We start from the raw sequence: 103,392 nt of genomic DNA on the forward strand, positions 1-103,392 counted from the left end.
AATTTTTCATTAAAGTTGGTACACGCAACTTCAAGCAACTCTTGATAGGTAGCCCACCCACTGGGTGACTGACACACGGCACACGCACAGCCACAGCGACATCCATGAATGTTTTTGAAATGCTTGGATCCCATTTTGGATCGAGTATTTCTGTGGAGACTTATTTAAGTTGTGTTTGAATGTTAAATTGAATTAAGTTAAAAAGATAAAATATTATTAAAATATTATTTTTTAATATTTTTATTATTTTAAAATTTAAAAAAATTAAATTATTTATTATATTTTGTATTAAAATTTTAAAAAATTATAATAATAAATTGAGATAATTTTATGAACCAAATGAAACAATTTATTTATTTAGTGATTAATTAATAAATATTTTTTAATAATATTATGATTTTTTAAAAATATTTAAAGATATAAAAATCAAAGGAAAAAAAAAGGCATTTAGCTGTATCAAAACCCATTCTCGTGATGGGTGTAGTACTCTCGTTTGTTTTTATAATTATTTTCATCACATTTCATTTAATTATTATAATTTTTTTAAATTTTTATATAAAATAAAATAAAATAAAATAAATTAATTTTTTTAAAATTTTAAAATAAAAATGATATTAAAAATATATATTATAATAATATTTTATTCAATTTTTAATTTTTATTTTATCTCATTTATACATAAAAATAATTTGTATAAAATTTAAATAGATAAATTTGAAGCAGACATGTGTTTTTTAAAAAAAATAGATATTTCTAGGTTAAAAATACGTAATATATATATATATATATATATATATATTATTCTTTTGACAAAGCATCTGAGTGAGACGATCTATTTTGTTGGTATTTGAACGCTGATCACATACTTAAGAGCATTCATATTAGCTTGATCAAATAAAAAAGTTAGTTAAAATTTATATAATTAATATAAAAAACACTCTATATTAAATTGGTTAAATCTAAAATAAAATAAATTTCTACTACAGTAGGTCAAAAATAGAGAATTATAATTGATTTATTAAATATTTAGAATACTAATTTTTTATTTCAAATAAATATTAAAATATGATTTTTTAATATTAATTTTAAAAAAATAATATGATTTTACTATTAAATAACTTTTAAAAATATGATTTTTAATATTAATTTAATTAGAATATAATTATTATTAATATTAAATTAGTAAAATTATAAAATATGATACAAATAAATTAAATAAAAAATTATTAATTTAATAATATTTTATTATTATATAAAAAGTGAATGATTAATTTAATATGAAGATTTAAATTTAAATAAAAAAATTAAATATAAAAAATTGTAATAATGATTAAATTTTGAAGACGCATTTCTAGGCAACGGGGATGCTCTTATACGTACCTGCAAGTAGTCAGCACATTCAGTTCTTTTGCCTGCAGCTTTGTCTCATTGTCCTTCCTATTATTATTTCTACTGCATTTTCAGTCCTGCCATGTCAGTTTGGTTTGCGCATACTTGTTTGTCGATTATGGAAACCGACATTAATATTATGTTTCTATACAACATTAATCTTACCCTTTCATATATATAATAAGATTTTACGTCTCCAATCAATCATATTTGTTGACATATTAATTTTTTAAATGAGGTTTTTTTTAAAAAAAAAAAAAAAATTATATCAGTAATTGAAAGATAGTGACTTAAAATGTAGCAACTTAACTTGAGAGGAGGAATTAAATGGAAAAATATACGGGGGGATCGATCGATCGATCTCTATAAGGGAGGAAGGGGAAGGCTGAAAATTTTGTGAAGGAGCTGCCATCCAGCTTGGATCCGAGGTGCCGGCCTAAATAATAATAATAATAATAAAGTCTTCCCCAAACGTCGTCGTCAAACTTGAGAACATTGGACGTCGCCCCACGGTTGTGTATTTAATGCACTAGTGGATAACATGATAACTCACATAACAGCTTTTGGCTACACTGAAATATTGGATTGAGATTTCAACATTCTGTAATTGATTGTCGTGGCCGGCGATCGAAGGGTTGCCTTTGGGGAGGGACTTCCAAATAGTTCTAACAAAAATAAATAAATTTGAGAGTTCAAGATCAATTTAGAATGAAACGAAGTACTACTATTCTAGTATTAAATGTTTGGGTTTTTTTTAGTCAGTACGAGATTGTGATATATAGGAGGTAGGTTTTTTAGATAATGCCACAAGGGTGGGTGTATCCATAAACTTTCGACCGTAATTCCCTAGCTAGCTGTCTTAAATTGTTTGGTGCGAAATGGTCACCTACGTACGCCGGCAGCTTGCACAATAAAAGAAAGAAATTAGCCGCAAGAGAGCCAAATGCATGGCAAAGTAGGAAAGAGGCATGCACTACTTTAATTCGTTTCCGGTCTTTGGGGGGCCTTGGATCGGTGCAATTAGAATGTGGACCTTTATTATCTCCCCCCCCCCCCCCCCCAACTCTTTTTTCACTACAATCTCTAGCTAGCATAAAATTCCTAGCTACTAGGTCAAAAAAGAAAGAAAGTAATTAAACCAGGAAATTCGATGGTTACGATCTCAGCCAGATCATCATCTAATCAAATAATAATGGCCGGCCAGCCCTAGGAATCTTCCTCGGCGTGCTATATATAGTGGCATTCGTACGTGTTATGGTAATGATAAATTTAGCAGCAAAGACAAAACTGTTGGCTAACGCCATCATAAGCATTGGATAATTAGGAGGCCAGCATGCATGCTAGCTTTGTGCTCTCGAATTAATGCAACCTGTCAAGTCAGACCCACGTCAGGGTCTCAAAATTCTGCATTCGGGGTGCATTAATGTTTGAGAAATGATAATTGCTGTGTGAATGTACAAACAACGTGGCATAATTATTTTAAAAAACATAAATTCTTTTTTTTTAAATGATTATATAATATTTACATATTTTATAATTATATATAATATTACTCTTGATGTCTTCGCCTTGCAAAACCTTACATGAACATCACTGTCAGCTTCTAGCTTCTACTCATAATTTTGTGTGGTGGCAGTTATGTTTTGGCCAACTGTATGATCTATTGGATTCTGATCTGCCTTGTGACTCGGATCCTTGCATGGTTCCATTCATAAAAACCAAAAAACAAAAAAAATATCCCCCTTGTCCAAATTGTCGAATTGAAAGTACGTAGTCGATGCAATTAACAGATCAGAGAGTGGCACGGTGCATGTATGCGTACGTACGTGCATCACCATTGTCACTCTCTCCCTAACTGTCCTCATCATGTTTTGGAAGATGAAATTACAGCATCTTTATTAATTATTCAGAGGAAATAATAAAGCACGTACAGAAAAAAGGGATCTTTAAAGATTGTAGGGTTTCTTAAAATGATCAGAATTATAGTTTAGATGAATAGTATGTCTTCGATCTGATCCGATTGTCGTAATCATATATATCAGTTTTTTCTACTTTGGCATAACTAAGTAATCCATCACGTACAGGCAGATCAGTTGGTGGGTTCTCTATAATCAATCTGGTTTCCGATTATTGTAATCCACGTGCATGGGGCCACAAACTATTATTCACCCTGAAATTCCTACCCTGCATTCTCTAATTTTTCCCGCAAAAGGATTTTTTTTATTATTATTTAAAAAAAAAAACATACATCTACAGCACTTTGTAGCTAGGTCGTATCATGATCATTTCGAACGTATTGGGCCTTTTATAAGCTGGATTCAGAATGAATCCATTAATAATCGTAACATGCAGGATCGTGTTCAGTGGCTAACTTGATCCATTACATGCAACCCAACAACAGCTTTGTTAATCAACGGTGGGTAAAACAAGCAAGCATGCAGTGAGCACATAAGTACATGTTCGTGTAACTGCTGCATGCAGAATCGCCTCTGCATTTGATCGATTGTATTATTATTGCCAACTACTCCATTACATCAAAACTTCAATAAATAGATAATCATGAAGTAGTACTGCAGCTTCAATCTTAAGTACTTAATTTTAGTGTCTCTCCGAGTAATACTACTCATTATTCCAACTTCTATCATTTTATGATGTGGCATTAGGTTATTGAAAATTATTTATTACATTTCACTTATAAACCTATCATCTAATATCACATCATAAGATGATAGGAGTTGGAATGATGAATAGATTTTTTCTTTTATTGTAACGTCCAGCTAGCTAACTAGCTGAATCTTGTAGTTGTATGGATAATGATTGGCGGTAAGACGATGTGAATTTTGGGATCGAAATGGGTCCGGTTTCAGTGCAAGCTTAGCTTGTAACAAAATCAAGAGCAAAGGTAGAAACTGTTGGGCCAATGTGTTTCGGCCTTTTCTGGAAAAGGCCGAAACTTACCAGTCGGAAAGCGGGCCTATAAAGTGTCTAAATGGTCTGTACCAAATGTACCGCATAGGTAATTTGGGTCGTGTGACAATGAAATAGGATTGGTTCTTTCACAAATAGGATGATTTGTACTTTACGATGAAGATTGGAAAGCACTGAATGAAAACATGCTTGCTAGAAAAAATGTCGAAAAAATTATGCAAAGTGTACAGGGAATCTAGGGCTCTAATACCATGGTAAAAATCAGTAAAAATAGAATTTGAAAGAGGTATTCTATTATTTATGCATAAGTATAATGTACATGAGTGAGAGTGCCTCTGAAAGAGACCAAATGTAATAAGAAAGTATTTATATATCAACATAATCTAAATAGTATTATACTCAAAGTAATGTAAACCAACACATCTAAAAATTAAGTCCCGTGCACGCCCCGGCCTTTTTATTATCCACAAGTAAGTCTATTTGATACGATATGACTCCATTAAACTCATCATTGTTGTCGAACCTAACATGGCCCATATCTTCCTCGTGTTTTTCTTGTCCTGTTCAATATATATTACTTAGGCCGGATTAAAATTATCAACTATTCTTTGATGTAAATATTTTCTAGAATTTGAATAAATATAGGCACTCGAATCGTATTGCGTTAAATGCTGTCCGTGAATAACATGGATCGTGCATTATCAGGCCGGAGGGATTAATATTTTGTGATATATATATTAACTAGGGCAGTAGGTTCTTAGAGATGAGTTAAACTTAAGCCCATGAATTTTTATATGGTATCAGAACTTACAATCGGATGAATGGGGGCTCATACTACTTACCTCGTGACAAAGGACCAGAAAAAAATACTGGCCTGCACATGAGGGAGGATGTTAAAGAATAATTACACATTGTATGTGGACAAGATTTTTGACATGTTTATAAGGAATGAACAATCCTATTTTATAGAACCGATTTTATAAGATAAGTTAGGCTTAAAAATTTCTTCCCTTAGTACGTCGTCCTCATGATATATACTACAGTTAGCCAAGCCATATATGTGTGTATATATATATATATATATATATATATATATATATGTATATTAATGCAAGGTCCATGAGTCTGCAATTTATCAGAATTATAGTTTCAAAGGAGCACTTAGATTTTTAAATGACCTTGAATAGAATGTCTCCATTTTTTTTCTCAGAACTACGTCTACATCCATTCCATGTAGTTTCACAGTACTTTCACTTAGGGCTGGGCTCCGACTACGACGGAGTCAGAGTGCTTGTTTTCGACCTCCGACTCCGACAAGAGTCGGAGTCAAATTGGAGCTCCGACTCTGACTCCGAATTGGAGTCGGAGTCCGACTCCGACCTGAGGTCGGAGCTCCGACATAAGATCGGAGCTTGACGTGCGCTCGACGTGGCACTCGAGCAGAACTCTTTCAGAGAGGTTCGCTCGACTTCCGCTCGACATGTCGATCGAGCCAATGTTCAATACAATGTGTACTCGACTTGCGCTCGACACCTCGCTCAAGCATAAGTGTACAGTAAAAAAAATTTCGGAGTAGGAATCGGAGCTTCTTGGAGCTACTCCGAATTCCGACTCTGAATTCCAATGACTCCACCGAAGTCGGAGTTGGAGTGGAAGTCGGATGGAGTCGGAATTTTTAGAATTTTGCACACCCCTACTTTCACTGCACTTGTTCTCAATAGGGTTGGGTTGATTCGATGGGTCAAAGATTGATATCTCTTAAAATTTGTCTTAATTCAATGACTAAAAAGACTATGATTTAAGTTAATGAGTGTTTATATTGCTTTTTCTTTTTAATTTGTTTAATTATAATATATATTCATATTAAATATATATGTAAAAAGAAAAGTCTGAGGCAGGAGAGATCAATACATTTAAAATTTAAGTAGAGGTGGATGAAACACGAACCTCGAGAAAATAAGACACGTGAAGGCACGTCACGTCAGCGGTTGGAACTTGGAAGCGCTCGCGTGCCCAGCTTTTATAAAGTAAGGAAAATGATAAATACATAACAATTTATAAAACATTTTATACAATAATGTTTAAAATAATCGATATTTTTATAAAATATTTTATAAAATTAATATTATTTTAAAAAAATATTTTTATTTTTATAATGTGTTATATAAAATGTTGAATGTTTATCACTGCTCGGTAAGTAAAGGGACCACGTGGAGGAAGCTGCCCTCCTCTGACCTTATTTATAAAATTAATATTATTTTAAAAAAATATTTTTATTTTTATAATATGTTATATAAAATGTTGAATGTTTATCACTGCTCGGTAAGTAAAGGGACCACGTGGAGGAAGCTGCCCTCCTCTGACCTTAACTGCCCGCCCTCCAGCAAACATTTTTTCTGAACATTTGTGCCAGACGTTCGAGAACGTCAGACATGTGATGTCCCTCTTACATTTATTTTTTCCAAAAACAAGAAGGAAAAAAAAACATCTTCCTAATACTTAAAAGTATGTATAAGATCTAGTAGTAAATAGTATTTCATCCAGTTTCTCATTGTTCTTTCTCTGTTCTTTTTCGTTGCATTCGAAAATTTCGTTGCCTTCTTCGTTCAGTTAGCATGATCTGAACAATCAAAATATCTCAAATGATAAAATATCTAATCTACACACTTCAAATTCAGATTTACATAACAATTCTCAAACTCAACTACACAATTTACAGAACAATTCTCAAACTCAACTCGAGGAAGAAAAAAAAATTTCCGTGAGATTTCTTCTCACCGTTGGTACGCAATTCTCTTCTGATTTCACCTCTAACTTCTGCATCTTGTTTCTTTTTTTTTCCTGTGTTTCTCGCATGTTTTTTTTCTTTCTACACCTCAAATGGGTTTCTGAGTTTCTATGAATCTCAGATTCACAGTGTGCGATGGAGAGGCAAACGGAACCTCGTGGTGGGTGGCTCTGCTAGAGGTTGTCGTCGGTGTCAACTGGTGGAGGTGCGGTGGCTTGGGTGGCTGCCTACGGCCGCAGAATCGGTGACCAAATGGGTGAAACCCATTTCGGTTCGGTTTCCGTGGGGGAGAGAGAGGGCTGCGCGTGGAGGACATCGATGGTGGCTGGGATGCTCGCCGCCTTGAGGGAGACTCCTCAGTGGTGGTCGTGAGGTTCGGTGGCCACGTACGGCGGCGTAACATGACACAAATGGGTGAAACCCATTTTGGTTCGGTGTCCGTGGGGGAGATCGAGGGCTGCGCGTGGGGGACTTCGACGGTGGCTGGGTTGGTCGCCGCCTTGAGGGGACTCCTCGATGGTGGTCGTCAGCTTCCGTGGCCGTGTACGGCGGCGGTAGCTCACATAAATGGGTGAAACCCATTTTAGTTCGGTGTCCGTGTGGGAGATCGACGGTTGCGCGTGGGGGACTTTGACGGTGGCTGGGTTGGTCGCCGCCTTGAGGGGGACTCCTCGATGGTGGTCGTCAGCGTCGGTGGCCGCGTACGGCGGCGCTAGCTCACACAAATGGGAGAAACCCATTTCGGTTCTCTTTCCACGGAGGAGAACCATGGCTGCGCGTGGGAAACATTGGTGGTGGCAGGGATGCTCGTCGGCGTGAGGGGAACACGCCGGTGGTGGCGGTGATCATGACCGGGGCTCGACGGCGCCGGGCTGCGCTGGAGGAGAAGAAGCCGCGCGGATAATCGCCTAGGAGAGAGAAAATTTGGGAAGAAAAATATCTTCCTGCAAAATAAGTCAAAAACGATTTTATATGTTTTAATATTTTACAAGTTTTCATCTGAAAACATTAAATAACAGTAAATTTTTTTTTTTCTTTACAACTTTGCTTTTGTCCTTACTAGAATATTATATTGTTGAATTTTTTATATAGGTTGAACTCCGTGAAGTTGAAAGTGGAAACAAGATATCCCAACAACTAGCTACTTATAAAAGTGTCAAAAGTATGAATCCTTTAACTTTTTAGTTTCATACTGTAAATTAACAACTGGAATAATTTATTTTTTTCTCTGATTTTAAAATGTTTTAAATCATTTATTTAATGTTATTTATTGAATAATTTACATCAATATTTACAGTCTTACTTATATAATTACATGTAATCAATTATTAAAATATTGAAAATTTTAAAAATTGAAATTTTAATTAAAGAATTTAATAAAATAGAATACATACTCATTAAAAATAATATTCTGCATAAAATTATACTCTAAAAGATTATTGAAAAATAAAATGAAATAAAAATTTTATGAATATTAATAAGAAATTTTGTAAATAATAGAAATGTAATTTTGGATTAAACACTTATTGAATTTTAAAAAATGAGATATGACAGTTAAATAAAAAATATTATCAAATTAAAATATTTTTAAATTATAATTCTGTAATTATACCTCTTTTACTATTATCTTACTACTAAGCAATTTTTTTTTCGTTTTGGTATTTATATTTCAATTAAAAACTTCAGAATTTATTCTTATTACATAATATACAATAAAATTAATTGAATCAATCAATATAATTATATAATTTAATTAAAAATAAATTCAATTTTATAAAATTTAACATTTTTTTGCTCTTTGAGTTTATTTTTATCATCAAGTAATATCAATTTCTTGAAGTTATAAACTTATAAATTAACGTTCCGACATAATTACATGTTATATCTTATTAGTTATATATGCATATTTATCAAAAAAAAAATTTTAACAAAATTGCTATAAAATTATTCATAAAATTTTACCAACAAATTTAGTTCTATATGTAAATACTTACATCAATACTTAGAATTTTACCCATATAATTATACATAATTAATTATTAAAATGTTGAAATCTTTAAAAATTGAAAATTCAATTAAAGAATTTGATAAAATAGAGTACATATTCAATGAAAATAATATTATGCATAAACTTGTATTTTAAAAAATGCTTCAAGATTCAAACAAAATAAAAATTTTATGAATATTGATAATAAAGTTTGTAAATAATAAAATTTATTTCTATTGTAAATATAGATTAAAGTTTGGGTGATGTATATTACCACAACACACAATCAACTAAAAAAAAATTTTACATTTTCTGAGTCATGTTAAGGACAAAATAAGAATTGTATTTTTATAATTTTAAAAACAATATTTATTTATAAGAGGGAGGAAAAAAGTTAGCTTTCCCAAGTTAAACAAAAAATACAAATGAGACAAGAAATATATATAAAAACTTACAAACAAAATATGACATTTTCATGGATTCTTTATAAAAGTGTCAAAAGTATGGATCCTTTAACTTTTTAGTTTCATACTGTGAATTAATAACTAAATTAATCTATTTTGTTTCTCTGATTTTAAAATCTTTTAAGTCATTTATTTAATATTATTTATTCAATAACTATTCTGCATAGACTTTGAACTGTTTTAAATTATAATTTCGAATTAATTTAAAAATAGTACTACATTTTAAGAAGATTTTTCCTGAAATCTTCCACTCTAGATTATCTAGAGTATTTTACAAATATAGCAACTTCTATATAAAAGAGAATCTATTACATTTATCTTCCCAAAAAAAAAAAACGATCTCATCTCACATTTGTATCCAACATATACTAAAATAAATCATATAAAAATAATACTATATTTTATTTAATGAAATAGAATTGCTTAAAACATTCACTAATAATATTTTATTTAATTAGTTCTACCTGTCTTAATTGACTTTAAACTATAAGTTTATTTCTTTTATAATTCCAAAATAAACAAAATACATTTGCCATTAGAAAAATTACATCAATATTTACAGTCTTACTTATATAATTATATATAATCAATTATTGAAATATTGTAAATTTTAAAAATTGAAATTTCAATTAAAGAATTTAATAAAATAAAGTACATACTCATTAAAAATAATATTCTGCATAAACTTATACTCTAAAAGATGCTTGAAAAATAAAATGAAATAAAAATTTTGTGAATAATAGAGATGTAATTTTAGATTAAATACTTATTGGATTTTAAGAAATGAGATATAACAGTTAAATAAAAAATATTATCAAATTAAAATATTTTTAAATTATAATTCTATAATTATACCTCTTTTACTATTATCTTACTACTAAACAATTTTTTTTCCTTTTGCTATATATATTTCATTTAAAAACCTTAGAATTTATTCTTATTACACAATATACAATAAATTAATTGAATCAATCAATATAATTATATAATTTAATTTTATAAAATTTGACATTCTTTTGCTCTTTAAGTTTATTTTTATCATCAAGTCATATCGATTTCTTAAAATTATAAACTTATAAACTAACGTTCTAACATAATTAAATGTTATATCTTATTAGTTATATATGCGTATTTATCAAAAAAAAAAAATTTGCAGAATTGCTATAAACTTACTCATAAAATTTTACCAACTAACAGTTCTATATGTAAATACTTACATCAATACTTAGAATTTTACCCATATAATTATACATATTCAATTATTAACATGTTGAAATTTTTAAAAACAAGATTTATTTATGAGAGGAAGGGAAAAAGTTGGCTTCCCCAAATCAGACAAAAAATACAAATAATAAAAGAAATATATATAAAAACTTGCAAACAAAATATAACATTTTTATGGATTTCAAAATTTGTTGTTTCTTTTTATTCGTTTAAATAATTGATTTAATTGTAAGTTTTTAATTTCTACTTTCTTCATCTGCAATTCATGCTATAACAGTCATATAATTTCTATACCTATTGGTTATTCATTTCTAATTTTCATTCTCCATTTTTTGCAGCTTCATTGAATTTGCTGAATTGATTGGATTTTTTTAGTCTTTTTCCGAGACTACCAAGGTAACCAACGATGCTACAAATATATCTCTTTCAATAGATGATTTTATTTTGTTCAAATATATACTTAGATTGAAAAGGTTTTTGACTTTGCATCATTATAAGTTTTTCTTTTATCCAGTTATCGACAAGAGTTCTTTCATTCCATGTATAAATGAAAAGTGGTAAGTTTATATTAATAAATTAATACAAATTTAACATCATATAATCAATTATTTATTTCATATTATTCTTACTTTAATCCTTGTTTAAAATAATTCCCAAAGTGCTGCAAAACATCCTAAGATACACAATTTACATGAGACTCTTTCTTTAGAAGAAAAAGAACATGTACGACAAAAAAAGAAAGAAAGATATCTTCAACAAAGGAACTCTACGAATGATACTACTCAACATGAAGAACAATTTTTCTCCCAGCGAATTGTTCATAATGAAACAAATGTGTTGGGAGATCATATAGAATTCATAAACAATAATGAAAACGTCAGGCCATATTGTACAAAAAGACAACGCACTTTTCGTGCTGATGCTGGAACCAGTGATATATCCTCCGTTGGTAGTTCCGGAGCTCCCTATCAGGAAATAAACATAGTTGAAATTATGTCAACAGAACCTCTTTCTTTGGACGATACCACAATATCTTTAACACTTGGGGCAACAAATACATGTACAGAAAATGTACATACATCTGGTTCTCTCCAAATCGAACAGGTTTATTGTATTTCCTTTATTCTAACCGTACTTTCCCATCAATCATTTTATTCTTTTTTATTCAACATACTTAATTCTTTATTGAATAGGCATATTCCCTTCCTCAATGCCAACCCAACTTTGACACAAGGTTGTTAACAAATTCTCAGGGTAAGAAAGATGTATAAAATTAAGTCGTACTTCTTCTCCTTTTTTTCCTCCCTTATATACAGTTTCATTCAACGATACCTTTATTAGAAATTATAGCAACTTTAAGAATTTACCTCAATTCTATGGTTCATTTTTCCTTCATAGGAAATCAGCATCAACAATCAGCTGGTCATAGGAAAATATTACAAACAGTGCCATTTGAGGCAACTTTCTTATCATCAGTTCCATTCTGTAGATTTTGTGAAGCAAAGAGATTTCAACATGAAACGAAGGGTTTTTGTTGTGCCGATGGAACAATCTCTTTAACTACAAATGATGTTCCAGACCAACTTTACCATTTGTTTACTTCTAATACAGTTGAATCTGTCAACTTTCTTACGTATGTTCGCACATACAACAACAAGTTTGCTTTTACATCATTTGGAGTTAAATTTGATAAAGATTTGTGTAGAAGAAACAGAGGTATTTATACATTTCGAGCTCAAGGTCAAATTTATCATTACATTAATGACTTGGTTCCTTTGGATGGACATCCTTCATATCTACAACTATATTTTTATGATACCGAACATGAATTGGACAATCGTGTTTATGACATCGAAAGATTGGATTCATCAACTGTTGCTCAACTAATGGATATTCTTCATGTTAATCCATACTCAACATTCTTTCGAAATCTTGGGGATTTGCCCAATTTAGAAAATCACAAAATCCATATTCGATCAGATGCGGGTTTGGATCAGCGTGTTTTTAACACACCGTCAGCTTCCCAAGTAGCAGTCATTTGGATTGAAGATGATGATTCAGAACATTTAAAAGGACGAAATATTGTGGTATTCAATCATACAGGTGGAAGTCATATAGTCCAATACTATTTTGGCTGTTATGATCCACTGCAATATCCATTGTTATTTCCTTTTGGTGATACTGGTTGGCACCAAGGAATATTAAGAGTAAAGAAAGGGGAAAAACTACCACAACGAGTAACAAGAGCAACAATTGACCCTCAACAATCAGTATCAGCGGAACAACTGCTTATAAAGGAACAAGAAGGTTAAAATAATTAATCTTCTTTTAACTTTTAATTATTCTAATATAACGATATTATATTTCTGATTTGTTAAATTTATCATCTTACAGTGCTGAAAAAGAATAGAAAACAACAGGTCGTTTCATGCCGCGAGTACTATTGCTACAAACTTCAAATTAGGAAAAATATAAAATCTATTTTGTTGCTCTCGGGACGTTTACTGCAGCAGTTTGTTGTTGATATGTACGTAAAAATTGAGACATCAAGATTGGATTATTTTCGTAATAAGCAACAAGAGATTCGATCTGAAGTGTATCAAGGAATAGTTGACAGTATATCAATTGGAGAAAGCAATGCTTCTAAAGTTGGTAAACGTATCATTCTGCCTTCTTCTTTTATTGGAGGTCCAAGAGATATGCGCAAAAGATATATGGAAGCAATGGCTTTAGTCCAACGCTTTGGAAAACCGGACATCTTTTTAACCATGACATGTAACCCAAGTTGGAAAGAAATCTTAGATGAGTTGGGTCCACAAGAAGAAGCACAAAATCGTCCTGATTTGATTGCACGTATCTTTAGAGCAAAATTAGAAGAACTGAAGGATGAATTATTCAAACGGGAGATATTTGGGAAAGTTTCAGCATATGTATATGTCATTGAACATCAGAAAAGAGGACTACCACATGCACATTTCTTGATCATACTACAAAGAGATTGGAAAATCTATGCTCCAGAATCTTTTGATGAAATTGTATCAGTAGAAATACCTGACAAAGAAAGAAATTTACATTTGCACAAGACAGTAATAAGACATATGATGCATGGTCCCTGTGGAGTACTAAATCCGAGCAATGTGTGTATGAAAACAAATGGCAGTTGTAAAAACCACTTTCCAAAAGGCTTTGCATCTAACACAACTGTTGGAATCGATTGTTTCCCACAGTACAGACGTTGTGATAATGGAATAACTGTCAAAGTCAGAGGTAAAAATTTAGATAACCGTTGGGTTGTTCCACATAATCCATATCTCCTCGCAAAATTTGATTGTCACTTGAATGTAGAAATTTGCTCAACAATCAAAGCAGTCAAATACCTTTATAAGTACATTTATAAAGGTCATGATCGTGTTGCTTTCAACTTGATTCCCGGACAAAACATCCAAGATATAGATGAAATCCAACAATTTCAATCAGCTAGATGGATTGCTCCACCAGAAGCCATGTGGAGAATATATGGCTTTATTCTTAATGAAATGTATCCATCAGTTTACAGTTTACATCTACATCTTAAAGATCAACATCTGGTAGCTTTTCATGCACATAACGACCTTAACAATGTTCTGAGATCTGATTTTACGGCAAAATCAATGTTGACTGAATTTTTTTCAACAAATCAAGCTAATGAAAATGCACGAAGACTACTGTACAAAGAATTTCCTGAAGCTTTTGTTTGGAATCAACAACACAAAATATGGACTCCAAGAAAGAAAAAAACTGTTATAGGCCGCATTGTTACAGCAAGTCCATTCGAAGGTGAAAGGTATTACTTACGGATATTGTTAAATCATATAAGAGGCCCTTTATCATTTGACCACATCAAAACAGTTGGCAATGTCACTGCACCAACCTTTCGTGAAGCAACTACATTACATGGTTTGTTACAAAGAGATACCAGTTTGCAAGATTGTATGCAAGAGGCTTCCTTATACCAAATACCACACAGTTTAAGACGGTTATTTGCAACAATTTTGGTATATTGTAACCCAACAAATCCTAGAGAACTTTGGGAATACTTTGAACAAGATATGTCAAGCGATTTCCAAACAAGTGTTGCAACATCAGCAGATATTAGGACAAAAGTCTTACGAAGCATCTCTTCTACACTTGAATCGATGGGAAAAGACATAAACATGTTCCATTTAATAGAACATGATGTTTCTTTTGATCAGAATGAAACTGAATCTAGGGAAATAAATGATGAATTTGCAGTTTTGATACCAGAAGAAGATCTTATGGCTTCGATGAGTCTTAATCCTGAACAACAACATGCATATGAATCAATTTTACAGAAAGTCCTTCTAAATGAATCTGCTGCATTCTTCATTGATGGTCCTGGTGGAACAGGGAAAACATTCTTATATAAAGCACTTCTCGCTACAGTGAGATCAAGAAACTTAATTGCTCTTGCAACTGCATCGTCTGGTGTTGCTGCATCTATTTTACCTGGGGGTCGAACAGCACATTCACGCTTCAAAATTCCATTAGATCTCGACAAAAATAGTACTTGTTGTGTAAGCAAATAATGTGCTCTTGCCAGATTGTTACGTCTTGCAAAGTTAATCATATGGGATGAAGCACCTATGTCTAGAAAAGAATGTATGCAAGCATTGGATAAAATGTTACGAGACATAACTGATTCAAGATTACCATTTGGTGGAAAAATTATCGTATTCGGTGGAGATTTTCGTCAAGTCTTACCAGTGATTCGTAAAGGCACAAGACAAGAAGAAGTTAATGCCAGTTTAGCATCGTCATATTTGTGGTCCACTTTAACTAAGATTAGTTTGAGTGAAAATATGCGAGCAAGATTCGATCCAAACTTCTCAAATTATCTACTTCAGGTCGGAAATGGAACAACACCAATCACAATTGAGAATAAGATCAAAATTCCCAGTGAAATGCTCATTCCTTACAAAAACGATGTGGAGTCTTTAGATGATCTGATCGATGCAGTCTTCCAGGATATTGGCAGTTATTCAGAAAATTTATCCGAAATGACAAATCGAGCTATATTGACACCAAAGAACAACTCCGTCGATGAGATAAATACAATACTTATTCAAAGATTTCCTGGTACAGTTACACAATACTATAGCTTCGATGAAACGATTGATACATCAGAACAAGGCATCATGGAGGATTTCTTAAACACATTAACACCAAATGGACTTCCACCCCATGAATTATTACTAAAAAAAAATTGTCCTATCATGTTACTCAGAAATGTCAATCCTTCAGAAGGTTTATGCAATGGAACACGTCTTATTTGTCGCAACTTTGAACGAAATATCATTGATGCTGAAATTGCAGTTGGTCACCACACCGGAAAAAGAGTTTTCATACCAAGGATTCCTTTCTTGCCAAATGCAGACGATAATAGTGATTTTCCATTCAAAAGAACACAATTTCCTATCAGATTAAGTTTTGCGATGACAATAAATAAAGCACAAGGGCAGACATTAGATTTTGTTGGTGTATACTTGCCTCAACATGTATTTTGTCATGGCCAACTATATGTAGCACTGTCAAGAGCCAAAACTTCTGCTTCAGTAAAAGTTCTTATAAGACCAGTATCAACTCATGATTGTGAAGAAGCTGAAACAAATAATATTGTTTATAGAGAATTACTAACACTAGCATATCCATCATAAACTTCTGTGAGTAATCGAATTTCATTTCAATATATACCTCTCAATTAAATACAATTTGTTTTTCCACTATGTAATTTTCACAACTTCTTATTATTCTTTTATTAAAATTGTTTTATTTAAATTCAATTGTTTGGACTAATATTTCTTTCTCTTAATTCATATGTAGGCTTCAACATGCGGACTGTCTATACATCAATCAAAAACATTACTCCAAGTACAAGAAATTGGAGCATCAAGATGATTGTGTCAGACAAATCACCCAAACGTACTGCACAACATTCACCAACAAAATATCAAAATCTGACATTGATAGACCCTGAGGTAACACATTGACATCAATATCATACTTGCAAGAACATATTTAATATTTACATTGTATTCTTTCACATGATATATTCAAAATATATATGTTTTCCCCTTACAACATAGATTCATTCTAACTATATTTTGAAATTAAATCTTATATATATATATATTTAATAAGTACTATTTTCTAATCAATTGAATGCAAATAACTATTTATTTATACAATATTATGCAGGGCAACCGACTACAAGCAACAATTTTCGGCAAAGATATAGACCTACGTAATGACATGTTACACATATTCCGGTCTTACTACATCAGTAATGCTTATGTTAAGCCTTTAGATCCCAAGCATAGAATTGAAGCACATGAATACCAGTGGATCTTAAATTCAAGAACAATCATCGAAAACATTCCAGATGACGAAGTGGAATTACAACCACCAGAATATGATATTATCCCATTCACCAATCTGCATGAGTACAAAAACACTGGAACTGAAATAGGTAAATATCACATCAATATATTTAACATACTTCTTGATACTCTTATTCAGTTTTCACAAAAAAAAAATTCAACATAATTGAACAGCTATTCTGGCGATCGCAATATACATGAAACCTCCCAGAGAAATTACCTCAATACATGGGCCAACAAAAATTCAAGAAATATATGTTATCGACCAGAGGTAAAGAAGATTTCTCAACTATATATGTGATATTAATAAATTCTTTAACTACCTTGTTTTCAATATTATTTCATCATACTACACTTTTAAATACTTTATCCTAAATTTTACAGCCTGATGCCCATATGGTTAACTATGTGGAGTCGATTTGTGGACGGTGAATGCCGAGCAATCTCTGATATTATTGAAGCTAAGCCAACTCTACTCGCAACACGTTTAAAAGTCGGTTCATACAATGGTATATTACACAACTTATAATATCAACATTTATTAAAAATAGAATGTTATTATCTACTAACAATTTTTTTTTCTTTATAATATAGGTCTTTCTCTTTCATCTCAACCGACAAGTGTATTTACCTTAAATCCTGTCATCCCTGCTGCAACTCCATTATGTCAATGGTAATTCTTCAAAATATATATTCATCAACTAGCTCTAAAATTGTTTTTTCTTTTATATCTTTTCCTCCATGATTTCTCTCATTCATTTTAAATTATTCTAAAAATATTTAGGACGATGCTTAATCATGCACTGCTTGAAGAAATCGTCGAAAAAAATCTACATCATACAACGGCATCAGCATCAGCATCGACATCAAATGTTGACATGAAAGACATAATTAAGCTTGATGATTTTGCTGGTTTTCTTAAATCACTACAACCAATGACGGTACAATTCTACGGTCTTCTTAAACTTTTTTTTCTTTATATATATTGCCTTCTAAAAATTTTACACATGCCTTTTCAAAATAAATATAACCTTATCTTAAGGCTACATACTATTTACAACCATTAAAAACATATATCTGTTCCAAAATTAATGCAGAAAGCAAAATTTTGGATTAAAGCAACTATTTGTGTGGTTGATCTCCATCAAATATTCTTCTACATGTCCTGCATTGGGTGTAAGAAGGGGACTGGATATGAGCAAAATGAAAAATTTCAATGTTATCATTGCAAATACATGAGCAATGCACAACCACGATATATATGTTATATTCATATTTTACGTCGTAAATGTTTCTTTAATCAATTTTATGTTATATTTAAATTATTGCTTAATCATTCAGACTAAAAAATATAGTTTGTTTATATAGCTGTCGAGCTTACATCGAAGTTGACGATGGTAATGGACGACTTGGGGCTGTCATGTTCGGTCAAATTGCAGAAGAAGCTCTGGGTTGCACAGCAATTGAACTAATGGAACATACAGGAAAGGTAACCAACTTATTCATATTCCAATTTGTATTTTAAAAACATTTTAATCTTAGATATTCAAATAGAAAGTTATCAAAAATATCTTTTACATTATATTTATTCACCATACAGGAACATTTACCGTATATCCAAAATATTGCAAAATTATGTTCAACCAAAAAATGGATCATACAATTGGGTGCAAATTTAGATCAACTCCAAAAACAACGTCACAAAAACTTCAATGTTCTCTCCATAAATGCTGTAAATGACGAGAACACACCACTTTGAATCCATAACCAGCAAACTTTACTTTCAGTAACGAAAGAAACAATTATGTAATATTTAGCAGTTTCAGACTTTACTTTCAGTAACGAAAGAAACAATTATGTAATATTTAGTCGTTTTAGACTCTACTTTCAGTAACGAAAGAAACAATTAAGTAATATTTAGCAGTTTCAGACTTTACTTTCAGTAACAAAAAAATAATTATGTAATATTTAGTCGTTTTAGACTCTTTTCTTCTACACTAGATGTTTATATTTTAGAATAATCTAATACAGGGCAAACATGCATCGCACGTAAATTCACTGCTAGTATATATATATGTATATAATGTTAGACGTAATTTACAAATAAATAAGTTTCGTAATTTATAAAAAGCAAAATATTATAGATTCCGAGATATTGTTTCCATTTTTTTAAAAATTTTAAATTTAATGATTAAGGAAGTATTTTTTTAATAATATTGTGATTTTTTAAAAATATTTAAGAAAAAAAATGCATGAAAATAAGTGAATTACATTTATCAAAACACAATATCGGAAGAATGTGTCGGTGACTAGAATGATACTTATAAAAAAAAAGTGAGTCTCATTTAAAAATACTAATTTTTTTTTATATTTATTTAAAGTGAGTCCACTTTTTTATTTGCACAAGACTTATTTATTTAAAGTTGTACAAATATTTTTTCGCATATTGTTAGTCTATTTTTTTTTTTTTTAAAAAAGGTGTTGGAGGATAAATATCCGTACAAACAGAAGTTGATCCAAGAGTTTTTTTTTTTTTTGGGGGTGGTTGTAATTAATACTTTATTATCTGTTGTAGCTTCGTAGAACCAACCCCATATTCAACCTCCCAACAAACTTCCATTCCTTTCATCTCCCAACTGCTGAACTAATTCCCGACTCTTATGACATGGTCAAGTAATTAAGGGTTGTGCAGAGCTGCATGCATTTAAAACATTTCACCAACATCCCTCACCCGACGGCGTACTAATTTGGTGCAACCAAAATTGTTAATGTAACACCAAGTAATTATGGTGTCCGGTTCACCAGCTCCTGCTCCCTGCATTCTTAATGAATTATTCATCTTATCTTTTAAAATATATTATTAAAATTTATTTTTTTATATTTTACATACTATTTTTTATAATATATTATATATTAATTTATCTATTTTTTCTTCATATCATTTAATTATTATACTTTTTAATATTTTTTTATTAATTTCAAATATTCTTTCTAACTATAATGATATTCTCAAATATTTGAATATTTGTAATATCTCTTCATATAAAATATCATATAATTATGTTTTATTTTAAATTAATCCAAATTTATAAACTAAACAAAAAAATAAAAAATAAGAGATTATATAATGAAAAGAAGAGATTAGTTCAGCTTCGGATTTTGTCTTTGGCGCCCAGCAAAGAAGAAAGCGTGGGAATGAGAGAGGATCTGAAATAAAAATAAATAACTTTTGAATAAATGAGAAAAATCAAACAGCAGGAGAAAAACTAATTTAAAATATTTACAATGATGAATAGCTCCCTCCACATCTAGCATGCTGAGAGCACTCCTAATGGGTTTTGTAAAACCCATTTTTATGTAAAATTCGAAGAAAAGTAGCTCAAAACTACCTCCAACAGATCATGTATTTTCAAATCTATTTTCTATTTTGCTACAGTGTTTAGTTAAATGTAGCGTGAACTGTACACAAATGTAAAAATATTTTATTTATTTATTCTATTTTCATGTACTTTATCTCTCACAATAGTTTCTCTCTCCTTATATTTTTTTTTCCAACAAACTATTAAATAATATAATATAAAGAAAAAATAGATAAATTGATGTATAGTATATTGTAAAAGATAAATGATTTGTACAAGTTCTAAATAGACAAGCCCCATACAAACCTTTGTAAAAAAGTAGACCCCATTTTAGAAAAGTATAAAAAAAATTATTATTTATTAGTGGGACCCATTATTTTACAAAAGGCTTGTTGTATATGGCTTGTCTATTTGGAGCTTGTATCTAGCATTACTCATTGTAAAAATTAGTATGTAAAATAGAAAAAGTAGATTTTAGTGATGTATTTTAAAAGATAGCACTCCCAATGGGTTACGTAAAATCATGTTTTGGTAAAATTTGAAGGAAATAGTTCAATATACTATATAGTCCATCCAATAGATTATGTATTTTATAACTAATATCCAGTTTACTACAGTACCATTTCTACATCTATAAAACACTATTCACACTTGTAAAAATGTTTAATTCATTTCTCTCTAATTTTTTCTCTTTATTCATTTATTTATCTACTTTCTACTTTTACTTTATTTAAAATGAATAAAATATATTAAAAATTATAATATTTAAATAATATATAAAGAAAAAATAGATAAACTGATATATGATATATTATAAAAATCAATATGTAAAATAGAAAAAATAAGTTTTGATGATGCATTTTAAAGAATCGGATGAATAATCCATTAAGAGTACTCTAATGTAGCAGAATGTAAAATAAAAGATAGAATACAAGATCTATTGAATGACACTTTTAAGAGAATTTCTTTATATTTTAAAGAAATATGTATTATAGAGCATTCATTGGGAGTGCTCTTATATATATATATATGTAGAGAAATGCTTCAAACAGGTCGGGTGTGTTTTGCCTTTTTACACCGGTCAATAGAATTTCAACACATATAGGACTTATGTGTATTATGATGTGTGCGAGTTTAGTGAATTTTTTCTTTCTCCCTTCGTCCCATCTCCTCCATTTTTTTCATTTCATCTTCTCTGTCTGTTCTCTCATCTCCTCTCCTCTCCACAACCCAGCTCTCCTCTCCTCTTTCTCCTCTTCCCTTTCACCTCTTTCTCTCATTCCCTTTTTCCTTTCTCCCTTTGTCTCATCTTCATTTCGAGATTCCGTTGAGAGTGATTTGGAACAAACTCATCTCCCTCCCTCAACTCGTTCTGGAACCTAGTCGATTTTAGCAAGTATCTGTAAGTTTTTTATTTATTTATTCTGCATATTAAGCTAGGTTGTGGTTGTTATTTTGAGTTGCTCTTAAATCTGTCCCCATGAAGTTAAAGTAGGATAGTAACTCTAATGCTTGAAATGGGAGCAAATGAAAAGTGATTTGCAAATAAGAAGTGGAAAGGTAACTAGCCACCAGCAAAGAGATATATTTGAAGAGATGGGCGCACATCCTTTCATTGAAAAATGAAGAAATCGAATGTGGGGGGGAGAAAGCTATTGGGGTGGGGGAGAAAGCTGTTGGGGGAGGGGGAGAGAGAGAGAGGGCTGGAACTTATCCTTTCAAAAAAAATAAAATAAAATGATTCCCTGCATGCCAGCCTATTATTTAGTTTGCTACAACTTATATGTGTCAGTTACTCATTCGCAGGTGTAAAAATGAATTTCTCACCCGTCCGGCTGGTAGCCCCTCTCATATATGTATATATGTTTGTGTAAAATTTAATGTATATTTTAAGAATAATTTTATGTATCAGTCACTATTTACTTTTATACTTCACAGTTATAATTTTTTTTATAAAATATGTAAATATTTTTCATAAGATATAGAATATAAGATAGTAAATAATGACCAATGCATTGAATTTTTTAATAATCAATTAACTAGTATTTGTCAAAAGTAAAAAGAAATACAAGCTCCCAGTTTCACCGGCTGTTGCTCGCCCACTCACCATTAGTGACATTTTTCAGATGCCTCTTCTTTTTCCACAACTTCTTCGTTTTCGAGGCATACGATGCTTTCATCCGTTTAGAATATGGAAAATGATACGCATGCAATTTTTTTTTTTTTTATTATATTTTTTTATGCAATTTCATTTTAATTAACGGTCATTTTTAGAAAATAATTCGTTAAAATAACATCATTTTATAGATATATATCCTTAATTTAAAATCTGATTATATAAATAACTGTATTTTTTTTTTTTTTACTTATATCATTACTCTATTAATTATAGCGAAAAGATTGAGTTTATAACTTACGAAGTAGGAATTCATATATTAATGACTTGGACAAAAATGTATTTTTACAAATGGCATGTTGGACAGAAATGTCCTTACAACAAATAGTGATCCGATCATGGTGCCTTCGAAAGGACCCTTCTCCATTGAATTAAGTTTTGGAAGCAGATAAAGTAGTTAAGACTTTTTTTTTGCCATTTGAAGAAAAATGTAGTAGTACTGCTACCGTTATTACTAAAAGAGTAATACTATATTCAATCGTAGAGTACATAAATATCATGCTCACTTTGAAAAAGAATGCGATTTATTATTAAAAAATTAACTTTTTTTTTTAATGCGGATCTCATATTTATTTATTTTTTTAAAGTGACTGCACGACACTTATACACTCATGACTGTAATTATCATTTTTCTTACTAAAATAAATGTTATCCAACAACGTATCCTAACACCTACTATATAACTTTACTACACTTATCCTAAAATAATTGTCCTAAAATTAAAATAGATTGAACAACTCACTATATATACATATTATGATGAAAGAATTATGTTTTGGTTATTGAATTCATCTCAATTAATCTATATCACTACTTTTTTAACTTTCTATAAAAAAATTAGACTTGTCTCAACCTACTTTATATATTTCAATGTGACCCACATTTGATCAAACACATATTATAGATTAACTTATTTATATTCAAATATATTTCACTAGTACCTATTATTCATAGATCAATTCAGATCATTCAAAATTATCTCAACATTTAAATGCCACCTTAATACAAGTATATAGTAGGGGGTGTAGACATCATGTGATGTGTTGAAATGACAATCAACTACACAATAGAAAAAAAGGGTGGCACTACGACCATCGATTTTGGGCCCGATCAGTGTAATTCATTTTTTTTATGCATTTTTTTAATAATTTTAAATATTTTTTTAAAATCACAATATCATTAAAAAAATATTTCTTTAATCTCTAAATAAATAAATAAATAAGTATTAGGGAGACTTTCTCTCGGGATACAAGTATTTTCTTAAAAAAAAAACATTCTAAGGAAGGGGAGAAAAGTTAAACAAAAGAACACATGGATCAGTGAGTCAGTGACAAGGGATAAGGTTTATAATTAGCTTTTGAATAAGGAGAATATATCGGTAAATATAAAGTATTACGTCGAAATTAGAGTCTCTTCGTGATAATTGGATTCAATGGAACTGTAATGTCGGCTGCAATGGAACTGCAATATGCCAATATGAATCTGAAATCACGTTCCTGCGCCATGGTTAATATTCATTACATATGAATGGAAAGTTTTAAGGTAAACAGAAAAGTAATTCAGGATCTCCGTTCACTCTCATATACCATATATATGTTTGTTCATTTCTCTCCTCTGTTCCAAGATTGCAGGTTATTTCCTCCTTCTCTCTCTACTTGTTCCAGTTTTTAATTAATTATGAGTAATGATATACTCATAATATTTTATATAATACATTGTACAACAATATATTAAATGAGATATTTTTTATAAAATATCTTATAAAAATAATATAATTTTATAAAAATACTTTTTATTTAATATATTATTATATAATATATTATATAAAATATTGTAAAAAAATCATTTTCCTTAATTATATTCTAGTTGTCATTTTTTCTCAACTGTCTTGTCTGACTGTCTTTTGCTCAAGTGCCCTAGGCTTCTCGATCCACTGGTGTTAAACAAACTTTGCAGGCTTTGCTGTCAGAAGCTCTCTCTCTCTCTCTCTCTTCGAGGTATCTGCCAAGATACAAAAGAATCCCCCTGCTGCTATCTCCATGGACTTCCATCCGAAGGAACTGAGAAACCAGCCTGAGTCAGACAAACAACCTTATGCAAAGGTACCAAAACCCTTCCTTGAGCCCCATCAACAACAGCCACAACCATCTGGCACTGCTCTCCCTTTGTTTGCACCCGAACCCAACAACAAAATCAGCTCCCTGTCAGCATTTCCTGATTCAGCGTTAGCTGCAACCAGGTTTCCCGGTAAGATTTCCCCCCTCTTCTTTCCCGGCTTTTCTTCTCAAGTACCTTTCTCTAACTCGTTTGTTTTATGAGATGAAATGAGATGAGTTGAATTGAGTTAAAATTAAAATTAAAAAATTAAATAAAATATTATTAGAATATATTTTTTAATATCATTTTTATTTTATAATTTAAAAACTGAAAATAAACGGACCTTAATTTGGTTTGATACGTTTAGCCCATCTTTTCTGATCTGTTTTTATGTCTGCTAGGGATGGGTAGCTATTTTAGCTTGGCCCAGTGGCAGGAGCTTGAGCTGCAGGCTTTGATATTCAGGTACATGTTGGCAGGTGCTGCTGTTCCTCCTGAACTTCTTCAGGCAATAAAGAAGAGCCTTCTTCATACTCCATATTCCCTCCATTACTCTCTTCAGCATTACCCACATTTTCAGCCTGCTAGTAAGTTCTGAATATGCTTTTTTCGTACTTTACAAGGCAGTATTTTTATGCCAATGAGGATAGCAAGAATACCCTTAAAACTTTTGCAACTCGCTATTTCGTATTAATTATAAATTAATACGATGTCACTTCAATGCATTTGGACTAGTATTTAATTTTTTTTCTTATTTCATTCATTCCTTTTCAACACTTTTGCATAAGAATACAATACCATGCTCGGTGCTTCGTCATGTTGCCTGGGCGCAGCGAAAATTATATATTTTTCTTCCTTGCCTCAGTCATGATTTGTCTTGAACTGTTCGGGTTCGGCTGCATGAATTCTTACGGTAGCAAGAACTACCGTATTTGACAAGTACTTTCTGATTTTATTAAATCTATCTGATTCATGATTTGCGAGTACTGAAATGTGTAGCCACGGTTACATATTAATTGTTTGTTGTATGCATGTCTAATATATATAAATGATTGCCGCTGTTGCATAACTTTATCTGTGGTTGAACATTTTGTATCAGTGTTGCAATCAGGGTACAGGGGAAGAGCTGCCCTGGATCCAGAGCCCGGGCGTTGCCGGAGAACGGACGGCAAAAAATGGCGGTGCTCGAGGGACGTGGTGGCTGGTCAGAAGTACTGCGAGCGCCACGCTCATCGAGGCCGAAACCGTTCAAGAAAGCCTGTGGAAATCCCCACATCCATCACTACTGCTAACTCTGCTACCGAAGCTTTTAGTGGTGGTGAGACTCTCAAACTCAAAGCCACCACTCCCATTGCCGCTCTGCCCTTGGAAACGGTGGCTGGTGCAATCCATTTTGCTCTTTCAGGACCATCCCCTTCCAGTATTGATCTCCTCCAGTTTAATCCAAGGTAGATAAATAATCTTTGTTTCAAAACTTTTGGGTGTAATTATTATACATTTTCCAAAATCTTAGGTTGGATAATGAAAGTTATCTCATTTTATTATTATAATTTTTTTAAATTCATTCACAAAATACAATAAATATTTTTTAAATATCAAAATAATAATAATATTAAAAAATAAAATTATAATAATATTTTATTCCATTTTTAATTTTCATATAAAACCATATCATCTCATCTTGCACCTTAATTAGGATCAAGCATCATTATAAGATACTAAAGCATATTATATGTCGCCATCATAAATTACTATATATACAATTAGATTATAATATTGAATAATGATATATTTCCTATTTTGACTGCTCATGCATTTAGTTTTTTTTAAATATTTTTTTTTTGCTTATTGATTAAAGAAATTATTATTAGTGTATTGATATTTTTTTAAAATATTTAAATATGTTTAAAAAATGTTTAAAAAAAGAAAGGAAAAAAAAAGTGTAATTTACACGCGGGCACACTGAGTGAGCGAATTAAGAGTGCATCTAGCTATAATATTACAGCTTTTCCTTTAAAGATCTTCCTTCTATATTATACATTTGGATTTGGTGGGATCTCAATGGGGATTTTTAACCATGTGCTATTCTCTACAACAGAACGCAATAATAGGCCTGGCAAAACATGTCTCAAATATGAGAAAGAGATTCCGTATAAAAAGACCCCAACCATTGCTTTTTTTTTTTTTTTTTTTTTAGATAGAAGAGCCCAACCATTGCCTTTGAATAGACGTTGATTGTGTTGTCCAAGCTTTGTCTTTATTTATGTTGTCCTCAGCTTTATTTTTTGCCTTATCAGTACTTTCGTCCGTAGGTTCGCAGGGTCCAAAACTGATAACAAGGGCCTCTTTGAAGCCCAAAATGAAGAATCTGCGGATGGTAAATCTGATAGGCACATCCTGCGCCCTTTTTTCGATGACTGGCCGCGATCTCTTCGACAATACGATAATGCTGGAAGCAATGCGAGCCCCGTGAACTCTGCCACCGGCCTCTCCATTTCAACGCCCGGAAATTCATCGTCGGATGTGTCGTTGAAATTATCTACTGGCGTTCTAGAGGAGCCAGGCTCCCGGGATGGCAATGCAGAGCCAGAGCAAGTACATATGGATTGGGCATCTGCTGGATGGGCAACAAACCATGTGACTTTCATGGGGGGCCCGCTAGCAGAAGCATTCAGATCTTCAACGTCCAATTCATTGACAACGAGTGTTCTTCATCCACTGCCCCGTGTATCTGCCCCTCAGGCTAGCGTTGTTGGCACCTGAATTTAGTCGAGTCTTTACGTCCTTGTGATGACTCGCTCTTGTATAAATTGCGTGGAATTTTGTGTTTGATTGTTTTAACTGCAAGAAAATTGGTACCATCCCTTTTGTCTCAGATCCCAAAGAAAATGAGTGAGTTGGAACTTGGGCCATGATCCCGGGGCATGCAAAATCCTCTGGGATCAACCGCTGTTGCAGATCAGACATGACACCCCGTACGAGGATATAAATATACATGCACCCATTCCGACCAGATATATTGCCTCGTAATAAAGATCAGAGCATTGACATTGTTAGTGTTTAGTGCCATACATCAAAAGTTTTGCTGACATCCACAGCGCCTACAATAATTGGTTGGTTGCAATTTTCTTAGAGAATTTTTAATAAGGCTTGTCCATATTCAAAATTTCGAACTTGATTTAGCTCTTGAACCGGTCCAACCCAACCCGCAATTAGGGTTTATGCGCTAATTATCCTAATTAGGATTTCGCCACACATACACATATTGTATTTTTGCAAGGCCACTCATACTGTATTGTAGATGTAGAGACGTTGCCAAATCACATAAATCTTGTGCTTGTGTGATTGATTTCATTTTTCACTTTTATCTTTTCTTATCAATCCCAATATATAATACATACAAAATGCCGCATATATGATCCTAGGATTGGTCTACCTTGTGCTCCGGAATGATATGCAATTGTGTGCTGAATGTTGTACGTCTACTCCTGTTCTTCTCATGTATCGTCTCTGCAAGCTTGGCTTAAATTTACAGGGATCGAATTGCTTCTAGTAGCCATTAGATATTTGGGCCATATCCAAGAGTGCAGCAAGACAAACATTGCATGGGGAAAAGGTTGATTGAAATCAAATCAGCGTTTGTCAGTCTCCAGTCCATCGTCTGCTAGAGCATAGACCACTGCTGTTCGACACGGTGCATATACTAGGAAAGAATGGGGCCGATCATCATACCACCCATCCTGCATATGCATCCACCAAAGTTCAATAACCTTGTTCACCACAGGGGAGAAAGGCAGAAAAAAGTGGAACTAAATTTGTGTCCTGAGAGAAGTTTCTTACAGAGCTGAAGTACTCGGCACGGTGATCAATCCTACAAAAGCCTCCAAATAAGGGGTCATCTGAATCCAAAACAATCTGCAAGAAGGGATGCAGCATAGTTTATTTATTTATTTTTAAATAAATAAAAAATCATCCTTTGAGAAGGAAACAGAAACTTGAAGTATGCTCTAAATGTAAAAAAATAAAAAATAAAGAAATAAAAATAAAAAATGAAAAACAGAGGACGATATCGGCAGACATATTGGACAGATATGCGCTCTACATGCCCATGCATTTACAAAGTCCGATTGTCCACTCAAAATGGTAATGGATCGCATCTCCAATTGTGCACAAACTGTCTTGCCTGATCCTTTTCCCACGCATTACCACCATCGCCAATATTTTCTAATTTAAATTGTTGCCAAGATCTTGGGTGCCTCAAGATGCAGCTTCAAAAAAACCAATAGCAATGACCACCAGAAAGGTATCTAGTTTTTTGGTACACATTCTTTAAGCTATAAAAAACATCCGCCGAGTGAAAAGTTACAAATATGATACCTTATATTTTCCTGGCTTCAAGCAGCCTACTCGGTAGTCTGAATAGCTGTTGCTCCAATGAAAATTAAAGACAAAGACAAGGTTCCCCCTCTCGAAGACTATAATTCTATCTCCTTCATCCTTTCGTGACACATATTGGTGCTCAGAAGTCATGAACTGCATCAACAGTCAACCACTGAATCATTTTCCATTCTGAAAATAAAAGGACCTCTTAATGCCACGAGTAGCATAGATCTGCAGGGAAAGCAGCTCTCAAATAACGATGAAAATTATGCAAATCTCAAAACCAATTACTTCAGAAAAGTTACAATCATGTAAATCTATGTAGTAAGAACTATATCCCACAGATTACTTCCCGTGATAAACCTTTGCCCCACAAGAAACTGAATCACCTGATTTGGGTGACAAATAACTCTTTCTGGATATGCGAAATACGATTTGATAAGGGCAAAGTTAAAGGGATAGATAAATGAATAAATCGCCACAATAATGATTAAGGGACATGGAATAAATACCAAAAGCCTTAAATTTTCTAGAGTGTCACAAATTCCAAGAATCCAAGGATTCCAAAGGCGCTCTCTTTTTTTCCTTTTGCCCTCCCTCTCTTCTCATCATTCAGTGGAACCAACAAAATCTTAATTTTCATATGAAACAGATAATCAATAAGGACAATAGATTTTTTTATCGGTAAGTTTCATGTGCACTTGGTGGCTCTTGAAACGCAACCTCAACCTTCATCCTATTCTTGTAGGGGGAGCAAGTGCTGTTAGAGCTGGAGTACAGTGGTTTTGGGACTTTGTTTTTAACCAAGATTCAAAACAGCAGTCAATAGATAATATCACACAAAACATCATCTCAGGCTTCTTACTTCTCACAAGATATTATTGGGGTTTCACAAGCTTACCTAACGTAAGAATCAACACAGGCAAGTAGATAGACAAATACACAATTAGGACCTCTGCAACTGAATACAGCTTTATATTTAAGCAAAGAAAGAACTTACACCATAAGTTTCTTCTAGATGCTGCATTGCCTGATCAAATTCTTGCATTCCATGATACCTTAGATAATCTGCGTCCCCCTGGTGCATATAATCAATAAGCACAAACGAAGTATTTATCAAGTTGCATTTAACACATAAAGAAGAACGTAAGCAAGTGCATATTTCACTGCTGAGTGTTACTGTGACTTGGATGAATCTCAGTTAATCAAAAAACTGATGCTTAGAGGTAAGCGATAACCGATGACAGGCATATCAAGAAGGAACTTACAAGATCAAATCTTCGCCTGCATTTATCAAAACTGAAATTGTTCCCAGGAATTACTTCACCACCAGGAAGATGTTGATCACCCCTAGGAAAATCAATCCACTCTGAAAAAGCAAAATGAAAAAATAGTATCACATCTACATCTGTTGAGAACAATGAAAACCGACATTGATTCAATTTAACAGTCATAAACAAAAAGAGGAATCATAAAATAAATTGAGAAGAGTACAAAGACATTGACATTTAGTTACCAGGATGTCCAAATTCATTTCCCATAAAATTCAAATATCCCTCTCCACCCAATCCCATAGTAATCAGCCTGATCATTTTGTGCAATGCTATTCCACGATCAATAAGGGGAGTTGCTGGTCTGTCTAAAGCCATGAATTCGTACATGTCCTGAAACAGAGATCAACAAGATTGGAATGAGCACGGGAACGGGTTGATGCACCAGTATATGAGCAACAAAGCTTTAACAATACAAATCAAATCTCCTAATCTTTTGTCTTTATCATACAAATATCTTCAAAAATACTGTGAAAATAAATAATGGCATTATATACCAGAATGACATGCAATCACCAAGCCTGATTTATTTCTTAAAAAAAAATCAACATGGTAACTAATATATTGATTAAATGTTAACTTGGAATAAAATTTCCTGTATTAAGTATGTCAAGATAAACAACCAAAAATCGTAGATATATAACATTATTGTACTTGACATATGGTACCAGATAATGCTCTCATTTAGGCACAGCCGCACAAGATACTGATCTTCATATGCAGAAAGCTCATATAGAAGAAAAAAAAGAGGATTTTGCTTTAAAATTGCATCAATACAATTTTAGAAGGAAATCATTATGAACAGTACATGTAAGAGCTTACCTTGTCCATCAACCAGAATGCAATTGTCTTGTCACCAACAAGAGCTTGGTCATGACTTTCTGCATAAGCAACGCACTTTTCCAACCATCTTCTGTTGGTGAGCGTGTAAACAATATCACCCACTTTCCAGTCCTCATCCCTCTTCCTGCAAACATATCCATAATAAGGCCAGAAAAAAAAAAAAAGCATTTGTTAGTCATATAATCCCCATGTCCCGCAGAATTGTATTCTCCATCTGCTTGCTTTATTGCTAGCTTTCTGATTTTTGGCTTACCTTTTATTTGAAAGTGAACAAGTACATGAAATCACTTGTAATTAATGTTAAAGAAAAATGTCATTTTGAGAAAGAAAATAAAAATCTGACTTTTTAGCCAGAACAATTATATTGAGACATTTAAAAAGGGAAAAATATAGACAATTGTAGAGGAATCAATTTGAGAGTGCTAGAGAGAGCACGATTTGATGTCAGCTTCCCACGAAAAAACAGAACATTAGGCAACAAGTGTTGCTGATCCATGCTCTGATGCATTTCTTTTCATGCACGACCTACCTGCCCATCCTTCCAAACTCAGAGATGTGTGTTAACAAATTTCACAGCACCAGAACATCACATCTATAAAACTTTGTTTATATCATCTACTGGCTGGGGACTCCATGTTGACGTGTTTGAAGGAGGTTTGTGACTATATCTAAAAATCACAATAATAGTGAAGTAAATTCCAGACCACCAAATATGTTATAAGATTTGGGGGCTTATCCCACTCGATTACCTTACAATCTTCCGCCTTCACCAACACAAGAAACCTTATGTAGAATTGACGCTTACACACACACACACACTAATGTTGCGTTTGGATGTTGAAGTGAGTTGAGTTTAGTTGAGTTGAGATGATAAAATATTGTTAGAATATTATTATTATTTTGGGATTTGAAAAAGTTGAATTGTTTATTATATTTTGTGTTGGAATTTAAAAAAGTTGTAATGATGAGTTGAGATGAGTTGAGAGTAGTTAAGGATCCAAACGAAGCCTAAAACTTCTCCTACGCTCTTCTGTAGATCTTTGACACTTCCTAGCCCTCTGTCCACTGTTAGGAAGACATGCTTAAATTCCTGGATACCTCTCGAACACTCCTAGGATATATTATTATTACACAGTAGACGTAATAAAGGGATTAGCACGTGTCTGCCTCTCATTTTTATAATGAAAGAATTTAAATAGAGCACAAATTATACAATGGCATATAAAAAATACAGAGGCGAAGTTTTAAGCAGCAAAATTGATATATAGATATGGTAAGTATGAACTAAGAGATGGAGGAACAAAAGGCATGTCTCAAACATATGATAGATTTGCAAGTAAATCTAAATATGAACACTGGGCCCACAAGTGTCTTTATCTTTGGGACTTTTTATATCAGCACGTCAATCACCATAAGCAAGTTTCGCTTCCATGTCTGTGCTTCATAGTGGTACTGAGTCTCTTCCTCGTTTTCTTATTCCAACTTTTTCATGCCCTCCAACTTTAATAATTGATGGCAAGTGATTGTAAAGGAATTCTAGTTTGAAGGTTAAGTAGTATCTTCTCAACTTGAATATGAATTATGACTCAAAAAATAAATGAAGACAAATCTACAAAGACAAAAATTCCTGGTTACTTGTAGCAACGTACTTGAGAAGCTCAATCCATTTATCAGCAATCGCCATGTGAAGGCGGTAATCAAAGCCCACACCACCATCTTCAACAGGAATGCAGAATGTTGGCATTCCACTGACCTGTAGAGAACAGAATTTTCAAGATAAGCATAACAGCCAGTGAGAAGGACTAACAGTCTCATCTTATCAAGTTGAGACTTCAGAGTCATAATTTCTACTTGTGTCCTTCCACTTTTCTGTTCTTCAGACTATTCCCCCTTTCTGCATCATTTGGCTCATTTTCACCATCCCAACATACTCATAAAAGGTGAAATTGGTCGTCGAGGACTATTACAAAATGTACTCATATTCCCATTATGAAAGAGTTCAGATTCACCCAATTCAAAACTCCTTACCAAACCAAATCACTATCCTTCTTGTACAGAGAGCAGAAGCCAACCATTAACCATTAAGAGGATACAAAAGGAATTATGATGAAATGGACATTCAAAGCAATCAATTATACCAGGAAAAGTGGTACAAAGAAAAAATTTTCATCACAAAGATGAATATTCGCAGTTGAACATAGTAAACAAAGCACTTTTTACTAAATGGAAGTAAACGTCTGAAGTGAGACAATTCATATGGAGCAGTTACTTTTGCTAGCTATAGGCTTCATCAAGATAACTGTGCAAGCTACTAGAAATTTTGAGAATTCATGGTTATAGGTAAGATATACACTAACTGCTCTCTGTACAAGATGGTCTTAGGTAAGATATAATTAAACTTGTAAATCCGCATCAGACACTCCAAGGGAGAAAAATGACTTTTAGAAAAAGGTGCTTAATATGATTCAGATTGGATGACATACATCTTCACCAATGCTAACAGCTTCAGGATGAAGTCCATGAATGACATCATTGACCAACATCAAGTAAATAACAGCATCTACATCAGTTGTGAATCCAAAATACTCACTATAGTTTCCAGTAAAAGCTACCTAAGGTAAGAACAGAAGAAAGGTACTGTCAGGGAAACTAATCATAATAAAACACCAATAAGATATGTACACTATGCACTGTCAATTGGGATCCATCAACAACTGAATATATAGCTAACTTTTAGGGGAAGTCAAATGTAGTTAAAAAAGTATTATTAAAATATACCATGAACGGTTAAATTCACCTATTTTGATCAGATTAAGCTCATAGAACTAGTAATGATTTAACATGGTATTAGAGCAGAGGTCTTGAGTTCGATCCCTGATTCAACTTTGTACTTTTCGTTTAAATCAAATATTCTATGTGTTAGGTCAAATTACTAATGTGGGGTTTGACCTACACACGAGGGAGTGTTAAAAAATGATTAGATGATTAAATTCACATATTCCCATTACTTTAGACTTTTGGGACAAGTGGTGATTTAAAGTGTACAAATAGGTCCCTTACAAATTATTTCCGTTATTTATGTTGTATGTCCCCCTTGGTAGTTAGACAGTATTTTTGAGGCATGAAAATTGTCCTTAAGGCATGTAACCAACTCATCATATCACAACAAGAAACACAAAGGTACATCACTGAAGCATATAGATAATACCTGCAGTCCATGGTGCGTGTACATCATTGATGTCACACCATCAAATCTGAACCCATCAAACCTATATTCTTCTAACCACCATCTTGCGTTTGATAGCAGAAACCTTAGTACCTATATTAAGAAGAGCAATCTAATCCCCGTTAGCTATAGGATAGTATGAAAAAATAAAAGCAAAATTCATCATTATATATACTATGAAGAAGTATGCTGAAAAAGCAATTAAAATTCATCATTATTATATAATATAAAGTAAAGATTCCACAAGTTAAAATAAAACAAAAAGGTGTTCATAGATATTTGTCCTAATTAGTTTCGGGCTTTTTCTCTCTGTACACGGTTCTTTCCTTTCGTTTCCGATGGAGGTTATGGGCATTTGAAGGCGTTCTTTCTGGCAATATTGGAAGGAAAATGTCTTCCACGAAATGTGTTATTATTGAATCTAAGTTGTTTGAGGTGAGTAGGGATGGACGTTATGTGCACTTAATCGAGAAAGAATGGAAAGTTGTAAAAACTCTGAGCTTGGGACTAGAGATAGTTCGTTGGTTTTCTAAAGCCTTGGAGGAGAGTCTGAAGGCTACGAGAAAGGGTTTCTACACTGCTCATCCGGATGGGGACAGGGGTTATACTGCACAACGTTGCTCCAATTCCAGGGGTGTTTACATGGCTCTGGTGGAGTAGGGTGGGCGCAGGGTAGGGGGGGGGGCGTTGTCGGAGTTTCATCTTCATACTAGGGGACAGGGACGAAGTGGGCTCGAGGAAAATAGTTGTGGCATTGAAGGAAGCTGGAAGAGATGGAGGTTCTGAGCGGTTGTTACCACCAGTGGTGACGTCGCAAACTTCAAATCTTCGGTCGTATAGGGAGGTTCTCCAGGGTAGCAGAGAGATGGAAAGGCCTTGAGACGTGAAGTGCGCAGAGATAGCAGGTCTGTCCAGGTCAGGTGGCGCCATTAATTTGGTAGATGTTCAGTGGCGCGAGAGGGGCTGCAGAGACGTTGCTGGCTTGAAAAGAGGAAAATTTGCTGCAAATATTGTCTAAAATGGAAAGTCATCTGGGAGAGCTGAATGATAAAGTAACTTGGCTAAAACGGTGCGTTGAGGAGCAAGGAGAGGTGGGCTCGGGCTCGGGTCTGGGCTGTGGACAGATCAGAAGACTTGAGGGGCAGTGTCTTGGGCTCAAGTGATTGGGGTCAGGTTCAGCCCAATGGAAAGGGCAAGGGCAAGGCGTTGGGCCTAGGAGATGGGACTCAACCCACGGGAAGGGTTTCTTTCTAAAAGAAGTCAGGCCCGGTCTGGAGGAGGAGACTGTAGGCGAAAGCTAGCCCATCGGCGAGTGGGGCAGAGCCATCGTCGCCGGCGAGGACTCAGGCAACCTTGCCAAAGGTTTTCAAACCACCAGCGGAGGCTACGACACCGACGGTAACTTTAACAAAGCATGGCGTCATCAGTTTGTGCAACTTCGACATCGTATTTGCCCTCAACGCATCGGAATCTGCATAGAATGGTGCACCGATGGTCGCTAGCACATCCACGACGACAACACATTAGATTAGATCACTGGGGAATGAAGTTTCAATAGAGGAGGTTGCGAATCCACTCGTTGGATCAATTTCCTTATGTGGGCAGCTTCAAGATGCAGTATTGGTGGCTGCATAGACCTCTTCGCTGGCTGCCGGCGACTCCCCTGGCATGACTCTAGTAACGGTCTTGACGCCGGAGGTGGTAGAGGGGGGATTTGGAGGCTCGGGAGGCTGAAAATGAGGTGTTTTTTCAGAAGGATTTAGAGGAAGGGGAATTGGAAGAGAATCTAGCAGGGGGATGTCTTAATCAGGAAGCGATCTTGAATCCTTCGTATAAAGGAGACATTACGATGGATATTTCTCCATTGTTAAGTGAGCTGACTTCGCCAGAGGAGGGAATGTGGCTGCTGGAAATGGTTTTTTTTTTTGGGGGGGGGGGGGTTGATGGAGGTATAGGAGTATCAACAGAGGTATTGAAGGGTGCTACGCAGATGGATTGTTATTCAGAGATTGTGGTCAGCGAGGTAGAGGGTGACAAGGAAGAGGTGGGCAGTCCTATCTCGTTATGTACTATCTCTCCAAAGCCAGCTTACAGATTAACGTCAAACTGGGTGCTAAAAAAAGTGGAGGAAGTACAAGAGTGTGTGGGGATATCTTGTGTTGGGTTCGAAGAGCAGTTTAAGGCTCTTCTAATTGCAATTGAAGCAGAAAGATCCACGACCTTGAAATCAGCAGTAAAACAGGACAAGGAGTTGAAACGTTTACAAAGTTCTATTAATTACGATAAGAAGGAGGTAAGTGTTGAGAAGGATAGGTTGAAAGGGCGGGGGGCGTGGTCATCTAATGAAGCCTAAAATCCTTTCTTGGAATGTAAGGGGGATCAACGACGTTAACAAACGTCTTCACATTAGATCCCTTCTTCGCAGCTGGAAAATTGACATTGTGTGCTTTCAAGAGATTAAGTTGAGTTGTATTGATAGAAATATTATTTGGAGTTTGTGGGGTTGCTCTTTTGTGGGGTGGTGTTATCTAGCTTTGTTGGGTGCTTCAGGAGGTGTGTTGTTAATGTGGGATAAGAAAGTGGTGGAGTTGGTAGAGGATTGTATTGGGTATTATTCAGTGGCTGTATCTCTCAAGAACATTGAGGATGGGTGGAGGTGGGCTTTTGTGGGTGTGTATGGGCCTAATGTGGATAGAGATAGAAGTTATCTGTGGGAGGAATTAGCGGGTTTGTATTCCTTATGGGATTTACCTTGGTGTTTATGTGGAGATTTTAATATTGTTCGGTTCCCTAATGAGAGGGCAGGGGCATCTACATCGACAAGGGCTATGGAAGATTTCTCAGAGCTAATTTTTCATTTGAATCTTGTGAACCTCCCTTTGGTAGGGGGGCTTATACTTAGTCCAACAGTAGAGGGTGGTCAAGATTTGATAGATTTCTAGTCTCCTTTTTGGGAGACGCACTTCCCGGATTTATGTCAAAAGAGGTTGAAACATGTATGTTCTGATCACTTCCCAATTTTGCTTGATTGTGGTGGCATTCATGGGGGTAGGCGTTATTTCAAATTTGAGAATATGTGGCTTTATGCTGAAGGATTTGTAGAAAAGGTAAGGACTTGGTGTGTTGATTATTCTTTTGATGGTACCCCTAGCTTTATTGTTTCGGGTAAACTTAAAGCCCTTTAGACCAATTTAAAGAAGCGGAATGATGAAGTTTTTAGACAAATGGAAGTGCAGAAAAATCTTCTTTGGGACGAGTTGCATGCATTGGAGGAGGGGGAGGATAATGAGGGGTCTTTGTTAAGAAAGACCGTGGTTGTGGCTGAAATTGAGAAGGTTTTGTTGATTGAAGAAATATATTGGAGGCAAAAATCTACGGCGCTTTGGTTGAAGGAAGGGGACAAATGCACTAAGTTTTTTCACAAGGTGGCTAATTCTCATAAGCACAATAATGCTATTGAGGTTCTCCACTCCGGCTCAAATGTGATTCATTCTCCCGAAGAGTTTCAAGATCATATAGTGCAGTAATATGAAGACCTCCTTGCTGAAACAGAAGTATGGCGTCGCAAACTTGATGGTTTGAGTTTTGACCAGCTAGATTCGGGTGTAGCAAGCTGGTTGGAGAGGCCATTTGATGAAGATGAGGTGCATCTAGTGGTGAAGGAATAAGTGATGCAGGTTTTCCATGATTTCCATACTTTTCATAAGTTTGAGAAGTCACTAAATGCTATTTTCATTGTTCTTATTCTGAAGATAGCCGGTGCCTATGAATTGAAAGACTTCCGTCCTATTAGTTTGGTAGGTGGGATCTATAAAATCTTGTCAAAGGTGTTAGCTAACCGTATAAGTATGGTGATGGATAAACTCATTTCTAAACCTCAAAATGCTTTCGTTCGGGGCCGGCAAATCCTGGATTTAGTTCTGATTGCTAATGAGTGTTTGGACAGCAGGATAAGAGAAGGCATCCCGGGAGTTCTTTGTAAGCTGGCCATGGAAAAGGCTTACGGCTACGTGTGTTGGGACTTTCTTATATGCTCAGAAGATGTGGCTTTGGGGACAGGTGGTATAAATGGATTAAACATTGTGTTTCGACCAGTCGTTTTTCTATTTTAGTCAATGGCAAATCATGTGGATTTTTCCGACTTCGAGGGGTTTGAGACAAGGGGATCTATTATCTCCTTTTCTTTTTGTCATTGTTATGGAGGCATTGAGTTGCATGGTGGAGGCTGCACTAAGGGAGCTTTATTGCCGGTTTTTCGGTGGGCAACAATAGTAATGGTGGTAGTTCCATTTCCCACTTATTATTCACGGACGATACTCTTATTTTTTGTGATGCAGATAGTGGTCAGATTCAAGCTTTAAGGGCTGTTTTGTTGTGTTTTGAAGTGGTTTCAGGACTTAAGGTGAATTTGGAAAAGTCGGAATTGGTACCGATGGGGGATGTGAGGAATATCAACTTGCTTGCGGACTTGCTGGGTTGCAAAGTTGCCTCTTCCTATGAAATATCTTGGGTTTCCCTTGGGGCATCTTTCAAAGCAAAGAGTATTTGGGATGGTGTGATAGAGAAGATTGAGAAAAGATTGTTGGGTTGGAAGCGGTTATATCTATCAAAAGGGGGGAGATTAACACTTATCAAAAACACAATTTCCAATTTTCCTACTTACTATCTTTCTCTATTTCCATTACCAGTGGGAGTGGCAAACCGGATTGAAAAATTGTTTAGGGCTTTTTTGTGGGGAGGCATGGGAGAGGAAAACAAATTTCATTTTATGAGCTGGCAAAGGGTGAGCTGTCCACTTGTGAATGGTGGTTTGGGAGTGCGAAATTTGAGTATTTTTAACAATGCATTATTAGGAAAGTGGTTGTGGAGGTATCAAATGGAAGGGAACTCGTTATGAAGAGAGGTTATTGATCGGAAGTATGGAAGTGAGTGGGGAGGATGGTGCTCTAATGAGGGTAAGGGCCGTTTGGTGTTAGCCTATGCAAGTTTATTAGAAAGGGGTGGAACATTTTTGAAAAATATCTCAAATTTGAGGTGGATGATGGAGCAAGAACCCGTTTTTGGTTCAATGAATGGTGTGGTGAGAGACCTCTTAACACTGTTTTTCCGGTCATCTTCAACTTGGCTCGAAACAAGCAGGCTGCGGTTTCAGAGGTGTTGTCTCGTGCAAATGGGATTGTACTTTGGAATGTTACTTTCACTTGAAATGCTCAAGATTGGAAACTTGATGAGCTTGCAGGTTTTTTCAGCTACTTGTATTCAGTGAAGACAAGAGGTGATGGGAGTGATCGTATGCTGTGGAAACATACGTGGAGCAAGAAGTTTATTGTTAAATTGTTTTACAAGGTTTTGACAGTCCAACAACCTAACCTTTTTCTGTGGAAGAGCATCTGGAAGGTTTTTGTGCCGTCTAAAGTCGTCTTTTTTACATGGACAACTGCACTTGGGAAGATTTTGACGGTTGATAATCTTAGGAAGCTTGGTATGGTTGTTTTGGAGTGGTGCTTCATGTGTAAGAGGAATAGGGAGTCGATTGATCATCTGCTTTTACATTGTGACGTGGCTAGGGAGTTATGGGCTGGCATTCTTAGTAGAGCTGGGCTGAGTTGGGTTATGCCTAAGAGCGTGGTGGATCTATTAAGCATGCTAGAATAGGCACCATAATAGCTCTCAACTGTCAGCAGTGTGGCGATGATACCTTTGTGCTTAATGTGGTGTTTATGGACGAAAATGAATGATAGGTGTTTTAACAAGAAGGAACGTGCAGTGGGGGAAACCTAGAATTTATTTGTACTATCTCTTTTACAGTAGTTTTCTGCTATTGTACTAAAGGGTGGGAATGTTCATGAGTCTACTTTCCAGCTTTCTAGAATGTAATTAGGTGTCTCATTTTGTATACTTCCTGTGTACATGGGTTTTTCCTAGTTTCATTCGATTCAATAAAGTTTCTTACTTATAAAAAAAAAAAAAAAAAAAAGTACGCTGAAAAAGCACCTACTTCCCAGCTTCCGTAGTTGAAGAGGCGAGAATCCCACATCCAATGATATCCACGTGACCCAGAGTGGAAGTAATGACTATCGGTTCCATCAAACATGTTCAGCCCATCTAACACATTATTTGATGCATGGCTGGATTCATTCAATATGCAGGCAAACATAAGAAGGCCAAAAGTAATGTCACATACATGGAACATAACATGAGGGAAAAAGAAAGTTGACTGTGATGCATATCACACAATTAATGATACCTAAAGTATCAGAGTCAGAGTACGGTAGCACATCAAACTGAGCAACAATTGCAAAACACTATTTTCACCATACAACACACTGGGGAACTTGAAAGTTACTTTCATTTACACCCCACTTTTTTTGCATCACTTAGAGAAGTTTGGGAAGGGGAGAAGAAAACATGAGATTGAGCATATAGCAGATATTGAATGAGTTATTACGAAGACATTTTGAGGATGAATTTGATGATATAAGATATGAGATATGTTAATATTGGTCTGAATACCTCTTCCATTAGGTTTCTTTCATTATTTATAGGAAAGAGTTAAAACTTGCTAGATATTTCTTCTACTGATTTCTCTGTGACATGTCAAGTGTCTATACACGTTAAGTCTATTTATAGTTAGCTTAATTCTCTGCTATACAATCTAAATATAGAAAGACCTAAATATAGAAAGACCTAAATTATATACATAACATCCCCCCTCAAATTGATGCATCAATTTGTTAACCAAGAACTGATGTCGGTGCCGAGAAAGAGCTTTAGTGAATATGTCTGCAGTTTGACGTTCAGTGGAAATGTGAGGGAGAGTAATCACATGTTTGTCAAAGGATTCACGTATGGAATGACAATCAACTTCAATATGTTTCGTACGCTCATGGAAGACAGGATTAGCGGTGATCTGAATAGCACTGGTATTATCAGCATGAAGAAGAGTGGGATGCATTTGAGGAAAACCAAGTTCACCTAATAACCCACAAAGCCATGTGATCTCAGAGCATGCGGAAGACATAGCACGATAGTCAGACTCAGTAGAGGACTTGGAAACTCTATCTTGCTTCTTACTCTTCCAAGAAATGAGTGCATTACCTAAGAACATGCACTAGCCGGTAACGGAGCAACGGGTATCCGCACATCCGGCCCAATCAGCATCGCTATCCCCCACCAACTGTAAGGGAGATTCTTTATGAAAGAACAACCCCCGTGTAGAGGTGCCTTTTAAATATCGGAGAATGCGGCGGGCAGCAGCTAAATGAAGATGTCGGGGAGCCTGCATAAATTGACTGACATGCTGCACAGCAAAAGAAATGTCAGGACGAGTAATCGTCAAGTAGTTCAAACTCCCAACAAGCTGCCGATACAAGGATGGATCTGATAGAAGCTCTCCTTCTTCCTGACGAAGCTTAAATTTGACCTCCAATGGAGTAAAAACAGAGTTACCCGATTGGAGACCACCCAATGAAATAACTTCCTGTGTGTATTTGTGCTGGTGTAACAACGTACCAGTTGGAGTAAGCTGCACCTCAAGGCCAAGAAAGTATTGCAGGGGACCAAGATCTTTCATGTGAAAGGAGGCCTTGAGATGCTGTTGTAATTGCTTAATTAACTTAGTATCTGAGCCAGTAATCACAATGTCATCGACATATACGAGAAGCAATACAATTCTTGCAGAAGTCTTGCGAAGAAAAAGAGAGGAATCAAACTGACTTTGAGTAAAATGAAAAGCAAGCAGGTTAGAGCGAAATTTGTCAAACCATGCACGCGGAGCCTGTTTCAATCCATACAAGGATCGGCGTAGCTGAAAAACCTCTGAGGAAGGTGTAGCAAACATGTCGGGAGGTGGGAACATATAGATTTCTTCCTTCAAATCCCCATGTAGAAAAACATTCTTCACATCCATCTGCCGAAGAGACCACCCTTGCGACGCAGCAAGTGCCAAGATAGTCCGCACAGTAGTCATTTTGGCAACAGGTGCAAATGTCTCTTCATAATCAATACCATACTCCTGTCGGTTCCCAAGAACCACGAGACGAGCCTTATATCTGTCCAGTGAGCCATCAGCTCAAAACTTGACTGAGTACACCCATTTACAACCAATAGGTTTGATATCAGAGGGACAAATTACAAGGTCCCAAGTGTGATTGTCTTGAAGAGCTTGGATTTCCTCTTGCATAGCCTGCTGCCAACACGCTTGGGTGGATGCCTGGGTATAAGAGTGAGGAACAGAAATAGTGTCGAAAGTGGCAGTAAACGAGATGTGAGGAAAACCATACCTATCCGGTGGATGTGTAACCCGGGTGGAGTGCCGAGGTATAGGATCTGCAAAATCAGATGATGGATCAGTGTCTGGAATGGGCGTTGAAGAAGGGGGAAGACGTCTACGATACACCATACCTGGTTGAAAACGCTTAATAGAAGAAGACATATAATCAAAACCGGGAAGAAGAGTAATAGGAGAATCAGAAATAACCTGAGACTGAAAGAAATATTGATTTTCAAAGAAAATCACATTTCGTGAGATTCGAGATTTATTTGCATGAGCATCATAACAAACAAATCCTTTCTGAGTAGGACTATATCCCATAAAGGCACATGTGACAGACTGTGCAGCAAGCTTGTGACGCTCAACAGGTGGCAGATGAACAAAACAAACACACCCAAAGGTATGAAAGGATTGATACTCAGGAGATATGCCAAATAGTCGAAAATAGGGAGAATCATAATCTAGAGTAGCAGTAGGCAAACGATTGATCAAATAGACAGCAGTAGATAAAATTTCTACCCAGAACTTAGAAGGTACAGAAGAGTCAATAAACAAAGTACGGACGACATCTAAGAGATGACGATTCTTACGCTCAGCGACTCCATTTTGTTGAGGAGCATAAGGACAAGAACGTTGGGAAATAATCCCCTTTTGTTGAAGAAAAGTTTGAAAAGAATGAGACATGTACTCCCCCCCTGAGTCGGAGCGTAAAGTTTTGATACAAGTACTAAATTGTATCTCAACAAGCGCAACAAATTTTTGAAAGACAGAAAACATGTCAGCTTTAGAACGGAGAAAATATATCTAGGTGAATCGACTATAATCATCGATAAACGTCACAAAATAACGATACTGACCATGAGAAATAACAGGACTCACACCCCAAACGTCAGTATGCACGATCTCAAAATAGTTAGAAGCATGACTACCATACATGGGAAAAGGTAAAGTTTTACTTTTACCAAGACGACAAGTAACACAATCAAAAGATACAGGAGAAGAAGAAAATGAATCTTTATTGCCCAAAAAACCATGTTTCATAAGATGAGTCAAGACAACAGAATTAGGATGACCTAATTTCTTATGCCAGACTTCATTAGTATTGACAGTAGCCGTACAAGCAAGAGAAACAACATTAGGAATAGAAAACTGTAAGGGAAATAAATGTCCTATTTTAGCCCCCTTCGCGATCACTGACCCTGACACTTGATCCTGCACAAGACAACCACCACGAGAAAAGTGAACATCACAATTATCATCTACCAATTGTCCAACAGAAATCAAATTTGTAGACAATCCAGGAGAGACAAAAACATTGCGAAATGAAGAGCCCAAATTACCAACAACAGTAATAGGAAGAGTACTGCCATCAGCAATCTGAATATTTTGCATGCCTCTATACTTACGAACACCATGGAGACCCGTCGTATTACCAGTCATATGATTAGAAGCGCCCGAATCAACAATCCAAGAAGTTGAGTTAGTACCCGTACCTTGCAGGCCTAAGGCTGTAAAAGCAGATACAATCGTCTGTTGGACCATTGCTGGTGTGAGAACAGATGAATCAGCGCTTACAGTAGGCGGCGCAGAAGATGAAGAAGAAGACTGTACAACAGCCTGAAAAGCTTGGGATTGGCGATTCTGAGGCCGTACTCGACAATCTTTGATGAGATGGCCCTCTTTCTTGCAGTAGTTGCAAACTTTCTTAGGACAGTTGCGAGCGATATGACCAAATTCCTTGCGACTGAAACATTGCAACTTGTTCCTCCCTCTCCCTTGTGCTGCATAGGCTACATTCACAGTCTCAGAAAAGACATTTTCAGAAGTCATACCCATCTGAGTGGATAACCGCTGTTCTTTACGCAACAAATCTCCCAAACAAATATCCATAGAAGGAATCGAACTACGGTTCAGCAAACCAGCTCGAACGGACTCAAATTCGGGTCAAAGCTTCATTAAAAACTGGTCGCGTTGACTCTCAGCATGAACTGCTTGAAGAGCCGCGAGTGCTGTAGTGGGAACCTTAGCATAAACAATGGCAGAATACTCGCACCAAATGTTAATAAAACCAGAATAAAATTGTGCGATAGGTAAATTGCCTTGACTATAATTACTAATTTTCAATTCTAATTGGAACTTCCGAGCACTATGATCTTGGTGGTAAATGCGGTGAAGATAATCCCACATAGCCTGAGCCGTAGTAAAACATCGAAGATTGGTCACAAGGTGAGACTCAATCGTCCCCAATAGCCAAGAGATTACCTTGGCATCCTTGACCTTCCATTGAGCAAATTCTTTTTCATCAGTGAGAATTTTAACAGAATTATCAATATGATTTGATAATTCTTTTCCTTTCAAAAACATCTTAAACTAAAATTCCCACGTAGAAAAATTCTTTCCAATAAAGCGAACAATAGTATTTTCAATAGACATGATGAAAAACACTTATATGCTCAAGTAGTCAATCAAATAAGCGGCAAGCCTAACTTAAATTAGGACCAAAATAAGCCAAAACTGATAAAGGCCCAAAGTCGCGGTAATAAGTCTACTCCCAGAATAAAAAGGCCCACCCAAACAACTGAAATTCCCACGTATAGAAAGCAGAAAATTTCACCCAGAAAATTTCCCAACCCAAAGTCACGAAACAAGGAACCGAAGGAAAGCAAATACTCACCCAGAATCTTTCCATACTCACCAAAGGAGACACCCGCACGTCGTCAGCCACCAGAAACTACCCAGAAACTGCCGATAAGCACCAAACTGCACTGCCTAGAACATGATCACGACAAACCACCACACAGAAGAAGCCGACGGCCACTTAGCTACCCACGGAAACTGTCGACCACCTCACAGCCACCCACAGATGCTGTCAACCACCACAGAAAGTGCCGACTGGCACATAAACAGCACTTGTAACTCCCAACGAGTGCCGACAGCCACAAAGAGGCACAACCACCACAAAAAACCATTGAGAGAAGTGGCCCGCACCGAAGGATAGAGTCCGACAGCCACCAAAAACTCAAACCACAAGGTTTGACTCCACAGAAGTCGCCGAGACCCACTAAGAGCAAGAAAGAACTTGCTGAATCAGAAAAAAAAATTCTCCCAAGAATAGCGAAAGAAAATCGCACCCTGTGATTAAGACCAACGCGACGGAAATCAGAGTGGCTCTGATACCATGTTAATATTGGTCTGAATACCTCTTCCATTAGGTTTCTTTCATTATTTATAGGAAATAGTTACAACTTGCTAGATATTTCTTCTACTGATTTCTTTGTGACACGTTAAGTGTCTATACATGTTAAGTCTATTTATAGTTAGCTTAATTTTCTGCCATACAATCTAAATATAGAAAGACCTAAATATAGAAAGACCTAAATTATATACATAACAAGATATATGACCGAGACAAGCTCAACCTCTGCCTTTCACAAATAGTTTTTTTTAATAAGAAACTTTCATAAATAGTTAGTAGAGATCAGTAAAAGTAAACTCGCTTTCGCTGTTATGAGTTTCTTGATTCCCTTTTTCTTGTCTCATAACATATATCCACAATTTAAAAAGGAAAAAAAGGGGCATTTATTATCTAACTCTCCCATTCAAACTTCCCTAGACTATTGTTATGAATATGTGGGTTTTTCAAAGAATAGGCACCGCATGCCATCAGGAACAATTTCTGAGCCACTTAAAAGAAAAGACAGTGAAGTCCAACTCAGATTGAAAAGCATCAGATAGGGAAAAGCCATAAAAGTTTCTGGTTTGATATATGGATTCTGTCAAAGATGTCAGAAATCAATATGTTAAAATTGAGGAAACGCGACATCTGAATACCCTAAAAAAGCCAGTAAGTAAAGGTTTTCTCGATTTATTATTTTCTAAAATATTTTTTTACCAGATGAAAACAATTACAAATAAGGACAAATTTGAAAATCAAGCATAAATGACATTACAGCATCTAAGCAGTATGTGGTTTCATCCTCAAACTATTATTAACAACATTCAACTTCACTAGAAGACACAAATCTACAGCCCAACTCAACAAGACCTTGGTCCAAGCTACCCAAGGTTGGCTGAATTAGTCCTTCAATAAATGAGTTGTTCCTATGCACACATATATGTTTTTTGAATCAATTTTCATGTAGATGTATGGGTCTCCGAATTTATAAGTTTATACTAGTGTTAGTATGGGTTCAAGCACCATAAAAACACATCACTCATCAAAATGCAATAGCATGAAAAACATAAGAGATGTTATTAGCAAGCAGTACTAGCCTTATAATCCCACATTACCTATGTACGATATCCATAAGAACAAGCAGACCTAGTTCATGGGCCCTATCTACTAGAGACTTGAGATCGTCAGGAGTTCCGCACCGACTGCTAGGGGCAAAAAAGTTCGTGACATGGTACCTGCAGCATTTGAAAAAAAAAAATTCAGGAATATCTGTCAAATATCTTGCAACTAAGAGAACATGATTCGCAAACACCAAAATATAGAGGGATCACATCTACCCATCCATGGTACTATAATGAAAGCATATGCTGCAGAGCCAACAAACAAAGAGGAAACAAATGAGGTCATAATGTTGAAGCTACAAGAATATTACCCAAAGCTAGCATAATATGAATGCTCTTGAATAGCCATGATCTGAACAGCATTATAACCAAGTCTTTTGATGCGTGGCAGCACATCATCTCTGAAGTTGACATATGTGTTTATTTTTGGCTCCTACATTTGCAGTTGACAAGGTTGTGAGGAACATAAAAGAAAATTACAAAAGAAAAACTGTCCAAGTGGAAGAAAGAGGAAGATGTGCAGGAAAGTCTAGTCACAATATTCTATGTATCAGTTGCTAGAACCTTGATACATGCAATAGATTGTGACTTCTTAACCAAAAAGGACACAGAATACAGTTCTTCATGTCACCACAGAGTGGCTTGCACACCCACGACCTTGCCTCCACTCCATAGAAGTACCATTTGAGCTAGAAATAATGGGCAACAATGATCATGGTTATTAAGAAAGGATCAACATTTTAAAGAATTTCATATATTGGTTGATTTGTAAGAGAATATTAGAATATTTCTTTGGGTAATTTTATTTCTATGAAGAATTCAAAACATTTGGTGCATTGATGTTAGCCCATAACTGCACAAAACAAGAAGGTTTTATTTTTAGTAGTGGCACCACTTATATGTTCTAACATAAATGTAATAAGAATATGCTTCTGTGAATGGAGTTTTAAACTTTCAAGTTGGGGAAATAGTGCCGCAATCGTAATTGAAAATCATTTCTTGGCATAGTCTTGGAGCAGCACTTTATATCTTTCAATGTCCCAGTACATACCCTCGGTATGTTGGATCAAGACCCTCCTTCTATAGGAAAAAAAAAAACGTATTTATCAAAGACTGTAAACAAACGTTTCTATGCACTCTAAGTTATTAATTGGTCAATCATATAATCTGGATAAGCTGTAACTAAGCTTTGGACGCAAGAGTAAGATTTCTCTAGGATACTATGCTATTAGCTTCAACATAATTCTTTTAGTAGAAAGCAACTTCCCAAAGTACTCTGAAATCACGAAATTATTACATGCAATGGCATCTTAGAGATCAATAACAATTTATTACAAGCTAGAGAAAATGGGGAGATGCCCACCGTACTACTCATTCCGACATGTGACTCATATATTCTAATTGACTTCGGTTTCTTGGGACGAGGATGCTTAAATACATACTTTTCCTGTAAGAAGTGAACAAGAGAATTAAACCCAAGAATAAGTGGTAGAAATGTTAAACGTACTCAAGTCCACTAGGCACATTCAAGTCAGTTTAACATACGAATTCTGTTAATATTAATACAAGCATTCACCATGAATGGATATTATACAACCTACAAGGCAACTAAGCTGATGAGTTGTTAATTATTGACATACTTCCGGTTAGAATGATTGGCATCGACACTCAGGAGCCACTATAACAGTTGTTGAAAATCATATTAGGTTTCAATGCTCTGGAACCTTATTAAATACTATCCAAAATACTGCAGATTATTGTTGCTGTGTCTATTTTACCTGGATTCCTCAAAACTATCATTTTTGTTCAAAAGGTGAAGAAATGTTTCACCAATCAAAATGCCCAAAATTTATCAGCACTTTGAAATTTTAAATCCTGAATTTTGCTGTTTTTAAGCCAAACAAAGAAGGGAAGAAAACATTGCAGAACCAAACCTCTTCTGGTGGGTCATAGTATATGCCATTGTATGGGATTTCACCTGGAGCCTGTACAGAGAACTTGATCCAAGCAGGAATGGAATCCTTGATGCCAGATGGAGTATCCATGCGGATCTACAGTTCAAGATTAAGATAGTTATTTGACAGCACTTCCATTTAGAAAGAAAATTATTCAGGTAATTACTAATAAATAATGGTTAGGAGTCACTGAGATGGTAGTATTGCCAGCTAAGTTTTTGAGCTGGAAACTGCTGTGTGAAATGCCACACCCATATTTGGAGTTATGGAACTTGTAAATAGAATGGTTGAGGCTATTTGAGAGGTGGCACAATAGCAAAATGCTTAAGCTAGCTGCTATGACCACTAGTCATTTATCTAAAAACTTGAAAAGTAATGTAAGATATCAGTCCAGGCACTGAGTAAAGAATCATGGTGTTTGCTTTGATTGTTTCAATCTTCCATGTTGTTGTTCTACATATCTGTATGTTGAAAACGTAATATTTTCAAAAACTGTTTCTTGATAGGGGATAATTTTCCAGGTTTCATGTGATACTCAAAACTTACTGTGTTGGGGAGTAGCCTTTATAAGACACATAGCATCATCTCATCTGATAAGATTTTACACAAATAACAAGCCAAAAAGACACATAGAAACCTACATGTATGCTAAGAAACCTCCATTGGGTGGAAGTGGGCTCTTGCGGGTGTGTATGGGCCCAATGTGGACAGTGATAGAAGCTTTTTATGGGAGGAATTAGCGGGTCTATATTATTTATGGGATTTACCTTGGATTTTTTGTGGTGATTTCAACATCGTTCGGTTCCCTAGTGAGAGGGCAGGGACATCTACGTCAACAAGAGCAATGGAAGACTTCTCAAGAGTTGATTTTTTAGTTGAATCTAGTGGATCTTCCAATAGTCGAGGGTGGTCAAGGTTGGATAGATTACTAGTCTCTTCTTCGTGGGAGACACACTTTCCGGATCTATGTTAGAAAAGGTTGCCACGGGTATGTTCCGATAATTTTCCAATTTTGCTTGATTGTGGTGACATTCATGAGGATAGGCGTCCTCTCAAATTTGAGAATATGTGGTTGGAAGTTGAAAGATTTGTGGAGAAGGTAAGGGCTTGGTGGGAAGCTTATTCTTTTGATGGTACACCTAGTTTCATAGTGGTGGGCAAACTTAAAGCTCTAAATGTTGATTTAAAGAATAGGAATGAAGAAGTATTTAGACACACAGAAGTGCAGAAAAATATTCTATGGGATGAGTTGCAAGTATTGGAGGAAGGAGAGGCGAATGAGGATTCTTTGTTAAGAAAGAATGTGGTGGTGACCGAAATTGAGAAAGTTTTATTGATGGAAGAAATATTTTAGAGGCAAAAATTAAGGGCGCTTTGGTTGAAGGAGGGGGATAAATGCACTAAGTTCTTTCATAAGGTGGCCAATTCTCATAGGCGCAACAACGCTATTGAAGTCGTTCATTCAGGCTCAAATGTGTTACAGTCCCCGAAGAGATCTAAGACCATATAATGCAATACTAGGAGCACCTAGCTGAAAAAGTAGAATGACGCCCCAAACTTGACGGTTTAATTTTTGACCAGCCGGATTTGGAGGTAGCAAGTTGGTTGGAGAGGTCGTTCATTGAAGAGGAGGTGCATCTAGTGGTGAGAGGTATGTGCAAAGATAAAGCCCCGGGCCTGGATGATTTTTCTATGGCTTTCTTTCAAGAATGTTGGGAGATAGTGAAGGAGGAAGTGATGCAGATTTTCCATGCTTTTCATTCTAATCTTAAGTTTGAGAAGTCATTAAACGCTACTTTCATTGCTCTTAGCCCAAAGATAGTTGGTGTCCATGATTTGAAAGACTTCCGGCCTATTAGCTTGGTAGGTGGGATTTACAAACTCATATCAAAGGTGTTAGCTAATCGTATGAGTTTGGTGATGGACAAACTCATTTCCAAACCTCAAAATGCTTTTGTTCGGGGTCGACAAATTTTGGACTCCGTTTTGATAGTGAATGAGTGTTTCGACAGCCGGTTAAGAGAAGGCATTCCGGGGGTCCTTTGCAAGTTAGACATGGAAAATGCTTATGACCATGTGTGTTGGGACTTCCTATTTTATTGTTGGTTTTTCGATGGGCAACAACAATAATGGTGTCAGTTCCATTTCTCACTTATTATTTGCAAATGATACGCTTATCTTTTGTGATACTGTTAGTGACCAGATTCAAGCTCTTAGGGCGGTGTTGTTGTGTTTTGAAGCTGTTTTGGGACTTAAGGTGAACTTGGAGAAGTCGGAATTGGTACCGGTGGGGGATGTGAGTAATATTGCTTCTCTAGCAGAGTTGTTGGGATGTAAAATTGCTTCCCTTCCTATGAAATATCTTGGACTTCCTTTGGGGCCGTCATTCAAAGCAAAGAGCATTTGAGATGGGGTGGTAGAGAACATTGAGAAAAAATTATCGGGGTGGAAGCGGCTATACCTATCAAAAGAAGGGAGGTTAACACTTATTAAAAGTACCATTTCCAACCTTCCCACTTACTATCTTTCTCTTTTCCCATTACTGGTGGGTGTGGCAAACCGAATTGAAAAGTTGTTTAGAGCTTTCTTGTGGGGTGGCATGGGGGAGGAAATCAAATTTCACCTTGTAAGTTGGCAAAGGGTGAGCTGTCCAATTGCGAATGGTGGATTAGGGGTGCAAAATTTGAGCATCTTCAACAAGGCACTTCTTGGAAAGTGGTTGTGGAGGTATCAAATGGAAGGGAACTCGTTGTGGAGAGAGGTAATTGATCACAAGTATGGTAGTGCGTGGGAGGGATGGTGTTCTAAGGAGGGTAGGGGGTCTTATGGAGTAAGCCTATAGAAATTTATTAGAAGTGGGTGGAACACCTTTGAAAAATACATTAGGTTTGAAGTGGGTGATGGAGCAAGAACCCGCTTTTGGTTCGTTGCTTGGAGTGGGGAGAGCCCTCTTTCCATTGTTTTTCCAGTCGCATTTAACTTGGCTGGAAATCAACAAGCTGCAGTTTCAGATTTGCTGTGTCGTGTCAATGGGATGGTAACTTGGAATGTCACTTTTACTAGAAATGTTCAGGATTGGGAACTTGACGAGATGGCAGATTTTTATAGCTACTTGTATTCAGCAAAGTTAGGAGGAAATGGGGGTGACCGTATGTTGTGGATCCACACGGGGAGAAAAAAATTTACTGTTAAATCCTTTTACAAGGCTTTGACAGTACAACTATCCTCATTCTTTCCGTGGAAGAGCATTTTGAGGGCATTAGTGCCATTTAAAGTTGCGTTTTTTACTTGGACAGCTGCGCTTGGAAAGATTTTGACGGTTGATAATTTAAGGAAACGGGGTATGGTGGTCATGGAATGGTGCTACATGTGCAAAAGGAATTGAGAATCGATAGATCACTTGCTTTTACATTGTGAGGTGGCGGGGGAGTTATGGGCTGGTATCCTTAATAGAGTTAGACTGAATTGGGTAATGCCTAAGAGTGTGGTGGAACTACTAGCTTGCTGGAACAGGAGGCATATCAGTGCATAATTGGCAGCAACGTGGCGAATGATACTTTTGTACTTAATGTGGTGCCTATGGTTGGAAAGAAATGATAGGTGTTTTAACAACAAGGAGCGTGCAGTGGGGGAAATTTGGACTTTTTTATATTCTCTCTTTTACAGTGGTTTTCTGCTATTGTATTGAAGGGTGGGAATGTCCATGAGTTTCTATCTTCGTTTCAGTCCACTAGAATGTAATTAGGTGTTTCACTTTGTATACTTCATGTGTTCTTGGGCATTCCCTAGTTTCATTCTATTCAATAAAGATACTTATATACTTATAAAAAAAAAAAAAAAAGATCCATTCTACAAAGGTCCTAACCAATTTCTAGCTACATACTCTCAATTCAGAAAAGAAAAAAAAAAAATTATTTATAGGGAAAAAGTTCAAAGAACATTAAATACTCACTGTATTGAATCATCAAAATTCAACCGAGGAGACTCATTACAGAAGAATGTTACCTTCACTCGAGAACCATGTGGAATTGGCGGAGAACCATCAGCATTATTTGGCAAAAAGATCTCCCAAATGCCAAACTCGTTCTGTTCATATAACTAATGAGTTTGCAAGGGTACATAAACAAAAATGGAAACAAACAAGGAAAAAAATATGCACACTAGAAGAGTACAGAAGAGTCATGCCAGCAAACATAAAAGTCAATTGATTTTAAAACACAGTTACTAGCACTCGATTCTCTCTCCCCTCCCTCCCCAAGGCTCAGTTTTCAGAAGAAGGAAGTTTCCTTTCAATTGTTGTCAAGTTGGAAGGTGGAATACCCAATCCTACGCAACTGCATTTTTTTTTTTTTTTTATGTCGGGGAAACTCTCTCCAAGACAGGGCCCTTCGGATCCACCCTCTGCAGAGTAAACCCGATCCCGTGCACCGCACCCTCGAAAGTTTTCCTACATGGAACTGGTTAAATTGGCTTTTCACCAAGGGGTGTGGCCCCAAAGGATTGTTTGCACCCATGAGGTGTTGAACCTTGGACCTTGAAGGGAGTGATACCCCAAGACCAAGACCTTCACCACTTGGGCCAACCCCTTGGGGTTTACGCAACTGCATTTATTAAAGATCCTATGTATAAATACCATCCATATTTTGTTGTATAATAGATTATAATATAGGTAAATACTATATATACTAACAAAAAAAACATACTATACAACATATAACTTATATATAATGGTGTTGGACCAAGTTGGGCTATTGACATGCCCAAAAAATTGACTAAGCTGGTATTGGGCTATCAATTAGGCTGCAAAGAAGATATAAAAAAGGCCAAAAGTAAACATTGAAAAATGGCCCATTATGATTTTCGATCCATAATTTAGGAAATCGGTTTGGCTTGGAAACACCCCAAATTTGGGTCAAATCAAAAGTCAGGATTCAAAATTTTTTACTTGTTGGGCAGGAATACTTTCCCCATGTATTTGTGTGTGTGTTCACAAACTGATCTACTTTTTAGAGGACAGTGTATTTTGCAACCTTAAACTACCTCTAATTTTATTTTTTTTTCAATTTGCATCCCAAACAATCAAGTTGCAAATTTACAACCCAAAATATAACTTTTTGACAATTTGCACCATCAACTTAGATCTGACTGCTAAGGTCAATGAAAAATATAACACGAGGCACACTATTGACAGTGGGATCTAAATCTAGTGTGCATACCAAAAATTGATACGTCAGAGCGTAAATTGATGATTTGGTTGTTTTAGGTACAAATTGAAAAAATGATGGTAGTTTGAAGGTTCAAAATATACGTTTCCTATTATTTTATCATCAGATTGAATCAAAATACTTGTAAAAGAAAATGGCATTTGATTGAGCACCATATAGATATTGTGGTTGGACTCCCTAGATAATGTGAATATAGGTTGTTCCAACCTCCTACTAATGAGTGAAAAAAAGAAGAAAGGAATCATACCTGGGTCATAATATCAGCATTAGGATTCCAATTGTTAAAATCCCCAATCAAGGCTGCTGACTGCAAAATGCATTTAATGACAAAATGATATGTAAGTAAGAGGAGAAAACAATAAGCTAATACTTCAATATGCTGCTCAAGAACCACAACTTATGGAAAGGCATTCAATATTTATGACTATGAAGATCTTCTATCATAAATATCTCCACACAAGCCTCACCAAATTACATTGCGAAAAATGTTAAAAAAGCCAAGCTACTTTTAACATGCTCATCCAAATTACCAAAATAACTCTCAAAATGGGTCCTTGACGCCCATATTTCATTCAGTTTTTATTCTTATTCTTTTGCCTCCTTAGGTTCCTTCTTAGACTTCATGATTCAACTTTAGAGCTTGATTTCTAACTCTCTCCCCTTTACTTGTATTTTTGGATGTCCTTTTGTATAATTGCTAAATACCCCATTTCACCCTTTCAGCACCTTTAATAAATTTTGTATTTATAGAAAAAAAATGAATGCTAATTTCAACATAATTTTTATTAGTAATTATACCAATCATCTACATTATGCTAAATTGCAGGTAATACGTGCATAGAGATCTTAGAAGTTTTGACTTCAATCATCTAAAGAATGTTACCCCTTTTTTTCTAATAAAAGGATGGATACACTACTCCAAATTACATTTGATAACATTTTCCATCAGTTCATCCATATCTTTGACTGCAGTCATGAGCATGGTAGGGATGCCTGCACCAATACTTCTTGTGATACCGGTACTTAGACTAGGCAGAACATGGTTCCAGGTTAAAACTTTATTTTTCAGTACCCTGTTCTTTTGAGCAGCTTCTCAACTCTTTTTTTTATTTATTGTTAGGTGTTTCTCTTGTACACTTCCTCTGTATTAGGGCTCCACCTTTTTGTATGTTTTTTTAATAAAACCTTCAATCAAATATAAAAAAAGGAAATAATAATATCATTAGTAAAAGTAAAAATAGTAGAAAAACAAAATCTCCCTAAAACAGAACTGAGGTCAAACAAACCTTAGCTCCAGGTGCCCACTCTCGATAAGTTATACCTGTGGCACTGGAAAAGCATTTGATATTGTAATCATCAACTGAAATAATACTTAAATAGAAGAGATAAGAGACCGTAGCAGTGTCTGACTAGGAGCACATAATAATCCACAAGATGTACGCAATTGAATTTAGGAGCATATAAACTATATATGAAAGAGCTATGCTGTGACCAGGAAAAGAGGGTATCAATTTGATAGATTTACTTTCTGCCAAAGGTCCACTCGCATGCAGAATAAATTGTTCTGCTTACCAATCTTTTGTTTGACCTAGAAGAAGCATGCTAATCTATCAAAAACCCAAGATGAATTTGAATTATGAGTTCCACCCCTCCTCTGCGAATCAATCACAAGAAGGTTCATGGAGCAACCTCACGTACCATTGTCTTTTATTTCAAAGCCAAACATATGTTGCATTCCCAGCACTTGGAAATAAATACTCATATGGTCTTTTAATCAGGGAGTGGTGAGCAAAGGTAAGATGCATTTAAAAAATACTAATCATGCTTAAATAAGTCTAAGCAACAATGAATTGATAGTCATAATCAACAATCTTTTAAGCAAGCTAATGAGAATTTTAACAATGAACTAAAAGGACAATAAATTCATAACACCAGAAAAGGAGGTTTGTAATACAAATAATAAGCCACATCATAGCATTTTCTATGCTCTTCTCTACCTCGCCAATATGTTTGCTTCATCTCCTGATCAATTGAAGAAAAAAATACTAATACTTTCTTCTTCTTCCCTTCTTCCATGAAGATGTAAAATATAATACAAGTAATAACAGATCACAAACAACTAAGAGAAATGTGCACAATATGAAAACAATTGAATTCAGGACATACGGAATTTAGAAAAAAATCAACCTTCCAAATTGGTCACTAGTAATACCTGCGAGTGAAACCGAATTTCTCATAACCACGAGAAAACACCTCCAAACCACCTTCATATTTGTCAATTGTGTCACGCAGTCTTTTGTACTGTCCATAACTGTAGTTGAAAAAAATATATTGGCATACGATATACATTGAAGTTTTACAACTGCCTTGGACATTATCAAGCATGTCAAGAATTTAGGGGGAAAACAAAAGAAACATAATCAAAGAACTGTTTAATCAACTGAAATCAATAACAAAACAAAGCATTAGGTAAGAATAACCCTCAGGTATTTACTTATACAAACCACACAGTCTATGAGTCACACTTTTAAATGAAGAATAATCATCATTATTCACAGCTTTGGGTTATCATGGAGAGTGATTAGCCATCTGTGTTTGACCCTTAAAAAAAATTCTCTGGATACAGTTCGACCTACCTCACCACTTAAGGTGTTAAAGCTAGTGCAGGAGAAACTTTTTTTTTATAAGTAATAATATTATTCAAAGAAATAGGCATAAGCCCAAGTACACAGGATGTATACAAAGGAAACACCTACAACTTCCAAAAATGAAAAGAAACTAACACCAGCAAACTAAAACAAATGCAGAACATTATCCTCCATTACAAAAGCTTTAACCCAAGAACTCAAAGTACTCAAGAACAAATCCCTAAGCTCTCCCAATGAGCGTTCTTTATCTTCGAAGCATCTCCCATTTCTTTCAAGCCAAATGCACCACATAAGACAAGGAGGAATCATCTTCCAAAATCTCGCCGCCTTCTTACAGCCCTTCCACCCTACCAACAGATCCACCACATCTCTAGGCATTACCCAAAGTAATCTTGTCCAACTCAAAAGCTCATTCCACAAGAATCTTGTCACTTCGCAGTGAAGAAACAGGTGATTAACTGATTCTCCGTTCCTTTTACACATAACACACCAATCAACAATAAACAAACCTCTCCTTCTAAGATTATCAGTAGTCAATACTTTACCCAAAGATGCCGCCCAACAGAAAAAAGCAACCTTAGAGGGAACTTTCACTTTCCAAATGCTTTTCCAAGGAAACACACAACTACCAAAGCTTGACAAAATTCTGTAATAAGTTGATACTGAAAACTTAGCATTTCCAGCAAGAATCCACACCATGCTATCTTCTCTTTCAAGCACCAACTTTGAACTGTAGAGTTTAACCAGCAGAGCCTTAACTTCATCCACTTCCCAGTCATTAACATCCCTTGTAAAAATGATATTTTTTCTTTTTGATAAGTAAAATAAGACTTTATTAAATCACCAAAGTAACACGATACAAAGAAAATGCCCTGTTTATGTAGGCATGTTAGAAACTAGGAATTCATGAAGGTCCATGCCATTTAAGTCTACAGCAATGGCCCAAGTACAAAGAGTTCTAAAAAATAACAATATTAGCTCCTCCACAGATCTCTCTTTGTCTTCAAAAGTCCTCTCATTTCGTTCCTGTCATAGACACCACATAATACAGATAGGGATCATCTTCCACACTGCTTTAATCTGTCTCACCCCACGGATAGAATTCCAGCAAGCCAATACATCCAAAACTGTTTCCGGCATCACCCACGCCATATCCATCCTTTTAAACACCGCGTCCCAAATAGCCTTAGCTATCTCACAGTGTAAAAGTAAATGATTTACCGACTCACCCCTGCTTGTAAAAATAATATTCCATTCAACCTTGTTGTTACTACTGCAGTAAGAATCATAAATAGTTGCATTATGATCACTAGCAATTCTGAATAGGGTAGGAAATTCCAGCTTGAGAGCAGTGTCCCCACACCACAGATCATGCCAAAAGAGAATCTTCTTTCCATCTCCCACCTTCAATATGAAATTATTGGAGAACTACAAAAGAAACCAGCCGGTTCTCCATTCACCAAAATAGAAAATTTTGAAGTTGAAACACAATGCTTAATCCACGAACACCATTTAACACCAAAACCAAATCTCCTCAATAAATAATCAAGAAAATCCCAGCTTACATGATCATAAGCCTTTTCCATATCCAATTTAATAAGAATACCAGCTTTCTCCACCTTCAATCTACTCTCCAAATATTCACTAGCAATTAAAATAGAATCTAAAATCTGCTTACCCCTCACAAAAACATTTTGAGATGGTGAAATTATCCTCTCCATCACCCTACTCAAACAATTTGCCAGCACCTTAGAGATAATTTTATAAATGCCATTCACCAAACTAATAGGCCTAAAGTCTCTAATCTCCACAGCCTCTGCCTTCTTCGGAATAAGAGCAATGAAAGTAGCGTTCAAGCTCTTCTCAAACCTCATATACGAGTGAAACTCGGCAAACACCTTCATGATATCATCTCTAACAACATCCCAAACAATCTTGAAAAAATGCCAAAGTGAACCCATCCGGACCCAGAGCCTTATCCTTGTCCATACCTTTTACCACATCGACAATTTCTTCTTCTTCAAACTCTCTTTCCAACCACTCAGCATCCAACTACTCTATAGAGTCAAAAGCAAGGTTGTTTAATTTTGGTCTCCAAGAAAACTTTTCTGAAAACAGCTGCTCATAAAAATTCACAATGTGGGCCTTAACATCTTCTTGATCCGATATCAACCTGTCCCCGTCACGAAGGACCTCAATCGCATTATATCTTCTATGAGAGTTTGCCATTTGATGAAAAAATTTGGAACACCTATCCCCCTCATTCAGCCACAACACTATCGATTTTTGCCTCCATGAAATCTCTTCCATTAAGGCTAAATTTTCCAATTCAGAAACCACCCCTAATTTCCTAATTCTATCCTCTTCCGATAACAACCCTTGCACCTCCTTCTCTTCCAAAGATTGCATTTCCTCCGTAAGCTGCTTCCTCTTGGTATCCAACAACCCAAATTCCTCTTTATTTCATGTGCAGGAGAAACTGACAACACAAAAGGTAAATGGCTAGCAATATAATCAAGTGACTGAGAAGAGGTGAGATTAAACCTAGCTTCCATTCCGGTGAATGAATAGAGTAAAAGGAGGAAGTTAGGTTGGGGCTCCAAAAAGCTAAATAAAATCAGAATATCTAGTTAAAAATGTCTATTGGTATAATTGTTGTACTTACTAGAATTTTCTCTCCGTACACATGCACACTTTTTTCTTCTCGTGGCTTCCTGTAACGTTTTCCTCATCGTTAATGTTACGTTAATTGGTTCTGAAGCTGTGATGGTTATGATGGGTCGTTCTATAGAAGTGGTGATGGAATCCAAATGTTTTATTTTGTCAAAACTTGGTGATGGTTTGCGAGTCACTGAGAGAAGTTGGAAAGCAGAGCATACGGTGATGCTAGGGCCTTCTTCAACACAATGGCTTGGGAAGGTGTTAGAGGAGAGCCTAAGCAAGGGGAAGAAGGAGGTGTATTTGGCAACGCGAGAAGGTTTGTGTAGTATTATTGCTCAACGCTGTGCAAATAGGAGAGGGAGATATCTTGAAGTTTCAGAGTATAACTAAGGGGGAGGATGAATGTTTTATGTATTCCAGAAGGAGAGAATGGATGGGTTGGAGGAAGATGAGGGAGGTGCTGTTAGAGAAGGGTAGGAGGTCGCTAAAGTGGGTGATTTGCCTGGTGGAGGTCATCTGAGTCATGGTAAAGGGGCACTGAGACACCATGCTCGGTCGTATAAGGAGGTCCTTTCTGCGTCGATGCCGAAAGATGTAAAGTTGCGTGATGGTGGTGCGAGAGTTGCTGACAGAGGGCAGGGGCAGTGGCGTCATGAAGTCACGTCGAAGCCAAGTGGTGCGTTAAGCCACCCCCATGGCACGGCCTCTGCGGAGTGTCAAGAGACGTGGGAGGTCCAAAGGAGGTTACTGGAAACGCAAGGGCAGTTGCGTTCTCTGAAGAGGGACATGGCTGCGATAGTGGCTTTTGTCGGTTCATTTAAGGAAAGAGAAGAGACGGTTGATTTAAAAGGAAAGAAACAGGTCATGGATTATGGGCCTAGTAAAGCCCAGAAAGAGGCCCATCAGAAAGTTATAAGGGGCAAGGGATGGGCCGTGTGGCGAAAGAGGGCTGGACTGTTCGGCCCATAATACAGAAATCGGATTTGTCTGGTGGGGCTGGGCGGTCTCAGCCCAAGGCCCAAAGTCGCAGGCAAGGGCCTAGGGAAGCTCATCTCAAGATGTTTTTGTGCTGGACAGCCAGTCGACGGCAAGTAGTCAGGTGACGGTAGCACAGACGACGCCGACGGAGGTAGAGGAGGCCGCCGATGAGGTGTCGCTGGTGTTCGGTGCGCAACAGACATTGGTGGGTTTCGATTCTCGGTTTTCTCCGTCAAAGGAGGTTCAGAACTCGCCGACGAATGGTGTTGTGGTGTTTTTGGCTCCGGCAGATTTGACTATGAATCCTTTTGAGGAGTTTGAATTGGCTGAGGAAGAGGAGGACTCGGATGACCTTATGCATTCAGTGGATGATGAACTTTTCATCCCTGAGACTTGCGGTTTGGAGGAGTTTTTGGTGGGAGAGAGTTTCACAACTTCCAGAACAACAAGATGGGGAATCCTATCCCAATGAACTACTATTTCCCAGATCAAGCCACAGATTGGGTAATACATAAAGCAAAAGAAATTCAACATGTGGTGCGGATTGAATGTGATGTGTATGAGGAGCAGTTCATAGCTTTCTTAACTGTTGTGGAAGCTGGACACTACCAAAAAAAGAAGGGGGACTCGAAGAAAAGTCGGGAACTAAAAAGATTGATGTGGTCAATAAACTCAGATGGTAGCTCTAGTAGGAATAGGGCAAAAGGAAAGGGGCTGATTGTTCCCTAATGAAACCCAGGATTGTATCTTGGAATGTCCGGAGTCTAAACGAAGTAGAGAAGCGTCTTTGGATTCGGCATTTACTTTGTGAGTGGAAAGTGAACATTGTATGCTTACAGGAGACGAAGCTGAAGATGATCAGTAGGAAGACTGTGCAGAGTTTATGGAGCAGTATTTCTGTAGATTGGGTATACTTGGCCTCTTCAGGGGCATCGGGAGGAGTTGTGGTAATGTGGGATAGGCGGGTGGTGGAGAAAGTGGAGGATTACATAGGGAGATACATGATAGCATGTTCATTTAAATGTGTATCAGATGGGTTCTTGTGGACATTTGCAGGTGTGTATGGGTCTAATCTAGACGTCGACAAAAGATTATTGTGGGATGAGCTAGCAGGGGTACATAGCTGGTGGGAGCTCCCTTGGTGTATTGGGAGGGATTTCAATGTGGTTCGTTTCCAAAGTGAAAGTTTTGGAAATAGAAGATTGAGGCCAGCAAGTTTGGAGTTCTTAGAGTGTATTTTTTACTTGAATTTGATCGACCTTCCACTTGCAGGGGGTTCAGCCACATGGTCGAATAATCAGACTTGGTCTCGCTTGGATCGTTTCATAATTTCATCTAAGTGGAAAGCCATTTTCCAGATGTATGGCAAACGCGTTTGGTACGCCTAGCCTCGGATCATTGGCCTATTTTGCTTGATTGTGGAGGTATTCGTAGCGGCAGAAGGTATTTTAAGTTCGAGAACATGTAGTTGAAATCTGAAGGTTTTGGGGAAAGGGTCAAACAATGGTGGATTTCGTATCATTTCGAGGGTACACCCAGTTTCATTTTTGCAAATAAACTGAAAGCCTTAAAAATAGACTTAAAGGAATGGAATAAACAGTCTTTCGGCAATGTAGAGGAGAACAAAAATACCAAGTGGATGGAAATACAGGATTTAGAAAGACTACAAGAAGGGACAGGATTTAGAAAGACTACAAGAAGGGAGACCACTTACTGAGGAGGAGCAAGCACAGAAAACTTTGCTGGTCACAAATCTTGAGAGGATAATCCTACAAGAAGAAATGTCATGACGCCAAAAATCAAGTGCTCTTTGGTTAAAGGAATGAGATCGGAGCACGAAATTTTTCCATAGAATTACAAACTCTCATAGAAGAAATAATAACATTGAGGTGCTGAAAATTGAGGGGGTCAAGTGTAGAGAAGAAGAGGTTATTCAAGACCACGTGGTCGATTTCTTTGAAAAGCTCTTCACTGAGCAGGTGGGGTGGAGGCCTACTTTGGATGGATTGGTTTTTGACACTATTGAGCTGGGGGACGTAGCTAGGATGGAGAGGGCTTTTGAAGAGGAAGAGGTCTATGATGTAATAAGGAAACTGGCAAAAGATAATGCCCCCGGTCCTGATGGGTTCTCTATGGGTTTTTTCCAAGAATGTTGAGGGGTGATTAAAGAAGATCTTTTGAAGGTGTTTCAGGAGTTTTTCTCGGTAGGAAAATTTGAAAAAAGCCTCAACACCAATTTTCTTGCATTAATCCTTAAAAAAGTAGGGGCCATTGAGATCACAGATTTTCGGCCTATTAGCTTAGTGAATGGTGCATACAAGATTATTGCAAAAGTGATTGCTAATCGGTTAAGTGGGGTCTTGGGGAAGATTGTTACTAAGCCTCAAAATGCTTTTGTGAAGGGTAGACAGATCCTTGATACGGCTCTAATTGCCAATGAATGTTTGGACAATAGATTGAAGGCTGGCAGCTCAGGGATTATGTGTAAGTTAGATATGAAAAAGGCGTATGATCATGTTAATTGGGATTTCCTTCTATATCTACTGGGTAGGTGTGGGTTTGGAGAAAGGTGGAGGTCTTGGATCAGCTAGTGTATATCCACGGTAAGATTCTCTATGTTGATCAATGGCAGCCCAGAGGGTTTCTTCCCGAGCTCTCGTGGTTTGAGACAAGGTGATCCGTTATTTCCTTTACTTTTTGTTATTGTTATGGAGGCACTAAGCAGAATGATCTCGGCTTTAATGACTAATGGTTTTATTAGTGGTTTCCAGATTGGATCGCCGAGTAAGGGTATTACTACTATTTCTCATTTGCTGTTTGCAGACAATATGCTTATTATGTGCGAGGCCGATCAAGACTAGTTGAGGGCTGTGAAGGCGCTGCTTCTTTGTTTTGAAGCAGTGTCTAGTTTAAAAGTGAATTATGATAAATCCGAGTTGGTGTCGATTGGAGAAGTTCAGAATATAAAGGAGTTAGCTGGTACACTGGGTTGTAAGATAGCGTCTCTTCCTATGATTTATCTGGGACTATCGTTGGGTATAGTTTCGAGGGCGCGCTCGATTTGGGATATAGTGATTGAAAAAGTAGAGAGAAGACTGGTAGGGTGGAAGAGAATATACTTGTCAAAAGGGGGCTGGATTTCGTTAATCAAAAGTATACTTTCTAATCTATCCATTTACTTCTCATTCTCATTCCCTATACTGGCAAGTGTGGCGGGTCGACTTGAGAAGCTACAGAGAGATTTTCTGTGGGGGGGGATTAGGAGAAGAGTTTAAATTCCATCTAGTCAAGTGGGAGATGGTGTGTCGTCCTATCTCTAATGGTGGTTTGGGTATTAGAAATTTGAGGTTGTTCAATCGGGCGTTACTTGGCAAATGGTTGTGGCAATATATCAAGGAACCAGAAGCCTTATGGAAGACTGTGATCGAGAACAAATATAGTGATTTAGGGGAGGGTTGGTGTATTAGAGAAGTTAAAGGGGCCTCTGGAATGGGGCTATAGAAACATATTAGAAGAGGGTGGGAGGTCTTCCATTAACACACTAGACTGCAATTGGGTACAGGCTCCAAGATCAGATTTTGGAAGGATGCATGGTGTACCAACAGTGCTCTACAAGATTTGTTTCCTACACTTTTCTTGATCGCAAGTGCTAAAGATGCCATGGTGGCAGAAGTCATGGAAGTCTCAGGAAGGAACATTCACTGGAACATCAACTTCAACCGGGTGGCACAAGATTGGGAGATGGGGAGTTTTGTAGATTTTTATAGTCTCTTGTATTCTTATCGTCCAAATATCCAGCATGAAGATGATTTGTGGTGAAGTCCAGCAAGGAAAGGGGTATTCATTGTTCGTTCTTTCTACAAGGTACTCACACAAGTTCCTGAGATACAGTTTTCCTGGAAAAGGCTTTGGCGTCATAAGGCTCCTCCCAAAGCTTCTTTCTTTGTGTGGATAGTGTCTTTAGGCAAGATTCTCACTACGGAATAATCTGAGAAAGAGGAGGATAATCATTGCAGACTGGTGTTGCATGTGTAAAAGAAGGGGTGAGTCGGTGAATCATTTACTTTTATATTGCGAGGTAGCCAGGACTCTATGGGATGAGGTGTTTAACAGAATGGATCTAGCGTGGGTTATGCCGGAAACCGTGTTGGATGTTTTGGCTTGCTAGACCTCAATTCGAGGTGTGCGACAGATCAAAGCAGTTTGGAAGATGATCCCTATCTGTATTATGTGGTGCTTGTGGCAGGAGCGCAATGAGAGGACTTTTGAAGACAGAGAGATCTATGGCGGAGCTAAAAATTTTATTTTTTAGGACTCTTTGTACTTGGATCATTGCTATGGACTTTAATGGCATAGATTTTCATGACTTCTTAGTTTCTAATGCACCTACATAAATAGGGCATATTTTGACTTTGTAATTGACAGTTGTTGGATTAATAAATACTTCTTTTACTTATCAAAAAATAAAATAAAATGTCTTCTCTTGATATTGCTTTAAAGATTCACGGTTGACATGCTTAATTGTCTATGAACAAGATCACAAATGCAAGGAATCTTCACATAACCTAAGTCTGATGCTTCAGCACGAGTTCTATGGATACTCCTATTCAGTTTAAAATTGAATCAAGTCTCTAATCTCTATTTGCATTAATAAGTTCTCAAAAAGAATGAAAAACTGCAATAACTCCATGTGAACATTAACACCTTTTAAGGAACACATTGACACAACTGCAAGAAGATCCAGCAAGCTATAACAGACGAAACACACATAGGCATCAACAGAAAGTTGATAACTGCAGCCACAATGTTCACAACCTGAAGCAACTAATCATGCACACTTTATTATATAAGCCCTCAGCCACTTAGTAGCTCAGACATTCTTTCTCAGTGTATTACTTGTATAAGCAGAAGATCAAAATGCATCTCACCGGTAGTCAAGATGTTCGCGATAATTGTTCAGAAGTGGGTCTATTTCATATATCCTTTGCCCAGTGCCAGGTGGGGGAATGGTTCTTGTTCTAGCTTCATCCTCTTCTATACTTTCTGTCCCATCAATAGGAGCAGATGCCTCCTCACCAGCAAGTGTTGAAGAAGCAGAATCTTGCTCATTATCAATCTCATGGTATCTACTGGGTGGTTCAACAAACTTTTCTTCATCCTCAAGCTTCTTTTCATGTTCAATAGTTGGATCATTTACATCATGCAATACCTAGATCATCAAGAGACAGAAGAAGACAATTAACTCAAGCACGTAAAGATTGTCAACAAACCAATTCTGTTTTGAGAATTTGAAAGCAAAGGAGGCATTCGGAGAAAAATGACCATAATCACCGATCTAATGAAACCTCTATGCTTTTCTGTAATACCAAGAATCAGTATCTGCTACTTTGCAGATAACTCAAAAGTATTTAGCCTCAATGGCCACCAGCGAGAATAACCAGTTGGTGATTTTAAAATAAAAAAGAAATTAACATGTATAGGAGAAGACTCTGTTGGGGAGGATTTGGGTATGGGTAGTTCAAACTCTCTGCTAGAACTTGTAGCACCCATCAGTGGGACACAGCATGTGGCAGGATGGTGTGGACACTACAGAAAATCCTGCTCCTTCCTATTTAATTCTCACGAAGGAAGATTCCAGGTTTTATGAACCTTTAAATTCTACTCCTCTTGTCTCTTGATTACAGAAGTCATCTGCTTGGATTTAACGGAACACTACACGTTCCATAAATTTGTGGGGAGTATCTTGTGATGGGTTTGAGAATGAACTACTGGATTTATTCACAAATATGAATGTGTCCGCAAGACTTCCATTAAGAATAAACACTAATGCTTAATTTTAGAAACCACAACACTATTAAAGATACTGCTGTTTCTCTCACTCAAAATAGATCCTTTGTATATGTCCTGTGTACTTGGGCTTATGCCTATTTCTTTGAATAAAATTATTACTTATAAAAAAAAAAAATACATAGAGGAAGAGTACTCCATATCAGTCCCTTAAAGATTTGTCATTATCGTTCACACAGAGTGAAAAACTAGTCTCTCATTATTTCTAGAGCATGTATAAGACATTAAAAACACGAGCACAGGAAAATTTTTCCACCATAAAGGTAGGTAGATGTACGCACATAGTATGCCTTTATTGTACATCTGGGCATGTAATCACATACCAGGTGATCTTCCAGACCTGTTTCAGGGTTTTCCAACTGATCTGTCAAGGATAAAGAACCATCTCCCTGGCCACCAGGAACTCGGACTTTATTAGATGCGGCAACCTTTAATGATGAGGAATCAGAATCAGGAGAAGACATTCGTGCAAAGACCTTCCCTATAAACACTCATCAAATTAGATTTATATTTATGATAGGAGGAAACAGTAGCAATATTTGAAAATCATCATCTGAGAATAAATATAAAAAATACAACATGAGCCCCAACATAATGCATTCAGAATTTAAATTGATCAATACTAACTATTCAATCTTACAGGTCAAAAAGTAAACAAAATCAATTCTAGTGGAAACCACCCATGAAGAAGAAGCTCTGCATACAGCTGTTAAGAATGTACATCTGAGGACTGTCCCTTATTTATCCTAATTTAACAAAATCTCTATAACTCAAGACAACTGGAAGATGTAACTACCCAGCTTAAAAACCAAAGGAATGAGAATGATGCCATATCCGGCATTCAGAGTGAATCTAGGTCATCTCATGAGCATGTTCTTCAATTTAAATGTCCATGGAATTCCCGCCAGCTTTTCGAGCAACTTACAACTTTCCAAATTTCTGTAGAGGTTGAAATAATAAGCTTGACAAGTTGCAGCTTGCACCTTTACTATTAACAATATTATCCTTCGACTTCTACTCACTTAACATCTCCACAAGTATAATTTCACGCCAGTGTAACCACCAAGGTTGAGCCTAAAACCTCATTTCCAATTACCAGGTGCCTAGAATGTTGGATCATACACCTTTGCAGCCTTGATTTGTCACTCGAAGAAAGTACCTAACTCTAAAGCTCCATAATGAAGAGGTTCTAGGCATATTCTAATTTAGGAAAAGAAGTTTCTACTAGTAGGCAAAAATTATATCATTGAGAGGTAATAATGGTCCTTCGTAATCACGATTTGGTACCTACAACAAATTTGTTCTATATATTTTGAAGTCTATAGAACAAATTTGTGTATGTATGTATATTTATATATGCATATATATACATATTTTGAAGTATATATATATATATGCGCATCTGTGTGTATTATATACGTTATAAATAAGAATAATTCTATTGTTTTAACCCATTCTTGAATTAATAATACTTGTTTACTTATAAAAATAAATAAATAAATAAGAATAATTCTACTTATCATCCCCACACACCACACACCATACTTATTTTAATTTTTTTTTTCATTTTTCCTATAACAATATGGTGTATGAATGATAAGTAAAACAACTTAATTAGTTTAACAAGAATAAAATAAAATAATAAATAATAAATAATATTAAAATATACGTGTAGCGTGGGATGATGAGTAGCATCCCTCTATAAATAAACACTTGCGTATTGCTGAGAGTAGCACGAACTGTCCAAAAGTCGGATTCAGCCACTAGTGCGCGCGCTCCTTCACTGCCTGTGGGCTAGGTTTGGATACCAAAACCATCTCAACCCATCATTACAATTTTCACAAATTCTCACATAAAATTCAATAAGCAATTCAATTTTTCAAATCCCAAAACAATAATAATATTAAAAAAAATATTTTAACAATATTTTATTCAACTTTTATCTAAACTCATCTCATCTCATTTCACTATCCAAACCCCAAATTAAGCTACATAATAATCGCATATCGTTCTTTCTATACTGCAATTACTATTTGCCAATAGCTACAAGGATTTGGACCGATCAGGAAGTCCGTTGTACTTTAATTCTTTCTCTTTTCAATTCGTTTAACTCTCTCTTTTCAAACAGAGCTCTCATGGACCGAAAAGGCCTCAATCTACAGTGAAACAATGCTCGAAATTGAACATAAAAAACACAAGAGAAATCAGAATCCAATCATACATAGCACATACATACATACATAATTATCGAAGTTACTATTTGTAGCAACCTACCCTCCAATCAAAAGGTAGACTTCCCGTACTTGCATGTCACACGTCATAAGTGAAATAAAGTATCATTTTCAATATCACAATGGCAACTAGAATATACTCCTTGCATTTGTTATTAAAAGTTGTATAAAAGTTGTTTATATGAGCAAATGAATCAAGACGCCAGAGCTCAAAGCATCAAGGATCAAGCAGTGAGGCAAACAGAACAGAGACAACGAAAGAAAGAAACTCGAAAACAATAACATCAAAAAGATTGATAGAGACAGTTGTATTACGATAAAACGGTTCCTTCTTCAGCAAGAGGGAGATATTAGTATTGCGAATGCCATTGGAGGTGGATCGACACCAGTTGCACACCGATGGAACGGACGGGGATCGCATCGCCGAGATTGAGTAGACCATTTTGCTAGTATTTTTGGTTGAGAGCTTTTGAAAACCGAGAGAAGGGTCTAGACTATGCACCGAGTCAGAGAGAGAGAGAGAGAATACCGGTAAGTGTTTTTTGAGTCGCGGGCGCCGAGAGAAGCGTGAAGAGAGAGAGAGAGAGAGAGTGTGTGTGTGTGTTGCGCAGGCGCATGGAGAAGGTGCTACATGTGAAATAGAGGATTGTTTGAGGTGGGACCTACCGAGACTGATCTTGCGTCGTCCATCGTTTGGATTTTGCAGACCTACCGAGACTGATCTGCACTCTGGTGTCGTTGCAGATCAGAAACGAAAGGCTGAGGGCGTGCGGTTCCCTTCTCCTTTTCGGGAAGGAAAAGTAAAAACAGTTCAGTTCATGATTAATCCTATTTTTATAACCATATAATTAAATTTCACTACTTTTAATTATATTTAATAATTTACATAATTTTTATTATAATCCTAATAAAAGAAAATGCATAAAAATAATGAAATAAAAAAATAACATGTTAACATTTTGTGAGAATTTAGATCCCTAGAGTTTTGTGTTTAAACATTTACTATTCGCAAAAACATTATAGAATCTATTTGGAGTAGATTCATAAAAAGATTTTATCAAATTAATTATGATACGTTAAATTTATAAAACTAAATTTTATTTATTTATGAAATTTTATTTGTAAACTAAATATTCTTGTTATCTATTTTATATGTCTGTCACTCTTTTTTTTTTTCTTTTGAGTTTTAAGATTTCCAAAAATTTAATAGATCAACAGTTCTCCTACTCCTTGATGGAGCATAACATCCACATACGAATATACCATCCCCGTCAAAATCAAGAATCGCCCTAAACGGCATATTCATATCTCCATTTTTTGGGTGATTGGTGAATAATCTTATGAGAGGATAAGATAAGATACCAATTATTGTTTTAAAGTAACAATGTTAATAAAATGATTTTCATAAATTCTCTTATTAATATATTCTTACTTCATTAATAATGATAGGAAACTTAGAGTAATAAATAGAAAAAAGAAATCGAGTTAAACCCATTCAATGTTGAATCATGACTCAATAAAAATCCTTATAGAAATGATAGTACGGACGTTACACACTTATGAATTGATAATATTCATTATTTAAAAATTAATTTTTTTCGTTTAAATTTCATGTTTTATTTTTTATTTTTTAAAGCGTTTACAAGTTACATCATTTATGATTGTAAATATCATTTTCCTTTGTACAATCTGTGAAATGCCTTCTAAAAAAACTAGAGGGGGTGGCAAAGGTCTGTTACTTTAGAGAGACAGGGCAGAGCTAGCATACTGCAATCTGCATAGACAAAGGAATATGCGAGAGACTATCGGGATGGAGAAACTTACTGAGAAAAATTATGTGCTGCACTATTAATGTTGATTAGCTTCTTGGTCACGAATTAAAATTAAAGAGTGTAAAAATTTCATTTTTAATGATTTTTATATAAGGAAAATTCTGTAAAAATATATTTTTCCCAAAAAAAAAAAAAAACATATTTATAATTTTGACTCCAACTTCAATTTTCTGGTTTCGCCCGATGAGTAGAACATTAGAAAAGAGCACAAGTACTTGGTAAATACTAAATAGGCCCGCAAATAAAAACTTTAGTGAATAGAACAGTGAGGAAAAGCATAAGATATCTATCCTAACAAGCACGGGCATGCTGAGCTATGATCAAACTCTCCATGAGATTCATAATTGCATTGCTTATAACATCTTTGCTCTTGAACAAAGTGGATTTATAATTGTCTTTCATTCCCAGTATACTTTGAGAAGATGATGATCAATGGCATTTTCTTTCTTTCTGATGTATCTTTTTTCTTCTTTTTTTCCCTTTGTGATCATGTATCTGTGATAACTGGATATATAATATTCAACTTATTCCACCAATTCCATTATACAGTAATTCCTCACGTCTCTATAACCAGCATCCATCAGCTAATGATGAGGAGTGACCTCCATTTTCGATCTTATGCTCTGCCAAATTTAGAAAGAAAGCATATAGATACTGCATTATGACCGTTTACCACAAACCTGAGGACTAATTTGCCAAAATATCGGTGTCACGGACAATCTTCATTGAGGGGAGCACGATTGCAGCCACTGGCTTTTCCTCATATCCACCACCTTCGTCAATGATCAGCCTAAGGCCTTCAACATAGAGTTTTCCATGGTGACCGCTTACCACAATGGTTGGATTCTCAGTTAGTTCCTGTGAGATACGAAATGCCAAATATCTAGACTTCAGTTATACTTCATATCAAGGATTCTACCACTATAATTTATATCTCAATAAAGCTGCAAAAACAACGTTCTGTATAATCAGGAATGACTGTAAGTAAAGTAACCTCTATCCTAGAATAAATTAGCAGCAGAAGAAAGTCTTGTTTGAGTACATGGGATAAAGAAACTGAGAACCATCACCTTTGGGATATTCCATACATTTTTCCTCCCGCTAAGAGCCTCTACCTTAGGAACCCGGGTGTCTCGGGCTCTCAAGAAATCCAGCTGCTCTTTGATGTTTTTATCTCTCTCCAAACCAGCATGCACAGCAATCAACTTACAGTGTAGGATTCCATTCTCAGTTTCCAAACAGACATCATCCTGACAAAATAGAACGCACATCACCAAGACGGCAAAACCACTAATTTAGCAAGTTGCTCCCATAATTCACTCCACTATACAATCAATTGCCTTATCAAACATTGTTCATGAACATTTTTCTTGGGATGTAAATGATATTTTTTTGTAAAGTTGGAAGCTTATGGTTCTTAAAATAGATTTTGATTGAATGGCGCACAGTGTTTCTCCCACGGTCCCACCCCAATGTGTGTGGCTATAGAAAATCTTTGATTGGGGCAAAAAAACCCTTCTCATGGTTACATCATATATTGCCGGCGCTTATCAGGGGTTTTGAAGAACAAGAAAAGGGGAACCCAAAGAAGCCTGACCTCTTCGTGAACCCAAACCAGATCAGCAAGAAACTTCTTGTGCTCGTCAGGAACTGCCTTAACCAAATCTGTGCACAATGAAAGTTCAGAAATTTAATCCAATAAGACAGCAACAGTAATGATACCACGCGACCGCTAATCGAATACGAGCATCGATTACCATTGAATATCTAAAAATAGCACCAATAAACCACAGAATCTCATTGAAGATTTAATAACTACGAATCTCCATTCGCAGTCCATCAAGCCCAGTAACCCAATTGTCCATAAACAGCTTGAAATCATAACTAGCCAAACACACAACAACAAGCAAGAAAAATCATATTGAAAACATGAACAACTATGAATCATAATCACCCGCATTCGCTATTGAGTAACCAAGAATCGATCAAACAAATCAAACTCCAGAGTACCGCGACCAATGAAATCAGATATACCTTCCAATAAAAAGAATGAAACCCAATCAAGAACGGAACAGATCGTACCAGCAGATCCGTGAGGAACGCCATAGGACTCGAAAGTGGGCCCCGCATCGTAGATCGAGCCCTTATACTCAGTCCCCTTAGCCGCATTAAACCTAACCTTAATAGTTCCACCCCACCTCCTCCCTTGCAAGTGCATACACTCGTACCCGTCACCCTTGAACCACCCTTCTCTCTCCTCATTGCCCTCGTACTCCTCCCACGCCTCGGAGAACTCGAACGTCGGAGGCCGAGGCAAGACTCCGACGAACGCTGCGAAAGCGAGGTCGTGGTTTCCGGAGAGAAACACATGGGTCTGGTCGGGGTAACGGGAGGGCATGCAGAGGAGGAAGTCGATGACCTGGCGGGTGTGGGGCCCGCGGTCGCAGTAGTCTCCGAGGAAGATGACGAGGGCTGTCCGGAATTCTTGCGGGTCGATGAGGGATTCGAGGTTGGACCAGAGGTTTTGGAGCTTCTTGATGTAGCCGTGGATGTCACCTATGCAGCACACCACTCTAGGCTTGGTGGTGGTGGTGGTGGTGGTGGAGGAGCTGAAGTTGGGTTCTGATTTTAGGTCCGTCATTTCTTTGCTTTTCTTTTGTGAAGTTTTCGTGCGTATATTTATAGGTTTGTGTTCTTTCGGGATTGGGTCTATACGGATGCCCGACGTTGGTTGCGGTGGTGCGGAGATGAGGGGGTTTTTTTTTCTTCAATTATTATAAATGCATACATTATCTCTGTGATAATTATTTAGATTCATCTCTTAGAATTTTGGTTCATTTACGTATGATTCTTCGAATTCTTAAATTCATGTATCAACTTTTAAAATTTCTAAATTCATGTATAATTTTTGAAAATTTTAAATTCAATGTATCTTATTACTTTATGTATCACTCTTTCATATTCTTTATCTTTATATTCCTATAAAAGGATGTCTGGAGAATCATTCGTACAATACAAAACTTCGAAATGAATAATGTTAAATTCTTTAATCACTATTGTTATATTGCAATCTTTCAATTCTTTGCTAGTACTTCTTATTGCGGATACTAGAATACTGCTCTCATCGTCATTACAATATTTCCTTTGCAGCAAACCATTGATCAAAGAGAATAAAATTGTATAATTACCGACTTGAAAGAGAATATGCAGTACCATGTAAAGAGAAAAGGTATAACTTAGGTCAAGCAATGAATGCTGAAGCTTTTGGGTGCGAAAATAATGATCAATGCGTTAAACAAGATCTCATTTACAAACATTTTGGTTGCCTGGATTGTACTGCAGGACAATTATCTGCTAATTTTATGGAGAACCACGACGGAAAGAATGAAAATACACGAGATGAGAAAGAAAAATAATTCTGTCCTATTTAAGCAATTCTGAGACCAGAGCATGAGTTAACTGAAGCTGGGTTATCTTCTTTGGAAGTTGAGGAACTTGATGCCGTAGGCAAATGCAAAGAAGAAGAGGAGAACCCAGCCAAGATGAGCCACGGCAACGGCTGGAAGGAAGTCATAATCAAAACCCAAGCTTTCTTCAAGGAATAGCTTCAACGGTACCTCACCAACTCCAGGTACCTCAAGGACGGAGTCTTTGTCACCCACTTGAGAGGTCACAAGGCCATATAGTGTCCATGCCACTGGAGAAGCCCAGTAGTACCACCTCCACCAAATAGGGATTTGCTGCAATGGCAATGTGTAGGTAACCGTGAGTTCCATACGCAGAGAGAGATTCGAAGTTCCGTGAAAAGTAGTGCAGTATGCAATATATATTGGGTTTGAAAAACATACCGTCCTGGGAATGAGAAAACCAGAGAACAAGTTCCAGAAACTGAGGAAGAATGACATACAAATCGCAGCAATTTGATGTCCCGGTGTCAGTGCAACAATCATCATTCCATAGAGTGTGAAGTAGACAAAGCACATGAATATGTAGTAGTAGAACCACAAGAATTTGTCTGCCTTCCACTCAAATCCGATCATGGAGTAAAGAAGAAGAGTGTAAGCAATAGTTTGAGCTGCAACATAAATTGCCTCAATGGACACCTGCATAATTTCAACAGATTTTTGGTCAGAGTATGAAATAATAGAGTTTCATTGCTTGAACCATATCTTTAAAGAACATAGTTTTCTTTACTGCAAGATATTCTGTGGTGTCAGTTTAGAATTACAGTCCGATCGGAAAAGAGACGAACTGAATTAAAGTTACCTGAGCAAATGCATAAGGCAGTGGAGAATACATTCCAGCTGCTCTTTCACGGTAGAAAACAGTTCTTTCAATGGCCACAACTGACTGCACTGAAGATGCATTGGTGGCTCCAAGGAAAAGCACAGCAGCATACAAGGCTCCCAAAAGATTCATCAGATCTTGTTGTTTGGACCTGTTTTACAAAATAATCAGAGTTGTCGATGTCTGATACTATAAAAACTTGGATAAACCAGGGGTGCTCCTAGCATTTGAATATATCAATTTTCTGACCTCCGGTTCATATTTCATGCACCCTTCCAAAGGATGGAAGTCTAAATAATTAAATATATAACAACAAAATGACTTACATCTTGCCTCCTTTGTTCCAGAAGATGAGACCAAATAATGCACCAATGACTATTGTCATCAAGAACCGGATGGCATTGTACTGAGGATTTCTCCAATAAGACCAATGTTGTTTCCAGAAACAAGCTTTGCACTGAACAGGGAAAGGTTGGGAGTATTCGGATGGGAAGTAGAGGTCCTTAGAGCCTGGTGTTGGAGTACTTAGCTCTTTGATGAGTTCCTGATTCCTCCTGAAAGAGTGTCAAGAGAGGAATCAGAATCATAAAATTTAAAATCCCAGGAAAATCAGAAAGCAATAATTAATTATCAAAATAACTCATTATAACTCACTGGTAAAGCGAGGAGTTGGCATAAACTTCAGCAAAATCCACATCAAGTTGAGCCTCGACTGCAGGAGCACTGACTTCAAGCATCCATGTAGCAGGATTATAACCATCCTTGATCTTAGTGACCCGGGGACAGCCTGTCATAGTTTATAGATATTAGCCACAGGCTAGCAAACACTTGTCAGCCAACTCTAAAGAGGTATTATAATCGGTTATTGCATGTCTCGTGAAATGAAGGTCAGTGATTCGAATGCCCCATCCTCATTCTCCTCCCTTTGAAACCACTCACTCATCCGAAAAATAATATACATACATACATACATACATACATATATATATATATATATATATATATATATTAAACTTCCTAGTTATACCACCCAGATTCCTGAAGCCAAGACTGTTAGGAATTCGTGGAAGTGGAAATGAAGAGCTTATATATAGGCATCAGACATGCCGACTAACTCTATCACTTGATTATTAGCGTAAAAAAACATATAGAGCACATGAAACAGATACCTCAAAATATTCTACTAGCTGGTGAGAATGGCGACCCAGAGGTCCAGCATAAATTACTTGTCCTCCTCTTTTCATCAGCAATAGCTGCAACAAGCAGTGTCAAAGTTGAAAATATATTACATCATGGATGCATGAAGAAATAAATAACTTTTAACGACAACGTGAAGAAATGGGGGGCAGTACCTCATCAAAAGCTTCAAAAATGTCTATGCTAGGCTGGTGGATTGTGCATACAACAGTTCTCCCAGTATCAACTGTATTTCTCACTGTACGCATAACAATAGCAGCAGCTCTGGCATCCAGACCAGATGTGGGTTCATCCATGAAGATGATAGAAGGATTAGCAACCAGCTCAACAGCTATTGTTAGCCTCTTCCTTTGTTCTGTTGAAAGACCATCTACTCCAGGAAGGCCGACTAGAGCATCTCTTAGTGATTTAAGCTCAACCAACTCCATAACTTCTTCCACAAACATCTATACCACATATAGAAAATTCTTTTTTAAGAATTGAAGAAAGCACTCCAAACTTGGATCCTTTTTCTTTTGGGTAAGCAAACTTGGATCCTTAAACAATAGGATTCCAAATTTCTGGTGATTAGAAAAGAAAAATGATTGTGCATAAAGGTCTAAAAAGAGATTGATGCTACCTAGACAACCATGCAACATACCTTTCTTGTTTGTGTCTTTACATCTGAAGAGAGACGAAGCCAAGCTGAATATAGGAGAGATTCGTAGACAGTAACATGCGGTGAATGAATGTCGTTCTGTTCACAGTAACCACTGACCCGGGCAAATGTTGATTGGTTCTTAGGATAACCGGATATGGTAATGGTTCCTTCAATGTAGCCACCGGTCTTTCTTCCTGCTAACACATCCATAAGGGTTGTCTTCCCAGCACCACTGACACCCACAAGTGCCGTCAATATCCCTGGTCTGAAAGCACCACTAACATCCCGTAACAATTGAAGACGATCTTCTTCAACCCCTTGAGTCTTCATTTCCTGGTATGAAAGACCAATCTTTTACATCACTGTTTGGAGAAAAAGTAATTTTGATAGGAATGAAAAGAATTTCAAAAATATTAGAGAAAACTTGAATCAATATTTTCAGAGCATGAAATGATTAAAAATGAGGGACTTACAGCAGGCATATCCACGTAGTAATTGACATGGTTAAATGCAAGTGAAAGGGGTTGGAAGGGTAAAACCATTCCTCTTCTTTGGGCATCATCTGAAGCACCAACAATTTCTGAAGAGCCTCTCACAGCCATATCAATACCTGTAATGTTTCACAATAGGTCAGGCGTATAAAAAAAGATAACGTCACTTATCCATCAAAATAAACATGTAAGCTTTTTTCTCCTGAAGATTTTGCAGTGCCGTATAAAAAAGATAACGTCACTTATCCATCAAAATAAACATGTAAGCTTTTTTCTCCTGAAGATTTTGCAGTGCCGTATAAAAAAAGATAACGTCACTTATCCATCAAAATAAACATGTAAGCTTTTTTCTCCTGAAGATTTTGCAGTGCCCTGGAAGTTCATTTCTTATGCCAATCAGATTTTCCGTTACCTAACAACCTTTATGTATTTTGCTTTCTTCTCAAATATGTCTTGGGCATAAATAAAGGCCTTTTTTTTTCTTGAACTTTCTTCCTCTTAGGGGACGAGATGGATAATTGGCACAGGTGGTAAATTCCTCAAAGTTCGAAATATTGTTCTATTCCAACAAATAACAAAAGAGTCAATGTAAAATCCTTGGCCTAATCTTGGCTCTTGTTGGGTTACCCCAATGCTATCTGGTTTTCTCCAGTTCAAACGTTATGTTAATGCATTTAACCCTACCAGCTCTCTTGCTCAAAGTTATTACAACTACTCGCATAGCAAACTGTATTTTGCACAGAGAGGTGGTGAAATGTTAAAACTGGTACAAGTACTTTAAGATCTCTCTCTCTCATTGACATAGAATTAACGATTAGTTATGTTATGAGCTAACTTTGACCGAATTCCAGCCGAAGCTGTGGAATAAGGGAATCATGTAGTAGAAGGGGAAAGGTAAAGGATTAAACCTTCTGTTCTATGCTGTCTAGCAGATGTGTTGTTATTCTTCCTGCTATTATCTTCATTCACGACGACAGCTTTTGAATCACCCAAAGCTGAAATCATTTACCACAAAAGGCTTTGTCAACTCCAAAGTTTCATTTTTACAAATGAAACAGCGAGTAGAAATGGGATGAGATAACTTACGATTTAGGAAAGTCAATGCTGCAATAAATAACACGTTGAAGAGAAGAGAAAATCCAAAAAGTGCTCCGATACAAATCCAAAACCAATACTCCTCAGTAAAGAAGCCTCTGGACCTGAGCAGGACTTTTCCAACGGTAGTTGCATTGATATGGGGGTCTGTATTGGGCTGCAACAGAGAAAAATTTTGATATGATTTTCACATGATGTCTAAAATGCCTAATTCTAGCGTATATTTTCATATTCATGTATGAAATGTAGATGCAATTCGGAAATCAACAAGTTAAGACAATTAAACAACGAAAATATCTTACCGCACTCCATCTTTCATCAAGAAACTCATTCATAACTATGGCATTCTGTCCATACATCATAGGAGAAATATAATAGCCCCATATCATCCATGGCTCAATGTCATCTGCAGGCACACAAGGAAATGAAGATTCAAATTTGCCATCATGTAAATTAACACTTGCAGTACACTGACAGCTAGACTGGAAGAGATGAATTACTTTTGGCAACAATGAACCCTCCGAGCACAAAAACCATTAGCAAGGTGAAGGTGCCCAGTGTATTTGCAACAACTTGTGTTCTCCCGAGTGCAGCAATGAACCGAAAGAGGGACAATGCCATTTGATGTATGCCAAAGAATGCCAAGAACTGTCGGAAGAACCTAAAGCAATAAAGGAAGAGATGGGTCGATGAAAAAACCAAAGTGAATATACATGAGTTTGAAGAAAAAAATTCCAACATCTAGTAAGTGCCAAGTGGGGAATCAATTTCCCATAGAGAAGAAATTAAAAACGTATTTACCTGCTAGCAGACGGAGCAAATCCAATCGTATAGTATGTAAGAATGATCCATATTGCTGATTCCATGAACGATAGAGGGATCCTGAGGACCCAAATGGGTAAGCCAAAAGCCCATGCAGGATAGAACAAGAAATCCCTCTGTTTATAGAAGACAGGAAGCCTGAAAACAGTCATTGCCAGCTCTGCCATCCCGTTGAACATCACGTTAATCAGACTGAAGAACAGTGCTCCAAAAAACTTTCCTCCATTTGTTACAGTTCCCACTGGCATTTCTGTCCTAAGGAACACTGTAAAGGCAATTATGGACATGATTGTTATCTGGGTAGTCTTGAATATGTACACAAAAGAATTACGCTTCATTAGCAGCCACTCCCTTGAAAAGCAAGCCTTGAATAGTTCCCAGTTTGAAATACCATATTTCTCTGTGACCAATGCAGCTGGGTGGGTGCTAGATCTGTCATAAGGAACACTAAGATCAGCTGCAAGCTGTTGGCCAATGTGGAAAGAGCCAAAGGCCTGCACAAAATCAGGAATTGAGATGTATCTGTAAGGTTGGTTCTTCTTGAACCAATATTGTTCTTGATCCTTCTTGGACGTTACTTCTTGCAAGAAGTCAGCGACCCCTTTCCTTTCTGGGCATTTGAATCCCATGTACTCAAAGAATTCAAGGACATTTTCTTTTGGACCTTGGTAGACTACCTGACCTTCTGAAAGAAGGATGATATCATCAAAAAGATCAAATGTCTCTGGTGCTGGCTGTAGAAGGGAAATGACCATGGTCACTTCCATAATGTGAACCATTTGCCTCATGAACTTGCATATCTGGAAAGTGGTAGAACTGTCTAACCCGGTCGATATTTCATCCATAAAAAGAGCCTTTGCTGGTCCAACCAACATCTCCCCTGCACCCAGTGATAATAAAACAATCAATCGGATTGGTATTGATGTTATGGACAACAATACTTTGATTATTCCGATTTGGATCAATATGTAGTCTTATATCAGCAACAGGTACATGAACTGGATCTGTGTATAAGAATAAGAACTCCATTTCCATCATAAACAACTTAGCATTGCCAAGAAAAACATACCAGTTGTCACACGCTTCTTCTGCCCACCTGAGATACCTCTCCTCATCTCATCTCCAACCATAATATTGGCACAGATATCCAATCCAAGTATCTGTTAAAGATTCTTAAGAAGTCAGCTATCTTAAATTGGATTCTTAAATGAATAAAAACAAAAATAGATGTGGCAACATGAGAGAGAGACTGCGGACCTTAAGAATATAATCCGTTACCAAACTAGTTTTTTGGCCTGACATAGCTGTGGCCTTCATGAATGCATCAATCTCGGGATCTGGCTTAATTCCCGCTTCTTTCTCTCTTCTTGAGAGTTCTACCAACATTTCATATCTTGTGCCAACCCTAGACAACGTCCAGAGAAATCCAGTGTCTCTCTCACCGTCATTTCTCCATGGTGAAGATCATGCTGACTGATATACGCACAAGTCCTTTGAGGAATAAATTCTTTCAATTCATGACCACAGTAGGTGACTCTCCCAGATTCCTGTATCGAGTTCAAGTTAATTTCTACGTTGAAAAAATATTCTTGAATACAGAGGATTTATGCAAACTGAGATACATATAAAAATAGCGCGAGAATCGGAAAGAACACAAACCCTTAGATCCTTGTCAAGTTTCCCAGCAAGTGCAAGCAACAATGTTGTTTTCCCTGCGCCTGGAGGACCCAGAAGTAGAGTCATCCTGGAATCACCAGATCAGTTTATAAGAGCAATCAACTTCTATCTTTAACTAACACTAGCTATTAACAAAAAAGGTGGGGAGAATATTTGGCATGAAATTTATTTTCGAAAGGCTACTTTTACCAGATTCAAAGCAGGCAAGATCAGTTTACTGTTAATTTTTCCATCATGGCTGTTTGCTTTATATCCACAAATATTATCTTGGCAAGTTCACTCCCATATCATATTTGAAAAAACAGAGAGAGAGAGAGAGAGAGAGCTGACATCAACTGCCATTTCAAAAAGATACCTTGATGGTTTGACGATTCCACTAACATCCTGAAGTATCTGGATTTTTCTTTTCTTAGATGGAGCAAGGTGGACTAACCCGAGGATACTCTGTTGTCACCATTACAAGTTGAAAATAAAATCGGAAACAATTATCGGCAAAAGCTTGGTCAAAGTGTTTAACAAACTGAATAAAGAGGTTGAATTACGAAATTGGTAAAAAAAACTCTTTCTCCTGTAAGAAGTCTACCCAAGAACAACCGGAGAAAAAGGCAGAGAGCAATAACACGATTAATACCTCTGTTTTACATTATACCACAAAAATCTAAACCCAACCAAGAAAAGAAAAGTTCAATTTTAGAAATAAAAAAACAAAGAAAATCGAAAATATACCTCAATTGTGTTCAAGGTGACATTAAGAAGAGTGGGAAGCGCTCGGCTTCCAACATACACATCCCCCTCCACCGATAAATGCTCATACCGAACTTCAATTCTAGGAATCTCAATCCCCACCCTGCCAGAACTCCAAGCCAAACCCACCAAATTAGACCTTAATTAAACCTTGAACCAAACAAACGAAAAAAAAAAAAAGAGTTCGAACCTGTCAGTCCTGTCCCTGAGTCTCCTAAGGAACTTCTCGTTGTCGTCCTCCGCAACCTTGAGTATGCTCTCCATTAACTGCTTCTTGTCCTGGATCCCAAGATGGGCGACGTCCACCTCATTCTGCACAACTCTCCCATTGTCAAGGACCTGCCTGAGCATCCCCTTCCTTAGCCGATCGTAGGTCGGTAGCCGCTCAATGGCAGCCCATCGAAGCTCCTCCTCGTCGCTCTCCTGCCGCCAGCTCCGGTTGAACACGTCCGGCGGCGGGGCCCACACCTCCCGGAAGCTGGCAGACTTCCAGCTCCTCCGGCTGCTCGTTGACCGGGCTAGATCGTCTCCCGCCAAAGCCGACGCCATTACGCGAGCGATCTACTGTCGTCACCCTAAAGCTAAGCTTATTGTCCGAGGGGGATTTACAATACGTATATAGTCGATCACACCAACTATACGAGCGAGTGTAGACAATAGCGTTTATGTTTGTTTTATTCGGGTTTTTTCTGAAATCTTTGTTCGTTCAGAAGTACTGGATCTATTGTGTGCCGAACCAAACTCCCCGACTACGCCGACGATCGTGAAATATTTTTGTCTTAATTCTTAGAGCCTCACTTGCTAATGAAATTAACTGGCTCCCCTATCCATGCACGAAACCTCTCTCTCTCTCTCTCTCTCTCTCTCTCTCTCTCTCTTTCCGAAGCTATTTCAGAGTTGCTTTTTTTCTGGAGAAAGTGGTGGAAGAAAGACGGAAATGGTGGATGGAAGGGTGGTGGAGGAAAAACTATGGCGAGAAAGGAAGGAGTGGAGGAGGGTGATTTTATAAAGGAACTCGAAAAATCAACGCATCGAGCTCGGGGTCAACGCAGAGATGAGGTCAATAACTTTATGGAGCGCGCGCTGCTGGGTGGCTCTGTCTCTCTTCTCTCTCAGTTTGAATCCATGCAACACAACGCAAGCTTCTGTGTATCTGTCACTCTCTGCCTCAAAGCAAGCTTTGCGGCTCGTCGGTTAAACCGCGTGAGACCACATCATTAATTTCATGCCTCGAACAAGACAATAAATTATATTTTTAAAAAATAATTTCATTTATTAAAATAAACTTTTTGGCTGATATATTTCTTAATGGTAAGTATAAGTTTTTAAGTTTTTTTTTTTAAAAAAAAAAAAAAAAAGTGGATTCCATAAAAAAATAATTAATTATTTTATAAAATTTTACTACTCATCATTCCACACACAAGTAATCACATATTTTCTTTTAATATGACTTATTTTTTATAAAAAATTTACAGTAAATTTTAATATATCATTATTTATTTCTAAAGGAGTGTTGAGTTTAATCATTACATTTGGACAAACTAGAATTTTTCCTGTCCAAATATCTTCTAGAATGTATTTCTAGAAAGATCGTCATGTGTGTTTAATATTGGTCACTGTCGGCGTTGAAAATACGCTGCCAACACGGAACACATCTGCATCATTGGCTCAACTCAATCAATCGCGCTCTGATCCTATTACCATATATTGTCAGACTCTTGAAAGAGCCACCAAGCCAATGGATAAAAAATACATGGTCCCGCTGTTTTTTTTTTCTTCTCTATTTTTTTTTTTCAAATATTATTCATATCGTGTTTTACGCGTATGAATAAATTTATACCGATAGTGCCACAATGTAAACTATTTGAAGTTCACGATAATGTTCCGATATGATTATACGGTAGCAATTCTATCGAGATTCCTAAGAAAGTGGTCCTAGACCAAGCCATGTCACTGCCCTTGACATGCTAAGACAGCCCCACAACCAGCCTACATATGTGTTATAACCCATGCCTTAACATGTATGAGAGGTCCCGTGAGGCTATTGGCCGTGTGTTGCCCAGCATGTGCATATCCATGCACATACCTGGCGAGGCTAGTGACCACGCACAACCCAACACGCAACCTAGCAGGCGCACGTCCATGCGCCTGCCCATGCGCGCACCCCTGCAAGCACCCCAACAGTAGCAGCTAGTGAGGTTAGTGGCATGCACTCACAAGCATGCCATCCAACGCACGATGCCAGCCCATGCTCTGCAGGCAAGGCCAGTGGCATGCCCATCAGGCATGCCATCCAGCATATGGCTCTAGCCCATGCCTTGCAGCACCAACGCCTAAGCCACCTGCCTGGGCCATACAGAGTTAACGCCCAGGCCACCTCCTGGGCCATGCAGCACGCACGCATGGTGTACTGCCTAGACCAACAATAGGCCTGGCATGGCACCACGTCGTGCACACCAGCAGGCCCATGCATGGCACCTTGTCATGCCCACCAGCAGACCATGTCGTGCACCATACCAAGCCTTGAACCAGACCAACCCAACCATGAGCCATGAACTAGCCTAGCTCACCCATGGGCCAATGCATGCCACAGGCCATTTTGGCCCTTACAACCTATGTTATTGCTTTTCTTTTCTTTTGATTTAATTATTTCTCAATGGATCTTTTGAGGGTTTCCACCTTGGTAATCTTTATAAATATGACCCTTAAACTTTTCTTTTACATCTTTTGACAAATTCCTTTTGGACGACTTTGTTCTTGAGATCATCTTTTTTGGTGCTTAGCACTTGGGCTCATTAGAGTGCAATCTGTGAATCCCTAAGGAGAGAATCACACTTTACAATTCGTGAATAAGTGTGATCCAAGTTATCAATCTTATGAGTATTATTCAGTTCATCTCTTGTCTTCCATTATTTCTCCATTGATCTTATTATTTTATGTGCATTGTTCTTACATTGTTCATATAATATTCTTGTGTGTTCTCGCCTATCAAACACCATTCATGCTCATTCATTCATTTGATTTTTACCACATACACAATTCAACCACCATTGTGTTTGCCCTAATCCACTTTCCATAATTAGCCTTGCCTCCATCCTTCATAAAACCCTAGTCGAATTCCTCAAGCTCTATAAGGAAATTCCTATCATTTAGGATTCATTGTTTCCCTCCAAATCAAATCTCTTGATTTAAGGAATTGATAATCACCTTCAATTTCCTTAAATCTCTCTACTCTTAAGATACCTCAAGTCAATCCCAATCTATCCACTTTAGCCAAAACTGAATCCACCACTTTCCTAAATAGATTTCTACTACTTAAGAATCTTTCCTTAATTCTCTCCAAACCATCCAACCCTAATCCAAACCCTCAATCTCGGCAACCCTAATTGTCTTGCATCCGAAAACCTAATTCATCATCCTAAAGGCGGCAACCCTAGTCGCCTATCACCTAAAACTCTAACCTCACCTCACTCATCTAACTCTAGCCCATCATTTTGGAGCCACATCCAAGAACAAACCCTAGATGTGCCCATCGCATTGCAATCACCATACACTTTGTCCCTCCATTGCCACGGAAGTTGAGTACCAAGCAAGTTGGCAAGTTCTATTCGGTCACCATCATCATCAATGTGAGCTTGTGGTCCTTAATGTTTATGGAAAAAACGGAGGTCCCTAACAGGTTCATACGTCCATTGCAGCGAGTGGAAAATAAGTGCAAGGAAAATAAAGAGAGATGAACACTAAAATTTACGTGGTTCGGCAATATGCCCACTTCCACGGGAGTTTAGGGAGGGTAGTCTCCACTATAATATATTTATTTACAATTACTCATAGATCATTATATCTCACTGTACAGATAAGGTTGAAGCTCTTCCTCAATATATTTCCATCGATTCCCCATTGATCCGTGTTCATCCGTCCGTCCTAAAACTCGAGCTCGAAGCTCGAATGGAGCGGGAGATGGACTCAACCGCGTAAAGCGCAAGCGTGGTGCTCGCAAGAGTCTAATGACTCGATTTTATTGCGTTCCTATTTCCTTAGCTTTTCTTTCTACTCCTATTTCCTCAGTTTTTGTTTCTGCTTCTATTTCCTCACTTTTCTTTATGCTCCTATTTCCTTTTCTTTCTACTCATATTTTCCTTTCTTTATGTTCCTATTTCCTCAGTTTGAGCTGGGCCTAGTAATGCTTCTCGAGGGTGGAGCTCGAATGGGGCAGGAGATGGACTCGACCATGTAAAGCGCAAGTGCAGAGCTCGAATGGTGCGTGAGATGAACTTAATCGCATAAAGCGCGAGTGAGGAGCTTGCGAGAGTTTAGTGACTCGATTTTATTGATGGAGATTTTGTTTGATGGAGATTTTCCTGATGAGGATTCTATCACTGTCAATGCATCGCAAGCAGCAATTTTGCACGAAGTTCGGCAAGTCATTGGGACTTGCGTTGTGAATAGCTGTTAGCAGGTCAAAGCTGGTGGCTTGGTTCCTATGCTGTATACTTCGTGGCAGATCTAGAGACAGGGCTTGTTTGCACGAAGCTCGGCAAGTCACTGAGACTTGCGTTGTGAATAGCTATTAGCAGGTCAAATTTAGTGGTTTTGTTACTTTGCTTTATACTTCGTGGCCGATCTAGAGACTGAGCTTGTTTACACTAAACTCAGCAAGTCACTGGGACTTGTATTGTGAATAGCTGTTAGCAGGTCAGAGCTGGTGGTTTGGTTCCTCTGCTTTATACTTTGTGGCCGATATAAAGACCATGCTTGTTTGCACAAAACTCAGCAGGTCACTGGGACTTGCATCGTGAATAGCTATTAGCAAGTCAGAGCTAGTGGCTCGGGCAAAGTTGGCACACCAGAAAGCAGCTTTAATTAATGAGGACGGCGTTAATGATTGTTCGGGCCCGTTCACCTTCTACATGACTAGGTCAGAGATCTTCTTTTAAAAAAAAAAAATCTTTGAATTCTCAACCCACGAGTGTGTTAAAAATTTACGAAATACTGTAAAGGGGAAAAATCTCTTACATTGGGCCAAGAGCAGGGCCTAGGTTATAACCTAGATATGAGGTCTAGATTGAACCAAGCTGGAGACATGGGCCGAATTAAGGCTCAGGTGCACGATATGGGCTAAGACAGACAATAAAACTTAGGTCAAGGCTCGGGTATGATCCTATTCACAACGGGAAGTAAGACAGGAAATGCAAGCAAGGCTTAAGAGGGAAGAAACCTAGCACTCAGTACCCGATGAAAAGACTTGCGACGGTTTACACCCAGCATTAAAGAGAAAGCATGTCGCATTCAATGCGGCCCAGAGCATAAGGCATGCCCGCAGAGCATATGGCATGCCGCATTCAATACGGCCCAAGGCCCGAGCAATACACAACCACCCTAAGCACGTCATAGCTCGGCGAAGTGACACCATAGGAGTAGCTCGGTGAATCGGCAGCACAAGCATATTATCTCTTGCTATGCAACACCCCATTATCATGGAGATAAGGTCGGTAACTATAAATAAGACACTACCAGTAGCAAACAAGATAATCTATCACTATCACCATACACTCTTATCTTGACTACTATTCATCATCTCCTTCACCAATCACTGACTTAAGAATTGGAGGATCAACGGATCCTAAGATTCCCCCTTTGGTTACTGTGCAGGTGATCGCTTATCCACTACCTGCATGAAATTGTCCAGGCCGTGAAACATGATTCAAACAAATATGAGCAGGTGTCTTTGGTGAGGTTGTGCACCATATGTACTGCATTATATATCACATGTGTGTGATCGAGAAGGTATTGTCGTCTGATCATGTCGAGGGTGTATCAAGAATCCCTCCACTCATATATTTACTCGTATAAACAACATAAATATACGTTGTACAATCATCACTGATTAAACAAACAGTTAAAGTCAATACATTTGGGCTCTCACAAATATTTTTGGATTCAATCATTTAGCTAGCCACTTAAACAATATGATCACTACTACATATTCTTATATTTTCTTGTTGATAATGCCGTGTTTCAAAAGTCTAGTATATTAATCAGTATCTCTTTATGTGGAAACGCAGACAGTATAAACTCGAAGCAATAAGAATAATATTTTATTTTTTGATATCATTATCGACATTAAAAATCTTGGAGATTAATTAGACTTTCAATTGGATTGACTAATTTGCAGCTTATCACGAATTAATGATCTCCTACTAATATATATCTCATATATCTCATATATATATATATATTGTATGGTGGTTTTTGGCATGGGTGTCTATAAAGAAAAGCTCGCCAATTTGGAACATCCAATTAAAAATAAGATTAAACGACCCGACCATGATCATCATGTTCTACATTCAACGTACATTCATTCAATTAATTTGACGCAGTATACATGATCAGTAGCTAGTCATTACAATGATCTTTTAGTTTAAACAAAACTTTATTGGCACTCTTCGTGTTATATTTAAAAAAGTAAAACACTTGCAATAATATTCGCAACATTTTCTTGACTCAATCCCGCCACTTGGGTGGTGTATGTAATTTAGTTATTTATTGATTACTGAAAGGATTAATTAGTTGTCGTATTTCCCTTAAAATAAAAAATAAAAAAATAGTTGTCGTATTTGCATATTATATGAAGTGATCGGCTCCAGTTGGCCGCAGAGTTCGCGCGGTGATCTACGTATATTCCAATATTTATTTTATTTATATTTTTTCATTTAATAATGCCACAATGAGTTGACTCAGTTGAGTACTGACTACTGGGGGTTGGCTGGCTGGCTAGCTCGCTCGACTTCAACTTCAACTTCAACTTCAACTTCAACCTTGGTTTAAAAAAAAAACTTCAACTTCAACCTCGATCGATGAGTACCGAGAGGAGTAATTAATAATAGAAAAGCTATACTTCAGCATATCATTTAATAATATAGAAATGGATATATAATTGATTATCTATATCAGGTCCTATCCTAGGCTGCATTAGTCGACAACCATATACTATATTTTAGAATAATTTATCGGATTATATAAAAAAAAATGATATTTACAGTTATAAAGTATTCAAATGTCGCATATTTTTTTTAAAAAAAATTAAGTAAATATAAAATTTAAGTAAAAAATATTTTAGAATAATTTATCAGATTATATAAAGAAATGATATTTACAGTTATAAAGTGTTCAAATGTCGCATATTCTTTTTTAAAAAATTAAGTAAATATAAAATTTAAGTAAAAAGTTAATTTTATAATTGTAAACCCCACTCTTTTGAGTGTGTGGCTCTTATACAACTCATAAATATATCTAATATTACTCAATTGTAAAATAGTGTCAACTATAAGTACTGCATCTTGTACATACCTACTTCAAGTGGTCTAAATTGATTATTAGCTCTTGCGCATATATGGTACTTAATTTCAGTACCAGAGCACCAATAAAAACATTATAGATATAAAAGAATTCAACAAACAGATTTCACACACTGATGCGACATACTACTAATGTATCACGTCTTCCTTTTTCTTTTTTCTTTTTTTTCTTCTCTCTCTTTCTCCTACCTCTCCTCGTATCTCTCCCTTCCTCCCCCTTTCCCTCTCTCTTTCCCAACCCCTCTCCATCCCCTCAACCCAATTGAGAGAAGAGAGAGAGAGAGATCTCGTATCTATTGGTGAGGGGAGGTAGTAGCGACGATGATGACAAAGGTGGGGGTGAAGGGTGACGACAATGAGTGGCGAGGAAGGTAAGGGGTGCGGCAACGACATCAATGAAGGGCGAGGCAAGTTTGGCGGCGACATTAGTGAGGGGTGGGGAAAAGAGGAGAAGGGGAGAGGCAAGAAAAGAAGAGAGAGAGAGAGAGAGAGAGGACGTGGTACACTGACAGTGTATCCCATCAATGTGTGGACCTTTTATGAGCTTTCTTTATATGTCTAGCAGCTCTATAGTATCAAATAATCAAAATGCTATTATATATATGTGTGTGTGTGTGTGGAAGGCATGAAAAAGGCGTGAAAATAATCACAAGAAAAAAGACTATACATGCATGCGTGACACATGCTAGTGGGTAGTAAGCAACAAATACGTACGTAAGAAGAAGGACATAACAAATTCAAGGATCCTCTTAACAATCTCCTTTGATGGTGAATCAAATGGTTAATAGTAAAAATATCAAGTTAGTGTGTAAAATATATCTTTTATATTGTTGATATAGAAAAATTTAATTTGTAATAAAAAATTATTTTTATTTTATTTTTTATAAATCAAATATTATCGTATCATTAAAATAAGGAAAATGATAGAGTTACAATTTTACTACTACTCATTTACTACTTTTTTATATTTGATTTTTTTTTTAAATTTTACTTAATAGTTAAAAAAGTGACTATTAGTAAAATTATATTTTTTTTTAATTTTTTCTTAATGATTAAGGATGTTAAAAAAATAAAAAATAAAAAATAAAAAATTTGAAATGAATTATTAGTAATAAATAAATACAAATAAAGTAGTAATCCTTAAAATAAATTATGTACTTTACCTTCCAAGATCATTTTATTTTTCCTTTATTTTTTTAATTGCTTACGAGGTAAAACGTGGTAGTTCCGAGAAGATCGCGGATTCGCAACGCACCCCAACGAGCACCGGATCCACAATATATTATTTGGCCAAGGGGTGGATTCATGATAGAAAGGTCAAATAATTTTGCTCAACTTCCAAAAAGGTGTCAAATAATTGATTCAATGTACTGCCTCTTAAGTCAAAACATACTCGTGAAGCCGAATTAGATAGTAGTTGGATCTCGTCTTTTAAGTTAGCGGGCCGTCTAGACCTTGAAAGGAGTTGATTTTTTTTTTTTTAATAAATAATAATAAATTGAGATGATAGAATAAATTTTTTAAAATTTATTTAAAATTAATTTAGATGTATTTAAAAGTTAATATGAGTTTAAATGTATTCATGAGAATTTTAAAAAAAAAATATGAATTCTGCGAATAAAGAGGTATTGAGTTAAAAAAAATTTCGAGTCCTACGTGTAAATAGGTTTTTAATTGAAATGAATTTAGTGATTTAAGAGTTGAGTATTTAGATGTTAAATTCAGCTTAAAATTAGACTGAATTGAGTTGATCTTAGTTCAATCCAAATTCTAAACGAGGCATGTGGATCTGTTTACCTTTTTTTTCAATTAAAAAAAAATAGCTAGTTAAGAAATTACCATGTATTTTTTATATTGATAGATAACAAAAATGTTAAGGGATTTATATAAAGGATTATTTGTCAAATTAAAAAAACAACTTAGATAGATCCTAAGTATCCCAATACGACCAAAATTTCATAATATTAACCGTATGGGGTATATAAAATTTTGATATAAATTTCGGTGTCCCACATTGTGCCTGCAACTCAGTAGATGGGGTGGTACATGCAGAAACCATTACGCGCTGGTTCACTTTTATAAAAAAAAAAATTATTTTATTTTATCTAATTATTATAATTTTTTTAAAAATTTTACATAAAATAAAATATACACTTCAAATTTTTTTAAATTTTTTTAAAAAAATAATATTAAAAAAATATATTTTAATAATATTTTATTAAACTTTTAATTTTTATTTCAACTCATCTACAAAAAAAAAAAAAAAAAAAAAAAAAAAAAAAAAACTTTAGACGTTAATGTCTCATTTAATGGATTAAAGTTTTCTACAGTGTTATGTCTTTATATTTTTATTACTTATTTATGTAAAGATGGATTTAATATATATAAACTTTATAATATTAATTAATCTTAAGATTGCCGAAATTATTTATATCTCTTTAGATTATAAAAATGTTTATAATAATAAATTTTTAAGGAATCTTTTCACGATTTGGATAAAGAGATAAAATGATTTTAAATAAAAATTAAATAAAATATTATTTTTTAATATTATTATTATTTTAAAATTAAAAAAAATTATATTAATGTGATAAAATAATATAACTTTTAATGAATCTTTTCACGATTTGGACTCATGCAAGCCTTCGTAACTATTATGTTTTAAAAAAATTTAGAATTATAAAAATAGTTTTTTCAAAATGATGATTTTTTTTAATTTTCATTCATTAATGAGACTGCACACGCAATCCTCTGCTCAAAACTTCAAATATAATTCCTCTATTTTTTTTTAATTTAAACGCATTCAAATTTCTTTTTTTTCTTTAAAAAAGAGAGAATATTTTATCAAGTAGTAGTTATATAATAGTTGGGTGTTGGTTATGATTAGCAGTCGCACCGCACGCAATGATTAACGTCATTCTAAAGAATTAAACCATATCCATAGTCAAAGATATCTCACATACACTGAAGTAGGACAGAACCAAAACCCATATGAACATCAAGATCATGGGAATTCAACCCATAAAAGAAAATAAAACGTTCCATGTCAAAAATAAGGTGACACGATACAGACGTCACTTTCTCTGTTTTAATGGGACAGACAATAAATAGGATTGAGCACTCAAAACTATTTAGCTACTAAAAATAATGAAGGGTCCCCCAAATATCGCGCTATAAAGCAATAAAATCCAACCTCATCTTCTTCATAATTCCAACTTAGACCAAAGCATCAAGCAATATATTAAATATACCCACCTAGAAAAGAAATATTCAAATATGTTGGTCCTCTATATAAATATATTACATTTGAAGTAAATAGGTGAAGAAGCCTTGACTTTTAAGGTTGAATTGAATTTGAGGCTTCTCTTCCAACTGAAAGAAAGATGGGGTACAAGGTGTGATTTAATAAGTCCAGTCCAATATTGACCAGGCCCGGATTTCTTTTCTGCGGGTTTTTTGCTACTTGTAACCCACCCATTAAACTTCTGGTCAGTGAGTAGGCGGACGATTGAGTCCACACTCCCCCACACTGACCTCATGCATTTGGTTTTTTTTGTAACCTCATGTATAATTTAATGGATCAGATTCCTCTCTTTTACCAACAAATGCATAGGACGAAGGGCATAATCAGACAGAAATTATAAAAAGTTGTGTTGTTGTTTTCCCTTCTAAGTTTGAAGCACTATAATTGGAAAATGAATAATACTACGTATAGTCGTAGAGTTTACAAACGTCGTATAGTCACTTTAAAAAATAATAAGATTCACTATTAAAAAATTAATTTTTTTCATATAAATCCTGTATATATTTATTTTTTTCTGAGTGATTGCGCAGCACTTGAGTGCCGGCGCTTGCGCACTCAAGCGCCGCGCAATCACGACTGCAACGATATTTTCTCTTGAAAAAAGGACAAACCACTTTATGTTTTTTTTTTTTTTTAATCTTCAATTTTATTATATTTAATCACAATGGTTGATGAGGCGCATTTTATGTATTTTTCCATTTTAGTTATTAATATAGGCAATCGCTATAAAATGTGAAACACAAATGATTTTTACAGTCATAGAATCCGTAAATGATGCGCACTCATTTTTAAAAAAAATAAAATAAATATAAGACTTACATAAAAAAATTAATTTTTTAATAATAAATTTCACTACTTTTTTTAAAATAAATGTATTACATTTACACAACACATAACTATATTTAATATTACTCAAAATAAAAAGACTCTTAAAATGCACTACACAGACGAGTGTGATTAGAGATGATAATTAATGTACGATAAGAATTAAGATGGATGAATAAGTCAAACAACTAATAATGCTGAAATAAGGAAAACTTATATTTCTATTTGAAGTTTCTACCTAACATTACTCTAAGAAGTCGATGCCCTAACTTTCCCACTTATATTTTGTCTCTCAGTAAAACTATACCTCAATTTGGATGTTTATAGACCTTGCAGTAGTGGCAATCGCTGGTGTACTTCCGCTAACACCAATGGCAATTGGACTTTGATTGGTAATAATTACCTCCCCTCAATAATAAATGCTCCTTTATTTTTACTTTTAGAAAGTACTATTTTCCATGTAAAAAACTGTTAAATTAACACGACAAAGTTATAATAATCATCACAGCTCAAATGTCACATACAAACTCATAAAGAGATGGCTGTCACCTCACCCATCCTAACTGATAATATCTAAAGAACAAATTTAACTAGTCGACCGCAACAGACTATAGCAAACATTAAGGTTTCATTGTACTTTATAACAAATTTAAAACTTGAGCACAATAAGCAGCATCTAACAATCGATGGTGGGAAACATCGTACTCGATGTAACTCGAAACTTTAAGAAAGATTTTCGATTCATGCTCTAAACTCTCAAGCTATGTTTGGTTAATTCTCAAAACAAATACCAAATACAGACACTGTGCTACCAGTTGCCTTGGGCCAGCTTCAGAATGATTACCAAGAAGAGACTTTACACATTGCCGAAACCGGGAATCTTGTCATTCTTGGAAGGCCAGCAGAATCAATCCCCACTTGCACAGCCCTTACAACCACAATGGACACACTCAATCACCTTCTCCTCTCTCAGATGCTGTGGCACCCGGCACACACAAGTGGTAGCAAAATTGTGATCCCGTGGTTGAATGCACCTCAAGCAGCAGAGACGTTCATAACCTGGCTGCAATTTAAACAGAATTCTGAACTTCAAATAGGCAAATTAATGTAGAAACTTGCGAGGAACCAATGATATCATTTATAGTAGTTCCATAGATAAATAGACAGGAAAATATTCATGCTTTCATGGCATATTCCTTGGTTTTCCAAAGAAGTTGTATACAGTGACATTTCATGTCAAACCATTTCCCCAATTATGACACTAATTTGAATGAATCAAGTATTTTTTCCTTATACCCCAAACGCTAACATCAAGATTTATTTCTTTTTTTGATAAGTAAATCCTGATGATGATGATGCTAACATCAGGATCTATAATATGATTTTAAACATCTTGCACGTGTTTTTTCCCTGAAATCAAGTTCATGCTTATACTCTTCTACTATGTGAATTACGTGTTTATGAACTACTGCTTGAGAATTAGAGAATTAGAGACTATGCCTTTTTCCATTTCGCAATTAGAGCCTGGTCAGCATAGCCTTGATCCAAACAGAACTCGTACAATTCCTTGGATATTTCCTTCCTCCGGTGGTAAAGGTCAAAAATGTAGCGACTCTTCTGGTGTGCTATTTTAAAAATAGGCCATAACGTTTCACATTTTCTCTTACCATCATGTGGATCATTCTCAGCTGATCAAAGAATAATGACTGTTAGTTTCACTGCGTTCAGTGAACTATGTGAGAATGAATAAAATAAAATAAAAGCCGTGCCAACTATGCATTAGATGGGAAGACGCTAACCTTCTCTCATCTTTGCTTGCAGTTCGCGAAGAGTAGGCTCAATTAATTCCCAGCCCTCTGGGTATTTAACACGGTTTGTTTTCACCTTTGGCATTCTTCTACCTGCCAAAGTGCAGACCACGATTAATACCTAAATTGATACAAACTGCCCGATCTTCCCCCACTAATTCCTTAAATACATCTACCATTTTAACATGAATTCACAAGGAATAATGTAAAATATATCCAACAAGAATGCAATACTATAAAATTGTTTATATACACAAGCATGAGCATATGTTTGAATGTCCAACACAAACTCAAACCCAATAATGGGTAATGCTTCATCTCCACACAAAATAGGTCCAGTATTTTCTATATTATTATATAATGTTTTAAAATCATACTCAATGATAAATGTACTCAAGTAGCATTACTAGTTTACTTCATCTCCACACAACAAGAGGGTGTCCAAAATACAACGTAGTACAGCATACTAAATTTCTATGACATGAAGCAGATAAAGCCCTTGTCCAGTGACCACCACCAAATTACCTTAACTATCCTCAGAGCATTTCATAATCAAAGTTGGTAGATGTAAAATAGAACTTTAATCGAATGTAAGACTTTGCCATCTAATGTACATTTTCCAAGCATATTGTTAGGAAGACAAACACACCCAAGGCCTTGATACTTCAACCCAAAAGTCAAAAGAATATCAATCGTTCACTCTTGTTTTTTTTTTTTTTTGATAAGTATCAACCACTCACTCTTGTTACTACCACATGATGCGCTACCTGACCATTCAAAACCCGTAGTTACCCTCACACGACAATCTCAGCCCCATCAAATACTATATAATATTTATCACCTTTGCGGACGGAGATGGGCACAGTAGCATATATTGTGAAGTAGATCTATCCCTAATCCAGAGACACCCAGAATAGGATTTTTCATATAGTTCTCATGCTTTGCTTCGGCGCAGAAGCGAAACATACAACAACTCAAAAGCCATATTAAAGGCATGTCCTTCATAGTCAAAACGTAAAAGAATTAACACGCGCGCGTGCGCGCACATACACAAACACGAGAGAAATTCCCCATTAAGGATTAAAAGTCATATAACAAAACTAAGAAAAATTCTTGAAATTGCACGGTCTCTTAAAATACACCCAATTTTCTGACTCCCATTGCCTGAAACATGAATCCCACACCAACCATACCCCTAAAAACCCGATTTCAATGGTATTCAGAACAAAATACAGAGACCATAATGAGCTCAAAACTTCAGAGTCCCAGAAGTACGATTCTTACAATGGAAAAAAAAAATAAACACCCAAAAGCCAAAACTCAACATACCTCCGAGTCTTTAATCAGTAAGAAATTTTGAGATTCGAGGTTCAGAAGCTTAACTCTGCTGCAAAACTGCAAGAATTAGCTGGACGTAGGGTGTAAGAAACTTTAAAGCACGATAATACATAGATATATAAATATACATATACCGGGAGAGAGACGAATTCCCGGCGAGAGAGCGAGCAGTGATATCAGATATGTATGTTTGTGTTTTTCACTCGCTGCAACAAAACCTTGATAAAGCTCTAGCAGGCGACGCCCTCATATATGGTACAGTGGAGGTGGGCAGCTGGACCTGACCGGCTTAGATCCGTGCCAACATTAGGAACAAATATTCAGCATCGGCCCATGAATACAATATCAAGAATAAAAATAAAGAAAAACAGATCGGGCCCATCAGGAATCATATCTCTCAACCGTTAAAAGGATGATTGGGCTCCGACTCTTTTAACTCTGAAATTCTGAATCAAGTCGAAGTTGGAATAGGGTTGTACTTATTAAGATTATAATATAAATAATTAAATATATATTTTTAATTTAAATATTTAAAATAAATAATCATTTTATATAATATCAGAATAAATGTCTTAAATTTCAACTCTTTATTCTACACTCTATCTTATTTAATTAAATATTTTATACATGTTGATCTAAAACAATGATCGATGAACTAAGGATCATAATACTCATTTAGCACGTGAGTTATGATCTAAAATAATAGGCATCGTTTCATTTTCCACGTGGACGTTCTTGAGCGATTTCTGCGCCAAGTCTCTTACGGATATCATTTTCCATCCTCAAGTTATCAGAAGATATGGAAAATAAAATAAACCGAAAAATTAAGTTAAGAAAGAGGCTGCCTCAAAACTCTCGAGTGCAGTCTCTAATGGCAAGAACAAAAACTAAATTCGAAGAAGGTGGACACTCCATGCGAAGCTTGAACGTGATGGTTCCATAATTCCATTGTCTTCATCCGAATAATGTTGATTATTTTACGTACACTTTCATAGTTTTGCTTCAAAGTACCGGCACTTTCCAGCCCCCTCCAATATCATGGAATTAAACAGTGAGATGTGTAAAAAGGCTCAAACGTCAACATGTGGAGCCCTTTTCTTGTTAGTTAATATTTTGGTAATTTTCTCTTCGTCTTCATCATAATCAATCATGTCACAATGTTATCTGTATACTTATGTGGTTTGTGAGGGGAAAAAAATACACTAGGCTATAAATTAGGTCCGGTCCAGCCCATCCAGATATCACTAAGGACAAAATAGGGAGATAAAAGAGGTATAAGAACTGTAAATGTCAGGAGGGATCAAGGAGAGTAAGTTAGACATGCCAAGGAGAGAAGTCATATCATGGCAGGGAGCTTCAGAGCAGGCAAAAAAGGAATTTGACACACGCAACAAATGAGTACATATATAAAGCATACAGCTAGATAAAAATAAATAGAATAATGAACGACTTCTACTTCTCGAGATGAGGGGGGGAACGAGCTCTCTCTTAATAAGATATTTTTCTTTAAGTAACCCCAAAAGGAAGACATCACCCTCAATAAGAAGAGTTTCAACCTTCTCTATGCAGTGAGATATGAGGATCCATGAGTGATTGTAAACTGATATATTATATTTAAAACTTCCCTCCCCAAACCCTGTGGACGTAGGCATATTGTCGAACTATGTAAATTTTGTGCCGTCTCTTTTTACTTTCACAACATTTATTTTCTATTCATTGTCATTAACGTACGACCCACTACCGTACAGTCGAACCAGAACACTACTAGGGACTTCAAATAATTCACATCGCGACACCAGGATTGTAGATTTGACCATACCTGCGAAACACGACATCAACATGGTACTTAATAACTATTGGAAAGTTCTTAAAGGTTAGATCAGCGCCATAATTAGATCATATTCATGAAATAAAAGAATCATTTTTTATTCAAATAACAAGAGTATTTTAGAAAGTACCTGTGTCTTCCCTGTTTTCTCCCATCCCAACTTATGAAGCTGAAGATTTTTTTTCCCTTTATTTACTCTTCCAAAACCCATTAATCATGCAAGGAAGGCACGTGGATAGCACCCTTTGTGCAATGTGTTTTGTCCCCGTTCCTTGGCATCAACGACGCCATACGAAGAAATCTACAGTGTCTGTACGCACGTGCAGCAGCAATTCTTATACCTATTTAAAAATAACTGCGTGAGTGTCGTTTATCCAAAGATCAGATCTGCATAATTATTCGGTTAATCCCAGAATCAGGAAAGGGAAATAAACTAACATGTTAAAAAATAGAACATTTTGTATTGTTTTTCCCCTTCAAAATGGACGGTGGTTGTTTGTCTTCTTCCGTTGGCACACGTCCACGTCGTCATCAAATTACCAAGAAAAAACCCAAAAAATGGTTGCATTTTTTAAGTTTATAAACATTATAGTAACGTGAGAAGTCAGGTGGACCTACATACTCAACATTAGACATGCAGTTTACAATATCCCATGAGTCACATTTGCATTGGATTCTTTAACAACCAAGTCGGATCTACTTATTTAGATATACTTAACGTGAGAATCGATGAAATTAGCCAATGAAGATGGACAAGAGAAAACAAGAAGAATGGATTCGGCTCCTCCCTCCCTCTTTTTGTCTGGCCAACGTTGAAATTGTCTATAGTGTTTTTTTTCTGTTATTTCACTGTTTTTCATCCATAACACCAAGAAGTGCTGATCTACTGCCTACTAGCCTCTTACGATCACCACATGCCATACCAGTAGACTCTCCAGCTATCGATATGTCAAAAGGTTGAAGAAAACTGCTCAAAAAAACCACGCATGAGCCTCACGCACAGCCACGTTAGTGGGCATTTGCGGGTGTCACGCATGGCACTACTAAGATTGGTGGCTTTGGATCTCTCAGATCTGATCACTGCTTTTTTCCTAAAATGGCGCGTGATCCACAAGTGCCATGTGGCGCTCTCGACCCCACGTGTTATTTTTGTGGAGTTCGTGATACCGAGATGTTGACCACACAGATCACTCATCCCAACGACCAATGCTCAAAGTGTGTACAATATGCAATAAGTGTACAAAATAATATTCGCAACGGAGAAATGAAAAGGTCTTTCTTTATTAAGTACTAGAATTTGTTCAAAAATAGTAAAATAACTTTACAAGGATTATACAATCATCCGACAGATAAATTGAAGACAGGAAATAACATAAGAGAAACAAATCTCATAATGCTGAACAATATCTCAGCAATTCAGCGACCTCCGGTAGAGCTGATTCCTCGGGTTTATACTTGGGCTCTGTGTCAAACTCTACGGCACCATAAGACGGAACTGTAGGGTAAAATACCACAATGAGATTATGACATCTCAACAAGTAATTAATCAAAACAATATCCAGGAGATTTAAAACATATTAATAAATTTACGCGTCCCCATACGGACAATATTACAGAAAACGAAACCACATTCTTTTTTTCAAAAATACCCTTTTAATACTCACGCCTAAAATCCCATTTTGACCCAATCATAACCATTATTTTATTATGCATGCACCACGATCTCCCATATGGATCGTCCCGCACGCTCTGGCTCTCATCATCACACCACAGGTAACGTCCGTGCATGAGACTTCGTAACGAGCGATGCTCAGTTTCGCGCCGAGTTCGTACATAGCCAAGCATCCTCTAACCTCGCCAACCAAAAGGACACGAAATCGGTACAAGAGCGTTACCATCTCATCCGTTCCTATCGTCGTTCTGTGACAACTCAGGGGACGTCACGTCAGTCTGTTACGCTCCCGAGTGACCAGAGGAGCTCCACCGAGATAATGCTCTATCTCGGCTTGGGGTCGTGATACAAACACATCCACATATTCAGTCACTATCCAAACAGACATCATGATATCACATCACAATTTATTAAAGACGATAAATATGCATTACAACAGTTTATTGGAATACATTTAAATAACTCATTTACAATTTCTCAATAATTACAAAAATATAGTTTACAACCAACTACGCGCGTAATCCCGTCCTCCAATCCGGCCCAAGGCCCAATTCCAACAACTCGAATTAATAAATATAACCCAACACTTTAACGACCTAATGCCCAATTCCAATAGACCAACAAATCAACAGTTTACAAATGAAAATTATAACAATTATTTATTAAAACTGGAAAATTGCATACACACGAAGATGAGAAAAAATCTGGAATATCGTGCGAAAGAGACGTTGCTCAAGGTGGCGGCACAACAGCGGCACACGGCGGAGTAGTGCCAAAAATGGGTTTTATCTTACGGGTTGGCTAACTTTTACAAGTTGATAAACACGGTAGCTCACGGGGATGGTCAAAGAACCAAGGGAAAAACACTACAACCATTATACAACCTCTCGGATTCACCAACAAAACTCAAAATACCACAAGATGCGAAAGGCTTAAGCGAGAGAGAGAAGATGAGGATTTCAGAAGATTTTATTTGAGGAAATCCGTGGACTATAAATAGACCAAGAACGACAATGACAGGTGCCCGTGTGTCACACGGGTAGAAAAAGAGAAAACGGACGTGAAAGCCGTGGAGAAGATAAGCGATTTCGTGCGGACGAATGGCGCGACAGCTGACAGCGCAACACGGAACTCACTACCGGTCGACACGGAGCTGCTCACGGTGGAAGGAGGTGGCCACGTGGAGCGATGGCTTGCCAGCAAGCCTTCGGTGCTCATGCCGAGTGACACTGAAAAGAACAATGAAAGGATGAGGTGGAAAGTAAGGTGGTGGTGGCTAGTGATGAAGGAAGAAATTTTTCTGTGATGCCGAGCTATGATTGGTGGAAGAATTCGGCATGACAACAGCTATGTAGAAGAAAAAACCAGAAGGAGGAAGAAGAAGGAGGAAATGGTCGTGCGGTGCAAGGAAGAAACTTATGAAACCCCAAGGGGTTCACCTCAAACGGCGCCGTTTAGCAACAAAGAAGGGTTGGGTTTACACGCACGGGCTGGGCTTCGCATGGTGCACGGGTTAGGTTACGGGCTGGGCTTTAAAAATCGAATGGGCTAGGTTCAAATTAAAACACATGGCTGGGCACAAATCTCACGGGTTGGGTTTGTTTTGGGCTCACCAAACTCACACAACCACGGCCCACAATGAGAAACACACACACCCACAACCCAGTTAAAATAAAAACATAGTAATTAAAGAAGTCCAACCCATAAACACACACAAAATAAAAATAAAATTAACATAAATAAAATACCACAAATAAAATAACACAAACAACATAATTAAAATAACACATTTAATGGAAATATAAACACAAATAAAAATTAGAGATCTCACATGCCACCACAGTCAGTGTTGGTTTTATGTTGGTGTATTGATGCATCCTTCAGTTGCTACGTCTCTATATTCTTATTTTTCCTAACCGATGATCAAGATAAAGTGATCGTAAAATTTTTTTACAATCAGTCTAGACAAATAAGCTGTAACACACATCGTCTCACTATGACTTTTAGTTGTAATTTAATAGTCTATTTAAAAATCGTTTAAAACCAAATCTTATCTCCAAATTTTTTATTTTTATTTTTATTAGTGTTGTGTTTGTTTATTTTGAAATGATTGTGAGAGACTTTCATCTCCTTAAATTTCGTATCATGTAACCCTTAATTTAACTATGAAACTGCTTGCTTAGGGTGAAAAAAAGAAAAAAAAAAAAAAAAACTGCTTTCCGATTGTCTAAAATCCATTTGATTGGTGCAGTCCGCAGACCTCAGGCTAGCTGCTGTCCTCCATGACAACGCTTTCAAATAATTAATTATTGGCTGTTTAGTCTGTCTGTCATGGAACCCTCGAAGTATATTTGATTATCACTAACGTGGGATCCAAATATAGAATAGGCCATTATTATTTCGTGCTACATTTTCAGAAAGAAATATAAATGGTTACCAAAAAGTGAGGTCAATCTGTGGCCCTTTTCAATTGTTCATCCTCGCCATTTAGTGCAACATTTATTGGTTTTAATCATATTTAATTTTGCTGGTTGGAAAAAACAAAATGGTCCATTTTGTCTCGTAGGCAGAAGATAAATATTGAGTTGGGCAGAAATAATGGGGATGTCAGTGATGACAGGAGAACAGTGATGAATAGATGTTGGATTAGTTTGTTTTTAAAGATAAAATAATATGAATTGAGATTAAAATTAAAAAATTAAATAAAATATTATTAGAATATATTTTTTAATATTATTTTTATTTTAAAATTTTAAAATATTAAATTATTTATTTTATTTTATATAAAAATTAAAAAAAAATAATAATAAAATAAAATGAGGTGAAATAAAAACGCCGTAATTGGCATAATGTGATGTTTGATGTAGTCAAGTACGTCCTTTCTTGCTCGTTTGGGGTGCGTTCACAGGTGGCGTTCTTGGATATGTCCAAGTCCAACCATGTATTCATCGCAATTAATTGAGATGATATTTTATATGAAAAATCTATTCTATCATTTTTTTTATATATATTCTTACTATTTTACGTGATATTAGGAAATAAATTTATAAATAAAATATAATAAATATTTTTTAATATCACATTATAAAATAATAAAAAATAATAAAAATTATATATATTTATTTACAATAATAAAGCTATTTATTTTTGTATATAATAGTTAGATTATCCAATTATACGGTTCACTATTTTGTTAATTGATGTAGCTGGTTTAAATAGTAAGTTGATATGAAATGAAAGTTGAAAATTAAATAAAAAATTATTATAATATTATTTTTATTTTGAGATTTAAAAAATTTAAATTATTTATTATATTTTGTTTAGAAATTTAAAAAAATTGCAATGAGTAAATTTAGATAAGATGAGATGAATTGATATGATTTCACTATCCAAATCAGACCATAGCGCCACCAACATAGAAGATTGAAATTAATTGAAGGTATATATATTGTGTAAAGTTAATAGACATACCCGACATTTACAAGATTCTGTTAATTAAATTAAGGTTCATAGAAAAGATGACAACAAAAACATATCCCGCTAGGATTCTCAATGCAAATAATGTTCATTCGTAATATTGTAAATATTGTATTATATCATGGGAATGCCTCGGTCCATTTTAGATCTACTTATTCAATGTTTATAATTTCAAATTATAAATCAGATTGCATAAACATATCCAACTATTTAGTATACATGAAATTGTGAATTAAAATATAAAAAATTAAGAAT

General features: G+C 36.3%; 5 protein-coding genes and 1 pseudogene across 10 annotated transcripts; 2 read left to right on the forward strand and 4 right to left on the reverse strand.

Annotated features, from left to right (window-relative positions):
* Positions 1-13,503: 13,503 nt before the first annotated feature.
* Positions 13,504-15,366, forward strand: LOC121267905. The gene is made up of 2 exons (XM_041172010.1): positions 13,504-14,367; positions 15,013-15,366. Exons 1-2 carry the CDS (start codon positions 13,504-13,506, stop codon positions 15,364-15,366), a joined length of 1,218 nt encoding a protein of 405 aa, XP_041027944.1.
* Positions 15,367-24,791: 9,425 nt separating this feature from the next.
* LOC121268568 (growth-regulating factor 3-like) lies at positions 24,792-27,652 on the forward strand. The gene is made up of 4 exons (XM_041172892.1): positions 24,792-24,999; positions 25,251-25,436; positions 25,949-26,297; positions 27,162-27,652. The coding sequence occupies exons 1-4, from the start codon at positions 24,792-24,794 to the stop codon at positions 27,610-27,612; spliced, it is 1,194 nt and encodes a 397-aa protein (XP_041028826.1). The 3' UTR covers positions 27,613-27,652.
* A 568-nt stretch (positions 27,653-28,220) lies between these two features.
* LOC121268567 (1,4-alpha-glucan-branching enzyme 2-2, chloroplastic/amyloplastic-like) lies at positions 28,221-89,394 on the reverse strand. Of its 3 annotated transcripts, XM_041172889.1 has the most exons (23): positions 89,359-89,394; positions 69,058-69,267; positions 66,835-66,992; positions 65,593-65,873; positions 56,590-56,688; positions 55,664-55,706; positions 54,625-54,684; positions 53,158-53,238; positions 49,132-49,248; positions 48,561-48,644; positions 47,509-47,630; positions 47,192-47,311; positions 40,628-40,757; positions 34,612-34,722; positions 33,887-34,015; positions 33,053-33,156; positions 31,383-31,527; positions 30,746-30,893; positions 30,498-30,598; positions 30,230-30,307; positions 29,227-29,382; positions 28,690-28,764; positions 28,221-28,589 (listed from the first exon to the last, which is right to left on the reverse strand). In XM_041172889.1, the coding sequence occupies exons 2-23, from the start codon at positions 69,182-69,184 to the stop codon at positions 28,482-28,484; spliced, it is 2,577 nt and encodes an 858-aa protein (XP_041028823.1). In that variant the 5' UTR covers positions 69,185-69,267; positions 89,359-89,394; the 3' UTR covers positions 28,221-28,481. The 3 variants fall into 3 exon arrangements, with proteins under 3 accessions (XP_041028823.1, XP_041028822.1, XP_041028824.1); XM_041172888.1 differs by lacking the exon at positions 89,359-89,394 and having other exon boundaries at positions 69,058-69,552; XM_041172890.1 differs by lacking the exons at positions 28,221-28,589; positions 28,690-28,764; positions 89,359-89,394 and having other exon boundaries at positions 29,315-29,460.
* On the reverse strand, positions 71,071-73,288 carry LOC121268569 (tyrosine-protein phosphatase RLPH2). Its single transcript, XM_041172893.1, has 4 exons — positions 72,657-73,288; positions 72,172-72,239; positions 71,645-71,824; positions 71,071-71,432 (listed from the first exon to the last, which is right to left on the reverse strand). Exons 1-4 carry the CDS (start codon positions 73,213-73,215, stop codon positions 71,262-71,264), a joined length of 978 nt encoding a protein of 325 aa, XP_041028827.1. The 5' UTR covers positions 73,216-73,288; the 3' UTR covers positions 71,071-71,261.
* Positions 73,800-82,531, reverse strand: LOC121268570 (annotated as a pseudogene).
* Positions 89,395-93,490: 4,096 nt separating the features above from the next.
* Positions 93,491-96,438, reverse strand: LOC121268571 (protein BUD31 homolog 2-like). Of its 4 annotated transcripts, none has more exons than XM_041172894.1 (5): positions 96,295-96,438; positions 96,152-96,209; positions 94,814-94,915; positions 94,515-94,702; positions 93,491-94,077 (listed from the first exon to the last, which is right to left on the reverse strand). In XM_041172894.1, the coding sequence occupies exons 3-5, from the start codon at positions 94,905-94,907 to the stop codon at positions 93,922-93,924; spliced, it is 438 nt and encodes a 145-aa protein (XP_041028828.1). In that variant the 5' UTR covers positions 94,908-94,915; positions 96,152-96,209; positions 96,295-96,438; the 3' UTR covers positions 93,491-93,921. The 4 variants fall into 4 exon arrangements, with proteins under 4 accessions (XP_041028828.1, XP_041028829.1, XP_041028830.1 ...); XM_041172895.1 differs by having other exon boundaries at positions 96,152-96,206; positions 96,295-96,417; XM_041172896.1 differs by having other exon boundaries at positions 96,152-96,214; positions 96,298-96,391.
* Between the last annotated feature and the right edge of the window lie 6,954 nt (positions 96,439-103,392).

The sequence above is a fragment of the Juglans microcarpa x Juglans regia genome, chromosome 5S (genome assembly GCF_004785595.1).
Source record: "Juglans microcarpa x Juglans regia isolate MS1-56 chromosome 5S, Jm3101_v1.0, whole genome shotgun sequence".
Taxonomy (NCBI): domain Eukaryota; kingdom Viridiplantae; phylum Streptophyta; class Magnoliopsida; order Fagales; family Juglandaceae; genus Juglans; species Juglans microcarpa x Juglans regia.

Bases quoted from the DNA above. Each gene is read 5' to 3' on its own strand.
- LOC121267905 (XM_041172010.1), top strand. From the start codon at position 13,504: ATGGCTTTAGTCCAACGCTTTGGAAAACCGGACATCTTTTTAACCATG. The intron at 14,368-15,012 runs GTAGCTTTTCAT...TCTTTTGATCAG, and splicing joins ATCTTAAAGATCAACATCTG to AATGAAACTGAATCTAGGGA.
- LOC121268568 (XM_041172892.1), top strand. From the start codon at position 24,792: ATGGACTTCCATCCGAAGGAACTGAGAAACCAGCCTGAGTCAGACAAA. The intron at 25,437-25,948 runs GTAAGTTCTGAA...ATTTTGTATCAG, and splicing joins CCCACATTTTCAGCCTGCTA to TGTTGCAATCAGGGTACAGG. The intron at 26,298-27,161 runs GTAGATAAATAA...TTTCGTCCGTAG, and splicing joins CTCCTCCAGTTTAATCCAAG to GTTCGCAGGGTCCAAAACTG.
- LOC121268567 (XM_041172889.1), bottom strand. From the start codon at position 69,184: ATGGTCTACTCAATCTCGGCGATGCGATCCCCGTCCGTTCCATCGGTG. The intron at 65,874-66,834 runs GTATGTGATTAC...TTGATGATCTAG, and splicing joins CAGGTCTGGAAGATCACCTG to GTATTGCATGATGTAAATGA. The intron at 30,894-31,382 runs GTAAGCTCTTAC...TCTCTGTTTCAG, and splicing joins CATTCTGGTTGATGGACAAG to GACATGTACGAATTCATGGC.
- LOC121268569 (XM_041172893.1), bottom strand. From the start codon at position 73,215: ATGACGGACCTAAAATCAGAACCCAACTTCAGCTCCTCCACCACCACC. The intron at 72,240-72,656 runs GTACGATCTGTT...CATTGTGCACAG, and splicing joins CGTTCCTCACGGATCTGCTG to ATTTGGTTAAGGCAGTTCCT. The intron at 71,433-71,644 runs GTGATGGTTCTC...CGTATCTCACAG, and splicing joins ATGTATGGAATATCCCAAAG to GAACTAACTGAGAATCCAAC.
- LOC121268571 (XM_041172894.1), bottom strand. From the start codon at position 94,907: ATGCCAAAGGTGAAAACAAACCGTGTTAAATACCCAGAGGGCTGGGAA. The intron at 94,703-94,813 runs GTTAGCGTCTTC...TTCTTTGATCAG, and splicing joins GCAAGCAAAGATGAGAGAAG to CTGAGAATGATCCACATGAT. The intron at 94,078-94,514 runs GCATAGTCTCTA...TTTAAATTGCAG, and splicing joins TAATTGCGAAATGGAAAAAG to CCAGGTTATGAACGTCTCTG.